The 144,179-nt window shown below is 41.3% G+C and overlaps 3 protein-coding genes across 5 annotated transcripts in view; 1 reads left to right on the top strand and 2 right to left on the bottom strand.

The window, feature by feature from the left end:
• Nucleotides 1–22,275: 22,275 nt before the first annotated feature.
• Nucleotides 22,276–87,364, bottom strand: GLB1 (galactosidase beta 1). 2 transcript variants are annotated; one of them, XM_043967819.1, is made up of 16 exons: nucleotides 87,146–87,364; nucleotides 69,321–69,484; nucleotides 67,337–67,487; nucleotides 65,981–66,041; nucleotides 63,598–63,692; nucleotides 59,306–59,486; nucleotides 56,357–56,415; nucleotides 54,463–54,584; nucleotides 53,881–53,921; nucleotides 51,718–51,830; nucleotides 44,064–44,138; nucleotides 41,876–41,965; nucleotides 37,780–37,893; nucleotides 36,468–36,599; nucleotides 32,435–32,656; nucleotides 22,276–23,362 (listed from the first exon to the last, which is right to left on the bottom strand). In XM_043967819.1, exons 1-16 carry the CDS (start codon nucleotides 87,212–87,214, stop codon nucleotides 23,129–23,131), a joined length of 1,923 nt encoding a protein of 640 aa, XP_043823754.1. In that variant the 5' UTR covers nucleotides 87,215–87,364; the 3' UTR covers nucleotides 22,276–23,128. The 2 variants fall into 2 exon arrangements, with proteins under 2 accessions (XP_043823754.1, XP_043823755.1); XM_043967820.1 differs by lacking the exon at nucleotides 87,146–87,364 and adding an exon at nucleotides 86,861–87,000 and having other exon boundaries at nucleotides 22,277–23,362.
• TMPPE (transmembrane protein with metallophosphoesterase domain) lies at nucleotides 80,345–86,990 on the bottom strand. 2 transcript variants are annotated; one of them, XM_043967823.1, is made up of 2 exons: nucleotides 84,330–84,411; nucleotides 80,345–82,889 (listed from the first exon to the last, which is right to left on the bottom strand). In XM_043967823.1, the coding sequence occupies exon 2, from the start codon at nucleotides 82,808–82,810 to the stop codon at nucleotides 81,470–81,472; it is 1,341 nt and encodes a 446-aa protein (XP_043823758.1). In that variant the 5' UTR covers nucleotides 82,811–82,889; nucleotides 84,330–84,411; the 3' UTR covers nucleotides 80,345–81,469. The 2 variants fall into 2 exon arrangements, with proteins under 2 accessions (XP_043823758.1, XP_043823757.1); XM_043967822.1 differs by lacking the exon at nucleotides 84,330–84,411 and adding an exon at nucleotides 86,861–86,990 and having other exon boundaries at nucleotides 80,350–82,889.
• Nucleotides 87,365–114,912: 27,548 nt separating the features above from the next.
• Nucleotides 114,913–144,179, top strand: part of LOC122728531 (cartilage associated protein) — a 56,362-nt gene continuing 27,095 nt past the window's right edge. The window contains exons 1-5 of the mRNA XM_043967209.1: nucleotides 114,913–115,848; nucleotides 131,500–131,649; nucleotides 134,161–134,332; nucleotides 138,781–138,909; nucleotides 142,802–142,947. Coding sequence (XP_043823144.1) covers nucleotides 115,303–115,848; nucleotides 131,500–131,649; nucleotides 134,161–134,332; nucleotides 138,781–138,909; nucleotides 142,802–142,947 — 1,143 coding nt within the window. The 5' untranslated portion in view covers nucleotides 114,913–115,302. The remainder of the gene's footprint in view (nucleotides 115,849–131,499; nucleotides 131,650–134,160; nucleotides 134,333–138,780; nucleotides 138,910–142,801; nucleotides 142,948–144,179) is intronic.

The raw sequence follows: 144,179 nt of genomic DNA on the forward strand, positions 1-144,179 counted from the left end.
GGAATGCTTCAACTCTGTTTGCCTCAGTTTCTCCAACTGTCAGACTCAGGTGAAGTGTAGGGTTAGTTATTGCTGAACTACTTTTTTTTCTTTATGGGAAGTCAAGGAAGAGAGATAAGTTTGAAAATGAAATTGTATAAAAACAAAAGAGACTGGGCAGCTAGGTGGTGCAATGGATAGAACACCAGCCCTGGATTCAGGAGGACCTGAGTTCAAATCCAACCTCAGACACTTGACACTTACTAGCTGTGTGACCCTGGGCAAGTCACTTAACCCTCATTGCCCTGCAAAAATAAGAGAGACCAATAAAATACACTTTTAAGTCTTGAATTGAATAGGCTTCTAGTCCTGTTAAGTCCAAAAGCAGCATCACACAAGACACTATGGAGAATTCCAAGAGAGGGAAGGATGTAGTCCCTTTTGTTAAGGAGCTCACAGTCTAATTAAGAAAGAAAAACAGAGACATTCAAAATAGTTAGGGGGTAATGATCATATAGTAAAATATAGCATATAGTATAATTTTGGGTAGTCTAATGAGGCAGCTAGGTGGCACAATGGATAGACCACCATACCTAAAGTCAGGTAGACCAAGTTCAACTGTGGCCTCACATTTACTAGCTATGTGACCCTCAGTAATTCAATTCACCTCTGTTTGCCTCAGTTTTTATGACTGTAAAATGAGGGATAATAACAAAACTACCTCTCAGAGTTGTTGTGAGAATCAAATCAGACAATAATTGGGGAAAAAACTTAGCACAGTACTGGCCATATAGTAAGTGTTAGATAAATGTTTATCACCTTCCCCTAATATAGTGTGTACAGATTAATGCTTACCAAAAAACCATTTGCCATCAGCCACAATCCCATCAGCTGCCAATTATTGACAGGTGCCAATTATCTACTCCAGAAACTCCTTTAAAACCCTTCTGGGGGCAGCTAGATGGCGCAGTGGATAGAGCACCGGCCCTGGAGTCAGGAGGACCTGAGTTCAAATCCGGCCTCACACACTTAACACTTACTAGCTGTGTGACCCTGGGCAAGTCACTTAACCCCTATTGCCTCACTAAAAAAAAAACAAAAACAAAAACAAACAAACAAACGAAAAAACCTTCTGTACACATACACAAACCTATGCCTAATTCTAAAAGGGCCTTCAGAAACTCAAGCCTTTAGGGTGACCTCCCATGACCTTCCTCACTAGTAATGGTACTTGTAAATGTTGAATAGGAAGGACAATCTTAGTTATTTAGGAAGAATCCTATAGGGCCACTGTATTTCAATGGGGATTCCCAATCCCAATAGACACTAGAGTGGTTAACTTAATGGAAATTCTTGGGAAATACCAGAGAAGATGACCCCATGAACCTTGAACTAGTTGTCCCATGTGGCTGTGAGGTAGGATAGGCAAAGTTAGATGTTTTCCCTATGTGATGTATCCTATGACATGTTAGCGTCCTAGCTAGAGGCAAATAGTGAAGCTAAGTCACAAAAATCTGAATCAGTTCAATGGCCAAGAAGGATGTTGAGCTTTGCTGTGCCAACATTATGGTGGTACAGGGGCAGCGTGGGGTGGAGATGGGGGAGTGGATTTAAGGAGGAGGAAGAGTAGATGTTATCGATCATAGTAATAACCTTGCTACTACTATAAAGCCTGAGAGCAGTGTTAACACTTATTTCTGGATGGTGACTCAGACCGAAGTGAATTGATGCTCCCCAAATAAGGAGATAGTGAGTAGTTTCTTCTTGCTAAGTTAGAGACCATAGGCTCAGATGAACAAAATCCCCCAAGAACTTTCAGAATACTAAAAGAACCGGCAGAGAGAACATGAGGAAACTACCAGTGATCTTAGAAAGATCATGTTTATGGGGGCAGCTAGGTGTCACAGTGGATAAAGTACCAGCCCTGGATTCAGGAGGACCTGAGTTCAAATCTGGCATCAAACACTTGACACTTACTAGTTATATGACCCTGGGCAAGTCACAACCCTCATTGCCCACCCCCTCAAAAAAAGATCATGTTTAACAGGAGAGGTGCCACAGAATCAGAAAAAGATAAAGGTTCCAATGTTCAAAAGAGGGAAGAGAATTGAGTCTTAAACCTATAATCCAGTTAGCTTAACTTGCCTACTGGAAAAATCCTAAAATATATTAATAGAAACATAGATATTGAACATCTAGGAAAGGAAAAGGTTATCACAAAGAGCCAACATGGGTTTTTCAAAGAACAAAACATACCAGACTAACCTTATTTCCTTTTTGTGGCATGGTAAACTGGTAACTGGGAAAGTTGAAGATATAATTTGCTTCAATTTTAGTAAAGTATATGACAAAGCTTTTCATATTCCTTGTGGAGAAGAAAGATAAAGGTGTCCAAATAGAATAATGAAGAAACTCAAGATCACATTTGATTAGGATAGTTGAAGGAACTGGGATTATCTAGCCTGGCTAAATCTCTTATTTAGGAGAACATATTAACTGCTTTCAAGAATTTGAAGAACTACCAATAGAAAAGGAATTAGACTCATTCTACTGAGCTCCAGAGAAGACAAAACTAAGCCCAAGTGATAAAAGTTGCAAAGCATCAAATAATGTCTTGACATAAGGAAAAACTTCCTGGTAATTAGAACTATACAAAAGCGTAATGGCCTGTCTCAAGAGGTAATGAATTTGTCCTCACTGGAGATTTTTAAGAATGGATCACCACTTACTTTTCGGGTATGTCATAGAGGGGATTCTTGTTCAGATGCTCATTGGGTTGGACGGCCTGTGAGGTGTTTCAACTCTGAGATTTTATGATTCTGTGATCCTGCTGATCCTTGGGAAAGTGGTGAGGAAAGCTCTGTGTGTGCATGTGTGTGTGTGTGTGTGTGTGTGTGTGTGTGTGTGTGAGAGAGAGAGAGAGAGAGAGAGAGAGAGAGAGAGAGAGAGAGAGAGAGAGAGATCTTTGCTTCAAATGTCTAGACTATAGAGACTACAGATATTGCTAGTGTAGCTTTGAGAGTTTAGGTGAGTTTTAGAAGAAAACCTTTAGCACATCTCCCTATGATCAAGTCAGGGAGAGGGTGTATTTGTGATGTATGAAGAATATGTACTGTATGTGATGTTCCCTATGTAGTCAGAAAGAAGGTATTATGTTTTTGTGTGGTTCAAGAGGATCTACAAAGAATCTATGCAACTGAGAGAAAGAAGGTGAGAATAGAATTCTTTCTTATGGAAACTATAGTTTGTAAGACTTTACGAGAAAGTATTATAAAGAGAACTTTGTTAAGATAATTTTATGAGGAGTCTGTGAGGAGCTAGCAATACAGTATATTTTGAGAGAGATTGTTACCTGTGCTTATGGAAGGGAAAACAAAGAGAGAAAAAAACTAATTCTAAAGAGAATTATGAAGATGCTTAATAGACTTAATCATTAGCTGAAGTAAATTGAATAACTTAGGACTGTGTTTCCAGACAATTGAAGAGAAATCAATTACTTGAAATTTTAAGGGTTTGATGTTATTTTGGCAGTGATGTTGGTCAATAAAATGTTGTATGGAAAATAGATATAGATAGCTATATATCTTTATAAATATGTAGATATGCACATGTATATGAGTGTTGTTTGTCATTACATTGTCGTTGTTCTTTTTTATTCATAAATTATGTACTTGTTGATTTTAATATTTATTTAAATACAGATAATAGTAATTACTAATAGGAAAGGTTTTTCTAGTTCTTTGAATAATCAATATTTAATTAATTGGATGGGCATGTTTCATTAAGGAAACACTCAGTAGCTAATTAGTTAATAAGAGATAAATTTATTCGTGATAATTTAATTATTTAATATACTCATAGATCATGATAAGGCTCACTAATAAATTGAATGAGTCCATGAATCAAGTGGCAGGCTGAGATCGGGTGTCATAAGAGTGTGGTCTGACCCAGACCTCGTGTATACCTGTTACATGTGTATTTGTGGTTTTTCTCCCCCTCCTCCCCAACTAGAGACCTTATGAATTGTGGCTAGCCAGTACCTCCTTGGCTAATAGCACGTGAACTTGTGGTGCAAAGGCTGCCCTGACATAGCTTAGGCAATTTTGCTGACATGGCACTTGTCTGAGATTACTTTCTATCAATCTCTGGGAATGATCTAAGAGCATCAAACACCACCGGAATCAGGAACAGCAATGAGATGGACCCTCTTCCTCTCACAGAAAAACAGATTGTCTCAAAACAAAATCAAGCTGGGTTAGAGGTTATCTCTTTCCTCCCCAAGTCTTCTCTTCTCCAGCTTCAATACATCTAGTACCTTATCCTCAAGTGGCCTGATCACAAAGTCCTTTATTATCTTGGGTGTCCTCTCTAACTCTTCAGTGTCCTTCTCAAAATATGAAAAGTACATAGTAGATAAAGCACCATTCCTGGATTCAGGAGGACCTGAGTTCAAATCCAGCCTCAGACACTTGACACTAGCTGTGTGACCCTGAGCAAGTCACTTAACCCTCATTGCCCTGCCCCACCCCCCCCCAAAAAAAGTATATCAGTACTATCATGACCCTAGTCAAAATCACTGCCTTAATGGCAAGATTGGGACCAAGGGGATGGCATTGAATTGCTGGGATTCTCAAGAGGTTTCCTCAACTCTGTGTATCTCTTCTGGTACAATGATGATAGGAAAAGTGTCCAGGGAAGCCATATATGTGTCTCCCCTGGCACCGAGATGAATTAGCCCATATTGATTGTTAGATTACTTTGCATCCAAATAGCAAGTGTAAACTAATTATGCTGCTAAAGAAAAGCTTCCCCTGTAGTCTTGTTTCCAGGGTAAACAGAGATGGTCACCTTTGGGCCTCACCAATTTGGGGGCAGGTGATCATCTGGGCATCTTTGACTAGGCATTTGTGAGTGATAATGTGTGAAGTTTCTTCAGGCTGTGGTTTAGCCTAGAAAGAATATTTCTCTCTAACCCACTGTTTACTTCCCAAATGGTAAAATGAAAATATTAAGCTAAGGTTTAATTTTATTAAAAAACAAGGGCAGGGCAGAGAAATGTAAATTAAAACTACTCAGGAAGCTAGGTGGCGCAGTGGATAGAGCACCAGTCCTGGAGTCAGGAGTACCTGAGTTCAAATCCGGCCTCAGACACTTAACACTTACTAGCTGTGTGACCCTGGGCAAGTCACTTAACCCCAGTTGCCTCACTAAAAACAAACAAACAAACAAAAAGCTACTCTGAGGTATCACCTCACACCTATCAGAGTGGCAAATATAAAAAAAGGAAAATATTAGATGTTGGAGGGGATGTGGGAAAACTGGGCTGCTAATCCACTGTTGGTGGAGTTGTAAATGGATCCAATCATTCTGGAGAGCAATTTGGAACTATGCCTAAAGGGCTATAAAACTGTGCATACCCTTTGATCTAGCAATACACCGTTAGGCTTATATCCCAAAGACACCCCAAAAAAGACAAAAAGACGTATCTTTAAAAATTATTTCTAGCAGCTCTTTTTGTGGTGGCTAAGAATTGGAAATCAAAGGAATGCCCACCGATTGGGGAATGGCTAAACAAGCTGTGGTATATGATTGTAATGGAATATTATTGTGCTATAAGAAAGGACAAGCAGGATGATTTCAGAAAAACCTGGAAAGACTTATATAAACTGATGTATAGTGAAGTGAGCAGAACCAGGAGAACATTGTGCACATGAAGAACTGTGAATGACTTAACTATTCTCAGCAATACAATGATCCAAGACACTCCCAAAGGACTAATAATGATGCATACTATCCACCTCCAAAGAAAGAACTGATATTGAATGAATAGAGACTGAAGCATTCTGTGTTTTAACTTTCTTTCATTTTTTCTTTTATTCAAGTTTTCTTATATAAAATGACTAATATGGTAATGTTTTCCATAATTGCACATGTATAACCTGTTGCTTACCACCTCAGGGAAGGGGGAGAGGAGGTAGGAAAGGAGGGATAGAATTTAGAACTCAAAACTTTAAATAAAACTATTTTTTTATTATTTTAAAAAGAAACAAGATAGTGACAAGAATGTGAGAAACCAAAAAGCCACAGTATTATCCCCAGGGCTTATTCACTCCTATCAGTTCCTAAGAATCAGCAAGAGTTCTATATACACTATTGATTCTGACAAAATGGCTTTTAAAATAAAGAGGTAATTCAATTATTCTGCTTTTTTAAAAGCCAAGAAAAATGCAATTTTTATTTATTAAATAACAATAATGTTTATTTAAGGCCTTCACCCATAATCCTTTCACCACTGTCATGATCTTGAATTACTGATTAAACACCTACTGTGTTCACAGAACTACTCTGTGCACTATGATAGATTGACCCAAGCCCTCAATAAGAAACAAACCCATATAACTACAATATAGAAAACAATACTTAGTGCATTTAAAGGGATAAAAAAATAAAGTGTTTTGTAGTAGCAAAGAACTAGAAACATAGTAGTCAATATCCTCTGATTAGAGAATGGCTACATTTTCTAAACATTCTGACACAGGGATATAAAGGAATATCACTACGCCATAAGGAACAATGAACAGGAACAACTCAGAGAAGTACAGGAAGACATCTATGAACTGAAGCAGAATGAAGTAAGCAGAACCAGGAATCCTGCAACTTTGCTTGCCTAACTGAATCTAGAAATTCAGTCCAATTTAATTTAACAAGCATTTGTTAAATGTGTTGAGCAATGTGTAAGGATTCACAGACACAAAAAGTACATTCCCTGTCATAAAATTTTTAAAATTATGTTCTACACGGGAAAAATAACATGTACACAGGTAAAGAAACACGAAAGGTATTTTTTAAATGGAGCGATTTCTAGGTGGGCACTAAAAAGTAAAGGAGTCAGCATGGGCTCCTTGTAGGGGTAGCACTTGAGCTAATCCTAAAGGCTTGAAATAAGGGCTACATGAGGTAAAGTAGAGAAGGGAAATATTTCCAGACATGGAGTACAACTACTGTGCAAAGGAACAAAATAGCCAATAGAATGTTAAGTATGAGGAATACATTTCACAGCGTATGTGCTCAGAATTCATGGCTTTGTGCTAGAACTCTGCAATCTAAGAAAATGGTTTTTGAAATATGTATAATTTGATAACTATATTTCAATATCATTAGGTCCCTTTATAATGCTGTTTGCTTTTATGCATTATTCTGATGGGATTCATTGGCCTCCCCAGACTGTCAAAGGGTCCATGATACCCAAAGAGTTAAAGAACTACCCCCAATCTAGAATATTTCCTCAGGACCTCTCTCCCAGCCTTTTGACTCTTCTTTCAGACACACAATCTCTATGAGTTTTCTTATCCATCTGGTTTCCTAGCCCACAACAGATGGAGAATTACAGATCAGAAGGAAAGAAAGGTGGACAAACTGATAGCATCAAGGAGTGACAAACTGCAGAAAAAAAAAAAAGAATGATAAAATAGGATATAAAAATTCAAAAAGCACAGAACTCTGAGGACATTTGGTGTTGGAACAAATGGCCTCTGAGGACAGGAGAGGACAGGACAATAAGGGATGCTCAGAATGAGACATAGTTCATGTCTTTGCTAGTGTCATGGAAGACATCCTGCCTAGATTCCTTACAAAATAGGGATAAACTGTTATGATGACTTCCCTAGATGTTTCTGTTCACTGATGGTATTGTGCTGGAATACTACACAGCTGCTTCAACGAGATCCAAGATTATTCAAAAGAAATTGGTTAAGCCATATGCATTGGAAAAATAAAGCAGGTCAAAAATCCACATTGCCCAGATTGTAATATACAGTTGGATGAGTAGCCCAGTGAGTTAACTTATTACTATTTTTTTTTCCTGGACAGGCATTACAGATGGACAATAAGATGGCCCCAGAAGTAAAAAGAAGGAAAAGAATGTGTTCATTCACTCATTAAAAATTGTGTGACTCAGTCAATAATCTCAAACTACTTGTTGCCAAAAGTCACACCTTTTTAACACCAATGTTCTCCTAATGATGTCATATATCTGTAAATTATTCAACACTGTAGCTTCAAAATAAAATAGAATTGACAAAAAGGCCATGGAAGGGGTGGCTAGGTGGCACAGTAGATAAAGCACCGGCCCTGGATTCAGGAGTACCTGAGTTCAAATCCGGCCTCAGACACTTGACAGTTACTAGCTGTGTGACCCTGGGCAAGTCACTTAACCCCCATTGCCCAACAAAAAACAAAAAACAAACAAACAAAAAAAGGCCATGGAAAATGTATGGTATTTCTATTACTACTATTACCAACGATGACTTGCAATAATAAATGACATAAAAGATATCCTTAAGGATATTGTGTGACTAGAAGAGACAGGGAGCCAATTATTTTATAAAAATAAGAATTATGGCCAAGTGGCATGGTAGAGAGGGTGATAGGCTTGAAGTCAGGAAGACTCACTTTCCTGAGGTCAAATATGGCCTCAGACACTTACTAGCTTTGTGACACTGGGCAAGTCACTCAACCCTGTTTGCCTCAGTTTCCTCATCTGGAAAATGAGTTTTAGAAGGATATGGCAAACCACTCCAGTGTCTTTACTTTGCCCAGAAAATCCCAAATTAGATCACAAAGAGACATGAGTGAAAAAATGATTGAATGTGTGAGTGCTACATGAGAACCAATAAAATATTTTTTTTAATAATCAGAGGAATGCTTCTAGAGTGTTGGCCAGATCTTCTATGGAGAATTTTTGAAAATATAATAGTAATAATAACAATAATAGCTAACATTTAGATGACATTTTAAGGTTTGCAAGGCACTTTAAAATGTTATTTCACTTTATCATTACAACAATCCTGGGAGATAAGCATTATTATTATCACCACTTTACAAATAAATAGACCGAGGCAAAAAGAGGTTAAATGACTTGCCTAGCTGGGAAGTTTCTGAGGCTGGATTTGAACTCTGGTCTTCCTAAATCCAGGTCCAACATTTTATCCACAAAGATGCACACAAGAATGACATGGATTGAGAAGACATGGATGGGCTCTGATGTGTTTGGGAGGAAGTAGCCTCATTGATAAACTTACTTATCCATAGTATTGACATTTAAAGAGGTGTGAGTCAGAAATCTGGAAATTTCACTTAGACTGCATAGTTCATTCCCTGAAATATAACTTAGTTTATATTGACCTGACCTCATAATTGAGGGTATTCTCTTCCCAACAGAGGAGGGGTAAAGATCACTTCACTTCTGCAACTTTTTGTTGTATGCACTTCCCTTCATTGTTCTAGAAATTCTCCATAGAGGATCCCTCCAAAGTACTGAAGACCTTATTTGGTGGTTTTTTCCCCCCAGGGTACCAATGTAGCACTTGGATGGTCCATTTACTATCACTCATTTAAAATTTTTAAAATATTTTTATTTAAAGTTTTGACTTATAAATTCTATACCTCCCTTCCTTCCCTCCCCTTCCCCCTCCCTGAAATGGTAAGCAATCATAGATAGGTTATAGTATGCAATTATGTAAAACATTGCCATATTAGTAATTTTGTATAAGAATCAAATAAAAGGGAAAAAGGAAAGAAAGTGAAAAATAGCATACTTCAGTTTGTATTCAATCAACATCAGTTCTTTCTCTGGGGGTGGATAGTGTGCCTCATCATTAGTCCTTTGGGATTGTCTCAGATTGTTGTATTGCTGAGAATAGCTAAGTCATTCACAATTCTTGCTGAACAATACTGCTGTTACTGTGTAAAACATTCTCCTGGTTCTGCTCATTTCACTTTGCATCAGTTCATGTAAGTCTTTCCAGATTATCCTGAAATCATCCTGCTTGTGCTATTGTGCTATTTCTTATAGCACAATAATATTCCATTACAATCATAACCACAGCTTGTTTAGCCATTCCCCAGTTGATGGGCATTCCTTTGATGTCCAATTCTTAGTCACCACAAAAAGAGCTGTTATAAATATTTCTGTACAAATACATCCTTTTCCCTTTTTTTAATGTCTTTGGGATTTATATCACTCATTTTTGATACATCAACATTCTACCTCCTTTTCTGGTCATACTTGTCTTTGACCATATATTTTAATACGCATCCAAGTACTCAGTGAGAATAAACTTGTCATCCGTCCATGCCCATCATTGCCCTTTGGCTCACCTTCAATTCTGAGAATTCACTCATACCTCCCCTCTTCCTCTTCCTTTAATACCTGGCCTCCTACATTATGCAGCTTAAATGTCACCCCACAAGGCCTTTCCTGCTTCTCCTCCTGATCTGATGGCTCCCTCTTCACCTAAAAAATCACCTTCTATATATTTGAGATATACAAGTAATTCTCTAGGATTATAAATGGCCAATCAGGTGCCAATGTGTTTTGGTAGAGCATTTTCTCACTTGGAAATCCCTATTTCAATGAAACCAAAGACCTGGTACTCCCCCAACCCCAAGTATTTACTTATATGTAAATTATATTATTTACTTATATTATTTCTCCCAAAGGAATGTAAGCCTCTTGAGGACAGGGAATGTTTCATCTTTTCTTTGTATCGACACTGCCTAGAACAGCTGGCACATGATACATATGTGGTCATTTAAAAAAAAATTATTGAACAATTATTTTGCATCTTGTGATTTGCTGCCATACATCTTCCCTAGAAGACAATTTAAAGAATCATAAAATCACAGAATTTTGAATTGAAAGGGATTTGAGCAGCTATCTAGTCCAATGGTCAACAAACTATGTCCCAGACAACCACAGCCAGCTGGTGAGTTAAGAGTGGCTTTTGGGGCAGCTAGGTGGAGCAGTGGATAGAGCACTGGCCCTGAATTCAGGAGTACCTGAGTTCAAATCCAGCCTCAGACACTTGATACTTACTTACTAGCTGTGTGACCATGGGCAAGTCACTTAACCCCAATTGCCCCACCAAAAAAAATAAAATAAAGAAATTTTTAAAAAGAATGGCTTTTGCTTTTAAAAAACAATAAATGGCTAAAATGGAAATGTGTTTTGCATGACTACACATGTATAACCTATATCAGATTGCTTGCCTTTTCAATGTGGGGAGAGGGGAGGAAGGGAGAGAATTTGGAACTCAATTTTTAAAAAATGAATATTAAAATTGTTTTTACATGTAATTGGAAGAAATTTCTGAAAACAAAATAAAAAACAATAAAATTATATTATACAATATAAAAAATATTAACTCACAGACAGCATACAAACAACTGGAGGGCCAAATTTGGCCCACAGGCCTATGTTTGCTGACCCCTGAAATTTCTAATCCAGTCTAGACACCAAAGCAATTCCCACTAAAACACAGCCAATAAACAAATTGTCATTCAGCTTCTCCTTGAAGACCCTCAAGGAAGGGTCAACTCTCATCTATTGAGACAGCCCATTTTACTGTTGGATGGCTCTGATTGATATGAAGTTCTCACTGACATCCAGCCTAAATTTGTTTCTATGACTTTTCTACCCATTGCTCCTAGTTTTTGTCCCTCGGTTCAAATGGAAAAGGGTGGATATCTCCCTACCTAAGAGTCCTTCAGACATGTCCCTCTGGATCTTCTCTATGCTAAATATTCCTGATTCTACTAGATAAATGGAGTATCACTATAGCAAAGATAATTGAATAATGGAGGATCCTGAAGTCCCTCAGAACTGCCTATTAATTCTTACTGACCCAGTGCTGCAGATTTAAAAATGTAGGAGGTTACAGTGAATTTATAATGATCGCAAATTCAGCATAAGGATATAACCTTAATATAAGTTTTTAGAAAAATCAATCAATCCTTAAGATGAACTTGTTTGGAAAAAATACAGTTATTAGAAGGTCAAGTCCATTGGGTACAAGCTTCCATACACATTATTATGAAATGAAAACAGATGTTCACGTAGATGACCCCAAAGCTCCCTTCTGAATCATCAGAGATAAAACTATGCTAGCACTGAGCATATCTTAAGGTATTTCAGTTCTCTGAAACTAGAGTATAGTTTGTATGATACAGAATAGGTGGTAGGATTTTTTTTTTATTCTAATTAACCACAGGGAAAATAATGCTGTCCTTATCAGCATCAAGGGGCATTTCCAATGCTGAAAACCATTCAAATAATGACTTCATAGGAACCTCAATGTTCTTCTTTTCTCTCATGTCCCCTGGACAGCTTGAACCTACCCTGAAGAGACCCCACCTAAGAGAGTAGTCATATCACTGCTCTAAATCTGTTTCATGTCATTTCCACCCACTGTTACTTTCAGTTATTCACCCTGAACTTTCCAAGGTAGTTCCTTAAGAATCCATTATTTGTCAAAGAGTCACATCATGCACAAGTCATGGCCAGGATCCAGGCATAAATAGGCACCTGGCGCCTGAGAAAGAAAGACTTCAGTTCAATTCCAGTGGATTATTGTTACGCATCTGGGCTAAATCACTGAGTCCCTAACTCCTTGAGGAGTGTTAAGGGTGCAGTCAAACATTTGAAGAACCATATTATTTCTCACCCAGTGAAATGTAAGCTCTTCGAGAGGCAAGGGACTTTTCCTTTTTGTCTTTTATATCTGTGGGACCTGGTACAGTGTCTGGCACGCAATAGATGCTTAACAAATGTTGGTTGACAAAAGGGCAGATAACTTCAGATATCTCTGTATCAAACCTCAGTATACAAGGCTTATACCACAACTTGAGGAAGTGTTGGTGTGCACTCAACTGGGAAGAGCATGAAGGCCAATTATGTGAATCAATGGCTTTCATGAGGAGTAGCAAAGAGCAGAAGCCAGGACTAGATTCAAGTTGAGGTATGACACTGAGCCAGTTTACATGGGAGTTCTGGGCACAAAATTCAGCCAAATAGAACTCCTTGGGTGGGTATTGAGCAGCAGGTGATTGTTTCAGTCATCACCATATAACACTCAAATGCATACGTGGTCTCAGGCACCTGTTTGTTGCCTTAGGTGATACAGATTGCAATCCATATATGCTTGCTTTTGATGTTCAACTATCATCCGAGTCTTCTCATAAATTCACCAAAGTGGGTGCACACAATGTTCTGGAGGCCTGGCTTCCTTCCTCCTGGCAATATGAGGGGACCAGTGAAGTACCCTAGATATATACCTATCATCCCTTGCCCTTCACACGTGACCAACCCATCTTCTCTTTTTGTCATGCATTTCTCTGGTGACATGTTTGACTCCTGTTATCCTTAAAATTCTCTTGTTAATTACATGTTGCAGCCCACTCATAGCATTCAGAAAGATTATACCTTGAAATATATAATGAGGGGCAGCTAGGTAGCATAGTGGATAAAGCAGCTGGCCCTGAATTCAGGAGGACCTGAGTTCAAATCCGGCCATCAGACACTTAACACTTACTAGCTGTGTGACCCCTGGCAAATCACCTTAACCCCAATTGCTTCACAAAAAAAGAAAAGAAAGAAATATACAATGAGATAAATAATCTAGCTCAATAACTCTCTTATCAGAAATATCAAACAAAGTCACCTTGATGGAGGAGATTGAGAGCAGAAAGCAAAATGAGAAGGAATTCCCTGCCAATGATGAATTCCAGATTTTCCTGTTTTCAGATGATGTTGTACTGCTTACATTAAGCCCAAGAAGATTTCAGAACCTTCCAGAAGAGATCAATAATTATTCAAAGACTTTAGTCTGACCATCCATGTAACAGAGACCAAAAGGTGAGGACTACACATTGCCCACTCTGTGACATGAATTTGGATGAATAACCTATAGAGCTGATTCCTTAAATGAAGAGTACCCATGGCTGAGTTGTGTCCACAGCCAAACAGGAGAGGAGTGAATGGCTTGACTCCAGGATGTTGTGTAGCTCTTTTAATGGCCCCAAGCTTTCTCCATAAACAAAGGGCCAACTTTTTAATACCAAAATTCTTCTGGTGCCATTGTACGTCAGGGATGCATACCATGTTCTATAACAAAGCTAGTGCCAGTGTTTAGTACTTCAGGAACCTATGGTTTCATTTGAATACTTTCTTCAAAAACTACAATAATAATAACAGATAATATATAATAACAGATAATAATAATAACAGTTTTCCATAGTGCTTTTTTTTTTTTTTGGTGAGGCAATTGGGGTTAAGTGACTTGCCCACGGTCACACAGCTAGTAAGTGTCAAGTGACTGAGGTCGGATTTGAACTCAGGTCCTCCTGAATCCAGGGCCAGTGCTTTATCCACTGGGCCACCTAGCTGCCCCTTTTCCATAGTGCTTTACTGTTTACAAAGGTCTTATCTCCTTTAGGCCTCACAACAGCTCTCTGGGGTGGGTACTATCGATCAAGACAGAAGCATTTATTAAGGGCTCGCTATATGCCAACCACTGAGCTAAGAACTGAGGATACAAAAATAAAACAAAAACATTCCTGCTCCCAGGGATTTTACATTACAAAGAGGTAGAAAATATATTGATAAATTGACATGTACAAGATAAAAGTAGAAAACATGGAAGGTGGTCTTGGAAAGCAAGGCATTAGAAAGAGCTGAGCTGGGGTGGGAGATACCAAAAAGCCTTCTTCTAGGAGGCAAGACTTGATTATTCCCATTTTACAAACAAGGAAATGAGGTTTGGAGAAGTTAGTCATGCAACTAATATCAGTAAGACCTATAGTCAAATTGCTGATATTAGTGTACGATGCCTCTCCTGATTCTGCTCACTTCACTCAGCATATCAGTTCACTTTAGTCTTTCCAGGTTTCTCTGAAATCTGCCTGCTCATCATTTCTTACAGCATGATAGGATTCCATTACATTCATATACCACAACTTATCCAGCTATTTCCCCAGTTGATGGCATTCCCTCGATTTCCAATTCTTTGCCCACCACAAAGAGAGCCACTATAAATACTTTTGTACATGTGGGTCCTTTTCCCTTTTTTATGATCTCTTTGGGATACACACTTAGTAGTGGTATTGCTGGATCAAAGGCTACAGCACCGGGATTTAAGTCCAAATCTCCTCATTCCAACCTAGTACTCTTCCCACTACCTCATGCTGCTTCTTCTCTTAAGATGGCTGCCTACCTGTTACCTTCCTATGATGGTGATGCGACTGATAAGTTGTCCACATGGAAAAGTACAAGGGGAGGAGAATTTAAGGATCTGGAGGAGTTGGCTGGTGCAATTTGGATTCTGGCACTCAAGTGATCATCTATATATCCCAGGTCATTAATGTTAAGAACAGTGCAGGTCAAATCAGGTGGTCTAGGGTCAAGTCTTAGTTCCATCATGATCATGGGCAAATCACAACCTCTTTCAAGCCTCCATTTCCCTCATCTATAAAATGGCAATAGGGGGCAGCTAGGTGGCACAGTGGATAAAGCACCATCCCTGGATTCAGGAGAACCTGAGTTCAAATCTGGCCTCACACACTTGACACTTACTAGCTGTGTGACTCTAGGCAAATCACTTAACCCTCATGGCCCTGCCCCCTCCCCCCCAAAAATGACAATAATACTACTAGCACTACCCACAATTAGGGATTATTGTATGGTTCAAAGGAAACCGTGTCTACAAAGAACTTTTTGATCATAAAAAGGTTTTGTGACTGCAAACTATAGTTATGTTATTGTTTCTGAGACAAAGGCAGGGGTACATAATCTTTTTTGTGCCTTCAAGCCCTCTCTGTCTGGTAAAGCTTATATGGCCCCTTCTCAGAATAAGGTTTTTAAATGGACCTAGGACTACTATATTGAAAGTCAACTCTCAAAATATTTTTCAAACTTAGTTCACAGACACCCATAGATTCAAGATACGGACTCGTATCTTAATTTTAAAATAATTCTTGGTTGAAAGCTGAGGCCCTGCCTTCCCATATCCATGATGCTTTCCTCCCTTTATTGGCATTTGCCATAATAATCCATGGTCTTTTAAGCCTTCATTATTATTTGGGTGGGATTATGGCAAAGGTTTCTCATAGTTATTGGGAAATAGGAAGAAGGGAAAAATCCACATTCCTAGCAACCTGTCAAACACTGCATGAAGAAGCATTTGTGAGAACCCCCATCCCTTAGTTCCTGCCCACTGCCCCACCCCACCCCACTCCACATACCATCCCGAAAAGGTTTGTCATCTGTCTTTGCCTATCCTTATGCAATTTCGACACAGTAAGTTTGGTAGCTTTGATCCCCTAGCAAAGATTATAAGATGCAGATGGGTCCTATAAAACAATATTCCTTAATTGTCAGAGAGGGGAGGTGAATGCCAGCCCACCTTTCTTAGTATAGCCAATCATAATGTGCCTATCCCAACCCTACAATCTATCACTTTTTCTCCATACCTACCAAGACCCCTTCTTTGTTGTGAGTCAATAAAGAGGGTCCCTGCCTTCTCAAAAGTAGGTATCTTTCTCATTGGGGTCATTGGCTTTACTGAGGTTGCCAGTTGACCCAATTCGTTAACAGTTAAAGAAGGCACTGTTAATAAACTGATTTTTCTCAGAGCTCTGTTTATCTCAGTTTGCCTTTATTACTTGTATTTGCCACACCTGTCTAGCACAAATGCTGGTTTGGAGAAGGCATGAATAACAACTTTAGAACCTGGGGAAGCTCAACCCTTCAGGAAGAGAACTCCCAAGAAGCAAAGCCTTAGGTACTCGACAAAATGTAGAAACTACACAGTCCCAGTTCTTCCAAGTGCTTCTTCATGCAGTGTTTGACAGATTGCTAGGAATTTCTCTTTGGACTTTTTTGGAGGTGGGGGGGCGGGACTTTTTTCTGATAATGATGAAGGCTCGAAAGACCATGGATTGTTATGGCAAAAGCCTCCAGCTCTCAACCAAGAATTGTTTTAAAATAAAAGTTTTCAATCAATTGTCTGGAAATCAACAGCTTTCCTCTCAGTTTATGAGCTACTGAATATTCATATTGGCTGTCTCTTCTACCACAAAGCTGAAGAGGCCCCCACATTGACTAAAAAGGGGGGTTTTCAGAATGACTCTTTTCAAAATGGAAAGAACTCATAAGGGAAGTGCCAAAGAATCCAACACACTAAGTGTCTCTAAGTTGATGCCCTGTGGGGTGGATATCAGCTCACCTCCTGAAGGCAAATGCCCAGACTAAGATTGCTGATGATTCTAATCATACAGGATTTCTAGTAAGAGCAAAACAAAGGGAATCATCTTTCTTTTTAGGGATGGGAAAAAGATGGCTGCATGATGGGAACAATAGAGCCTTTATTTCGGAAATCACTTCTCAAAAACAATTTCCTACAACATGACTAATATGGAAATATGCATAACATGATTGTACATATATAACCTCTATCTATGCTTGCCTTTCTTGGAGAGGGGAGAGGGAAGGAAGGGAAAGAGAAAAATTTGGAATTCAAAATCTTACAAAAATGAATGTTTAAAGCTATCTTTACATGTAATTGGAAAATAAAATAAAATACTACCAAAAAAAAGTGATTTTCCTGAAATTTAGAATATATGAATTTGATTCCCATGGGCCTGACACAGTACAGAATGCCACACCTTTCTGTGGAGAACAAAACCAACTCTTTATAACAAGTGGTATTCCTAGACATTTATCCTTCAGTCTGAGTCATATCAATGGCACCACCAGAAGGAACTGGGCTTTGCCTCAGACACTGAAACCCATAGGGCTAGTAGCACCTCTACTCTTCCAACAACATAAAAAACCATTGATTTTAGCACCTACTTAGCAAAAAATAGCGAAAGTAGAAAAGAACCAGTCAACATGGTGCCTTACTCTTGCTCTCTGGTGGGCTCCTTTCTCTACATGGTCCTGCCCTGTTTCCCCCAACATGGCAGCTTTCTGAGCAGTGGACTTGGGGATTTCAGGGTCTCTTTGCATGGAATTGTGCTCCAGGTTCTCGCTTCCAAAATGAATTTGTCTTAGAGATGACAATCAAACGAGTCATAGCAGCAATTTTCAGTAGCAAAGGATTGGAAACAAAAGTAGATGTCCATCTATTGGAGGAACTGATGAATCACCTGTGGCATGAGATGTAGTGGAATGTTATTACTTAGTAAGAATTGATGAATACAACAAATTCAAGTGGGAAAACTATAGGAAGATTTGTATGAATTGATGCTGAGAGAAATGAGTAGGACCAAAAGAACAATACACCACTATTATAACATAAATGAAAAGTTTTACACTAAATTGTCAAGAATATTACAGTTCTCCAGTTGGTTGTATAAGGAATTAATTGTAATTTGGGGTTTCTATGACCCCATTTTTGCTTCATTATGGTCAGACTGAAAAGATGTAATCTCAAAAAGCCTAAGAGAAGATGGGTGTGTACTTGAAGAGATTATAGAACAAAAAAAAGGAACTCTGATCAAATTTGTAATGTATATTAGGTGGGACTGAATAACACAAAGAACATTTATTGAGTCAAAGTATCCAGGGGCAGGTAGGTGGTGCAGTGGATAGAGCACTGGCCCTGGATTCAGGAGGACCTGAGTTCAAATCCAGCCTCAGACACTTGACACTTAACTAGCTGTGTGACCCTGGGCAAGTCACTAAACCCCAATTGCCTCACCAAAAGCAACAACAACAACAACAACAAAACAAACCAAAGTATCCAAAAAGTGCCTGGACCCCACCTAGGAGTTCCCCTACACCCACATGGGCCTGGCCAAATTATAAGGGGGACAGCTCAGGGGAGTATGTTGAACCGATTGGAGACTCAGCATGGCTAAGAACCTCCCTTCCAGTGAGAGTGGGAGGAATGGGGAAGAAAGGGAGAGAGAGAGGAGCTGGTGTGGTGGACCTTTGGACCGAACCAGGAGAGACTGCACAGCTGATTCTCCTTAGAACTACAGATTCCAGGTGGTGGTGAGTTTGTGTTGTTGAGGCAATTGGGCTAGCTGGGCTGGAGGCAAGTTTGTTCAAGGTGCCTGGGGGCCTTTTTTGCCCTAGAGATTTAGATCCTAATCATCTGGAAAGTGGGTTCCCTTCCCCTATTCCCTTTCTCATTGTCCCTGGCACTATTAACTTCACTTACGTTGTAAATTTGTTCCCATTAATAAAACCTGATTTGTTTGTGGAAAAGATGTTGTTAATCCCCTTTCTTAACTGTCTGGGAGAAATAACTAAAGAAAAGGCAGTTAACTCTGGACCTAGAGGTCTCTTCCCATATTAAATTTGGCCCAGACAGTTGAGTGGTTGGTTCTTAGGAATTCTTCTAGTTCTACGTCAATGATTTTATCTATCTAGCCCTGATCTTTCCCAGCTTACAGTCTTGTATCACCAATTGCCTTTTGGACATCTCCAAAGGAATACCCCATAGGAATCTCAAATTCAACATATCCAAAATTGACTTCATTATCTTCCTTCCCATCTCTGACCCCACCCCGACATACCTCTGCTCCAAACTTCTGTTGCCACCCTCCTTCTAGTCACCTAGATTCAAAACCTTGACATTGTCCTGGAGTCTTTCATCTCCCTAGCATATCTATTTAGTTGCCAAGTTTCATAGATTTTTACCTTCATCTCTCTCCTCCACTCAAAAGGCCAACACCCTAGTTCAGAGGTTGCTATGGAATCCCTTTTCTTAGATAATAAATGGTGTCTTCTATAATCCCTACCACCACCTTCATGAAGCTGCTTCCTCAATCCTCCCTGATATCTATTTTGGACAATTATGGACAACTAGTCAGTAAGCCTATTAGGGTTGTTAAGAGACTGATGGGTTTCTATTCCAAGCTTTAATACCTAGGTAACCTTGGGCAAGGTCTATACAAAATCAAGTCAATGTGAAACTTGGGTTTCAGACAGTATTTCTCACCCAGTCTGTCCCTTCTTAGGTCTTCAGTTTGTCTCCAATAAGTACACAAATAAGTAACACACCAACACCAGTAATGACTGGATTGCAGTGCCAAGGTAGTTTTAATTTCTCAGAGGTTTTGCTCCGCAGAAGTCACTAATACACTAAGTCTTTGAGAAAGTTTTGATTTGCATACAAAGATGATGTTTCTTTAGAGGAATTTGAAGTCTCCTAAAGGTCCTTGTTTTAATAGAACTACAAAGAGATCATTTTATAAACATACAAGTGCTTGGCAGCAAGAGACAGAAAGTGAAGACTCTATGTGATACCTTCAAAGAAAACAAGGTTTTCTTTTTGTGATTTTTTTTTTTGCCCATCATACATTATGCGTGTAACAAATGCTTGTTGACTGTTGAGTGACTATTCAAATACTGAGGTTTTGTTAGGCAATAGCTTGATATAATATGACCAAAAAATTCAGAAGACAATGTTGAAGTTGAAACCTTTAAAGATACAAGTTGCTATCAATACTTGGGTCTTTACTCCTATATTTTTCATTCTGGGAACACAGCTACCCATCACTCCGGAGAACTGGAGAAAACCTCCATTGCATAATTAACACATGAAATAAGCATCTGCTAAAAGAGGGGAAAACATGTGGTTCATTAAATCAGATGTGGCATATTGGCAGGCTTTCGAAACAGTCATCTCGGGCACTCACAAAAGAAGGTATTCCTTCTAGCCTAGCATTAAATGATCAGTCATTTTTCTGAATGACAAGCACATCGAGAAAATCTCAGGGCTGGCAGGAACCCCATAGTCCAGATAGTCCAATCTGTACCTGGGCAAGTATCTCCCTATAACATCCTTGAAAAGATTGTGATCCAGAACTCCCTCAAAAGCCTCCTAATGATGGGGAGCTCACTATCTACCAAGGCTCCCCATTCTACTTTTAGATTGTAGATATCCAGTCTAAATATCCCACCACTACCCACTGCTGATGGTTCTAACCTCTAGAGTAAAAGACAACACACTTAACCCCTTTATCCACTAGACAAACCTCTAAAATAGTTGAAGACCCCATCAGCTCTCCCTAGGCCCAACTTTTTTATGATAAATATCTCCATTTCTTACAAATGAGCCTCTTAATAGCACTTTTTCTGGTCCTCTTGCCATCCTAGGATAAATGCTGGTGTGAAAAGTTCTCCTAATGTAGTGTTTTGAGGCCCTTTATCATCAATCAACACCTTATTGTGGTATAAAAATCACCCTGAGTTCTCAAAGCCCCCACCTGCACTGTGCAAGTATACAGGATCCTACTACCAAGCAAGACATACAGGCCTGATGATAGACATGATGCTGGGATCAGAGGACCAGCCAAGGCACACACAGCTAGTGCTTAATAAATGCTTTGTCTATCCACAGGTCTATCATTATCAGGTTGGGCTCAGAGGAAAGAATTTTACTATTGTTCTGTTGTTTCAGTCTTGTCTGACTCTCCTTGACCCCTTTGGGGTTTTCATGGCAAAGATGCTGGAGTGGTTTGCCATTTCCTTTTCCAGCTCATTTTACAGATGAGTGAAACAGGATGAAGTGACTTGCCCAGGGTCACCCAACTAGTAAATATCTGGGGCTCCAGACCCAGTGCTCTGTCTATTCAGTGGCACCACCTCGCTGCCTTATCAGTTTTTCTTACAAAGATCATCTAAGTTGTATCAGAGTTCCAATCTGCAACTGGTGGATGGAGTATCCAAATTGATTAAATTACAGATGTCTGAATTAACAAAGTATTATTGATCAAATCTAGCATTTACATTTTTTTTTCAACATGGCTAATACAGAAATGCTTTGCAAGACCTACTATGTATAACTGCTATCACATTGCTTTCCTTTTCAATGGGTGGTGGAGGGGCTGGGGAGAGGGAGAAAACTGGGAACTGAAAATTTTTTAAAATGAATATAGGGGCAGCTAGATGGTGCAGTGGATAGAGCACCGGCCCTGGATTCAGGAGAACCTGAGTTCAGATCCGACCTCAGACACTTAACACTTACTAGCTGTGTGACCCTAGGCAAATCACTTAACCCCAATTGCCCTGCAAAAAAAAAAAATATATATATATATATATATATATATATATATATATATATATATAATTATTAGAAGGAAAAAAAGACCTTTTGTAGTTATATTAAAACAAAGAGGTCATTTTTTAAGCATATAAGGGCTTAATAGCAAGAGACAGAAGTGAATACTATACAAATTCATGCAATGCCTTACACTACAAAAAACAAGGTTTACATAAGTTTACATAAATGCTAGATTTTTTTCAATAATTAAGGTTATCAAGAATCTTATTATCATCAATAAATTAATGGTTTAAAGGGTTTTAAGGTTCAGTTGCTTTAAAATATCTCATTTGATCCTTAAAAAACAAACCCAGGCAGTAGGTGCTATTTTGCAGAAGAGAAAACCAAGGCAGACAGAAGGTAAGTGACATTCTTGTCCAGGGTCACCCAGGTAGTAATTGGCTGAGGCTAGATCTGAACCCAGGTCTTCCTGACTCAAGGTGTGGTGCTCTATCCACTGAGCAACTTAGCTGCCGTAATCACTTACACAGCCATTGGAAAGGGCTTAACCTAATTTCTCATTTCAGTCCCACAACAACCTTAGTATTGTCCCCATTTTACAGATGGGGAAACTGAGGCAGGGGGATAAGGGACTTGCCCAGGGTTACACGTATCTGAGGTGGATCTGAACTCTATCTTTGGGACTCCCAAGTTCAGCATGCTATCTATCCTCTGTAACACCTAGATGCCTATTCTTTATTCATTAAAATAGTCCATCAAAGATGACATTATGGGAACAAACAGTTGGTAAATCTTTAAATAGAAAACCATTCAAAACACATTCTATCAAATGGGTATAAATTTTATTCAGGGAACACAATTCTTCCCTATAAATTTTCAGTGCAAATACATCAGGCAAAATAAAATCCTCTGGGAGTGTGCTTTACCATTTTATGACCATGATCAGGGTGGTGTTCAACATTCATAGTGCGCCCACAGGGTGCAGGATCCTGTAGAGGCCAACGGTACTACAGGGTTTATATCATTGTTGGAGAGGCTCAGTTCTTTCCCTCAGGGAGCTTATTATTTTCATTCACAAGGCAACAAGTAAAACCAACCCTAACAATTAATACACACGCATGCACTAGCACACACCCCCCCACCCCACACACACACACATACACACACGCACGCACAACTTCCCAATCAGCCAAGGTAAAATTCGATTTTAGGCTAGATTCATTAGGTTCTCTAAAAGGTCAAGATTGCAAAGAGGAAGGTCCTTCTGAAGGCATTGTGGCTCGTCCAGCCTTCATACTTTATTGGCCCTCCTTCTTCTTCTTTGGAGGCACGGGTCCGTCGATCACAGGTGTGTCCACCATCTCCACGAAACATTTCTCCTGAGAATCACATGGAGATCTCTCCAGTTCCAGCACGGTGATGTTGTTCGGGGCAGATGTGACCAGGAGGTTTCTTGGAACATACAGAGTGACCTGGGGGCCCTGAGTTGGCCAGTAGCGGCCAAGGTTGAAGCCATTGATCCATACCTGTCCCTGCAAGAGAGAGAGAAGGGACACTGTCAAAATCTACCCAAGAAGGGAAACAGCTTTTTTTTTTTTTTTTTGGTGAGGCAATTGGGGTTAAGTGACTTGCTCAGGGTCACACAGCTAGTAAGTGTTGAGTGTCTGAGGCCAGATTTGAACTCAGGTCCTCCTGAATCCAGGGCTGGTGCTCTATCCACTGCGCCACCTAGCTGCCTCGGGAAACAGCTTTTGAGGAGGAGATGCCTCTGGTAATAAGGGTCCATCAGCCTGGCCATCCCTCTCTTAACACCCAAATGCATTTTTTCCCCACACAGAGACGACTTGAACTAAGGGTCTGACATGCCCACATGAAGAACTCCAGCTGCGTACCCAGGCTGGGGGCGAGGCTGTGAGCAAGGCATCCTGCTGATGGCAAAAGCACCTGAGCTATCCCACCGAAAAATGAGTGAACGCATTTGAAGTTACCTCAACTTCAGAGAAACAAAGACGATTCATAGCCAACCTCAGGAGTTACCCGGTGCAAATACAAGGCATAGAGAAGGGGACTAACGTGCTTGCTCCCCCTGGCCTTTCTGTGTCCAGAGACACAGGTTCTGGCTCCTAGGAAGTCAAACTTGCTAAATGAGAGATATTTCCTGTTCTCTCTTCCTAGAAGAGCTCATGTCACACATTTATAAGCGGGCTCCATACATTTAAGCAACAAGACAGAGCCCTGTGAGACAAGATAAGTATTATAAATACCCATTTTATAGATGAGGAAAACTGAGGCCAAGCATGGTTAAGTGGCTTGCCCACAGACCCAAACTCCTAGACACAAACACCATCTAGGCTGCTTTTTGTGCTGGCGAGGAATTGGAAAATGAGGGGCTGCCCATCAATTAGGGAATGGCTGAACAAGTTGTGGTATATGAATGTAATGGAATTCTATTGTGCTGTAAGAAATGATGAGCAGGCAGATTTCAGAGAAACCTGGAAGTGCTTGCATGAACTGATGATAAGCGAGATGAGCAGAACCAGGAGAACGTTGTACACAGTATCAACAACATTATGTGTTGATCATTGATTCTTCTCAGCAATACAATGGTCCAAGATAGTTCCAAAGACTCATGATGGAAAAGGCTCTCCAAATCCCGAAAAAAAAGAACTGTGGAATATGGATGCTGACTGAACCATACTATTTCTTTTGTTTTTAGTGGTGTTTTTCTTTTTTGAGGTTTTTCCTTTTTGCTCTGATTCTTCTTTCACAGCAAGACTAATGCAGAAATATGTTTAATGTGATTGTACAAATATAACCTATATCAGATTGCTTGCTGTCTTGGGCAAGGGGGAGGGAGAAAAATTTGAAACTCGAAATCTTATAAAAACAAATGTTGAAAACTATCTCTACATGTAACTGGAAAACAATAAAATACATCATCTAATAAATATCTAATAAAAAACATCATCTAATAAATAAATCTAATAAAAAACATCATCTACTATCCACTTCCTCTCCTTCCACTCATTCACAATCCTTTACATCTGACTTCACTTAACTGAAGCTTCCCTCTCCACAATGGATAGACCTCTGGGCCTAGTCAGAAAGACACTTACTAGTTGTATGACCCTGGGCAAGTCAGTTTCCTCATCTGCCAAATGGGGAAGATAACAGCTCCTGCCTCCCATGTGCACATAGCACAGTATCTAGCACATAGTAGGCACTAAATAAATATCAACTATTATTGTATTGTTATCTCCAAGTCTTTCTCATCCCTCACTGGAAGAATTGAACACTGTTTATTCCTTCCCACTGGTTAATCGATTCTCCCCAAGTTGGCCTCTCAATCCTATGTGACTGGTCTCTTTATTTAGATGAAGATAGTATTTATATAGCATCTAGAGATTCGCAAAGGCAATTTTCACTTCTTAACACATTAGATTTTCAGTTTCCTTTGCTGTGCTTTCTTCTAACCATAGGGTTCCCCTATACTTTCTCTTCTCTATATATACCCTTTTTGTATGACAGGTATTCTTATCCTGGGAGCCATGAACTTTAATATTTGAATATTAAGATATTTTAAAAAATAATTTATTTCCTTTGTAATTCCATGGTACTTCATTTTATGCATTTAAAAACCTAACTCAGGGGAAGGGATCTCTCCAAATTGCCACAGGAGCTGATGACTCAATAGAAGGGTTGTTACTTCCATTCATCCATCAGCTGCCCTGGGTTCAACGATCATCTCTATGATGATAGCTCCCACATCAGTACATGCACCCTAGCTTCTTTCCTGAATCTTGAGTCATCAGCTATTCAATATTTCCAAATAGAAGTCCTACTGGCATCTCAAACTCAAAATGTCCAAAAGAATTCATTCTATTTCCCCATACATACCTCTCCATTACCACAAGTTACCAACTTTGCACGCTCGGGCATCCTCGAACTCCACTTTCCTTCCCTGGCACATTCAACCAACTGCTAAAAAACCCTATTGATTCCACTGCCTACAAACAGAACACCCCCATCTTCCTTCTCTAGGAGCCAAACAGCTGAGCTCAGAATCTCATCACTTCTCACAAAGAACAATCCCCTAATTTCCAGTCTCTCCCTTTCCAAACTTTCCAAAATGATCTTTCAGGTATCAACTTGACAAGCCCCAGAACAAAACCTCCAGTGATTTTGTAACACCACCAGCATACATCAATCAGGCCCCAACCTCCCCTCAAAGGTCCATTTCGTTTTACTCCCCTTGCAGCAGCCATTCCATTGACCTCCCTGCTATTCCCCCAACCTTGGTTCTTCCAATTCCCATCTCTGTCCCCCAGGTGTGGGAAGTTCTCCTTCCTTTCCGCGTTGCATCCTTCACCACTCAGCACAGGTGACACCCCCTACAGTGAGCAAGCCCTTCCTGATGTCCCTGGTTACCAGTTCTCTCATTCCTCAGATTATCATGTCCATAACTATTCACATGTTCCATTCTGCGGTGGAATGGAAGATTCTTGAGTCAGTCTTCATTCCCTCTATATCACCAGAGTTCAAAGAATCAGTGCCTTGTACAAAGTAATCTCTTAATAAGTGCTTGTTGGGTAGCTAGTGTGAGAGGCGGGCAGCGAACCCAGTCCAGATCTTGACTTCTTTTCTCCCAGGAGCAGAAGGGATGGAAAGGCTGCCATTTGCATCCTGGGTAGGGAGCCGGGGGTGGGGGGCAGCAGTGTGCATCTCTCAAAATATCAAATATCACCATGGTTACCTGTCCTATGAAAGTCAATGATGACATCATTTATGTGGCAATGGGGACTAAGAAACTGGTGATTAGAAACTAGCTGTTGGGGCTCAGTCATTTAGAAAAAAAAAAAGGGGGGGGGTTAGTTTCACAGTTTGAGGATTCTGAGAAGTATTTGTCTTGCTTTCTGCAGGAGTACGTGCTATCTTGATCCATGCTGAAAAGGTGTACATAAAGACAGCTTTTATCACTTTAAAAATCTGCCTGTGGCTTGTTTTTGCAGTAGTATGGGGTGGAGGTGCAAGGGAGAAATAGCAGTCACCCCACCTGTTTGGTCAAGAGGAAAAGACCTCTGCTGAAAGGAGACTCAAACTGGAGACTAGAATGAGGGGCGACAGAGACTGAAGACTTTGCTTCTCAGACTCTGTTCTCCCAGCATTCCGATGACCAGGCTGGCAGAAGGCAGAATCCGTCTAACATCTTGCCTCTTTCCCTTTTCAGCATCCCTCACTTTTGTGATCAGAGCTGGAAGGTTCCTTAGAAAACATGCCTCATGATGAGAGCTGAGGGTCAGGGGGTGAAAGGATGTGTCCTTTCATACACATAGCAAGCAGCCTTTCTATGCGTATCCTGTGTACATATACACATCCCTTCGTAGTATGGTGGACCCTTCTCAGAAAAATGTTTTTAAAGCATCGGCCTTGGATTCAGGAGGACCTGAGTTCAAATCCAGCCTCAGATACTTGACACTTACTAGCTATGTGACCCTGGGCAAGTCACTTAATCCCCATCGCCCTACAAAAACAAACAAAACAAAAACAACAACAACAACAACAACAACAACAAAAAAGTTCACTGGGATTCCACACCCCTGGTTTATAAGTAAGATCCCCAGGGATCTAATCCACCTCGGTGACCTTGGGGTGGTCACTTCCCCTCTGGAGCCTGTAAAATGTAAAAAGCACTTACTATGTGCCAGGCACTGTGTCTGTAGTCAGTAGCTGAGGCTAAACTGTGCCTCAGTTCCTTCAGTGGTAAAATGCATCAGATGAGATGCTCTCAAGTCCCTTCTAACTCCAGCAGCCTGTGATATATCATGGGGTACTGCGAGTCAGTTTTTTCTGAATGCTTCTTGCTTCAAAAGAGGCATTCACAGTGATGTCCCCAAAAAGTTTAGGCCTGTACATCTTGGATTCGTTGACTAATTTTTTGTTCAATGGGTGTGATAAACTTCAGCCACCATTCAGATATTCAAATGAAAGTGAAGTCCAGGAAATATCTGACCTACTTCTTGACTGATATGTTTGATTTTAAAATATGCTAGCTCACAGAATCTCAGATTTGGAAGGGACCTCAGGTCAGCCCATCCCATGGTCACACCTGACATCTACGTCTGGATCTGAAGACCTCCCGTGAGGAAGAAGCACCCCAAACCTAAAGCAGCCTCTTCCACTCTAAATGTGAAATGCTCCCAACATTGAGCTTGAATGTGCCCCTGAAATCCTCCAACTCAACCTGAAAGAAATCCCTCTTCCCAACCATAGCCCTTTAAGTACCGGAAGCCTAGCTGTCCCTCTGGCACCACTTACAAGTCATCACTTCCAAAACTGAGCCAATTATCTCTTCCCCCAAATCTGATTCCCCTGTAGCATGTCATCCAATGACTACTGGGGATCCCTTGTTCGGGGCCTTGGCATCTTCTCAGGCACGAAGTTTCCCTTGATTCCTACATCCAGTTAAGTCACCAAGTCTTGTTTGCTTCTACTCCTGGAATATTGCTCCCATCTGTCCTTTCCACTCTATCCCCATTGTCACCTTCCTATTGTAGTCCTCATCACCACCTAACAGGGTCAAAGGAATTAGGGAGCAGTCCTGCCCATGAAATCAGGTGTCTGCATTACCTAAATCTACATGGCTAATTAATTAGTCCTCCATAGCTCCCTGTCTCCCAATTCATTTAGTATCCAGGCCTCGTCACAATCTGCCTCCACTCCCACACTTGTGACTTAGCCAAACTCGCTTTGCCACCGTCCCTCTGCTCTTGGGGCTTCACAGTTGGAATAGTCCTCCCCCCCACACCCAATGGGCTGTAATTCCTGAAACCCCAGCTAAATGTCAGCTGTGCCCTCTTCTCTGATCCTCTGAAACAGGGAAGCTCTTACCCCTAAGCCTATTGTGGGTCCACCTTTGACACTCACTTATTATTTTGTATTAGAGTACTCATACACGCACAAACCTAGAGTCATACATATCCAAAAGGCATTCACATGTATGCACTCTTACAATGTGTGCATTGATACATACAGACTGCATGCTTTTACATGTGTCTATAAACATAATGGCACAACACACATATAGAACCAAAACACGTTTATATCTGTGTGTATATATATGTATACATATGCATATGTATATTGTAGATGTGTATGTGTGTGTGCGTGGGTGTACAAATATATGTATTTAATATATTGCACATAATATTCCTGCATATTTATACATGTGAATTCATATGCACACAAATTCTTATATATTTATACACACACACACATATCTCCTCTCCTAGAATGCAAATTCCATGATGGCCTATGTTATCTCAAAAATTTACCCAAAGGGCTCTGCCCAAAGCTGAACTGAACTTAATCTAGCCTAAGCAAAGAGAAAAAATGACTGCAGTAGTTCTCCTCCAGGCATGAAAACCCACAGAGGGCTCCCATACCTCCACCTGCTAACCCAAGCCTTATCGAGCCCATCTGAAATGCTGATTACAAAGATAAGCTGGAAAAGCATCAATTGTGTGAGCAGAAGCTGGTAACATTTTTTTATCTCCTTTGGGGCCAAACTTCCTTTCAGAGAGCATCATCTGCCTCACCAAAAAATGAGTCTGAATAGAAATTCTGGATAAAAGGGAAAAATAAATCTGAGACTACAGGAAAATGAGCGCTAGTCCCAGAGTCAAAGACCCTGGGTTCAAGGCTGTGTTCTGCCATTAACTAGCTACCTGTGGGGCCTTTCTGAAGAGATGATGTAAGATGAAACCTCATCTCTACACAAAAACACAAGTGCCAAGTGCCACAGCATGGCTAATGGAGATGCTAACAGTGCCTTTTAGGCATCTTCATCACCCCTAATTCAGATTAAATACAAAAGGACTAGCAACTTAAAATTGAATGGAAAAACCTTAAGTAGCAAGAACAATTGATTTTTCTTTCTGATTTAATCACACTGCTCATCCTTATCAGTTATTTCATTCATTAAATTAAAGTTTTTATAGAACCACAGAGGCTGTAGAAGGTGATAGGGCAGGGCAAGACAGGGATGGACAGAATACAGGAACTGGCTGCCACAGGACTGGGACTGTCTGACCAGACTCTGGAGGGTAAATGAATAAGAAACAAGGTGACACATCTCAAAATTATAGAATTTTATAATTACAAATTTTAGAGGCCACTTGGTCTAACTGCTTTCTTCTACCTCTTAAGTTTCCCAAATTCAAAAACGCTCAACTATTAATCTTAAATCCAGTCATGGGATGGAGGCAAAGTCAACATCAGTATCATTTTTATCTCACCGAATATTTCAATCAAGTAACTTTTCATTCTTTAAATCAGAGATTCTTCAACCTTTTTTGTATCCTGGTGGTCAAAGGGCAAATCAACGAGCAATTTATTAATGATGAGACCTGTGTTAAATGCTGGGAGTTACTTAGTATTAGCAGTCTGGTAAAACCCATGGATTTCCCCTCAGAATGTGTTTGTTGTTGTTTAAAGAAATTAATATTTGAAGGAAATGTAAATTTTGCATTGAGTTTAGTAAAAATTAAGATGTAAAAAAAATGTAATTTTTTTCCTAATTTAAGTTCAAGGATCCCCTCAGAATCTATCTGTGGACACCAGGTTAAGAATCCCAGATTTATAATAGTCAATAGAACAATTTGGTACTAGTTACAATCAGAAGGGCAGATTAGGCACAAAATATTATATAGAAGCAAGCCTAGAAGTCAAATGTTTTGCAAACCCAAAGATCTCAGCTACTAGGAGAAGAACTCACTCTTTAACAACAGCTTGAGAAAACTAGAAAGCAGTCTGACAAAAACAAGACATGGATGGATGGAGAGATGGATAGATAAGATATAGACTATTGTCTCTCAGAAAAACTCCAAATGACTTAGATATGAAGAGTAAGAGTGATGTGATAAACAAAGTAGAGTATCATAGAAGAAAATAACTGTCAAATCCATGGATAGGGGAAGAGATCATGACCAAACAAGAAATGGAAAGAATCAAAAGAGGTAAAACAGATATTGATTACATAAAATTCAAATTGCACAAATAAAACCAAACATTGTTTAAATGACAAAAAAGACAGGTAAATGGGAAAATAATTATTGAAACAAGTTTCTCTGATAAAGGTCTCATTTCTAATATATCTAGGGAACTGATTTGAATTTGTATGAATGAGACATTCCTCAACTGACAGATGGTCAAAGGGTGTAAAGAAGAAGCAGTATTTGGGAGGAAAAATTCAAACAACCAATATTCATATGAAAAAATGCTGTAAACCACCAATAATTAGAGAAATGATATTTCAAACAACTCTGATATTGGGAAAGCTGACCAAAATGTAAGATAACTAGTAGAAGAACTGGGAACTGGTCTGGCCATTCCAGAAAGCAATTTGGAGCTGTGAGAAAATAATGGATTTCTAGGAGAGACCTAGAGATCAGTTTGTCCTTTCTCCCCCTCACCCTAGAAAGTTCAGTTCCTACCTGGAATGAGCCTAGGGGAACGAAGGAAATGGAGATTGATACTTTTGTTTAGAAGCACACCTAGGGGGCAGGTAGGTGGCGCAATGGATAGAGCACCAGTACTGGAGTCAGGAGTACCTGAGTTCAAATCCGGCCTCAGACGCTTAACGCTTACTAGCTGTGTGACCCTGGGCAAGTCACTTAACCCCAATTGCCTCACTAAAAAAAAAAAAAAAAAAAGAAGCGCACCTAGATGTTGGAATTTTCCCTTTTTGTGTACTCTTTAGACCACCCTCAAGTCATGTCAATCAATGGAACTGAATGATGCTATAACCAATTAGCTTAGATCAATGTATGGTGACCTGGCTCTACCCAAAGAGGATAAAAGCCTTGACCATGAGAGGTTTACTCTCTTGGCTTCCTGGACCTACTCCCTTGGCTCAGAATGCTGTCTCTTAGGGGTATGTAAGCCTGAAGGTTTGAGACTATAAGGAAGTTAGGGAGACACGTGGTCAATTCTTTACTGGTATATATGACATTAATAATAAATGCTTAATGCCAAAATGGGCACAATAGCCATTAATATATAAATATATATAATTTTAGAAAAATTTAGCATAATAATTTAAAAAACACAGAACTATGCCCAAAAGTCACTAAAATACATATATTCTTTGATGCAGCAATACCACTGATAGGTTTATACCAAAGAAAAGGATCCTTATATGCAAAAATATAGCAGCTCTGTCTGTGGTGGCAAAGAACTGGAGGTTCTGAGAAGATGACAATCAATTACTATCTATGTTGCTATGGAATTCCACTGTGCTATAAGAAATGACTTTAGAGAAACACAGGAAGACTGACATGAACAGATGCGGGGTGAAGTAATAGAACCAGAACATTTGTATACATACAAAAATTGCATACAATGTATACAAAAATTACATACAATGTATACCAACAACTCTGAAAGACTTAGAACTCAACACACCATAATCCAGAGGACGCTAAATGAAACCTGCTACTTACCGCCTGATAGAGTGATAGACTCAGAACAATACTGACAACATACAGATTCCTAAGACTACATATGGAGATTTTTGTTTCAACAGGAAAGGCCCAAGCTAATCATACCTTGGTCCAATTGGGAAACTTGATAAAGGTGTCCTGAGGCAAGTCAGGAATTCCACTAGGAATGGAAAACTGACCAACGTGAAAAGATGGGAGAGTCAAGTTGGAATGATCACTGTAATCACTGGAGTTCAGATCTTGTTGCACGGCATCCTCCATATTCAGTGGGTAAATCAACCAGCCTGTGAGTATGTCTGAGTCAAGGGTGATATTGGAAATCAGACCCTAAAAAACAAAAACAAGATGCATTAGGAAGAAGTGAAGTCAAAGTCTCAGAGTCACGTGGCTGGATCCATATGCAAAATATCCTGTGGGATATATTAGAATTTCTGCGTGGTCCAATGGACGGAGCCAACCTTGAGGCCAAGAAGAAGCCAAGTTTGGGTCTTGTTCTGATGCACACTGGTTGTTTGCCCTTTAAGTCTCTTAACCTGGGTTAAGAGACTGGGCACTTTCCTAGACCTATATGGTGTGGAAGGTGCTAAACTGCTATACCAGGCAGAGGAAATTTCTGGAAGCCCACTAACCAAGTGACATCATGGGTCCTCTCTATTTCCTAAGGAATCTAAAGCCTATTAAGTTCCTTTCTTGTAGGAGGCACTCAATAAATAGGCCAATCAATGAATGAATAAATAAGACTGCCCAACATAATGTCTGTTTGGTTTTAGAATGTGTAGTATTGGGGCAGCTAGGTGGTGCAGTGGATAAAGCACCAGCCCTGGATTCAGGAGTTCCTAAGTTCAAATCTGGCCTCAGACACTTGACACTTACTAGCTGTGTGACCCTGGGCAAGTCACTTAACCCCAATTGCCTCACCAAAAAATAAAAAAATTTTTAAAAAAAGAATGTGTGGTAGTCAACCAACAGGCATTTTGTTAAATGTGTCCTATGTGCTAGGCACTATGCTAAAGGCAAACATTCTGCACCCTCTTGTCATGATGGAGGAAAAAGTGTGTGTGTGTGTGTGTGTGTGTGTGTGTGTGTGTGTGTGTGTGAGGGAGAGAACACACAAAATACAAAATAGATAAACAAAACACAAATATATTAATAAATTATAAAGATATTAAATATATTATATACCTACAATTATAAATATATCAGTATAGCATTATGATAAATACACAATAGTAGAATTAGACTTATATTTCTAAATTTAATAGAAACAAAAATACATACAAATATGAATATATACAATATATAAATAATGAATGTTTGCAGGCAAAATATAGACCTCTTGGTCCCTTGGTCCTAGGGAACTCGCTAGGCCATGTAAAGAGCTTTTAAAATGATCCATACTGTTTCTACTTTTTTTTTTTGAGGTTTTTCCCTTTTGTTCTGATTCTTCTTTCACAACATGACTAATGAGAAAATATATTTAATGTGATTGTACATATATGACCTGTAATCAGATTGCTTGCTATCTTAGAGAGAAGAGAGGGAAGGGAGAGGGGGGAGAGAAATTTGGAACTCAAAATCTTATAAAAATCAATGTTGGAATCTATTTTTCCATGTAACTGGAAAAAAATTAAATACTACCAAGATTGGAAAAAAAAAAGTAAAGCACTTGACAATCACCCTCTCATTTGACTCTCATAACTACCGTATGAAGTAGATAGTATTATCCCCATCTTACAAGAAAAGCTCTGAGGCAGAATTTGAACCCAGGCCTTCTTGGCTACAAATTGGCATCTTAAGCATTACACAGATACCTCACAATGCAACAGAAAAGGGTGTTTTGTTAAGCAATTCAGGAAGGTGTTTTTCAGGTAGAATTTGAGCTAACCAGCGGGTACAACCACAATGGACTGGCTTCCTCCCTTTGCTTCCTTCCACCCTAATATCTAACTCAATAACAAGTTGGGCATTCTGTACTCATTGTTCAATTTTCCCATTATTAAGGGCAAAATTTAAAAAGGTGTCAAAAACAGATGTTCCCCAAGTCAACCCTGCAAAGAAGGGTGGTGCTTATCTGAATTAGAGGGTAGGTTCTTTCTTTAATACTCAGCAATCTTGGGGTGTTTACAATGTCCTGCCAACCCCCTGACCCTCAGCGCCAGTCAGAGAACCAAACAAATGTCCTGAGACTGGTGTTTCTAGAGTTACCAAGAACAGGAATGCAAATCAGTGAGGACAGGAATTTAGATCCAGAACAAAATGCAGTAAAGGTCATCAGATAAAATCTGGTAGAGCCTACTCTGGTGTAGAGTCCAAAATAAGGAGGGTCACCCCCGCTTTCTGGCCTATCTGAGTCATCTCAGGCAATGAGAGAATGGACAATGATCTTGGTTTCAGCGACCCAAGCTCAGCTCAGCTCCAGAGCTGATTCAATTCAGCTCTACAATGGAATTCTCCCACATTTAGATGATCTTATAAATCCAATCATTATCAGATGGGCAGAGGATTTGTAGACTGTGGGTTCAAATCCCACCGTTGCCATTTAGTGCCTTCAGGACCTTGGGCACCTTCTCTGGGCTTCAGGTCTCTCCTTGGGAGGTTGGCCTTGAAATACTGAATCTACTGTCCTTTGAGAACAAGAGGATTTCCATTGGTGTGGATTTCATTAAGCCTCTGTGGATTCATAGTGGTTCAAAGGTGGCCAACATGGAAAAAATCCCTGCACATGGAGCCAGAGAAAACCTGGGTAGCAATCCCACTTCTGACACTTTATATTGCTAAGTGACAATTTTTCAAGGTCCCAACTTCCTTATCATTGAAATGGGGGCTTGTACTAAAATGCATCAAGGTCTCTCTCATCCTCAAATAAATGACCAGCTTTCCACACACAAAAATAATCTCTCCACCACGTGACTATGACTCATTATGACATTCTCTTTACTGGGCTGAAATCAGAAAACAATGCCATGCTGACCTATTGGGGGTACACAGAATGAGATATATTTTTTTGATATTGGTCAATGCAGGAATTTGTTTTGTTGACTATTTTTGCAGTCTATATTTGTTACAAAGGTTGATTTTCTTTTTTTCTCTTTTAAAAAGAAGGATCAGCTAGATGGTGCAGTGGATAGAGCACCGGCCCTGGAGTCAGGAGTACCTGAGTTCAAATGCGGCCTCAGACACTTGACACTTACTAGCTGTGTGACCCTGGGCAAGTCACTTAACCCCCATTGCCCCGCTAAAATTTAAAAAATAAAATAAAGTTTTAAAAAGAAGGATCGGGGGCAGCTAGGTGTTGCAGTGGATAAAGCACCGGCCTTGGATTCAGGAGTACCTGAGTTCAATTCCAACCTCAGACACTTGACATGTACTAGCTGTGTGACCCTGGGCAAGTCACTTAAAAAAAAAAGGATCAAGGTAAGATTTTTGTTCATGGAAAGAAACGTTATGTTCAAATAAAACATTTTGCAAATATGCATCTTAGCTATTAGACCATTCTGTCACATTACTATCTCACATTTGGCTTAATGGCCCTAGGCCCAAGTCTGGATTCTGAGATATACTGGCTGTGTGATCATGAGAGCTAGGGATTTCTGCAGGAGGTGGTAACCTGCATTAGTAGAGGGTATTTCTTCACTTGCAGAGTCCCTATGCCACAGAAATCACAGATCTCCAGGGTGATCTCTTTATTCTCCTTTGCCCCCATTACTAACTGGGATGTAGAAGGCTGTCATAGCTGTGGCTGGCTCTCCCAAGAGGGAAGTCTTGAAATCAGCCTCCCTAAAGACAGGGGGCTCATTACCAGACACCTAGTTGCCAGGTATCAAATTTTTTTTACTATAGAAACACAAGGAAACTCATTGCAAGCCTTGAACCTCCCAGAATGTTAACACTGTGTGGATAGGGGCTGTGGGGCTTCCTTGTCATACACTAAAGGCAAAAGTATGGTTCTATCAGAGTTGGGTAACCAAAGATCCAGTGTAGATGCTCAGTCATTCAGTCAGTCAGTTAATAAGCACCTATGAAGCACCCAAGCCATGCCCTGTGCTAGGTGCTGGAATGTGGTCACAAACTCCTGAGAACGCCTTGATTGACCAAACAAGCTCCTCCAATGACCGCCCCACCCCAATTCTAGGATTACCTTGAAGTCATTGTTATCTTTTCCATAGTTGATTCTACCCATGTTTTCGACAAGCAAGTCCAGAGTGTCACCAGCTTCCCCAGTTATATTTATCGCAAACACCTTATTTCTCTCCAGAATTCCTTGGGGAACCTAAAAATTCAAGGCCAAATTAAGAAACAACTCCGTCACAAAGGTCCAACCAGAAAAGCAAATTCTACTGGCCCCCAATCATTCACCCATCATGTTACTTCCTTAGGAGGTGGCCCTCATCAACATCATTACCATTTTAAAGATCAATAAACGGAGACTCATAAAGACTAAGTGATTTACCCATGGTCATAGCTGAGGTTACCTTTGGTCCTCTATACCCTATGGACTAATTAGAAGATGAGCTAGAGCGAACCTCTAGGTATAAAGGACAGAAAAGGGGGCAGCTAGGTGGTGCAGTGGATAAAGCACTGGCCCTGGATTCGGGAGGACCTGAGTTCAAATCCGGTGTCAGATACTTCACACTTACTAGCTGTGTGACCCTTGGGTAAGTCACTTAACCCTCACTGCCCAGCAAAAAAAAAAAATACCCCCCAAAAAAAGAAAAGGACAGAAATGGAAGAAGGAATGTTGAGTTCAGGGAATAAATAGCTAACAGACAGAATAAATGAGAGACTAGAGAAGTTGGCTGGACCCAGATTAGGGAGAACTTTAAACACCAGGCTGAGGCAGTAACAATAATTAGACTTTAAGAAGGGAAAGAGTGAGGTTATAGACTTGAGTGGCTAGAAAAATGGTAATGACCTAGATGAAAATAAAGAAGCCTGCAGGAAGAACGATTTTAGGTGGGGATAAATCATGAGTTCTGATCCTGGAAAATGTTAAACCCAAGTGGTGATATGTGGCAAGTGAACCCATTAAAGCTAAGATTATCTATTTAAAACTCTTTATGTATTTATTTATACAAGAAGGTTTCACTCATCTACTTAGAAAGAATAAATCCAGGAGGCAGCTAGGTGGCACAGTGGATAAAGGACCAGCCCTGGATTCAGGAGGCCCTGAGTTTAAATACTGCCTCAGACACTTACTAGCTGTGTGACCCTGAGCAAGTCATTTAACCATCACTGCCCCACAAAGAAAGGAAGGAAGAAAGATAGAGAGGAGAGAGAGGAAAGAAGGAAGGAAGGAAGGAAGGAAGGAAGGAAGGAAGGAAGGAAGGAAGGAAGGAAGGAAGGAAGGAAGGAAGGAAGGAAGGAAGGAAGGAAAGAAGAAGGAAGAAAGAAAAGAAACAGAGAAACAAAGAAAGAATCCACCAAAACATGAAAATGAAGCCAATTCTTACCCCATTCACAGAAACATAGGCACGGTCACGGACTCCATTGTCAACTGAAGAAAGGCGTACAGGCTCAATGTAGTTTTTAGGAAGTGTTGTTCGGTACAGCACGAAGCCAAAATACTAGGGGGATGGAGAATAAATCCTACAGTTAATTTTAAGGCAATGTGTTGTAAAAGTAGCCAATCAATAAGCCAATCAATACTTTATTATATACCAGACAGATTTAAAAAAAAGTCATAGTTCTTGTCTTCAAGATGCTTACATTCTCCCAGGAGATATGACAAATCCATAGATGGGTATAGATGAATAAGTTAATTGTGGGATGACATTCCTATGAAACAGCATTTACACATGTTCTGCTTCAAAGGAAAAGAGCAGAACACAAACTTCCAAATCAGCTCCCCCAGCCCTCTAAGCACTCCTAAAAGGAATGAACATTTCCTTCTAGACCAGGGGTTCTTAACTGTCACTCCTTGGACAGTCTATGAACCTCTTCTCAAATAATGAATAAAATAACATACAGGATTACACTGATCAAAAAATAAACAAATAGACCCAGCTTCGCGGGCTGTGAAAAACCCCAGTTGCCCTAGAAAATTCTCTTGTCATATTCTTAAGACTCATCAAAATGTGATGTCAACACTCAGACCTCACTGAGGAAAAGGTCTAAGAGGCACTTCTGGCAAGAAAGATACCTCAGTACCTGCAAAACCATTACCAAGTCCTCAGAGGTAATAGGGGAAGTCCCTTCCTTCTGTCTGCAGCAGAGGGCACAGGAACTGACTGTGCTGAGGACTGCTTTTAATTTTTTTTACTTCTTGCTTAACTGAATCCTACAAATCCATATTTAAGTATCTACTACATTTAAGGCCTGGGGCTGAGTACCAAGGGTAGTGAAGAACTAGAAGGGAACTCAGAGGTCCTCTAGTCTAACCCACCCTCTGAGGCCTAGAGAAGTGAAAGCAACTGGCCAAATTTTACCCAAATTTACCAAATTTTACTCGCATCTAGCTCAACGTACTTCAAATCTAATGTTTCTTCTGCTACCTACTCTGTAGTTGTATGTTTATTTTTGTACCCTCTTGGAACTGGCCTTTTTTGCTATGTGGCTCCCACTGAGATCAAAGGCACTTTTCAGTCAGAAACATCTACGGTCTAAATAAGTGAGATAGAAAGTTTCCTTAAAACCATCCCATGGGAGCTTCTTTTTTTTTTTCCTACTAATTAAAAAGTATCATGGTTTTATGGGAGAAGAGCCAGGAGTGGTATCGTATCTACCTCACAACAGAAGTGTATGTGTTCAGGCATATCACCTAAGCTGATCCACAGAAGAAGGCAAGTATTTTGTTGTTGGGTTTTTTTTAGAAGGCAAGTATTTTACCAATGGGGAAACAGATGGAGAGTTTAAAGTCACAGAACCAAGAAATAGGAGAACCAGGCCTCAAATGCTACTCAGGTTGGGGGAAACAGGGAGTTTTTCTGCCTCACCCACTTCTGGGGAATAAAGTCAATGACGTGAAATGAGAAATGGTCAAGAGCATTGTACCATCACCCACTGCTGCTACCAGAGCTCATTCTCCTCCTGGGAGAACACTAACAAAGCTAGAAATCCTTCCACATCCATTTGCCTTGCCTCCTATAGGCACATCCAGGTGTATGAGAATCAACTTCTCAGTGTCCAAGTAAAGTGAAGTATATATATATATATTTTTTTTTGGTGTGGCAATTGGGGTTAAGTGACTTGTCCAGGATCACACAGCTAGTAATTGTTAAGTGTCTGAGGCTGGATTTGAATTCAGGTCCTCCTGAATCCAGGGCCAGTGCTTATCCACTGCGCCATCTAGCTGCTCCTAAAGTGAAGTATATATGGGGCAGCCAAGTGGTTCAGGAATCAGACCTGAGTTCAAATTGGGTCTGTGTGATGTGTGATGCTTAACTTCGATTTATCTCAGTTTCTTCAACTGGGGATAATAATAGCACCTACTTCACCACTATGTTTGAGAGGGTTGAATGAGATTAACACGGTGCTATTAAATCTCTGTTATTGGGGATGCTGGTAGATCACTTGGGTCTGAGCTGCAGATTGGCTAAAGTGGATCAGGCGTCCTCACTAAGTTCAGGCACCAATATGTTGAAACAGGAAGCTATCAAGCTGCCTAAGGAGGTCCCTAATGGGCCCAGATCAGATATGAAACAGATCAAAGATGTAGTGCTGATCAGTACTGGGATGGGCCTATGATGAATATAATAAGCACTTAATTATCTGACTTAAGTAGAAACAAATTTAGGAGAAAGATGATGAACTTGGTTGGAAATCAATAAACACATCCATGTGAAGATATCTGGCAGGTAGGGGATGACTGAAGCTGTGGGAATAGATGAGATTGTCATGGGAAATCGATCAGAAGATCGATGGGGATGGAGGCCAGACTCCTGGTGTTGAGAGAAGGGTAGGAAGTGAGAAAGTGGAGGAAGCAAGTCTAGACTACTCTTTATAATGAAGGGGAACAGAGATGATAGCATGAGGGCATAGGAGGGTCAAGGGAAGGATTAGGGGCTTTTTAAATTTTGTTTTGGTGTTTTGCTTTTAGGAAAAGAGAAACCTGAGAAATTTTTTTTTAATTTATTTACTTGTGTTTTGGGTTTTTTTTTTGTTTTCAGGCAGAGGGAGAAGCCATTATAGTAGTAAAGAATGAAAATGAGAGAAATAATGAGCAATGGGGCAAGTTCCTAGAGAGGCAAGATGGGATAGGATCAAGAGTACAAGTGGGAGGGATAATTTGGAAATGAAAGCCACCTCTGAGACCAGCAGGAAAGAGGAGAATATGAATGAAAAATAGAAAAAAATGTTTCAAGGTCTACAGTAAGCATAGAGAAGGGCATGATGGGGCTTGGGGGTGGGGGCTTGGGGAGAGAAGCTTGGAAGTGCCAATGTGGAAAGCAGGATGGGACTATGGGATACTGAATTCAGACCTACCTAGAAGAGAGCTGAGAGGTCAATTTTCTCATTTTACAGGTGAGAACACTGCCCAAGGTCACACAGCTAATAGCAAAGGTGGGATCCGAACCCCAATTCTTGTGGCACTGTACCCACAGGTATAACTGAAGGGCTGCCATGCCTACTTGAGCTGACTTAGCATGAATTTATAGTGGAGCTAGTGAAGGATAGTGTAAAGACCAGGGAGCAAGGGAGTAGATGCATAGTGAAAATGGCTAACTAGAGGATCAAAACGTGGAAAAGAATGGGATTGATAGACCAGGAGAACATGAAGACATCCCCAAGTACTGGAGGAAATTTTAAGGGAAAAGAATCGGTTTGGGAGGAGTGGAAATAGAAGTGGTAGGCCAGAAGCCAGTGCTAATAGAGGATAACCTCAAAGTTCAGCGTCTTGAAGATGGGGAGAGATGGGAAGGTCTGATGTATCACCTGCCCTAAAGGATGGCTGGGGGGACAAGACCAATGACCTGAAAGTGTCATTCATATGAAGATGAAGATGATGGTAAAAATAGGGGAGGAAGAGGAAGACGCTAGCTGTGGCCAAAAATCACCACATGGGAACCCTGATCTGGGAATGAGCCTCTTGGCCAGTTTGGTGCTTAGAAGACATATCCAGAGCCTGCCCCTAGGCCACTATTTAAAAGTATTTCCAATCTCATAGCATTTGAGAACCCAAGGCACTAATGCATCATGATGAGATGAGATACCAGTGAAAGAAGATGGCAGTAGAGACTGGATTGCAATAAGCAAAAGAACTGTAAGGCGGTATATGAACAAAAAATGAAATCATATAAAAAAATCCATGATTCTACTGCTACTAATTTTTTTCAATTTTCTTTCTCATTTAAAAAAATTTGTTAAAAAGGATGTCTCTGGGAAGGAAAATGGATACAGACGATTTTAGGCGATGTAAGAACAAGATAAAAATTCTAAAAATAAAATCCATGATGACTTTGCCCTAAGTTTTTTGTTTTGCTTTTTTATCCCTGCCTCCCCATTTAAGCCAAACTCAGATATGTAAAAACAAAAAAATATGGAAATACATCTCTTCCAAAAGGCAATATGCTGAAGTGTATTGTTAATTCTACATGTCAAAAAACATACCTGTTTCACCTGGACAAATGTTAAGGGGAATGTGCTGTTTATTGGTCCAGCAGGGCACAAAACATTGAGAGCCCCTTGCACTGTATTTATCTGAAAAGAAAAAGGAGACACCCCATCAATGCCCCCTGGTCTTCATAAATGGCATCAAAGACAGTTTTTAAAGACCTCAAAAATGACAAAATCTCCAAACACAGAATGAGTCACAGAATTCACTCTACTTCCCAAGTGTGCATAACTGAATCCCACCACTATTCATTAGAAAATGTACAAGACAATCTTGTGCTAAAAAGATCAAGCATTTTGCCTACTAAATTAGGAGGAAAGAAATTAACTTCCCCCTAAAGGGGGAAATCAGAAAATATTTTATTCTAATATTCTAAGTTAGATAAACTATTAGATTCTCAGACTTGTCATGGTTCCAATGGATATTTCAGGAGAATCTGATTCAATTTTGTATCTGATTATAAAAATGGGTGGTCAAATGCTCATGTCAATTGATCAATAAAGCAATAAGCATTGAAGCACCTACAATGTGTCAGACACTATGCTAAAGTACCAGATATACAAAGACAACATGGAATGAAGGGATTGGGGGGTAAGGAGTTAAGGATGACTAGACCTTTCAAAACTGGGTATCTGGAAGAAGAATGACACCCTCAATAGGAAGAGAAATGTTTAGAAGCTAACAATTACATAAAACAACTAAATGAAGAAGCCCCTGCAGAAGGCTGATTTAAGATTAATTTTTTTTAAGATTCTTATCAGTCACAGAAACCACACTCCTTGTAGTTATGTTGAGCACCTATATCTGATGCAAGTCAGGATGGAAAATGTGACAAGCACTCCCCAAGGAGCCATGAATGGAAATATAATGCAATGCTATTGGGCATGTCACTTAAGATAAAAACACGCCATAACATATATGACATAACACAATTTCAAGATGGTGAAATGCTTGTCAAATTTTGGTTGAATACATTCATGGAGTCTTAAGATTGGGCATAGATGGAAGCACCTGGGCTTCCTAGCTAACCTGGACAAGGTTAACTCCTTCCTGAGCACTGGACAAGGAGCTGAACCTCTCTATAAAGCATCATTTGTAAAATGAGGAAAATATTTCTTGCCTCACCCAGTTATCAGGAGGCTCCAATGAGATGATGCATGTACAGTGTTTTGTAAACCTAAAGTCACACTGTCATGGTCAGTTATTGTTACTATGATTCTAGTCCACCATCTTCTCTTGCTTATCAATGTTCTTTCCTAAAACATGCAACCCAGAACTGAAGACCATTATTCTGTATGTGGTCAGGGTAGAGTAGTCCTGGTTGACGGAGCATAAAGACTTAATCCAATTGTGGAAGCTCTTATCTGAAAAGCAGTCATGGTACAATGGATATAGAAAGGAGGAAGAAGTCTGGCTTGCCACCCACATACTGCTTTTTGTCCTAGATGCATTTCTCTCCTTTTCCCCGCCTTCTGTAAAATGCTCATAACTATTATTTGGGATCCATTTTAGGGATCTTTCTCCATATTCTTCATCTTAGCCCAAAGACTACAATAGGAAAGGCATGATTTTAAAGATAGAAGAATGGCACAATTTAAAGCTAAAAAGAGTTTTTCCCTAGAAAACAGAGAAAAGCAAAGTATACTGAGAAGGCTTTCATCCTACATCATACCATCTATATAACCCTAGAGACTCTAGGAGTGTCATGCTTTTTAAAAAAATCCAGACCCATATATTTCATAAATATATGGACCCCTCCCCCTTTATCTGCAACACAGTTTAGGACAGAGAGTGACTTGTTCAGGGTCACACAGATAGCAGTATCAGAGGTAAGGCCTAAACCCAGGTCTTCCCAATTCCAAGGTCAGTGGTCACTCCCATACACCAAACTGTCAGATGCATTCAGCCAATAAAATGGTCTCAGATATATTTTAAACACCCTCAATTAATTATCAACCAACCTTCAGTTTTCCCAACATTTGCCCATCCTCCTAACATCTATGTGCGCACGCCCTCACTTTCCCCCTGAAAATCCCCTACTTTACTTTCACAGAAACCAAACGTAGATACACCTATTTTCCCCTGGAAAAAATTGTTCCCATAAAGTTAAATGAGATACTCCTCCACACTCTTGCTATTATCCATCATGCCCAAATTCATTGTGTGTGTGTGTGTGTTTTTTACCTGCTTCATAGCAACTTTTCCATAGGCTATCTTGGGGGTTGATGGAGGAATAAGTCCTTCTGGTAGTTTTTCAAACTATGAACAGGAAGAGGGAAAAAAACTGGTTAAACCCCATCAGAAGCATGATAAATATAGTCACTGTGATGTTTTTTATAAGACATGCTAAAATGAAACACTCCTCTAAGAAAAGGTAGAAAACAAGATAGCTCATTTCCTCTACGATGTTCCAGATGTTATACAAACTTCTTTACAAAAAACTCTAAGCAGAACATCAGAAATGTGGTGAGAGAAATGGGTGCCCCAAAAGTCAAAGAAGGCAGGGGGGAGAGACGTTGGATCTGCAAATGTGTGGTTCCCAAATTCATGAGCACAATGAGGTGAGGGCATGGAAGGTGCAGATGGGAGAAATACAGAAGAAAAGAACACCCTGATTTGAATTCTCTTCTCAAAGCTTAACCTAATCCAAAGCTGGGGACCCAGAATGACTTTATTTCCCTGCTGACCTTCCCTGACATTCACATCACCAGAAATATAAAGTTTGGATGAAGGCTACTTAGTGATAGCAAGGATGACTTTTATTCACCAGAGCCTAGTCTGAACTAGGGATCATTATATGTGATGTGGTCAACCATCCAGAAGTCACAGGGCTGGTTCATTTCTGAGTGACTAACATTCTAGCTCTGCCACTTATGACCTAGCATATAGATCAGCCTCACTGATGCTGGGTCCCTTCTACCTCTTCTAGAATATATGATTCTATGATCACTTCTCCAAATTTACTTGCCAATGATAAAAAAAAAAAATTAGAAAGCATAGAAGGCTCAAAGTAGGCTCAAAGGTCATCTAGTCCAACCCTCTCATTTTAAGTCATGGAACACAGAAACTTTACTGAATATCAGAAAAATTCCCACCTCTCATATGATCAATACCTATGATTTCATCTTTGTCTTGTGTGGAAATTATCTGAACCAATACAGATCTGAAAGTCATGACTCTGAATCTTAGAAGAGTTACTTGGGGCACTGGGAAATTAAGTGACTTGCCCAGGGTCATATGACTAGTAACAATCCACAAGTGTTTATTAAGCATTTACTAGGTGTCAGGCCCTATGCCGGACATTGAATTTTTTTTAAAAGATCAAAATCTGTCCTTGCATTCTAGAGACCCAACATATATAGTGTCCCAAAAGCCTTAGTGCGGTTTTAAGTAATTTTAGCAAAACTGTTAACTTTAATTTTAAGCTACACTAAGATTTGAGACACCTTGTGTAAAATAATTACAAGGTCTTTTTTTGGAGGGGGGAGGCACTAGGAGCGGGAGAGATCAGGAAAGGTTTCATGGAGTACACGAATGACCTTGGAAGGAAGATGGTGGCAAGGAGGAAGTGTCTTTTGGGAGGGGGAGGGAGACAGCCAGTGCAGAAAAGGAGATAAGATGAGGAAGCTGGCATGCTTAAAGAGGTTCAACAAAGCATTTTACATTTTATCTGATCTGATCTGAAGACTGAGTAAGTAAATGTCTGAGATAGGAACTGGAATATTCCCCATTCCAAACTCAACACTGGCCATAGCAGAGACCAATCTGGCCAGATTGCAGGGTATTAAGGAGAATACGTAATTACATAATAAAGCCTGCCAGTCCTATGCCAGGCTGCCCCTCATTGGTAAAATGTTATGCTCCTTGACCGTGGGATAAGAGGAAGAAAGGATGAGAGAACAGGGCAAGTTCAATGCTAAGAGCAGTGGACCTTGTTCTGAATTCCCCTTGTTACTGTGGCCCCTGGCAAACCAATTTCTCACTGGGGGCAGATACAGGTGACCTGCAATTCAAAGTCTCTCACTCTTTTTTTTTTTTTGCGGGGCAATGGGGGTTAAGTGACTTGCCCAGGATCACACAGCTAGTAAGTATCAAGTGTCTGAGGCCGGATTTGAACTCAGGAACTCCTGAATCCAGGGCCGGTGCTTTATCCACTGCGCCACCTAGCCGCCCCCGTCTCTCACTCTTAATTCCAAAAAAACCCAAAATGCAAATCTCAAAAGAAGGTCTACAGAAACTTGGTGAACAGTAAAAGTAGACAACTGTCAAATTCCTTGTGAATGAAGATAGTTCTGCAGAACTCCCCCCCTCCCCCAAAAAAGTTACCTACAATTAAAATGAAGACAAAAAAAAAGTCTCCTCTTATAATCTTGAAGTATGCAGAGTAATTCTGAACCTCTGGCTGAAGTGTTAACCATGTCTAGTCAGATTTTTACCCACACCAAAGAGGATTCTTTAGGAAGTTCAGATGTTATTGGCTAGGCGGAACCTTGAAATTTTCAAGCAAATAAATCTACCTGGAGTCATCGCTATTCAGAACAAGTAACCTGTCGAGCCATGAGATACCAACATCTTTCTCAGACACAGGAAACCGGTAAGTGATACCTAAGTCTGAATTCTCCTAGACTCCATTCTGGGCAGCCTTCCCAATCACCCCAATTAATTGACTGTCGGGAAGGAGCTCTAGACATTTCAAGTATGACTATGAAGGTGTTATTAAATTCTTATTTGCCTGAAAAACGGACCTCAAAGTATTTCCGTTTTTACTATCATAAATGATTCTGTGGAAAATGAAAGGCCTTTAAAAAAAAAAACTCATTTTACAAACTGGGAAAGTGAAAAGGTAAAGAGGCCAAGATCTCAACAGCTAGGTTTCAGCTAAGAAGAGGATGTGGTGGAGGGGGTTAAAAGGAATCACCTGATAGGATTAAAAAAAATTATTTTTTATCTGGAGTTCTAGGTACTTCACAAATCTCTCTTTTTAAAAGCCTAAACATTTACCTCTCCTCCATTCCATCTATAGTAGAGCCAAACTGGGCTACTTGTGATTTAATCTCTTACCTCCATACCTTTACACAAAGCTAACCCCAGACCTGGTAATATGCTCCCTCCTGCTGCCCACCATTTAGATTCCTTATCCTAAGATCAAGAGCTGGAAGGTCCTCATTTTTTTTTTTTTTGCGGGGCAATGGGGGTTAAGTGACTTGCCCAGGGTCACACAGCTAGTAAGTGTCAAATATCTGAGGCCAGATTTGAACTCAGGTACTCCTGAATCCAGGGCTGGTGCTTTATCCACTGCGCCACCTAGCCGCCCCCTAAGGTCCTCATTTTATAGAAAAGGAAACCAAAACCCAGTGACTTGCCTTGTTGAACTTGGGTCTTCTTGATTGCAAATCCAGTCCTCTAACCACTAACTCCAGACTACCTCATTTTCCAGGTTCAGCTAAGATGTCACCTCTTCAAAGATTTCTAATCCCTCTTCCCCATTCCCAGTGGTTAATTCAACTTCTCTCCTAAAAGTAGCTTATACCTATATCTGTATAATCTTGTATTCTCCCAAGGAAAAGTGATAATTTATATATCACTTCAAGGTTTGCAAAGTACTTTATATCTTATAACTCATTTGATTCTCACAAGAACTCTTGCATACAGTATGTGTTTAATAAGTGCAGACTGAATCAAACTGAACTAATTCTGATCCAAAACAGAAATAAAGTTTGGGCAACATGGTGTATGGAGTGCTAAAGAGTCAGAAGACAGAATCATTTGCTGTCTTCTGGGTCATTGCCAGAATTTATTCAAATGCAAGAATAATGATTTATTGCAAATTGGGAGGACTATGGCTACTCAATTGTTCAACTGAAAAGATTTGAGTAGGGGCAGCTAGGTGGTACACTGGAGATAACACTAATCCTGGAGTCAGGAGGGCCTGAGTTCAAATCTGGCCTCAGACACTTACTAGGCATGTGACCCTGTACAAGTCACTTAACCCTGTTTGCCTCCGGAAAAAATGAAAAGGTTTTGGGGCATGGGCTTTAGTGAATGGCAAGCTCAGTCTCAGTCACCATAAGTCACCATAACTGTGATTTGGAAGCCCAAAGTGCTTACAGTATCCTCTGGGCTGAAACTGAATAAAATAGGTCTTTGTTTCAAGTTAGAATGAGGGAAAAAAGGAAGGATCAAAGAGGAGATGGAGATGAGAACAATAGCAGATGAAAGAAATGGATGACTCGATTTTAATTTTTCTAATTTTCTAATTTTCTCATCACTGAAGGAGAATGGTCTTGAAAGAACAAGAACCAATAAAAGATAAATAAACATTGTAAAAAACCACTAGATGACTCCTTGGTACTAGAAAAAAGTCAAGTCTACCCAAAGAACCCTGAATAGGCCTCAAACAACTCATCTACCAAATGAGGGCACTTAGGTGGCACAGTGGATAAAGGACCAGCCCTGGATTCAGGAGGACCCGAGTTCAAATCCAGACTCAGACACTTGACATTTACTAGCTGTGTGACCCCAGGCAAGTCACTTAACCCTCAGTGCTCCACCAAAAAAAAAAAAATTACAAGAAAAATTGAACCTATCAGTCCTTTGTATATTCTGTAGGGCAATCAAATGAGGGTTGGAAAAGAGCATCTCTATAAGATATTTCCCTCCAACTCTCAATGGGGCCTCGCTAAACCAGGTCAAACACCCTTCCAGAATACGATATTCTCTCCACAAGGATCAGAAACCCCTGAAAACAAAACAGCTCCAGAAACTCTAACCAAGATAAATTAAGAAGCATAAAGAACTATTTCATACAAATTATTTTGCCTCAGTTTGAGCTGCTTTTGCTGGAAAGTGATAGAGGGGACAACCCCCACCCCCAAAAAGAGACTCCTACAGCTCAGGGCTGGGGATGGAGACATCACAACAATGATGACTCAGTTTCTTCCTTTTTTCTCTTTTACCATTTATGGACAAAGGGGCCAGGGACAGCTAATCAGAAAGGTTAGAAAGCAGTAAGAGCAGGAGTCCCAGGAGGAATCTGATAGGCAGAGGCTGAAAACAAACTAACAAGAAAGATGGTGTCTCTGACTCCAAGGCTAACACTTTCAGAGTGAGCCTGGAAGAGAAAAGCTAATAATTGATGAGAGAGGGGTGGTCTATCAGGTATTTATCCCCTCTCTCTCCCTGTGTGTGTATATATATATATATATATATATATATATATATATATATATATATATATATATATATATATATATATATATGTATGTATGTATGTGTTTGTGTGTGTGTGAATATACACACACACACACACACACACACACACACTTCTTTGCCTGCTGACACCTTACCCATCTACCCTTCTAGGCCTGGAAACCAGCCATCTATATCAGATTTCCTTGCAAGAACTGGAGATTTTTCTTCAAATATTTAGGAGGTTGGAGGTTGGCGCCTGAAGGTGGAACTAGACAGAATCAATGGGTAGGATTCAGCTGAACCCAAACCAGGTAACACAGACAAGATTCCAATTCTGCCTCTGAGGAAAAATCGTTCTTGTCATCAAATAGCTTTCCTTCTCTTGCTGGACAAAAGGGGGATATAACATTGACTTGAACAAGTAAGTTCAAGAGACGAGACAACAGGGACCAGTGGGATGCAACAAGAGGTTTCCAGAGGTTCAGATGCAGATTTTGGCACCACCCAAGGAAACAAAGACCCTAGAAGAACTGTCCAAAGAATGAAATGAGATGCTGCCATGGGGAAGTAGTGAGCTCCCTGATCTTGGGAGAGCTTTTAGGCAGATGCTACAAGGGCAAGCCCGCTTGCTAAGAATGCTAGATGGGAGTTTATGCTTCAGGTCAGGGTTAGGTTTAGATTCGAAATTCTCCATCTGGGGTCCACAGAACTCCAAGAGGGTATCCATGGAGATTTCTGGGGGTCTGGGAACTTGGATAGATAAAATCGTACATTTTTATTTTCACTATCCTCTAAAATTTAGCATTTTCTTCTATTATAATAAAAATGCACACATTATTCTGAAAAGGGGTTGACAAAGCAGACAAAGAGTCCAGGATGCACAAAGAAGTTAAGAAGGCCTAGCTTCAGAATATCCTGGTACTGGAACAAGTAGAATGGGCGCTCATCTCATCTGCTCTTCTGTCCAGAAGGAGCTGCCCTTTTTTTTTTTTTACAGCTACAACCATCCACATCACCCCTTCCACACCATTGCACAGAGCAGAGTCCATGGAGCTCAGTAAAAACAAGTAGGAGGGGCTCCCTGCCTTATGAGATTCTAGAGGGGTATGGGCAGATCTGCACAGCAGAGACAAGTGTGCAGAAGGACTTTCCTTCATGGGATTTAGGAATTAGAACCTTTCCTGAAGAAAAAGCATCCCCACTCCTGAAATGATTTGACTATGAATTGCGGAAAGAAGTTCAGGGCGTGCCCTATGAAGCCTGGGAGGTCCCAAGTCTGAAGTGTCCCCCGTCCATAGGATGCCTGACTATAAAACCTGAATACCATTCTCTCTCTTTTTTTTTTTCTTTTTTTAGTGAGGCAATTGGGGTTAAGTGACTTGCCCAGCGTCACACAGCTAGTAAGTGTTAAGTGCTGAGGCCGGATTTGAACTCAGGTCCTCCTGACTCCAGGGCCGGTGCTCTATCCACTGCGCCACCTAGCTGCCCCAATACCATTCTCTTAACATTTCTCTATGGAAGACAGACGGATTCTTAAACTTTGCCTCCCTTGGGCAATTGGATAAAGCCTCTAGACACCTTTCCTAGAATGTTTTTAAATGTATGAAACAGGGTTACAGGGGCAGCTAGGTGGTGCAATGGATAGAGCACCAGTCCTGGATTCAGGAGGATGTGAGTTCAAATCTGGCCTCAGACACTTACTAGCTGTGTGACCCTGGGCAAGTCACTTAACCCCAATTGCCCCGCAAAAAACAAAAACAAAACAAAAACAAAAAACAATAAAAACTCTTTAAAAAAAAACCAGGGTTACAAACAAAATGAAATTCTATTGTAGTCCAGTTATTTAAATATTTTTCAAAATGAGTTTTAGAGACCCCACCCCCTGGTAATGGATCAAATATAAAAATTAAACATACACCACATATGCATTCTCCATTTACAAGCAGAAGGTTTATTTCCAAACTCAAACTTGTGAAAAATGTCATCTACGTTCAGAGAAAGAAGGTATGGAGTTTGAATGCATGGTTTTAAAAACTTTTATTATTCTTGGGCATTTTCTTTTTCAACATGGCTAATAGAGAAATGTTTTGCATGACTGCACATACATAATGCGTATCAAATTTCTTGGTTTCTCAAGAAAGAGGGAGGGAATTTAGAGCTCAAATTTTTAAAAACAAATGTTAAAAATTTGTGATTACATGTAATTGAGAAAAAATTTTTAAAAAACCCTCAAGTGACTGAGCAGAAAGACCGCGGATTTGTAAAAAGCCACAGCAGAGACAGGAAACCCCACCTGGGAGCTTCAGGTCGTGCTGGAAGAAGAGGTAGCTCTGAAATGCTAGCATCTATCAAAGGCACAGGAATGCAGAGTTAAATCTCAAGGCTTTGACCATCAATGGACAAGTACAAAACATCTTGATCTTGGAGCAGGTAGGAATGGCAAAAGTTCATCTAGTCATTTTACAGACAGTTAGGAGATGACAGAGTGGATAGAGAGCTGGACCTAAAGTCATAAAGGTCCAAATTCCAAGTCCTGTCTCAGACATTTACCAGCTGTGTAAAGCATCATCATCATTATCATGAGCACCCCTTCTGATTCTAAATCCTTTGAGCTTACCCATCATCCACCCTTGTAAAGAACACTCACCTTTCCAATAGCTTTCCTCAGAGCAAAGTACTTCTCCGTGAGGTCTCCAGCTTCACTCAGTGGGGCATCGTAGTCATAACTAGTAGGCTGTGGCGCATAAGGGGAATTGGCTCCTAAGAGGTAAAAGGGTAACAATTTTTAATAACGGAAAGGGTGAGAAGAGGTTCTGTGAAAGGCAATCATTTTGGAGCAGTTAAGTCAAGCAAGTATCCTCAAGCATCTTCTAGACACAGGGCTCTTGAAGGGCAAGGAGTACAGTCTTCAAGTATTTGAAGGATGGTTTAGCTGAAAGTGGAAGTAGGATTGATCTGCTCTGCAAAGACTGAAGCAAGGCAGAACTAAAGAAGAAGAAATCCAAAATGATGATAGCATAAATGGGAAGAATGAGAACAATAGAAAATAAAGGCTATAAAATTATAAGGACCAAACTTGACCCCAGAGAAGAAATAAAGCAACACTCGTAGCAGAACAGTTTAAGTAGTGACTACTAGAAAAGCTAACGTGGCTTATTTTCAGGTAACAAATTGGAAATCCAGTCTCATTTTACTCTATTGAGAGTTATGTTCACACCCAGGTGCCACCACAAAATTGGAAGATGACAAGGAGAAGCCATGCATGTGTGTCAAATGAGAAATGTTTATTAGCTTTTTTAAAACAGATGGGGGGCAGCTAGGTGGCGCAGTGGATAAAGCACCGGCCCTGGAGTCAGGAGTACCTGAGTTCAAATCCGGCCTCAGACACTTAACACTTACTAGCTGTGTGACCCTGAGCAAGTCACTTAACCCCAATTGCCTCACTAAAAAAATTAATTAATTAATTAAAACAGATGGGAGGGGCAGCTAGGTGGCGCAGTGGATAGAGCACCGGCCCTGGATTCAGGAAGACCTGACATCAAATCCAGCCTCAGACACTTAACACTTACTAGCTGTGTGACCCTGGACAAGTCACTTAACCCAAATTGCCTCACCAAAAAAAAAAAGTGGGTTTTTTTTTTTTTGCATTCATGCATTCATTAACATTTCTGGGCAGGAGAAATACAGGCAAAAACAAAACCTTCCTTTAAAACCATTACTTCATGATTTATTAAGTAACTGTGTTCAGCTTGGTGCTAGGAGGGGAGAGAGTCAAAGTTTTATTTAAAAAACATGAGGACATGAAACACATTGAAGACAAAAGAACTGATGACTTCAGGAGACTGATGGTTAAACAGCTATTTCAACACTCAGTAGACTGTTGGGTTACAGATGTGGAATGAGGCCTATATTATCAGAGCCCATTTGAGGTTTTCGGATACTGGAGTGGTTTGTCATTTTCTTCTCCAGCTTATTTTATGGATGAGGAAACTGAAGCAAACAGGATTAAGTGACTTGCCTGGAGTCTCACAGCAATTAAGTATCTCAACCTGGATTTGAACTCACAAAGATGAATTGTCCTGATTCTAAGCCTGACACTCTACTCACTGCACCACCTAGATGCCCAAGTGTTAATTTTTACTTGGTTGTGCATATTTGTTACAAGGAACGATTTGGGCAATTGAAAATGGTAAGAGTGGGGGTAGGAAATTAAAAATATAAACATAAAAATTTTTTAAATACTACAGGACCACTGAAATACTTGTATGCAAGTAAATCAAATTTGTAAACAATGCTAAAACCCTCATGTGATTATTTTCACCCCCTGACCCTCCTAGAGATCTATGTGCAGTATTGTTTAAGTTAACAACTTCTTTCTTTCCTTACCCAACCACTAAGTTGGTGATTCATGCATCAACTCTCATACTTAAAGAAAGGAAAACCACAGTAATTTCACCAGCCCAGGAGCCACTGGCTGGCATGAATCTGAGACCTAGGAGATTAGGCCCCATTTTATCAAGAGGAATGCTTCGCTAAATAAAGGCATACTTGAAGATGTGGAGAGTAGGAATAAAAGGGAAAGGGTGGGGCATAGAGGTGACCCCCCCCCCAAAAAAGGGAAGTATCCTTGTCTCTGGAAAAAGCAATGAAATTGGGAAACCTTCAAATACAAAGACAGTGGTAAATTATATTTATTATTACATTTTTTAAAAAAAGAAACAATTTATAGAATGTAAATATAATCTGCTTTTACCATCCAGATTTCAAAAGAAAACTAAAGATGAAAATCCAATAGATCAAATGAACTCACCATTCCAGTAGCCAAAATTGGTCCCACCTATAAACATGTACCTAAAATGAAAAAGACAATTGGTCAAGAGTTTGGCTGGAAACAAGGAAAAGACTCCTTGTTGCCTTGGATTTCAGCAAAAGATAAAGCCACAAAAAGCAACTATTCCCCCTAGATAAGGTTACCATGGCACAACCAAAAAATGCAATTAAAAAATTTCAACACAGCAACTCACAAAAGACAGTCCTAGCTTGAGAAATATTCAGTTCAACAAGTATTTAGTATATGTGCCAATCACTGCCAATACACATCACAAAAGCAGCGATCCCAGGGCCAACAGGCCATCTCTAGTCTTGTCTACTAAGGCACACTGTTACTTATCTACCTACATTTGTTGCCTTTCAAAGAGATCTCATGTTAGGAACAAGGCCTAAACTTGGGGGGGTGTCACATTCAAATCAATATAATACATTATAACAAAGAACTGGAGATAACTAGCAACCAAGAAAAATCAATTTAGTGTTCACTATACACCTCCAAAGAGTTGCTTATATTCATTGAAAAATAAGTGAGAATAAAAATTCTTTCTCCAAGTTCACTCACAAGTTAACGTTAGCACCTCGGGAAAGCATATCAGTGAGAGAGTTGACAACTCCTTCAGTGGGGACTTTCTGGTGCTTTTCACCCCAGTGGTCTAACCATCCACTGTAGAACTCTGAATTGACCTACAAGCAAAAAGGGGTTGGGAATAAACAAGGGAGAACCTCGCTTGTAACAACCACCACTACAGAATGGAAGTGTATTATACCTTTTTTTTTTTTTCTGGGCAATGGGGGTTAAGTGACTTGCCCAGGGTCACACAGTTAGTAAGTCAAGTGTCTGAGGCCGGATTTGAACTCAGGTACTCCTGAATCTAAGGCTGGTACTTTATCCACTGCGCCACCTAGCCGTCCCCTGTATTATACCTTTTAAACTATATACCTTATAAGTGGCCTGGTGCAGAATGACACTATTATGGTATTTTATCATGGTATTACAGGGAGTTAGACTTAAAACTCTCCCCTAAAAACTATCGGGGGTGAAACATTGTAAATATTGTCATATTCGAATTCTTAGTTGTATAGTTTAATTGAAATGCTTTTTCTTTATATTTTTTTCTACATGGAAGAGGGGATGGGAAATTAAAGTGCACTAAAGATATTGATTTAAAAAAAAAAACGGATATCTGGGAGGGGGAAGAATGTTAGAGCTACAAGGGATTCTTTTAGAGCTAGAGCATATAGTGCAACCTTTTATTTATTTATTTATTTATTTAATTTGTTGTAATAGCAAGCCCTTGCATGCAAATTAAGGTGTTGCAAAGCACTTTTGTAGTTGTTTTTCTACTCCTCATAACCCCATTTGGGATTTTCTTGACAAAGATTATAGGATGGTTTACTATTTCCTTCTCCAGCTCATTTTACAGATGAGAAAACTGAGGCAAACAGGGTTAAGCCCAGGGTCACACAGCAAGGAAGTATCTGATGCCAGATTTGAACTCAGGAAGAGGAGTCTTCCTGACTCCAGGCCTGGCACCCTATCGACTGCACCACCTAGCTGCAAATAACAAGCATGAGGGAATTCTATTATTATTATTATTTTTTTTTTGCAGGGCAATGAGGGGTAAGTGACTTGCCCAGGGTCACACAAAGTTTTATATATTAAATAATTTAAAATCTACTAGGATAGGAGAGCAAAATTACCCATTTTAAAAAAAATTGTTCCTATAATTACCAAATTATTTATGATCAGTTTATATCTTATAATTCTGACTTACTTAAAATAAGAAAAATGGGGGGGGGGGCAGCTAGCTGGCGCAGTGGATAGAGCACTGGCCCTGGAGTCAGGAGTACCTGAGTTCAAATCCGGCCTCAGACACTTAACACTTACTAGCTGTGTGACCCTGGGCAAGTCACTTAACCCCAACTGCCTCACTAAAAAAAAAAAAAGAAAAATGTATGCCCTAACAATCAAACCCCTAGGATTCTGAGAACAGTCTCTGCCTTTAAGAGTTTATATTCTACTGGAGGGGGGGGACATTTAAAAATTTAAACAGTTAAATAAATCCAATAGAATGAGGATGGAGCAGACACGTGGCCATAAGAATGAGGTGAAAAAAGAGCTATTTATCCCAGAGAAGAGAAAACTTCAAGTATGTGAAGAGATATTAGATTTGTCCAGCTTTGCCCCAGAAATCCGAACTTGGACAATGGCTAGAACTAGCAGGGAGGTAGATTGGGGCTCAATGTGAAGAAAAGCTCGTCCGTTACTTCCTCCCCATCACTGTCTTCATGGCCACGAGTCAGGAAAGTAAATTTGAGTAGGTATGTATGGGTTGGAATATACAAGCTAAGGCTGAAATTCTGGGACTCTTTGTCCTTCATGTTTCATGACCCCTATAACAGTCATTTATATTTGGGGTCCATCCTTCCCTAATTTGAAACAAAAAAAACCTTACCAAGGGTCCTTTGGGCTCAAACTTCCTCTGGTATCCGAAAAATTCCGTAATGTTGCCACCTGCAAGGTATAGGAGATTAAGCAGATTTTTTTTTATTTGGGGGGTGGGGGCAGGGGAAAATCATGGGAATTCTCATGGAATTAGAAAATCAAAAGAATTTAGGACATCAAGGATCTCCCCAGTCCCACCCCAGAATCCCCCCGTCTACATCAATCCACACAGTCTGTCCTTCAAGGTAGGTACAGTGCTTGGCACAGTCAGTGCTTAATCAATGTTTAAAAGAATTGCACTGAATATTGATATTAATATTTTGATCTAGTATGTTATAGAATAAATATGCTATACCACATATGATCATAGATAATTAGGCCTGCTTTTGACCCATACTAACTGTAACCCTATGAAAAAGGTACCCGCCTGCACTGGTAGAGAGGGGGTTATTTCTTCACTGGGGACCTCTTAGTGTCTATGACATCAATGGTCCAGTCCCTACTCTACTAGGGATTCTTCATGCTCACCTGTCTTGCCCACCCATCCAGACTATGGGCCTATTAAAAGCAGGGGTTTTGTTCTAAACCTAGAGTCCCTTCATTTTACTGAGATTAAGCAACTTGGGGCAAGGGTAAAAGAAGGGGAAGAGGGTCCCTTCCAGCTGGAGGTCAATGACCCTACAATCTTCCAACTTCTGTTTCTGGCCCACTTTGTAACCGACCACTCTAGACCCTTGACTCCATTGCTTCTTCCCCTGAGAAGGCTTTTGACTGCAGAGAAAAGGATGCTACACAAAAAGGCAGAGCTGTGCACTTTTGTTTTGTTTTGTTTTTTGCAGGGCAATCGGGGTTAAGTGACTTGCCCAGGGTCACACAGCCAGTAAGTGTCAAGTGTCTGAGGCTGGATTTGAACTCAGGTCCTCCTGAATCCAAGGCCAGTGCCTTATCCACTGCTCCACCTAACTGCCCCCGCTGTGCAAATTTTTTTTGGGGGGGGGGCAGGGCAATGGGGGTTAAGTGACTTGCCCAGGGTCACACAGCTAGTAAGTGTCTGAGGCTGGGTTTGAACTCAGGTCCTCCTGCAAGGCTAGTGCCTTATCCACTTCGCCACCTAGCTGCCCCATCGCTGTGCACTTTTAAGAGACGCCAATCATCTTTCCCAGCAGAGAGAACTTGTCCAGGGGGAGGAAATCATCACCACTTCCTATGCAACCAACTAGCTGTGGGCACTCATGATCTAAACAAATTGTCTTCCTAAGTATTTTTTATAATAAAATAACACTTAAAAATTAATATAAAAGCTCAAGAACCCAAATGTATTAAAGAATGGCTTTCAATGTGAAATATCAGGATACTCTGGCACATCTTTAGAGAAAGAAAAATGCATTTGTGTATCTATAATATGTATACATATATATACATGTGTATGTACGCACATACACACTATATTATATATGTATAATTTTTTTTTTTTTTTTGCAAAATGAACAAAGACTTTGAAATGAAGACCATGTCATACAGAAAGTCAATTACTCTGGCTTTGCTTTCAGGAGCATCCAAGGCTGACAGAGCATTCATGTCACTCAACAGACTGTTTTTCAAAGCAAAAACCAGGTGTTGTGACAGATGGCAGAGGAAGAGCCTGAAGAGCTGATAAGCTGATGACTAAGGTCAAACCAGGAGTCTGGTAACTTCCGGCTTTTGTCTGCCTCAGCACCCCTGGCTTCCTTCAAAGGTTGCCTAATTAAGCTCCTCTTTCTAGATGAGGCTGAGCTTGATGCTTGCCACAGTCCCTCTACCTGCTGTTCCTGTGCCCTGAAACTGCCTTATTTTTGCCCAAGATATATTTCACATACATGCATTTTGTTTCCCTCATAGAAAATAAATTCCTTGAGGACAGGGCTGCTTTTATTTGTCATGTACAAATTTTTATTGTACTATGTTATGGACATGTTTGTTTCATTCCATAAATTTAAAAAATAAAATTAAAATTAATTTTTAATTAAAATTTAAAATTTGTCACCAGGCGGCAGCTAGGTGGCGCAGTGGATAAAGTACCTGAGTTCAAATCCGACCTCAGACACTTGATACTTACTAGCTGTGTGACCCTGGGCAAGTCACTTAACTCTCACTGCCCTGCCAAAAAAAAATTTGTCCCCAGCACACTTAGCATAAAGAAATCCAAAGCATATGCCCAGCATTGCTGGGGGAAAAGGTGAGGGATATCCCATGGGGCCTGCTAGTCCTATTTTGGGAGGAGAGGAGCCATGATGATAATAGGTAGCATTTTTATAGCTTTTAAGGTTTGCAAAGCCCTTTACATACATGATCTCATTTAATCTACACATATGTACCTGAGGGGCAGCTAGGTGGTACAGTGAATAGAGCACTGGGCATGGGGTAAGAAATGAGGTTAAGTGATTTGCCCAAAGTTTCCTCAATTGTAAAATGGGTGTAATATATACCTCCAAGGTTTGTTGAACAGCGCTTAATACATTGATTTGTTGTATAGTCGTTTTTCAATCATGACCCCATTTTGAGTTTTCTTGGCAGAGATAGGAGGATGGTTTGCCACTTCTTCCAGATGAAGAAACTGAGGCAAGCAGAGCTAAGCTATTTGCCCAGAGTCTCACAGCTAGGAAGTGTCCAAGCCAGATTTGAACTCACAAAGATAAGTCTTTCTAAATAATTCCAGGCCTAGCACTTTAGATATTCTAAATTTTTAACTGAAGTAACTTATACAAAAGCATTTTGTAACTTTTTGTAAATCCTAAAACACTATAGGAAGATAAATGCACTGCTTATTAACTTATTAGCTCTTTCATGAAAAGATGAATTATCATTCATTTAGTTATATTCTTATTGTACATCTAAAAACATGGTGGTTAAGATGGGGAAAAGCCAAAACACCCTAACACTGCTAGCTCAGACCATCCTGTTTCTTAATTTGGCTACTCACCTGCTCCAAAGTCTACTGTCGCATAAAGACCCTGCAGAGCCCCACACGTTAATAAATCGTCATCAGCACCATCGGTGGTGAAGAGAACCACATTTTTCCCAAGGTGCTGGCGGAAGACTTTTTCGAGATGACGAAGGTAGATGAAGTCACAATTAAAGTAGCTACCGTATTCATTTTCAACCTGTGAATTACATGAAAAGAGAAAATCCATCATGATCTGGAAATTCAACATCTTGCCCTAGGCATTCCAAGCCACACTGCTTTGTGAGAGATAAGCAATATATCACAAACTCCACCCCAAGATTATGGGGAATTACTATTATTATTATCATTATTTAAAAAGTAGTATACTTATCTAAACAAAGCTACTTTATGAAAAATGTACACATGCAGGGTAACCTTTAGAATTTATTTCCTTTCATATCAAAGGACATAGAGAAGTTTTCCTGAGCCTTTGGGAAAATACTTTCATATTTTGTTATTTCAAAGCTTCTAAGAATACAAAAGCTGCCATGGGAAATACAACTTTTCAAGAAGTTAGGAGACCTGATCTGAGAAATAAAGGTATCTGTGGCCCACAAAGACAGGATGGCATTAGCATTGTGCTCTTTCTTACACTCCATTAGCACTTTGACTATCTCTGTTCCTAATCTATGAACTCACTTATCATTGGTGTCTCTAAAGAGGGGGTTGTTTGGAGGCCCATGAATTTTAAAAAATATCTTCAAAGCTATTTCAAAATAATTGGCTTCCTTTGCAATTTTATATATATATTTCTTCTGGAAAAGGATCCATAAGCTTCACCAGACTCCCCAAGAGAGTATCCATTGACTCGCACAAATTCAGTTAAGAACCCTTGAGAGGCATCTTATCTCTGGAAGAATACTAAACCACCACAAAAAAAAAAGGGAGGTTTCCTAGGTGAATAAGTCTTTTTCAAGTGAAAACATAATATTATTCCACTTTTGCCTGCTCTTGAGATTAGAAAGACATAGAATTCTTTCTTTCTTTTTTTTTTAGTGAGGCAATTGGGGTTAAGTGACTTGCCCAGGGTCACACAGCTAGTAAGTGTTAAGTGTCTGAGGCCGGATTTGAACTCAGGTACTCCTGACTCCAGGGCCGGTGCTCTATCCACTGCGCCATCTAGCTGCCCCAAGACATAGAATTCTACTTTTGAAAAAGATGCTTTGGATCTCTCCTATAGCTAAAGGAGAGAGGTGACCATGAGATGGGGAAGGCTAGAAAAAAAAGTGGGAGAAAGAAGCAATAAATGACATCAAAAGAGGCAGGAAGACAGAGGAAAGGGATATGGAGTAACACACACACACACACACACACACACACACACACACACTCTCTCTCTCTCTCTCTCTCTCTCTCTCTCTCTCTCTCTCTCTCTCTCTCTCTCTCTCTCTCTCTCTCTGAGGCCATTGGTCATGAACTCCCTCTTCTCCCCTCTTCCTCATCTCCTATCACCCAGGTACCTTCTGCTACTCTCTCCTCCTTCACATGAGGTGGTCCTACTCCTTACCAAGGCTAACTTTTTCACCTCAATCCCATTCCATCCCATCTCGAACAATGCACCCCCTGTCATTCCTAGTCTTTCACTTATTTGCAATCTCTCCCTGTCTACTGACTCATTTCCTCCTGCTTAAAAGCATGCCCACATCTCCTTCTTCCTGAAAAATCCCCACCACTCTAGTGCAGGATCTCATAAATTCAAGCTTAGACTACTGAAATCTTTTTTTTTTGGGGGGGGGGGAGGCAATTGGGGTTAAGTGACTTGCCCAGGGTCACACAGCTAGTAAGTGTTAAGTGTCTGAGGCCAGATTTGAACTCCTGACTCCAGGGCCAGTGCTCTATCCACTGCGCCACCTAACTGCCCCAATCTGCCTAAGTCTTGATGCACTCCAATCCATCCTTCATTGAGCTGCCAAAGTATAAATCAAGTCACACACCATCCCCAGTTCAATAAATTCCAGTGGTTCCCTATCATCTCCAGGATCAAATACAAAATTCTTTGATGTTCAAAGCCCTTCATAATCTCCCACCCCTCCCTGCCTTTAGCCTTCTTATACCCTCTGGTCTGGTGATACTGCCTATTCCATGAATGAGACACTTCTCAGTTCTGGGCATTTGACTGTCCCCTTAGGCCTGGAATCTCTCCCTCTACATCTTCAGCTACTGGCAAGCCTTTCTCAACCTCTTAATTCTAATTTTGTTTTTTTGTTTGTTTGTTTGTTTGTTTGTTTTGCGAGGCAGTGAGGGTTAAGTGACTTGCCCAAGGTCACACAGCTAGTAAGTGTCAAGCGTCTGAGGCCAAATTTGAACTCAGGAACTCCTGAATCCAGGGCCAGTGCTCTATCCACTGCCCCACCTAGCTGCCCCCTAACCTCTTAATTCTAATGCCTTCTTTTTTAATAATATTTTACCTTGTAGATAACTTGCTTGTACATGTTAAGACTGCAAGCTTCCTGAGGATGAGGGCTGTCTTTTGCCCTTTTTTTTGTATCCCCACAATTGAGCACAGTGCCTGGTACAAAGAAGGCACTTAAACGTTTACTGACCGACGGACAGTGAGTGGACTGTCCAAAATAATGAGGAGGAGCATGTTGACAACTCCAAACAGAAACAGATTCTGTTGTAGTTGTAGGTGAAATTTCAGTAAATTTAGCTTAATCATAATTGTTTCCGGTATAGTTGACAAGACAACCACAGAGTCAGTGGGCTAAATGTTTACCTTACCCCCACTGGTCTGATTCTTCTGATCTGACTCAATTCTGGCCAGGCTCTGACATGAAAGACGAGCCAAAATCACCAGGCTAATCACAAGGACCCTGTAGTGCCAGTCCTGAATGCTCAGGGTAAAGACAGTGTGGTCCTTCTTGGCCTCCTGATATGAATAGGTTATCATACTTGTGAAAGTCTTAAGATAGGAATCAGCCACCTGCTATCATCTTGTACACCAGGAACATTCCCTTAATCTTCCCCCCAAATCTCCCTCATCAAATCTGATAGCCCCGGCCTCCTCTGATGAGGGGGGCTACTTATCACTCTAAATTGACTAGGGCCGAATATCGGAGGAAATTTCAAGGAGAGGCTGCAAACCTCTACCAGATTCTAGAGAGCTCAAGATGACTTAGGGTTTCAATAACAATGTGGTGGGGAAGCTGTGGGGAGAAATGAAAGTGATTTAGGGAGAAGCAGGGGCTGAAGAAAAAGGACAGATAAAGAAAGCCAGACTATGTGAGAAAGTAAGAGGGGATAAGAGACACTGAGGAAAGACTAGGGAGAAGGTTCTAAGGAAAAGCACCACAAAAGTCCCCAAACCTTAGTCACATAAATGAGGGCCTACAGACAACAATGTTCAAAGCATGGCCTTGACCAGAGATATTAATGGGTTTTCATTTTGAAATTCAGACTTGGTTTGTTTGTTTTTTAATGTATATAGTATCTGATCCATCCTGACCAACAATCCAATTTATCAGATACCCTCTTACATGAAGGATTTTACAAAAAATGGAAGGAAACCAAGAAATAGAAAAGAGGACTGGGGCAGAGTATAATAAAGTAAAAGAACAACTGTCTCTGCAATCGAACCATCTTGGTTCAAATTCTGCTTCTAATGCTCACTGTGTACCTTTGAATAAGTCATTTAACTTTTCGGGACTCAGTTTCCTCATCTGTAAAATGAAGGGGGGCAGCTAGGTGGCACAGTAGATAAAGCACCAGCCCTGGATTCAGGAGGACCTGAGTTCAAATCCTACCTCAAACACTAGATACTTACTAGCTCTGTGACCCTGGGCAAGTCACTTAACCCTCACTGCCCCCCCCCCAAAATAAAGTAAAAGCCCATGGGGGAAAAACTTTTTACTTTCTTCCCAGGTTACAGAATTAACTCAAGAGATGATTTAGTCCAACCCCTTTATTTTAAGGACGAAGAAACTGAAAATGATGCTAAATGATTTGCAAAGCAGGAGCAGTGTGGTAGAGTGGATAGAGTGTTGTACTTAAGAATGAGGATGGCCCGGATCCAAATCCCACCCTCAAATATTATGCGACCTTGGCCAAGTCACCTTTTTCTGAATTTCCATTGCCTCATCTATAAAATGGAGATAATACTTTAACTATAGCACTTCCCTCACAAGATTGCTGTGAGGATCATAAAGTAATACATATGCAAAGCACTAATGATTATTAATATCATTTCAGCATGCAATAATATAGTGCTTTACATACACTGTCCCATTTGAGCTTCACAACAACTCCATGAGAACCCTCCTGACTCTTACCTGGACTGATATAATCGGCCCTCCATTCTCATAGAGGTGAGGTTTTATCATGGGCAGAAGGACTCCCAACCACTTATCCACCGCTTCAAGGTAATCTGAGAAACAAAAGGAACAAGGAACATAAAGCTCACTACTTATGTTTCCAAAATCTTAATCACAATCAGTTGATCAGTCACGTCCAACTCTTCATGACCCCATTTGGGGTTTTCTTGGTAAAGATCCTGGAGAAAATGGAGGCAAGCAGGGTAAAATGACTTACCCAGGGTCATACAGTTAGTGTCTGAGGTTGGATTTGAATTCAAGAAGATAGAGAGGAAATAGAAGGAAGAGAGGAGAGGAGAGGAGAGGATCATTGATGAGACAGTAACAGACACAGCAGTTGTTACTGCCATTTCTTTTTTTTTTTTTTACAAAAACCATACAAAATGTGTGAAATAGAATTCCATCATTTCATATATTATCTTTCCTATTCTCAGTATCCTGAAATAACTGCTCATATTTGTTAAATTTATAAAACAAGATCTTTTACATGAAATTGATCACCTTGCGGCCAAACTCTTCATGAATGAAACATAGGACCCGTACTCCCAAAGCTCTCTACATCTGGGTAACATCTACCAGAGGTTGTATCCTCTCTGCACAGGCTTGGAGAGCTGAGTTGCATTGGGTTGTTTTGTTTAATGCTCCTTCTTTGTTACAGGGGTAAAGGAGAAGGTTCTATCAGGGGTGGGACTGGGTTGGAGAGTGAGAATAAGAAAAAAAAAGTCAAGAAAACATAAAAAAGGAACTCAGGGGCAGCTAGGTGGTGCAGTGGATAAAGCACTGGCCCTGGATTCAAGAGGACCTGAGTTCAAATCCGGTCTCAGCACTTGACACTTATTAGCTGTGAGACCCTGGGCAAATCACTTAACCCTCAGTCACTGCAATGAGGAACTGAAGGAGGACCAGAAATGTTAGAATAAGGCTTGGTTATTCATTTATAAAATGGGGATAAGAATAGCACCTGTGTCCCAAGGTAAACTGACATAAATGTTAGCTCTCACCATTAAGAATAACAAAGTAGGGGCAGCTAGGTGGTGCAGTGGATAAAGCATCGGCCTTGGATTCAGGAGTACCTGAGTTCAAATCCAGCCTCAGACACTTACTAGCTGTGTGACCCTGGGCAAGTCACTTAACCCCCATTGCCCCGCAAAAAATAAAAAAGAAAAAAGAATAACAAAGTAAGGGGCAGCTAGGTGGTACAGTGGATAGAGCACCGGCCCTGGAGTCAGGAGTACCTGAGTTCAAATCCGGCCACTTAACACACACTTACTAGCTGTGTGACCCTGGGAAAGTCACTTAACCCCAATTGCCTCACAAAAAAAAAAAAAAAGAATAACAAAGTAATTAGCAATCAGGAATTTGAGCCTTTGAGAAAGTAGCTCAATGGCTCCTGAGAATTGATCACTGGTTACATTGCATCACCAGTTGAATGGAAGACATGGGCTCAGGTAGTCAACAGGAGGTACTGTTATGACCACAGAAAACACTAAAGTTTCCACTATTGACTTCAATCTTGCCAATGCCTAAGGAAGCTACTTCCTCTTAATGAAGTAGGCTTTTAGGAAGGGAAGAGAGTCAAAGAGACACAGAGATAGAGAGAAAAAGAGACAGAGACAAGACAGAAAGGACAGAAGAAGGGAGAAGAAGAAACAGAAAGAACAGAGAAAGAAACAGAGGCCTGAGGGAGAAAGAAAGGGCACACAGAGGAGGGAGAAGAAGAAACAAAGAGAAAGGGCAAAGGAAGGGGGGGGAAGAGAGAGAGAGAGAGAGAGAGAGAGAGAGAGAGAGAGAGAGAGAGAGAGAGAGAATGGATTCTATTACCTCTATGATAAATAGGCAAATGCTACATAGGCAAGGTGGCATAGTCTTAAGTAATTAGAGAAACCCAGCCCAGCCTTGAGGTCAGGAAGCCAGAGGTTCACATCTCACCACTAACAGTGACAGTGTGGTCCTGGGTAAATCAGCAAGAGCCCCTTCCCAATGCAGATGGAGCTTCCTCATTCCTGGCCAAGCACTTCAGATATTATCTTTAGTGAAACTGACTCTACACTTTACCTTAAACTGGAGTCTGTGAGTTTTATTTATTACTTGTATTTCAATAGAATTGGTTTCCTTGTAATCTCATGGTTATTTTATGCATTTAAATACATTATTCTGAGGAGTCTAGGCTTCACCAAACTACCTATGACTTTCACGAAACACAGAGAAACACGTGAAGAGGCTCATAGAGCCTGGTGATGATTAAATTTACTAAACTTTGTACTACCTTTCTGACAAAACAATCGAAATTGCTTTTTTTTTTTTTTTTTTGGCTATCAAGCCTGTGCTGGTAGCAACTCACCATCATCAGAAGAACGGAGCACAATTGATTGTTTCTCTAACAGCCAAGCAGGTAAGCCACCCTAGGGTTGGAGGGGGGAAAAAATTATCTTTTTAGAAAAGATGTATTGATAGTTGTTGTTTTTAAAATCAGTCATTTGTGTCTATTACCCCTCCTCTCCTACCCCTGCAACCCCAAGTACTGATGTTCCCCTAGAAACAAAGATAAATAATAGATAAGTCAAAACAACCAAGAGCATTGAGTCCACTACCCCTCTGCCAAGGAGAGAGGAGAAAGTTAGGTTTCATTAGCTGTTTTCCAGGCACAAGATAAGACAGGGTTCCGCTTCCTTTCATGAAGTTTAATACCCATTTTGTAAAATTTAAATAGAATGACTTTCTATGAGTAAACTGTTTAATAAGAAGCAGCAGGGGAGGGAGCAGCTAGGTGGCACAGTGGATAAAGTGCCAGCCCTGGATTCAGGAAGACCTGAGTTCAAATCTGACCTTAGACACTTGACACTTACTAGCTGTGTGACCCTGGGCAAGTCACTTGACCCCAATTGCCTCACCAAAAAAAAAAAAAAGCAGCAGGGGAAGTGGATATTGTCCTAAGCTTAAAATGGAAAAGGCTTGGGTTTCAAATGCCTATTCTGATACATATGAGTTGTGTGACCCTGGATAAGTCATTTAACATTGTCTAGGCTTCACTTTCCTCATTCCTCATGCGTAAAAATGAGGATAATCATACCTGTAATACCTAGATTTGCTAGGAGGCTTAAATGGTTAAACTCTGTTAGAAGAAGCCATTTCTTATTATGCTTGTTAACAATTTAAATGAAGTATAATAATATTAATTCATATTTCCCAATTTTCATCCTCATTCTATCCTCAACACAGGCATCCATCCATTTGCTGACAGGAAGCTTAACTTCTGCCAGGAAGGACTAAACATGTCATCTATTTGATATATTTTTTATTCATTAATTATTTCCCAATTACATGTAAAAAATTTTAACATTCATTGGGGGGGGCGGGGCAATGAGGGTTAAATGACTTGCCCAGGGCCACACAGCTAGTAAAGTGTCAAGTGTCTGAGGCCGGATTTGAACTCAGGTCCTCCTGAATCCAGGGCCAGTGCTTTATCCACTGTGCTACCTAGCTGCCCCCTACATTCATTTTTTTAAATGATTCTAAATCTCTTCCTCCAGTTTTTCCCTCACCCATTGGGAAGGCAAGCAATTTGATGTAGATTATATATGTTCAGTCATACAAAAGATATTTCCATATTAGCCATGTTTTAAAAGAAAACTTACAACTAACTAAATCCATGGAATTCAGCACCAAAGGACAGAAACTACTTGCAGGAATCACTCACCATGTCCCATTCTGCACAGATGTAAGGTCCTGGCCTCAGTATAACTAATAGTCCAACCTCTTGAGCAACCTGTAGGAAATATTCCAAATCGTAATCACCAGAGAACCGATACATTCCAGGAACAGGTTCATGGAAGTTCCAGGGCACATATCTGGCAAGAAAAGAACATTTTCTTCTTAAGTATTTGACAAAGTCAACAGGGAGTATGGAATGACCACCTTTTCACATCTACTTTTGCTTATGTATTTAAAAAAAAAATGGAGAAGGGAATGGTTAATTAGAAAGGTATCTTATATTGAACACAAGCCTAAAACTTCCTGAAGGTGCTATGTAGATATCTGCATTTCTTTTAATCTTGCTCCATCTTGTAGTCCTTCAGTTTTCATAGCTTACTACTATTTGATGTTGCTATTTTAATATTAAAAACCTTTATTTTAGAGACAAGAAACTAAATTAGCTCTAGAGGTGGAAACCCTGCTGGAAATGTATTGGTTGTTCCATTATGTTCATCCAGAATTGGAAGGCACCTAGGTGGTACTACATCTTATTATTTGCTCAATTATTTTCACAGCATCCATTGCACTGAAAAGCAGCTATTAACCAAACACACAAAAATGCTGCCATCTAGTGACAATCCTTTAAAATCACAAGTTCCTGTGATATTTGCCAACGGTAAGTGAAATACTCCAATTTAAGCTTCATTCCACTAGATTACAGGATTTAGAACTCGATGTGCCTTTAGACAATATCTAGTATAATTAGATAAATGCAGAAACTAAGGACCCCACTCATCATCCATCATCATCATTACTTCAAATACTCATTAGTTCCAATCTGGCTTCAGACACTAGCTGTGAGATCCTAGGCAAGTGAAGCCTGTTTGCCTCAGTTTCCTCATCTGGAAAATGAGCTGGAGAAGGAAATGGCAAAACACTCCAGTATCTTTGCCAAGAGTCCATCAGTTCTCTCTCTGGAGGTGGAGAGCATTTTTCATGGTGGGTTCTTTGGAATTGTCTTGGATTGGGGCAGCTAGGTGGCACAGTGGATTCAGAAGGACCCGAGTTCAAATACAGCCTCAGACCCTTGACACTTACTAGCTGTGTGACCCTGGGCAAGTCACTTAACCCCAACTGCCTCACCAAAAAAAAAAAAAAAAAGGAATTGTCTTAGATCATTCCGGTTCCAACTCTCATCAAGCCCCAATGCTGAGTACCTTTATCTCTCTTCTCCCACCTGTTCACCTTCCTTCTTTAGAAGGTTAAGTTACTTGAGGGCATGGAATAACTTTCTTTCTGCTAGTATCTATATTCTCCGAGCTTAGCATGGGGACTACTACAGTAGGTGCCAAATAAGTTGAAATCGCATCTCTGAAGAGCTTTGTGCCACAGACTAGGTGACATCTATTTTTTCTATAGCTTCCCCATCTATTCATAGGGGGATAAGAACACTAAGGTTTCTGTGCACATTATGGGAGTGTTTTTGTTGAGTTGCTGCCCACCAAGCACATGTATTTAAGGGATGCCGAGATTGGCCACGAAATGCCTAAACCACATAGCATTCGATGGCTGTGGATGGTGAGGTCATTCAGCCACTTTCCTCTGTACAAGAGTCACAGAGATGGGTGGGTGAGTGATTCATCAGATGTATGGCTTTCCCCAATGAATTAACTCACAGCTACCACCAACCTCTGGGCTTTTTTAAAAAAAAAAAAACCCTATCTTTAAAAATCATGCTGATAAGCAGCACTGAAAAAGTCAGGGCAAGGGGGCAGCTAGGTGGTACAGTGGATAGAGCACTCAGGAGTACCTGAGTTCAAATCTGGCCTCAGACACTTAATACTTACTAGCTGTGTGACCCTGGGCAAGTTACTTAACCCCAAATGCCTCACTAAAAAAAAAAAAAAGTCAGGGCAGGTACTTCATTCAGCTGAGCTTCCTGCCCAATTAAGCACTATACTAAGCCTCAGGAGTGCTTGGGGACTCACGTTTGGATGGCGTTGAGCCCTGCCATCCTCATCTTGAGAAGACGATCTTTCCAGTAGAACCGAGGTATGCGGGAGTAATGGATGCTCCCAGAGATGTAGCGAAATGGCTTGCCATCCTTGAGAAACTGGTCTCCCTCATAGTCTATCACAAATGTTCTGTTGGTCTGTATTAAAACAAAACAGATTGTGAATTTGTACCATATTTTAAGACAAAATTCTATTAGAATTTTAGATCGCAGCTGAAGCCAAAGCTGTTAGGAGCTAGGAATAAAATCACACGGGGGGGGGGGGGGGAACAGCTAGGTGGTACAGTGTGTTAAGGCTAAAATTCTAGCTAAACTGTCTAAAATATCTAATGAGTGGTCGCCAATAAATTATAAACTTTAGCAAAAGTTAGACTTTTAAGCGTTTATTAAGGAGAATAAGAATTTGGTAAAGAGAGAGAGAAAGGCCTAGATTCCTATCTATTAAAGGGAGAGCACATTTCTAGCTCCGCTCTCCAGAGTCCAAAGGAAAGACCGCGAGACTGAGCGCCAGTCTCTTCCTTCCTCCTCCCACTAGCCCGCGTCACTTCCTGATACCAAAGAAAAGACTCCTGGTCTTGCCCTCAAAGACCTTCGCTTCATGGGCAGAACTCTTCTACAGTAAGTATCCAGTAGGTGGCGTTATTCCAATCGTTACAAGTGGATAAAGCAGTGGCCCTGGATTCGGGAAGACCTGAGTTCAAATTCAGCCTCAGACACTTGACACTTACTAGCTGTGTAACCCTGGGCAAGTCACTTAACCCCAATTGCCTCACCAAAAAAAAAAACCCAACCACACAGAGACCTTTATCTAAAAAATGCCAAATTTATCTGTGATCAGGAACAAGCTTAAATAGCTAAATAAATGATAAGACTTTCTTTCCTATAGCTTCTTCCCAAACACAAAACTGGAATGACAAGACAGCCCAATGTGACAAAAAGACAAAAGGTTCTCATCCTTTGTGGTATAGGGTAAAGGTGCCCATGCTATTCAAATCATATCTGCAAGTAGAACAGCACAGAGCACCCTGTGACCAAGTGCCAGACCTGGAGTCAGGGTGATATAAGTTCAAATCCCATCTCTGGCACATAACTAGCAGTATAAGGGACAGCAGGACATAGGATCAGATTTATTGTTGGAAGGGATCGGATGTAACTGGGCAATGTTTAACAAAATAAAATACATAAATTATAAATCTTATTGTATAAGATATATTTAAATTTATACCATTTAGGGACTCATGAAAAAAAAAAAAAGAACTATGGAATATGGATGCTGATTGAACCATACTATTTCTTTTGGTTTTGGTGCTGTTGTTTTTCTATTTTGAAGTTTTTCCTTATTGCTCTGATTCTTCTCTTATAGCATAATTGATGCAGAAATGTTTAATGTTATGTATATATATGTGGATAGATAGATAGATAGATAGATAGATAGATAGATAGATAGATAGATAGATAGATAGATAGATAGATAGAACCTATGCCTGATGTCTGGGGGAGGGGGGAGGGAGAAAAATTTGAGATCTGAAATCTTATGTAAACAAATGCTGAAAGCTGTCTCTACATGTAACTGGAAAATAATAAAATACTTTTATTTTAAAATAAATAAATTTATATGAGCAGGAGTTCAGAGAAACCTGGAAGGACTTGCATGAACTGATAAGTGAGATGAACAGAACCAGAAGAACACTACACACAGTATTACCAACATTATGTGTTGATCAACTGTGATAGACTAGATTCTTCTCACCAATACAACAGTACAAGAAAGTTCCAAAGGACACATGATGGAAAAGGCTCTCCAAATCCAGGGGGGGAAAAGGGAACTATCAAATATGGATGCTGATTGGATCATAACTATTTCTTTTGTTTTTGGTGCTGTTGTTTTTCTTTGAGGTTTTTCCTTTTTACTCTGATTCTTCTCGTATAACATGACTAATGGAGAAATGTTTGATGTTATTGTGTGTGTGTGTGTGTGTGTGTGTGTGTGTGTGTGTGTGTGTGTGTATATATATATATAACCTATATTAGATTACCTGCTGTATGGGGAGGGGGGAGGGAGGGGAGGGGAGAAAAATTGGAAATTGGAAATCTTAAACAAATGTTTTAAACTATCTCTACATGTAACTGGAAAATAATAAAATATTTTTATTTAAATTTATACTATTTAAAATATATAATTTGTGGGGCAGCTAGGTGGCGCAGTGGATAAAGCACCGGCCCTGGAGTCAGGAGTACCTGAGTTCAAATTCAGCCTCAGACACTTAACACTTACTAGCTGTTTGACCCTGGGCAAGTCACTTAACCCCAAATGCCTCACTTAAAAAAAAAAAGCAAATAAAATATATAATTTGTAAAATTATATTTGTTTGTAAAATGAAGAAAATGGACTGGGAGGCCTCTTAAAGTCTTCTCCAGTTCCAATCCTACAACCTATGAGAAGAGACACCATAGGCAATTACACCTGTCGCTGTGAAACCTTTGCTCAGCAGCTGGCCAGGTCATCCTCATGGCCCAAGATGAAAATCATGGAAGTGAGATGTATCCTGTTACCCTCTCAAAGACCTAGGGAACACAGCCAAGGCACCACGACCTCTAGTGGAGAAAAGCATAATCGCGGAATCCCAGAAACTAAGAGTCCCCAAAGGTTCTAAATTTTGAGTCCTAGACTCCATCAGTCAGTCAGCCTTATGCACAACATAAAACACATACCGAGGAAACCCATTTATTGAAATACTCAAAGTACTTTTTCTTTTTCAAGTTCACGGAACAAAGGTTAGGAATCTAATTTTCTTTCATAGGGCATTAAACTGAGACCCTCTACAATGCTGGTAACCCTATTCTAGAAACCTGGAAACTACATTTCTTCCCTTCTTAAAATTAATGAACTTCAACATCAAAAGACCAACATTTCTACATACAACAAAAAGAAAGAGGTCCATATTTAAACTGACCTATTGAATATATTCAATTTAATGTTAATTATTGACAATATATTAAATTTAACAGGATAAAATACACCTCTTATCTGCAGCCCAGGATGATTTGTTGGCTGCCATATACCACAGAGAACGAACTAGATGACATCTCAGCATCTATGTGCCAAGAATAACCAATTAGCCCAAGGAGTTGGAAACCAGTCTCTTTGACAAAGTAGGGTTCTACCATTTGGGAATATCCCTGGGCTGCTTTTAGGTTAAAAAAAAATACAAAGCAGAGGCAGCTAGGTGGTGACTGGCCCTAAACTTGACACTTAATGGTTGTGTGACCCTAGGCCAGTCACTTAAGCCTCATTGCCCCACCAAAAAAAAAAAAATGCAAAGCAATAAGCTTATTTCTTTACAATCAGAGCTTGATAGACTGGGTTATCAGTTAAATCACTTCCAAATTATACTCAAAGAACATCTTCTGTATCAAATAAAGTTTGAGTGACTTGCCCAAGGTCACAAGTAGAAAGCGACTTTCACTAAGCAGAATTCAGACCCATATGCCCTGGCTTCAAAGTCACAGATGTTTTACTATAACTGGCATTTTTCCCTTTAGCCTTTAATGCAGGCTGGTTAGACCAGGCATCTGCCCTCAAAAGGTCAAAGATTGAAACACCAGAAGGACCAATGAATGCACCTGAGTGTCGCCCCTAACCCACCCATCCTTTATTTGACCTACTTAGGATTTGAATCAAAGACAACTACTGGGGCTTGCTTAACTTCAGATTGGTGCATTCAGAAGAGGTGCTACCTCCTTATAAAGCCACTATATTGTCTCTAATAGCCACCGTTTACTTTTAGACAAAACCATGGGGACACAATGCAGATCTTCTTGGGTCCTTCCTGAATGACTGCTCAATCATTTGCTTCTGACAGCAAATGATTCCCTCAAATGAACTTGAGGGGGACAACTGAGAGCTCCGCTCAAAGAAACTCCTAAAGCTTCCCTGAAGCATTATTTGGAGAAACTTCTAGATGTCTAAAATTTCTAGGACACACCACAGGGGCATAGTTTGGTTGGCAAGGAAGGAGGCCAAAGAAAGCTAAAAAAAGGGGGGGGGGGATTGGGACAAATGGTAGAACAGGAGCACTAAGGGCCACTAACTAATCTACTGATATCTAGAAAAGGAGGAAGAGAGGAAAGAGGCAAAAGATGGAGGAGAGGGAAAGGAGAGGAGAGGGGGAAGAGAGAGGAAGGAGGGGAAAAAGGGGGACAGAGAAGGGGAAAGATGGAGAGAAGAGGGAGAGAGAAAAGGGAGGGAGGGAGAGAGACAGACAGACAGAGAAAAAAAGAGGGAGGAGAAAGATGGGAGAGGTGAGAGGGAAGGGAGAGACAGGCAGACACCATTGAGGGAAATACAAGAAATATAAGATGCTGCCTCTGGTCTCAGGATGTTTACAGTTTCAATGGGAAGACAGAACTGAAGACAATATATTGTCCATTATCGGACTGGCAGCATCAGGAAGACAGTTCACAAAATCCTTTACAACAATCCTGTAAAATAGGAGCTGACACACCCATTTCACAGATTTAAGAAACTGAGGTTTACACAGGTTAAATGACTGGCCAGTCATATAGTCTGAGACAGGGTTTAAAGCTAGATCTTCTAGCTCTAAATGACTCATGCCTCAATTCAGGTTTACTGGTAAAAAAAAAAATGGTGTGAAGGCCAGAAATAAGTCATGGACAGGTAGCAAGGATTCAGTCCAAGAGATGATGAGTTTGGTTTGGCACAACAGATTGTTCCTGCCCTAGGCCCAAATATTTACCTGATAAATTAATTGGCACAGGCACAGAGATGATATCCAAGTGTGACATTTTTATTTCATCATCAGAATGCAGTGGATGGGTGTAGTTGAGATACTAATGTTTACAGTTTGTGATCTTAGAAAAACTTATTAGCAACCCAAAAAATTCAGTGCAAAGCAAAACATACCACCTCCCCCATCACCATCCCTCAAATGTTTATAATATAATACAAATATTGCTTATGGGAACAGAGATGGGAAACAGTAAACAGACATAAAATAAGTGCTTAGTAATTGTCTTTTTCAAAGTCATCTCTCCTACTGAAGCATTCCAATGGTCCTTGAAAACATTCATCCCTCTAACGTTGCATATAATGTTCAATTCACATAAAGGGTGGGAGTGTCTGTGAAGATTCCCTGTTTTCCTACCCTCAGTACCAAGAAGTACCCTACTTGTTACATTATCTGTGCACATTTCAGGATAGGAAGGAACAGCGACTGGACAGTTTACAGTGCAATACAACCACAACGGATATTTTCTATAGTATAGCAGCGACTTTGGCTTTGTGTCATTAGATCTATGGGTTAGGAATCTGTACAGTGCAATTCTCAAATCAATTCCACAATTTCATATACAGCATTTGTGTGTTCCATACATCATCTCACTGAACAACTCCGGGAGATAACCTATTATCTCCTGTTATTCCTGTTATCCCCATTTCACAGATGAGGAAACCACAGAGCAGCCTGTAACAGAGGTGGGTCCTCAGACCAGACCTCCACTTACTATAAAACACTGCCACCTACTGGCCAACATGCTGGTTGTGAACATTTCTCATATCTGGCTTCCCTAGTCTCTCCAACAGCTGTTAGCTACCATGCTAATAATACACCGTAGAAAAGATTGAGATGAGTCAGGGTATCTGTCAAGTGATCCCAAAGACCCCTTCAAAGGGGAAACAAGGGGTACTCTAGTATAGGAGAAAGAGCATTGGCTCTAGAGGTAGTCCAAAAAACAAAAACCTCAGTGCCTGCCCTTAGCCTAATGGGGGAGACAGCATGCATAAAACTGATTTTTCAGTGATTTCATGAGGTTACAAACAAGATATGGACAGAAGCCAGCAGTAGTCTCAGAGGGAAAGCACTAAGAGTAAGGAGGACTGGGAAGAAGTCAGAGGATAGATGTGGGTTCAAATCTCACATCAGGTCCCTATATCCATCCCTTTCCCCCCTCAATGAGCCCTCTTCTGGTATGAAGTTCTCATAGGAAGGGCCACACCCTCTTCTCTTTGTTCATTTGTGAAATAAGGATGTTGGACTAGGTGGCCCCAGGGGTAATTTTGGCTCTAAATCTAGTAAGATCCCATAATTCTCATTTATGACACCTAATATATGGGAAAACATCCAAGTACTGAAGGGGATGCAAAGAGGATTAAAACATGGCCCTTGCACCTTCTATATGCAAGGCACTGTGCTAAGTACTTACTAAATGCAAAAAAAGGGGGGAGTTAGGAGAACAGGAGGAAGAAGTAGAATTGACTATTGAGGGGAGAGGCTTGTTAGAAGGAGTAGGATGAGCTGGTCATGCATAGATGGATAGAATTTCAGTGAGCAGAGGTGGAGAGAGTGTAGCAGTATTAAACTTGAGACATTTCACAAAGACCCAGAAGGAAATGAAAACATGCTAGGATTACCTGGCTCACAGATCAAGGATAATGACACGAGGCATTTCTGCATGACTACTAAAGCAAGTTCTTATGAGCTTTAAAAAAAAAAGTCAGGTTGGGGCAGCTAGATGGCACAGTGGATAGAGCACCGGCCCTGGAGCCAGGAGTACCTGAGTTCAAATCCGACCTCAGACACTTACTAGCTCTGTGACCCTGGGCAAGTCACTTAACCCCAATTGCCTGGAGAGACTAGGGAAGCCAGATATGAGAAAAAAAAAAGTCAGGTTGAAGCACCATCAGACCGTATCCACTAGGTACAAGGCCAATGGGACTAACAAAATGGCTTAAGGAACTTCTGAATCACCTGCACTCTCTGAAACTATGAAGCATCCTGGTTCCCACAACCAAGGAGAAAGGAAGAGGGGAAAATTAGAGGAAGAAAGATGGCTCCCTGATCCCAAATGGTACTCGATGTTCATAAAACCACAGCAACCTAGATCTGAAAGGAACCAACTCCAGTACTTCCCAGAGGAAAAAATGAAGGTCCAGATCTATGATGTATAGAAAATTTACAAGAAGTCATCAGGCCTAATAACTCCCTTCCCCCAACTCCCATTATGACTTTGTTCCACAAGGGCACAAACCTGAGAATGAACATTTCTTAGAGGAATTGCAGGATGCTGTAAAGAACAAATATATTCAACTGAGACTCCCTGCCAGTTGAAGGGAGTTTCCTGAGGACCCCCTGAGATGAGCATCTAAAACCCATTAGGGAAATGATACAGATTAAATCAAGAACCATAGAGGAATCTGAGAGTCAAATGCTACAAAGAAACATGCGGAACAAGCAGCAGCAGAATCACAGGGCAGCAAGATCAAAGAAAATGGAAAAATGTTACTCCTCAGGAGACAGGGGACAAAAAGCTAGTGATAAACAAGACAAGGCTAGAAAGCCCCAACAAAGGCCGGATGCATTCAAATGGAGAGTTTGGGTAGAGGGAATGAGAGCCATCTTCAACAGGTTCCTGGTCTCCTTCCACTAGGTCCTAGAAAGCAGAGGTAACCAGGGACGGAAATGGTTTTTAAAAATCTATTTAGTTTGGATGGGAGAAACAGCGTCCTAACTATGAGAGCTGTCCAGCACTGAACAAGGCTGCCTAGGGAGAAAATGCGTTCCTCCTCACTGGAGAGCTAAGGGAACGCACCACTGGTCAGGTAAGATTCCTTGGGTTATTGGTATGACAGAATGAATTCTCATTCAAGTATGGGAAGGACTACATGTTCCTCTTGTAAAGGTCAAATGGCAAGAGTGGAATGACTGGATCTTGGAAGTGGTGAGCAATATTGAACTATAACTTGCATGACTTCACTTGTATCATGGGTCTCATATTGCCTGCCTTGTCAATAGGTGGAGGAGGAGCTACATAAATTTTTTTTAAAGTAGTTGGGGGGCAGCTAGATGGCGCAGTGGTTAAAGCACCGGCCCTGGATTCAGGAGTACCTGAGTTCAAATCCAGCCTCAGACACTTGACACTTACTAGCTGTGTGACCCTGGGCAAGTCACTTAACCCCCATTGCCTGCAGGAAAAAAAAACTAAAAAAAAAAAAAGTTGTTGGGCTGGCAGCTGGGTAGCACAGTGGGAAAAGCACTGGCCCTGGATTCAGGAGTACCTGAGTTCAAATCCGGCCTCAGACACTTGACACTTACTAGCTGTGTGACCCTGGGCAAATCACTTAACCTTCATTGCCCCACAAAAAAGAAAGAAAGAAAAAGGTAAAAGTAGTTGGGCTGAACACTGGAATGGGGATGACCTCTTGTTCTAAATGTAAAGAATTCTAATCAACTAAGGACTGGACAAAAAGACCCCTGTGGTTCCTCCCATGTAAAATTCTATGATTCAGGGAAACAGCAGCAGCTGTTTAATGAACTGAGTGAGACCCTCTAGGAGACTAAGCACAGATGCTTGGAGGCACAGATGCTTGAAAAGGAATAACGAGGGGTAATAAATGAAAAGGAGCACTGGATGGTGCCAACACAGATCGCCATTAATTCTCTTTAGCTTTTGTTTCCTCATTTGTAGGAGGAAGATGCTGGACAAGATCATCCCAAAAGGCCCCCTTGAGGTCTAGAATTCCTTTGGATAAATTTATTTATAGCTAAAAATCACTTATGTTTATTATGTGTCCTTATGGAGATCCAATCTCCCTTTGAAACAGTAAGGGCTGCAAGGACATGGATGGTGTCAATCCAAGTGATAATTCTATCACTCTAGACATTTTGGAAGGAAGACAGCTTATGTGGATCAATTAATTTGTTGTTCTTCAGTCATTTCAATCATACCTGACTCTTCATGATCCCATTTGGGGTTTTCTTGGCAAAGACATTGGACTGGTTTGCCAGTTTCCTTCTCTAGATCATTTTACAGATGAGAAAATGGAGGTAAGTGATTTGCCCAAGGGTCGCACAGTAGGAAGTGTCTGAGGCCAGACTTGAACTTAGAGTTCTATTAATTGTTGTTTGCTGTTGTTCAGTCATTTCAATCATCACCCCATTAATTAACCAACATTTATTAAGTGCCTAGTATGCCAGGAACATCATGATAACAGAAAAGCATCTGATCATAGTATTTTAGAACTGCAAGGACCCTTCAAGGAGCAGACTACCATTTAAGGAGGAAGCTCAGGCACAGGGTTGTCTAGGTTCCCCATCTGCTGCTCTATTACCAGGGAATATAGGTGGTTATCTACCCAGAGTCTCTTTTCCACAGGAATCAATGACTCTCTGATCCAACTCTTCCTTACCAATATTCCTCACTTCTTGAAGCCTCTGCTAGCATGCAGCTCTATCCCCCTCTAGGTTAAGGCTTCCTTCCAGCTGTTTCCCTCCTCTCCCTCCTCCCCCTCTACCTTGACCATCTGCTGAGAAACTGAACACTAAGACCATGGGAGGGCCAAGTGGTCCAGGAGAAAATTCAGGTATTTCCCTAGTCCCCAGGACATTTAAAGCTGGGAACATTATTGTAGACCATACCACTTTCCAATTGTGATACCAGAACAAGAGGAAGATGAAAGAAAAGGAAAGGAGCACTAGAAGCTAGAAGGTCCGAGTTCAAATCTAAGACTTTCTCCCTTAACTACTTTTTTTTTTGGTGAGGCAATGGGGGTTGAGTGACTTGCCCAGGGGCACACAGCTAGTAAGTGTCAAGGGTCTGAGGCCAGATTAGAACTCAGGTCCTCCTGAATCCAGGGCCAGTGCTCTATCCACTGTGCCACCTAGCTGCCCCTCCCTTAAGTATTTAGATGACTCTGGGTAAGTCATTTCATCTCTAGAAGATTAAGATTCAAGATAGCTTCCAAGTTCCCTTCCATTTCAAAATCTGACTAGATTTAGGTGAATGGACATCAAAAGCCAATAAATACATATTTTAAATAAAACCACATACAATAAAATGAACTAAAAAGTAGTTTACACCTTCAAGTAACTGTTCAGCACATGGAGAGGCCTTCATAAGAACTATTAGCTGCCCAATATCCTTTCATGTGCCTGAGGTCTAATATCTTAGACATTCAGAGAATGGTCACAGGGTTTTGTTTTGTTTTTTTCCCTTGGGTGAGGCAATTGGGGTTAAGTCACTTCCCCAGGGTCACACAGCTAGTAAGTGTCAAGTGTCTGAGGCTGGATTTGAACTCAGGTCCTCCTGAATCCAAGGCCAGCTGTGCCACCTAGCTGCCCCAGTGACAGGGTTTTAAAAAGCATCTGTGTTTCTGTTCAGAAGTACATTCATAATTGCTATGGTCTGACCAAAGTTCAGTCTTCCATTGCTAATAAGATACCCAGGGTCAACTGGGCCTGGGCCTCCAGCTGTTGTTCCCACTATTCATTAGCTAGCTGCGTACAGGGCCAGAGTGCACCAAGTGCTGTTGATCCTGATGTTCCCTAAATGGGTAGCCACTGGCAAAGACTCCCTCACTGGAAGATGCTTCTTCCAAGCTCACAGCCACACCCTTTCGGGTGCTTTTGAAGGGGAAGGCTCCAAAGGAGAAGACACAGAGTTGCTACCATTTTAGAAAACACTGGGTAATTTGGAGATCAAATGGCTATGACAGGCTAACATGAGTAGGCAAGAGAATCTTCGGGAGGAATTGAAAGAATTCTTCATACCCACAGAAGTGTTACACTGGAGTCCAAGGTCCTCATCTGTAAAATGAAATAACTGGACTGGACTGGGTCCCTGGATAGGGATCTATCTAAGGTCCCCTCTAGCTGATCTAGGATTCTACGCATAGGCTTAGTGGCTATATTCAAGCCTTGACTTAATAATCATTGGGAGGGAAGGCAAAATCTGTCACCTTCCTCAGCTTGCCATGCCCCTGAGAAACTAGATGTCCCCCTAACCCCCAATTCCTGGGCCAGGGAGCCAATGAATATTTAACCTGTGGCAAGATAATTTTTTTTTTTTTTTTAGTGAGGCATTTGGGCTTAAGTGACTTGCCCAGGGTCACACAGCTAGTAAGTGTTAAGTGTCTGAGGCCGGATTTGAACTCAGGTACTCCTGACTCCAGGGCCAGTGCTCTATCCACTGCGCCACCTAGCTGCCAAGATAAATCTTTACTAGCAATTTTAAAAGGTGCCCCAGGGAAGGAATTCCTACTCTGGCAAATTCAAAAATCAAATACTACATAGGAATCAGTCAGCTGTACCAAAGCAGCTTGGGATCATGGAGTGCACCCAGCATTATCAGTCAATATACCTGAATTCTGTTTCTTATTTTCTAGCTATGCCACCCTGAGTAGGCTATCTGAACCTCTGAGCTTGTCTCCTCTTCTGCAAAAATAATTAGGGTCTATATAGTTTGCAAGGAACTTTACAAATATTTCATTTTATCCACATAATAACCAATCCTGGATGATAGGTGCCATTTTTAAATAGGGAGAGTGCCAATCACCCAACCCACCATGAAGGGTATGCCAAACCACTCTATTAATTGTAAGTGCTATACAAATATATTAATGTTATTAACTGCAACACTCAAGGTTATATGTATTTCCTCTTCAAAAGATCAAAGGATAAGGGTCAGTTAGTTAGGTAACATCTCTACAGGACAGGTGGCTGATGGTTAATGACTTCAGTCAAGTACTTTGGGAGGTTTAGGAGATCTACATCCATATGGCAGGATTCAATACTGTCAGGATTTTAATATAAAATAAGGAAGCCAAGATTTTTTTCCATCTTTGTATTATTAGTTGAAGGTAGATTTCCAGAGTGACTGATAGAAAAGATGGAAGAATCTAGAGAGACCATTTATTTCCTTTGACCTTCCCACAAACTCTTTCTAAAAAAGGTTCTAAAGAAGAGCCCTTGGAAATCTGCTTAAACTAAACCCATTCCCCTATCACCCACAGATCTTTGAATGCCTTTTTCAAACAGTTCCCTACCCCTAATAAATAGCATCTACAAATTTAACAAATCCCAATATAGACTGCCAGTCTTGCAAATAGGAAAAGATGACTTTCCCCCATAGTTAACTGACCTGCCCCTCCCCACTTATATAGAAAAATAAATCTGATTTCTTATCCTACTCATGATAAATTCCAACTCAACCTGGGCTGGGCTAGTAGCCCAGCCTATTTGCAAGGCTAGAGTTCAGTACAGATTAAGGCAGACTAAATTTTTGGAAGGGGGAGTGGGGGCGGGGCAAAGAAGTTGAGGAAAAGGCTGTTCAGGGAGAGCGAAGGATGATTTCTGTAATTTCTGCCCGGCTTCCCAGTCTCATTGGTATCCCATAATAGGCTGTCCCTGGACTGACATACACAAAGGTACTCTGCCCCACTTTGTACAGGCCAACAAAGAAGGGGTTCAGCAAGTAAGCTCCTACATTCAGGGGGAAGATCTGCCCACCGTGGGTATGGCCAGAAAGGATCAAGTTGATGTCTGGGCGGTCCTGAAGGGCCCACTTGGCCGCTAGGGGCTGGTGAGCCAACAAGATGGTGGCATGGTCAGGGCTACAGCCCTCCAAAGCCTTGGTCAGGTCCATGCCATGCCCAGAGTAATGCAGGACATCCGCCTCAATGTCATCTACCCCAGCCAAGCAGATCCAGTCATCTCCAGTCTTTGCCGACTCCGGAGTCCCAGAGGTGGTGATCTTCACGTTCTCATTGTGGAGGGGCTGCACTTTCAGAGACTTGAGGAGCTCAAACCAGTTGTTGACATCAGAGGTGTAATACTCATGGTTTCCCGTGACAAAGTAGGTGCCCAGGCGGGAATACAGCCGGCCCAGGGGCTCAACAGCCGTCCTGAGGACGGAGGCCTCCGAGTCAGAGAGGTCCCCCACGATCACAGTGATGTCCGGCTTGAGTGCCTCCACCATCCGCACGAACGTCTCCATCTTGGTCCTACCAACCGTCGGGCCTAGGTGGATGTCCGAGAGGAGCACAATCTTCAGGCCGTCCATCGTCGGGGGCAGCTGGTGAATGGGCACCTCAACAGTCTTCACCGCCGGAGGCTGGGCAGCATTGAGGAGCCCAACCACACTGAGCACGGCAGTCACAGCCACAGCCAGAACCGGCTTCAGGACCGTCTTCCTTGTCTTGTCAAGGCTTCCACTGACCCTCCCCCCCCTCCAGGCCAAGAGCTGATAACCCTGCTCCATACAGCCCAGGATAAAGAGGAAGAAAATCATGATGATGTAGGCACCAAGGCTAGAGTAGGCAGCCATGGAGAACAGGTAGGGCTCTTCCGCCACAAGAAAGAGCATGGTGAAGAAACTGGAGTGGGCCAAGCCCAGGAAGGCCAAGACGGCCGCCTTCCAGGGCCAAAAGCAGCCCCAGTCAGCGGCAGGGGAGCGGTGGAGGGCGGCGACGGTGCTCCTCCAAATGTACAAGGAGCCAATCAGCATGAGCGCGTTGGCAAACAGCGCCAGCTGCAGCCTGAACAGCCAGCGCCGCGCCCCGACCTCCAGGCTCCCCGACAGGTATGTCCGGGAGACCATCATGGAGAAGAAGACTCCGGCCGCAGCCAAGGCGGCCTTGGCTTCCAGGGACAGCTGTCTGAGGACAATCATTGTCTCCGTTCCCCAGGGAGAGATGTCCAAGGCTTTAGGCGGGAGTCCAGCTCAGGAGATGTTTCCAGCTCGGGTTTGCCTGTAACCAGGAACCTGCGTCAGCTCTTTTTCAATGATCAAGTATCCCTTTCCCCTACTCCATCGAAATTCTGCCCAAATTCTACCCTCCCCTAGCCTGAACTCCACAAAGAAAGGCAGCAGGCAGTTGTTAGGACCTCATGATTGAAAAATGCACACACACACACACACACACAAAATGCTAAAGGCTAGTTCAAGTAAGTAACTGTGTGAATGTAAGGGGCACTCTGATGCCTGCCAGAAAGAATGAAATGTTCAGCATAAGACTATTTCCATGGATTGCCGTACTTTCCACTGAGGTAGGCTCAAAGACCCTTTTGGAAGATGAGAGGTAGAGAGAATACCAAACTTAAAAATCAGGAAGACCTAGGTTCAAATCTTACCTCAGGTATTTGACCTTGAACAAATCCCTTACAATTCTCTCAGCCTCAGTCTCCTCAAAATAGGGGAGACAGATAGCAGACCCTTCCTCGCAAGTTTGTTGAAATGAAAAAGGGTGACAGGAAAAGTTACAAATGAAACAGGGCTCTAAACTTGCCTTTCTATGGTACTAAGTGTGGCCTAAGAAGAGTTCTAAATGGTTTGAACCCATGTTGTCACCTTAATTATAACCTTTTCCCTTATGTGCAGGCCTAAAAGCCTTGGACTGGGTGAGAGCACCCAAGTCCAAAGCTAGACTACTGTCACCAGTTACTTTGTAGTGAAGAGAATGCTGGGCTTGGAAAACAGGAAGACGTGGGTTCAAATCCTACCTCAGACACTGGTTGTAAGACTTTCCCTCAAGTCCTCTGGGCCTTGGGGAGGGGGCAGGGGGTAGGGGTAGACTAGATGGCCTCAAAGGTGGTGCCCAGCTCTAAATCCATTATGATCTTATAACCAGTCTGACCTTGGGCAATTCATATATTCTCTTGCCTAGTACAGTCCTGGCACAGGCTTCATAAATGCTTACTGACCATGTCTGGTCTGTAAAATACTTTGGATCAGTTCTAAGGTCCCCTCCAACTCTCAATCTCTGCTCTTATGATCTCCCTAAAATAAGCTAGAGTGTTCCCAAGGACAAAATTAGACCACTGGTTCTCAGATTTTCTGATGCCAAAATCATAAGAATTTTTTTTTTAAGTGAGGCAATTGGGGTTAAGTGACTTGCCCAGGGTCACACAGCTAGCAAGTATTAAGTGTCTGAGGCCGGATTTGAACTCAGGTACTCCTGACTCCAGGGCAGGTGCTCTATCCACTGAGCCACCTAGCTGCCCCCAATAAGAAATTTTTATACATAAAGGTGGGGGTGTCATTTAGTAACAGAATATTTTAGTATTTTAAAGTCTAGAAAGAAGGGATTAAAAGGGGAACATTCATGAATTGGAAGAAGCCAGCACACAACATTCACATGATCTGCACTCACATGGCCTGTGGTTTGCTGATAAGCAAACTCATCTCATACCTTGGAACTCCTCACTGGTTTTATACCTACTCCCTGGGAGGAGGATCCTGACCTGGCTGATGGGGATTTCTCAAGGAGCTAGAGGCTACATGGGAGCAAGGGAAATAAGCATTGTTACATATAGAGATATGTATGTATACATGTATATTCACAGTGCCAAGGCCATGCATTTACAAATAACTATACATATGTGTATATAAATTTTAAATGCTGGGCACATGCTTTTGTAAATAAATACATTTGCAAGTTTATATCTGCAAGTGCAGGCAGGTGCTTTTACTAATAAATGTACATGTATATATGGACATTTAATGTCAGGCACATGCTTTTATAAATATATAAATATCTATAAATGTATAGATTATATAGATATATAAATATTTAAAAATAAACATTAATTATATATAAATCTATAAATCTAGGGGTAGCTAGGTGGTGCAGCGGATAGAGCACTGGCCCTGGAGTCAGGAGGACCTGAGTTCAAATGCAGCCTTAGACACTTAACACTTACTAGCTGTGTGACCTTAGGCAAGTCACAACCCCAATTGCCTCACACACAAAAATTATATATATACATATATATACATATATATATATATATATATATATATCTGCAGTGTCTGGTTTACAGTGCCAGGCACATCCTTTTATAAAATAAATATTTATAAATGTATAAATTTGTATAAATCTGTAACTACTTCTAAATAAACATAAATATATAAATATGTGAATCTGCAGTGTCTAAATTTACAGTGCTAGGCACATGCCTTTATGAATATATAAATATTTATAAATTCACGATATAATAATTCATAATTTAATTTTATGAATTTTGTTTAAAATAAATTTACATATTATAATACTATATTGTATTATTATAGCATATTGTGTTGTATCATAATATAATATTATATTATTGTAATATATAAACTTATAATTACATATGAACATATAAATAACATATAGATATATAAATCTTTGATGCCTAATTTATACTGCCAGGCACATGCTTTTATAAATATACATATGTAAATTTCATTTCCCTTAATCCAGAGACCTTTTTGGCATTCTGGTGAAGCCTATGAATCCCTTCTCACAATGAAAAAATGTTAAATTTCTGTTGGAGGCTAGTGAAAATAAAGTTGTAATTTTTTCTTATGCAAGTACACTGATGCCCTGTCTAAACCTCCTCCTCAGAAAATAATGCTGATGTCTGTATAATCAATATTATATTGATTGCCTTCTCACTGGGGTAGGGAACCAGAGGGAGAATTTGGAATTCAATATTCTTTTAAAAAGTGAATGTTTAAAAAAAATTACATTTAATTGGCAAAGTTAACAAAATAAAAACATTTTTAAAAACACAACTGTACTACTGCTGATTCTGCTTTGAGTGCTGCCTTTTACCAACATTTTAAACTGGGCATTCTAGGTGTCCCGAGTAATTATCAAAAGGTAAAAATTCAGCTCAATTCCACTTCATAAAGAAAAGGATTTTTTTCCTCCCATTTCTTGCAAGCTAAGGAGTTATATACAGTAAGCAAGTTCTATGGGAGTTTCACCCACTCATTCCTGGACCAAGAGGTGGGTGGGTGACGCCTCCTCCCTCCAGGAGGCCCAGGCCAGTCATCCACAAGGCTCCCCCGGGCACTGTGGCTGCCGCCTGTGCTTTCAAGGTGATTTTTTATCCCACGCCCACCCCTCATGCCTGACTCACTTCTTTTACAGCAGAAATGGATCTCACACCCTCTCCTAACACCCTCCTCTGACCGTGTACGATGGCCCGCATCTGCCCCCCCAACTAAAAACTCCTGCTCCAACCCGGAGAACCTGCTCCTAAGTTGGAAGCGCTGCGCTGGCCAATTGGAGGTGGGTATCAAGTACTTTAAAGCACTTATCTGAGAAGTTCTGGGAAAAAGATGGGAAATGCCCAGAGAATTCGAGCAAACCAAAACGGGCCCCGGCTGGGAGAACCACAGCAGGGGCAAGTGGCTGAGCTTCTGGCCTCAGTTTCTTCATCTGTAACGGGAGGGGTTGGCCCCGATGGCCCCTAAGGTGGTGGGCAGCACCGCCTCGGTGAGCCTGGGAGAAGGGGATTTCCTGCCACCCAGTGCCGCAGAGGCTCCGCAATGCTAAGATGCTAGAAGGACCCCCACTTCCTTTTTTCAGCCCAGCCTCCCCCGGGGCCAACCAGGAAACAGACTCGCCAGCCCCGAGCTCCGCAAATATGCACATGAGAAGGACCATCCCCAGGCTGGAGAGCCCACCCAGAGAAAGGGGGGGGGGGGGAAGCAGCGGTGCCCAGGCAAAGCACCCCAACCCCATCGGGGCCCTGGGCAGGAGTCCTCCACCTCCCCACCCCCACCCCCACCGTTGCCCATTGCGCAGGAGGGTGCGGAGAGCAAACAAAAGCCTCCCGGGCGGGGGGCAGACAGGCAAAGAGGAGGGAGAAAGGGCGGGGGCGCCAGCGGTCCGGGTGGGAAGCGGGGGGAGAGGAGCGGGGAGAAGCCGGGCCCCGGCTCGCAGCTCACCTGGGAGCCCCAGCACCCCGTCTCCAGAAGCGGCCGGGAGGTGCGAGCAGCGAGCCAGCCCTCTGCACCCGGCTACAGCATCTGCTTGCAGCACGCAAGCACCAACACAACACGTACCACACACACACACACACACACACCCGTAGGGGAACACTGCGTCCTGCCCAACCACGCACAAACGGCGCGACAGACCCTTCGCGTGGGGTCCCGGAAGAAAACCCGGGAGAGGAGGGGTTGGGAGGGGGCTGGGCCCCAGGCCGGCCCCCTCCCCGCCGAGCACTCTACCTTCAGACCGAGCTCCGCCGCCAACAGCGGCTGCAGGAGCAGGAAGCACAGGAGCGCCCGAGCAGGCATGTCCGACGCCGGGGCCACGGGAGCCCAGCCGTGCGAGCAACCGAGAATGTCGGCGGGGCCGCCCAGTGGCACTGGATTGCACGCGGGCTGGAGCCGGGCCGCCTCTCCCGAAGAGTCTCCTCCTCCGCCGGTCACCGCCGCGCCTCCTTCTAGCCCCGTGGCCGCTGCACCGCTGCTTACATATACCCCCGGCCCTTATCAGCTGACCTTGCATCTTCGCGGCCCGGCCCGGCCTGGGGCTGATTGCCTAAGGGGGCCTGGGTGGGGATTGGTCGTGGTGGTGGTGGTGGTGGGTGGTTGTCAAGCTCCTAAGCTTCACACGTGGGACGTGAGACGTGGGACAGCATCCCCTGAAAGGGGCTTCAAGTGCGGGAGTAGAAAGGTCCACGCTGCTGGGGGCTTTCCGATTCTGCTTAGCAAGCAAGCTCCCACCTTCCAATTAAATCAAGGGACTCGGGGACCACCCTTTGACCCTAACTGTTAAAACCTAGAGTTGACAGAGTGGCGAGGACTGGGGGGTCCAGACACCACCATTCACTTGGCAAAAGAAAAGGGCAGGGCTTTTCTTCTTGTCCAGTGGTCCTGCCTGGATCTTAGTAGACAATAAATGCTTGTAGCCTGACTGAAAGGTCCCTGGGCCTCTCTTCCTCTAATTAAACTAGTCTCTTTTCCTTAGTACATTCCCTGGTACGATGGTTACAGTATTTGAAATGTCTGATCTACCCTTTCTTAAACATATGCCTTAGCAACGATTATCTGTCCAGACCTTTTCAGCCAATCTTTTCAGACTGGATTTTGCAGTGTGGGCTTTACTCGGGCTTTAGTTTCATCGTGTGTAAAATGGAGGAGGGGAGGGAGAAATTGAGCTAGAGTGTTGTATCATGGACCCCTTGGTCAGTGTCTGATGAAACCTCTGGATCGCTTCTCAAAATAATGTTTTTAAATGCATTAAATACATAGGGTTGCAAAGGAAACTATGTTCAGGTCATCAAAATATGGCATCTAGGTAGCACAGTGGATAGAGAGCAGGGCCTGCAGTCAGAAAGACCAGTTCAGATGGGGCCTCAGACACTTACTAGCTGTGTGACCCTGGGTAAGTCACTTAACCCTGTTTGCCCCAGTTTCCTCATCTGGAAAACAAGCTGGAGAAGGAAATGGCCAACCATCCAGTATGTTTGCCAGGAAAACCCCAGGTGGGGTCATGAAGAGTCAGATACAGCTGAACAACAAGCCATCAAAACGTTTTTCTTTTAAGTTCAGACTCCAGGTTAAGAATCTCAGAACTAGGGTACAGCTAGGTGGCACAGTGGATAAAGCATCGGCCCTGGATTCAGGAGGACCTGAGTTCAAATTCAGTCTCAGATACTTACTAGCTGTGTGACCCTGAGCAAATAACTTAATCCACATTACCCCATCAAAAAAAAAAAAAAAAGGATCCCAGAACTAGATCATTTCAAAAGTGGCTTGATTTAACTTGACTTAGCAGCTGGGAGAGTCAGTAATTCCAATATTGTTAAAGAAGAAGCTGGTATTAGAGTTGGCCAAGTAAATACTTTATCTGGTAGGTATCTGCTTTTACTAAAAGACACCTGGGTGAAGCCTCTTTTTTTTTCCCCTGAAATTTCAACAGCCTTTTATCTCTTTAATAGAATCGTAGATTTTGAGCAGAAAGAGATTCAAGAGGCCATTAAGTCCAACTTCCTTATTTTAAAGATGAGGAAGCAAACATGTGATTTGAACTGAGTTAAACAGCCCTGACATGTCTGCGTCTGGATTTGAACCCAGGTATTCTGTACTTCAAATCCATGACCATATCCACTAAGATAAACCTAACTTACCAGCTCCAATTACTAAATCATTCTATACTTCCTACATAGGACATTTCTTTTCTTTTCTTTTCTTTTCTTTTTTTTGGTGGGGCAATGAGGATTAAGTGACTTGCCCAGGGGCACACAACTAGTAAGTGTCAGGTGTCTGAGGTCAGATCCTCCTGAATCCATGGCTGGTGCTTTTTCCACTGTGCCACCTAGCTGCCCCATACATAGGACATTTCTTGAACTACCACCCCCTCATTCCCCAAGGGTAAGTGACCCCACCCTGAAAATATCTCAGATTTTCTAAATATTTTGTATGTATTGCTATTGTGTACCTGTTATTTACCTCATTTAAACGGACTTTTAGTTTTGTCTGTCTCTTTCCTAAGCTTCAGTCTACATCGCATAATGTCTCTTGGACATTTCAAACTGAATACTCCATAGACATCTCACACTCAACATATCTAAAACCAAAGTCATTTATGTACCCCCTTTTCTCTCTTCTCAAACTTAGGCATCCTTTAAATCTCCCTAGGTGGCACAGTGAATAGAGTGCCAGGCACATCTCCCTGAGTTCAAATCTGGCCTCAGATACTTACTAGCTATGTGGCCCTGAGCAAGTCACTTAACCCTCTTTACTCTAGTTTCCTCACCTGTAAAATGAGCTGGAGAAGAAAATGGCAAACTACTCCAGTACCTTTTCCAAGAAAACTCCACATGGGGTCAAGGAGAGTCAGACACGACTGAAACAACTGAAATTTCTATTGAGAGTACCATTATCCTGCTACATGGCTTGGCATTACCCTCAACTCTTTATATTCCCTCACCCCACATAGCCAATCAGTTGCAATTAGGCAGCTAAAAGGTACAGTAGATAGAATATTAAGCCTCAAATAGCTTGTACCATATTCATTTTTCATTGAGGAAGCTAAGTAACAAAGTGGATAAAGGGCTACACTTGAAGTCAGGAAGACCTGAGTTCAAATCCAGCCTCAGACACTTATTAGCTGTGTGACCCTTCACTTAACCCCTGTTTGCCTCAGTTTCCTCTTCTGTAAAATGAGGATAATAATAATACCTACCTCCCAAGGTCATTGCAATGACAATGTAAGATATTTGTAAAGCTCCTTGTAGACCTTCCCCTCCCCCCTCCCCCTGCCACAGGCAATGAGGGTTAAGTGACTTGCCCAAGGTCATACAGCTAGTAAGTGTCAAGTATCTGAGGCTGGATTTCAACTCAGGTCCTCCTGAATCCAGGGCTGATACTCTATCCACTATACCCAATGCTAGCTATAATCATTGCTAATAATTGTTTATTTCTCCATTTGCCTTTTTTCATTTACATCTCTATGAGAATGTGGTCATGTGGTTGCTAGGCCAAAGATCATAAACTTCCCCTCCTTTGTATTGAAAAAATCAAATTGATTCTGATAATATCTTGCAATGCATTCTATTCTGTATCACTCCCAACTGTTATAAAATTGCTTAAGTTGCTTTATCTTTGAGTTAAGTGCTGAAGTTCAGCTTTCCTCTCTGAAAGAAGTTATCCCATAAATCCCCTTAATTCCAAGAAATATATTGTCTCTACACATCTTCCTGCCCAAGTACAACCCAGGGCATCTGTTATCTTGCTAATAAGCCTTACTTCTTTGAAGTTGGCTATCTCTCAAGAATGTCTGGACTGTGAGCCATGCAGGTAGACACCACCAATGAGCTCTGCATAGCTACAAGATGGAAAGAATGGTTGTTGCCAGTCCCACACTCCTGATTTCCATCCAGTCATATGGTTTTCCATCATCTATGAAACTTCAGACTTTGTAACTAATCATATCATTTTATGCTTCCTGTTCTTTATTCTCTTGTACTTCCCAAAACTATATGAAGGCTAATAAGCCCTACCTCAGGGACTTTGGTCATTGAGAAAAGTTATTGATGTAATTTATTGGTTACTGCCACCCTAACGTAAATTGATCATGCTGACAGGCACAGCTGGATGGGTTGTGGAGACAGCTGTTGGATAGAAGAATACTGAAGTCCACTCCAAGTGTGGCAGGAGTTCGACTATGAAGGGCACAGGAGATCAGCTGGTGGGCAAAGAGGAGTCCCAGTCCTAGAGGGGTATGACAGTGATTGACCCATAGGGACAGAAGCAGGGATTCCTCTTTAAAGAATTACACTCTCTTGCACACAAATCCAATTAGAATAAAAGAACATTTTATTTAGGCTCTAGGGAAAGGAAACCAAGAGAGAAGTCCTTGGACTTCTCATGGGGAGAGGCATGGCACAGAGACATGGAATTCCTAAGAACCCCTAACCCAAACCCCCACCAATTTCCCCCATAACACAATTGGCACCCAACCTTGCAGGGTACAGAAAATTCCTCTTTCCTCTTACCATACAAAACTAGGAGGTAGGAAGTGGGGGAGAGAGAAAAAGTTGGAACTCAAAATCTTACAAAAATGAAATGTTGATGACTAATGTGGAAATATGTTTAACATGAGTGTAATATATAACATATCAGATTGCTTGCTGGCCTCTGGACGGGGCAGGGAAGGTGGAAGAAAAATTTGGAACTCAAAAAAATCTGAGATACCTATCTCCTCGTGCAGGAGATGGACAAATACTTTTATGGAGGACCTATGGTGGCCAGATGGGGTGATCATCTGACTGGAAGTTTCCCTTATTGTGGGAGGATCATCCCCCACTGATGGTGGCTGGGGGAAGTTGGTGAGAGGCAGCTCTGATATCTCAAGCCATCTCTGCCCCCCCTTATGCCACAAAGGCAGCAGCCACACCTAATCTTATGTCCCCCAAGGAATGGGGGAGACTAGAATGAAGGATGGTGGTCCTGGAACTAACTCAGTCCAGATCAGGTGCCCGGCTTATCTCTTTAGGTGTGTCTGTCCTTTGGTTAAGTTTTTCAAGGAGAAGGTTCCTTGATTTCCCTCAGAAAACTTCTGAGGTACCCCAGGCCCATAACAGGTTATACATGTATAATCATGTTAAACATGTCCATATTAGTCATGTTGTGAAAGAAGAATCAGAACAAAAGGGGGAAACCATAAGAAAGAAAACAACAAATAAAATGAAAATAGTATACTTTAATCTGCATTCAGACTCTATAGTTTGGGGTTTTGGTGGTTTTTTCTTTTTCTGCATGTGGAGAGCTTTTTCCATCATGAATCTTTTGGAATTGTCTTGGATCATTGTATTACTGAGAAGAACTAAATTTATCACAGTTGATCATTATACAATGTTGCTATTACTGTGTACAATGTTCTCCTGGTTCTGCCCACTTCACTCAGCATCAGTTCCTGTAAGTCTTTCCAGGCTTTTCTGAACTCCTCCTGCTCATCGTTTCTTACAGCACAATAGTATTCCATTACATTCATATACCACAACTTGTTCAGTCATTTCCCAATTGATGGGCATCCCCTCAATTTCCAATTCTTTGCCACCACAAAAAGAGCAGCTATAAATATTTTTGTACATGTGGGTCCTTTTCCCTTTTTTATGATTTCTTTGGGATACAGACTTATAGTAGTATTACTGGGTCAAAGGGTATGCACAATAGTTTACCTTAATTTTCAAACATAACAGTATCCTCTATGCTCCAAAACACACAACAAAATAAGGTATACCTTGGTATCTAAGCAAATGCAAAACGAGAAAATCAAGTTTTACACAAAAGAGGAAATGAAGTCTCATTTGCTTTACAGAAGAACTATTATCTTTCTAAATTGATTTAGGACAGGATTCATTCATTTTGTTAGTTACTTACTTTTGCAGGGCAATGTGGTAACTTGACCAGGGTTACACAACTAGTAAGTGTCAAGTTCTGAGGCTGGATTTGAACTCAGGTATTCCTGAATCCAGGGCCGATGCTTTATCCACTGCACCACCTAGCTGCCCACTAGGACAGGATTTATTAACTAGCAACATCCTCCCTACCCAGTGCATTTAAAACCGATTTCTGAGTTAAATGATTGCAGGAATTAACAATAACAGTAGCTAAAATATATGTAATGTTTTAAAGAGGGGTGTGTGTGTGTGTGTGTGTGTGTGTGTGTGTGTGTGTGTGTAAAATCTTATTTGATACTCCCAGTGACCCAGTAAGGTACAAACTGTTATTATCTCCATTTTACAACAAAGGAAATTGAGGTTGAAAGAAGTCAGTCAGTGAGTGTTTAAGGCAAGATTTGAAGTCAGATTTTCCTGCCTCTAAGTACAGCTTTCTTCTATCCACTGTGCCTCCAGAGACCTAGCTGAATCTCCTTATTCTAGAGACCAAGCCAAGAGAACCTAAGTGAATTACCCAAAGTGACCCTGCCAGTCAGCAGTAGAGCCCTTTCCAACAAACCTCACTGTCTCTTGAATGCAGTTTTCAAGGAGCACAGCTATTATACAAAGCCAATGTACAGTCAAATGAGGCACAGGTGGTGGTCAGTTAATATTACCCATTAGCTACTCCAATCCATTCAATGTACTTTGAATATTTGTCAGTTAATTATTTAATTCGTTTTTTAGTTTTTGTTGTTGTTTTTTTTAATTTGAAATAGGGTAGGGAACTACCAGGAGATAAATGGACTACTTTTTAATTGTAGAATAAGGAAGTTGCCTAGGGCACTGGGAAATTAAGGAGCTTGCTCAGAATCCCATAGCCAATGTATGTCAGAGGCAGGATTTAAAACTAGATATTCCTGGCTTTGAGGTTGGCTTGATGTAGGAGGCAAAAAGGGGTTAATAGAATCCAAGCTCTAATTCAGATATTAGCTCTAAAAGGGAGTCAGACCCCAGTTAATGGATAACTTACAAGTAGGACGCTGGGTTTTCGTATCCACAGAAATCAGTACCCATAACAGGACCATTAAAGGTCAGGTCAAATAACAACAAAGGAAATGACAAGGGTATAGAAATTCTAATGAAAAATGGAGATATTTTGGAACTAGTCATGGGAATCAGAAAGACACATGTGCAGAAAAGGCCAAATTTTTCCCCAGATTCACCTTATGACATGTGAACCCCCAAAACACACCTCCACTGAAAAAGGTACCCACCTCAGGGGTTGGCTTAGGACCCCAGGAACTCCAAATTAGGATGGGCCCTCCCCTGTACCTCCCCGAAGTGGAGATTATTATAATGAGACTGATAATCAATTTATCCGTACTATAAATATGACTGTTTTTCCTTTCCTTATTTGAGAGATACCTTTCCACTATTCTGGTTCTCTCCCTGTGGTCATCTACAGCATTGCAATAAAACTTGGTAAACTGAGTCACTGAGTCTTGTAATTCTTTTGGGACGACTCATGATCAATTTGACCCCAAATTCCAGCCCACATCAGGCTCACTAACTACCCATCACACCACACGTCCTCTGCCAGTGTACAATACCTGGGCTAAGTGCCCATTTCCCAGGTGTGAAAACTAAAGGCCACACAAGCATGGCATCTCAAAGTAACAGCAAGCCAGTAGTTAAAAAATAAAATTAATCATAAAAATGATAGTAAAATCAAGACACAAGTAGAATCTCGAGACCCCAATTAAAAAGAAGCCAAATCTGGCAAAAGTATGAGATTTTTAAAAAGTGACCAGGGGCAGCTAGGTGGCATAGTGGATAAAGCATTGGCCCTGGATTCAAGAGGACCTGAGTTCAAATTTGGCCTCAGACAATTGACATTTACTAGCTGTGTGACCCTGGGCAAGTCACTTAACCCCATTGCCCCACCAAAATAAATAAATAAATAAATAAAGTGACCAGACCCCCTCCCCCCAAATGATGTCAGAGTAATAGGGGTCTCAAGGCAGGTCACTGTCTACACTTGCAAGTCTCCCTACTACAAAGGAAACTGCTCTTCTCTACAAGGTTCATAGCATTCAGTAAGCAGCCAGAGGACCAGTACAGTAACTGAAAGAGTTTTGTCATTGGATTCAGAAGGCCAAGGTTCGAATCCTGACTGCCTTTGACTACCAATGTGACTTTAAACAAGCCATTTAAGCACTCTGGCCATCTGTAAAACGAAGGAGTTGGATGGTGATCCCTAAGATTCCTTCCCCCTGTAAACCAAGGTCTTCTACTTTTTCCTTGTTTTTAAACTGACAATCTCATCCTAGTAATATAAACCCTACAGGACAAAGGGTAGTCTTGGAATCACTGGCTAAGCTTAAGAAATTTGAGTAGCAACACAATGCCTTCAGGACAAAATGACATCTTCTCAGGTATTTAATGCTCTTAATCTCTTCCAGGATGATCACACATTATTCCCTCTGAAGCATTCTTCTCACTAGATAAAATGGCCTACTTGGTGTTCCCCATAGCCAAGATGCCATCTCCTGCTTCTGTGATTGGCACAGACTGTTCCCCCATACCTGGAAGGTCTTATCTCCTCACCTGTGCCTCTTGAAACCCCCAGTTTCCATTGGGGTTTAACTCTAGGACCTATGATTCTAGGTCCTATTTCATTAACAGGCCCTTTGGCAGTATAAGTTCATGCAGGTTAGGTAATTAGTTTCTTTCCTAAATTCATGATAAAAGACCATTGGATTATTTTTTTAAAAGGCATTCATATAATATGAGCAAATAGCTTTTTAAGACCAAAAGTGGGGGCAGCTAGGTGGTGCAGTGGATAAGGCACTGGCCCTGAATTCAGGAGGATCTGAGTTCAAATCCATCCTCAGACACTTGACACTTACTAGCTGTGTGACCCTGGGCAAGTCACCTAACCCTCATTGCCCCTCAAAAGAAAAGAAAAAAAAAGACTAAAAGTCATTTTGCATGTGTGCAAACACACTTGAACATGACTTGGGTCAGTACTTACATAGGACCCAATGGAACTAACCACCAGGATCAGATTCTCAAATAGCATAAAACATATCCTTTAAGCTACAAAAAGAAGAGGAACATTAACCCAATTTCAGAATGTCACGCTCTAACCCAACCATTCCTCTTCATGGTCCTGTTTCCTTGGTTTTTGTTTTGTTTTTTGCAGGGTAGTGAGGGTTAAGTGACTTGCCCAGGGTCACACAGCTAATAAGTGTCAAGTGTCTGAGGTCACATTTGAACTCAGGTACTCCTGAATCCAAGGCCGGTGCTTTATCCACTGTGCCACCTAACTGCCCCGTTTCCTTGTTTTTAAATGGAGATTCTCACTGTTGTGGTATAAAGCTTGACAGAATAAAGGGTAGTCTTGGAATCACTCCTGAGATTGTCCTATAGGACAAGATAACATTTTCTCAGATATTTAATGCTCTTTGTAATCTATTCCAGGATGATCACATATTATTCCCTCTGATGCATTCTTCTGTCTAGATAAAATGGCCCATTTGGTATTCCCCATAGTCAAGATTCCATCTCTTGCCTCTGAGATTGGCACAGAGTGTTCCCCCACATCTGGAAGGCCTTACCTCCTCATCTCCGCCTCTTGGAACCCCTAGTTCCCATTAAAGTTTGACTCTAAGGCCCCTTCTTTCAGGAAGGTCTCCCCTATTCCCTTAGTGGTGATTACATCCACCAAATCAATGTATATTTAAGAACTTTCTTTCTTAGATCTATCTGCAAACATTTGTATTCCCTTAGCAGGTCTGTGAGCAAAAGTCCTGTCATATTTTTTGTCTTGGTAGGGAACTACTCCCAAATCAATGAGCTCAAAAATCCATTTGAGGGGGCAGCTAGGTGGCGCAGTGGATAGAGCACCGGCCCTGGATTCAAAAGGACCTGAGTTCAAATCCAGCCTCAGACACTTAACACTTACCAGCTGTGTGACCCTGGGCAAGTCACTTAACCCCAATTGTCTCACACACACAAAAAAAGTCCATTTGAGGATGTATTGGAGCCCCCTGGAATAAAGCAAGTGCTTCAGAAATACTTGTTAGTTGTTTGACTAGAGTTAGAAGACCTCTACCTTATCCTGTCTGTGTAACCTTAAGCATTACATTGACCTCTCTGGGCCGGAGGGAAACTCTAAAACACTGAGCTAGGGAATGGTAGTAAAGGGATTTAGTGATATTAGGAAAGGCCACAAATTTTTATCCAGTAACAAACTCACCCCCAAGACTTGAGCGATCCTCTCTATAGAGACAAAAGTTCAGCCAAGATAACCTCCAGTAAGGCTTTCCATCAGTCTTGTGATTGATTCCATGATAGCACTATCTTGATTTTATGAGAGTCAGCAGGCCAATAGCTAGCTGGCATGCTGGAATGAGAGTCAGGAGACCAGGGAGTCAGTAACTCTATATCTCTTTAATAGCCAGGTAAATATTCCCTAATGGACTGAGGGAAGAAACTGCAAAGTTTAAATGGCATTAGGACCCCAGGGTATGAATTCTTTCTTCTTTTCCTAGGGAGCTCAGAGGTTGATACCAATTGCCTCCTGGTGATGTCCAGCTTGGATTGTTGCAGGCACTCTGTGTGGACCTAACTGGGCAATGGATGCCTTATGGAGAGCTTAGTCTTAGCTCCTGGTGGTGCAAGCTAAGGGGAGGACAGGATCCCAGAGCCCCGAAGCCTGCCCTGGCTTGCCCTGCAGGTTTTTCTTCATGCTCACTTTAATATAACATTTTATAGATTAGGAAATGCTTTTATATCCCTTGCTTCTTTTGCTCTTTAAAACCCCCTATGAAGTTGACAAAGTTTTATTATACCCGTTTGATAGATGAGACAATGGATACTCACAGAGCTTGAATGAGTAATCTGCCAATTGTGGACCCCCAAAATCATACTGCTAACAATTGGCAGAACCATGAGCAAGATTCCTATTTCACAAACCTGCTCTCTCTCCAGCACACCATGTTTCACCGTCAGTCAATTTACTGCTTTAATTGTTGTATAATTAGCCTTAAATCAGATCAGAGATTTATAGCCAGAAGGGGCCCTAGAAGTCATGCAATTCTATCATCTTCTAAGTGAGAAACCTGAGGCATATAAAGATCAAGAGACTTGCATGAAGACTGGAGTCCGCAACTATGAACCACTCTTTATTAGTTTGTTTTTTCTTTCTCTCTTTTTTTTTGAGGGGGGGGGGCAATGAGGGTTAAGTGACTTGCTCGGGGTCACACAGCTAGTCAGTGTCAAGTGTCTGAGGCCGGATTTGAACTCAGTTGCTCCTGAATCCAAGGCTGGTGCTTTATTCACTGTACACCTAGCTGCCTCCTCTTTATTGATTTTTAACCTCAGGTTGATGAGCTTGTGTTTTTACTATATTGATGGGTCAGCCACAGGCCCTGAAGTTGAGAGGACCTGAATTCATATCTCACCTCAGACACTTACTAGCTGTGTGACCCTGGGCAAGTCAATCATCCTGATATCTATATCCTGATATATAATGAAGGACAAACAAGAACAAGAACAATATATTAATGAATGAATTAAGCACTTATTAAGTGCTTACTGTGTGTAAAAGTGCTGTGCTTTTGACAACTTTTTTCAATATATTGGTTCCCTTTGTAATCCTATATGTTTTCCTTGATACATTTAAAAGCATTTTTCTGAAAGGGGGTTCATACACTCCACCAGATTGCCAAGGGTGGGGTCCATGACATAAAAAACTAAATTAAAGTCTTAATTTATAGCTTGCTTCTGTTTACCTTTGAATATGAATAGTACCTGTCAAAATATACCGTTAAAACTGCCTTTGTATGGAATATCACTTGGGTACTATAGGAAATGATCAGCAGCTAGATGGCACAGTGGATAAGGTACTGGGCCCAGAGTCAAGAAGATCATTGTCATGAGTTCAAATTCAGCCTCAGACCCTTACTAGCTGTGTGATCCTGAGCAAGTTACTTCATCCTGTCTGCCTCAGTTTCCTCACCTGAGAGAAGGAAATGGTAAACCAAGAAAACCCCAAATGGGGTCATGAAGGATTGAACATGCCTGAAAACAACTGAACAACACCATAGGAATGAGAAGCAGGGCCATGTAGGCCATGAGGCACTAGAAATAGTATCTGCTAGACCTCAGTTCAAATACTTCCTTTAGCAGGGCAGCTAGGCAGTGCAGTGGATAAAGCACCAGGCCTGGATTCAGGAGGACCTGAGTTCAAATCTGACCTCAGACACTTGACACTTACTAGCTGTGTGACCCTGGGCAAGTCACTTAACCCCTATTGCCCTAAAAAATAAATAAATAAATAAAAAATAATTCCTTTAGGCACTTCCTAGAGTAAGCAAGGGCACATTGTTTAGCCTTGCCTCAGTTTCCTCACCTGTAAAATGAATAGATTGGACCCAATGGCCTCTATATTTCCTTCTAATTCTAAATCTATGATTGTATGCATATTTTAATTTCAAAGCCACCCACTAGTTCAGGCCCTCATCACCTCTTGCCTGGACAATTGGCTCTCATAGAAGGAATATCTACCAAAGTCCTGGGCTTTGTGGGCTGTGTTAGTTCTTTTCCTTAAAAGGTATTGAAATCATCCTCCAGACCTAATTGGCACTGTCTGTTGACAGAGCTTCTAGGTCCCCTGAGTCCAAAAAGCTAGGAAGCTCTTCAAGAAGACCACCGTGGGAAAACTCAGAGGCAAAAGAGCGACCCTCTCCCACATCAAAGCTCTCCTCATGCAATGCTCCTCCCTTTCTTTCTATGGCCACATAAGCCCCTTTGTCAATGGCACCATGTTCCGGGAATGTCATTTCATTCCCATTGTTTTAGGCCTGGGGCACCTCAGAAGTTTTCTGGGGGAAATCAAGGAACCTTCTCCTTGAGAAACTTAACCAAAGGACAGACACACCTAAAGAGATAAGCAGGGCACCTGATCTGGACTGAGTTAGTTCCAGGACCACCACCCTTCATTCCAGTCTCCCCATGGGGGAGGGGAGGGGAAGATAAGATTAGGTGTGGCTGTTGCTTTTGTGGCATGAGGGGGACAGAGATGGCTTGAGAGATCACAGCCTCTTCTCACCCACCACCACCAGTGGGGGATGGCCCTTCTCCAATAAGGGAACTTTCCATAGTCAGATGATCACCCCATTGGACCACCATTGATCCTCTATAAAGTTATTAACCTGTCTCCAGCTTGAAGAAATAGGAGATAGGTATCTCAGAGAACCATGCCGCTGTTCCATGCCTTCTCCCCATGAGAATAAGTCCAAGGACAGAAGAATTCTTGGTTTCCTTTCCCTAGTGCCTAAATAAACTATTATTTTACTTTAATTGGATCTGTGTGCAAGAGGGTATAATTCTTTTTTTTTTTTCAGGGCAATGAGGGTTAAATGACTTGCCCAGGGTCACACAGCTAATAAGTGTCAAGTGTGAGGCCAGATTTGAATTCAGGTCCTCCTGAATCCAGGGCAGGTGCTTTATCCACTGCACCACCTAGCTGCCCCGGGGGTGTAATTCTTTAAAGAGGAATTCCTAAGAACCCCTACCCCAAACCCCCACTTATTTCTACCATAACACCATCTCAAACTAAATTTGAGAGGACCTGCCCAAGTCTGACATTTCCTAACACCACCTTTGATACCAACTAGGTATCAAGGCCTCAAGTCTCTCCCTGATCCAATCTCTCCTCCCCATAGCTGCTAAAGTGATTTAGCCCAAGGTCAAGGCTGGCCTATCATCTCCCTATTTAGTAAACCACAGTAGGTCCCAATGACCTCTAAGATGAAATAAGAATTCTTTGGTTTGGCATTTAAAAGTTCACAAGCTGGTCCCTTCTTGTATTTTTATATATCACTCTCCCCCCCCCCCAACCTACAGCATGATCACACTAATCTATATTCTTCACTATATCCCTCTATCTCTCTTCTCTGTGGCCTTGTAGTGTTCCTCCCCCAGCCCCCAAACCTAGAACATTCTTCTCACATCACCCTCACTTCTTAGAATCTGCAGCTTCCTTCATTAGTCAGCTCAAATGTCTCTTTGTGCAGTGTTTCCTGGTTCCTTCCCTCCTAATGCCTGCCCCCACCCCCACCCCAGTTCCTTATCCTTTAAGGTCACCTAGTATTGACATTTAATTCTGTACCAGTTGTCTCCGACCTCATTAGAAAGTAAGATTATTTGAGGGTGTTTTCTCTTTTTGCCTTTCTTGTTATCCCCAGCACTTGACATAGAGCCTAGCAAGGAGTAGGTGCTCAATAAATGCTTGTTGATTGAATAATTGGAATCAGGAGGACCTAGGTTCAAATCCTGTCTTTGACACATAATAACTATAGGTCTCTGGATAAGGAATGGAAATTCTTTCTACTTGCCTTTTCTGACCCTCACAACTTTCTGTTGGCTTGGCCAGGTCCCCATCCCCAGAATCCTGTCCCATTTACTCCCCTCTCTCAGGGTCCACCTCCCCTGACTGCCTAGTCAATGCCTGCTACTCCCACACCTTCTACTTCCTCTGAGGTATAGAGTGAGGATAATTAGAGGCCAGCAGCTGAATTTGCCCCAGCTCTCTCTTCATGTCTTGGACAGCAATTTTTTTTTTTTTGGCAGGGCAATGAGGGTAAAGTGACTTGCCCAGGGTCACACAGCTAGTAAGTGTCAAGAGTCTGAGGCTGGATTTGAACTCAGGTCCTCCTGAATCCAAGGTCAGTGCTTTACCCACTGTGCCACCTAGCTGCCCTCCTTGGACAGCTCTTTAAAAGACATCTGGGTGGCCTTGGGTATAGAGCACTGGACTTGGAATAAAGAAGAACAAGTCCTGTCTCAGACACTTACTAGTTGGATGACTCCAGGAATGTCACAACCTGTCTCAGCCTTAATTTCTTCTTTTGTAAAAAGGTGGTGATTATAGTATTTTACAGGATTTCTGCAAGAATCAGCAGAGATAACATATATAAAGTGCTTTACAAATCTTAAAGCACTACTGGAGTGCTATCAATTATTATTATTAATAATATTGTTACAGACACATTTCCATATGAATTGGTGAAGGGAGCTTCCACTCTGAGAGTTCCTTAAATTGATGACCATGGTTCTAGGTCACAACAAAAACAAAAGAAGTCAATATCATATTAACTTATTTCTTGGTACCTCAGAATATACTACAGAAAGCACAATGCTAAGGGCAAAGAACATTCCAAGGTGTCCATACTATTAATGGGTAAAACAGTATTGGGCATCTATTACATATCCATCTACTTCAATAACTGTGTACTTCCTGATTCAATAGTTGGGTTATCAGAAAACTATTATGAAGTTGTCCAACTAGCTGATGAACATGGTCTCTCAAATTACCCACAAGATAAGTTGATGTAACAATGCACCAACTATTTTGCCACAGTTTCCCAACAGGATTAAGTTTTATTCCTACAGGTCATTTTAGGAGCAGGTTTATGGGGTCACACAGTCATTGGCCTTCAACTACTTCCCAGTGTCTTTTCTATTTCTGGAGTTGGGGATCTCTGAAAAAATGTGATATAACCCCCTACCCTCACCCTCCCCTGCAGCAAGGGAAACCCGAAGAGAAAAGGTTTGTGATTGTCTCTGTTGTGCAAAATTTAATAATCTAGATAGAAATGAGATGGTTGATGAATATATAAACCATCTGGATTTGATGGTACTGCATTATTATCCAAAGGAATTTTATGAAACTGTCATGGGGAAAATTGGGTAGGGGGTTTGGAATAGGGGTAGGGGTTTGGGGTTTGGGGTCCTTAGGAATTACTCTTTAAAGAATTACACCCTCTTGCACACAAATCCAATAGAATAAAATAATAGTTTATTTAGGGACTGGGGAAGGGAAACCAAGAGAGAAATCCTTGGACTTCTCATGGAGAGAAGGCGTGGCACAGAGTGTGGCTCTGAGATACCAATCTCCTTGAGTAGAAGACAGGCAGATATTATTATAGAGGACTGATGGGGGTGATCATCTGACTGTGGAAAGTTCCCTTAGTGAGGGAGGACCATCCCAAACCGGTGGTGGCTGGAGGAGTTGGGTAAGGGGTGGCTGCGGATCTCTCAAGCCATCTCTCTCCTCCTCCTGCCACAAAGGCAGCTGCCACACCTAATCTTATCTCCCCAGGGGTGAGGGAGACTGGAATGAAGGGTGTTGATCCCTGAGCTAGCTCCACTATCTCTAGCTCCAGTTCCACTTATCTCTTTAGGTGGGTCTGTCCTTTGGATTAGTTTCTCAAGGAGAAGATTCTTTGATGTACCCCAGAGAACTTCTGGGGTGCTCTGGGCCCATAACAAAACCTTGGTTAATAAGATCAAAATGCCTTCCAACTGAACTCCAACCCAACCCAGACAATATACAAGTGAGTGTGAAGCATACCCTAGAGTTCTTTGGGGTGTTACCTATCATTTGTCTCTCCAAATGTCTGGGAATTTATAGCTAACAGATACACCCCTATCTACTGACTTCTTCCAGCATAATTGGCAGATTTTATGGTTCTCCAATGAACACCTTTGTCTGCTGGGTAGCCTTACCCTTGACAGCCCCTTTTGAATCATCTACTCTTGTTGTATTGTTCATTCTCAAGTCTGAACTATCACACTGATTTGTATTTCATATACTCTTATTCTATTGTTTTCTTTTCATTGAACTATCACACTGATTTGTATCATGCTAAAGAAACTGATCAGGGCAGCTAGGTGGCACAGTGGATAAAGCACTGGCCTTGGATTCAGGAGGACCTGAGTTCAAATCCAGCCTCAGAGACTTGACACTTAACTAGCTGTGTGACCCTGGGCAAGTCACTTGACCCTCATCGCCCTGCAAAAACCAAAAAAATGAAAACAAACAAACAAAAAAAGAAACTGATCACATCCTGTACAAAAATGAGCAGAGAAAATGTATGTCCCTTCACCAAAAAAAAAAAAAAAAAGAGTCTTTGAACTCTTTATTTGGAAGGAATCCCCATGAGAACTTGCCTACTTGCTCTTGGGACAAATAAACTGGTGGTGTGTTTTCTTTGGTTTTGGGGGGGGGGGGGGTTTGTTGTTTTGGTGAAGCAATTGGGGTTAAGTAACTTGCCCAGGGTCACACAGCTAGTAAGTGTTAAGTGTCTGAGGCCGGATTTGAACTCAGGTCCTTCTGAATCCAGGGCCGGTGCTCTATCCACTGTGCCACCTAGCTGCCCCTGGTGTGTTTCCTTAACTGCTCTCTGATCTGTTCCTGAGTTTCTGTTTTCCATAGGAGACAGGTATGAAAATAATTTTTTTTCCCACATCTTTCCATCTCAAATGTGCCTCCATCACTTTAGCTGTCTGTCAGTAGCATCAGCTTTCTTCTGACCCTCCCCAACTTACAATGCTGAAAAACTTTCTTCAGCATTCCCCCCACCCTTCCTACCCTAGCCTGCCTTCCTCCATATCTAGCGCCTAGCCATGCCTTACTAAATCCTTCCTGCAAAATTCATCTTCTCCTTTCCATCTTCCCTAGGACCACCTCCTAATCTTAGCTGGCTTCTTACCCAGATTATTGCAATAACCTTCTATACATTAGGTGTTCTCCCAGTCACGACAGTCCTGCTCAATTTGGTGAAGTGTGAGAGTCAGGAGAGACACCATTCTACATCTTCCTATTCCCTACATTTGTGTCTTGGTAATTTTCAAGTAACCTGATCAGCATCGATGCATTCTGGACTAGGGATTTTTTAAATTAAATTTTATGTTTTTCAATTAAGCAAAATCTATCCTTCCCACCCATGATGAAAAAGAAAGAAAAACAAAGCCCTTCTAACAAATACATATAGGCAAGCAAAACAAATTCCTGCAGTGACCATATCCAAATATTTATGTGTGTGTAGGCATATTTGTATGTTGTTCATTCTTTTAAGTCATGTCTGACTTTTCCTGACTCCATTTGGGCTTTTCTTGGCAACGAGACTGGAGGCATTTGCCATTTCCTTCTCTAGCTCATTTTACAGATGAGGAAACTGAGGCAGAGTTAAGGGACTTGCTCAGGGTCACACAGCTAATAAGTGTCTAAAGCCAGATTTGAACTAAGGAAGAGGTCTTCCTGACTCCAGGTATGACGCTCTATTCACTGTTCCACCGACTTGTCCCTGCATGTGTGTATGTGTGTTTGTTTATACATACACACATAGACATACATATACATGTCTCAATATGTGCTCTGAGTATGCATAACCTCTCTGTCAGAAGATAGGTAGGGTAGTCGGAGTCCTCTAGAATAATGGTTTGTTGTTGCTGTGAATCAAAATTCTTAAATCTTTCACAGGTTTTTGTTTTGTTTTGTTTTTTTTAACCATATTGTTGCTTTATGCGTTGTTCTCCTGTTCTGTTCACTTCACTCTGCATTATTAGTTCATATGTCTTCCCAGGTCTCTCTTAAATTGTCCTTTTCATCATTTCTTACAACACAATAGTTTTCTATTGCATTCCTAGGCCTAATTTTTCCCCAATTGATGGGCAATTTCTCAGAACCTCCAGTTCTTTGTTACCACAAATGGAGTTGCTATCAATATTTTTGTACAAATGAGTCCTTTTCTTCTTTCTTTGAAGAGAGAGAAGTTCTTGACCCCTTTTTATATGTCATGAACCCTTTAGGTAGTATGGTGAACAATGTTCTCAGAATAAAGTACTTAAATGCATAAAAGAATATATAAAGAATTCCAAAAGCAAGCAATTCTACTGAAATGGTTATATGTTTATTTTTAGACCAAGTTAATAGACTTCAGTTTAGAGTAAATCTGATCTAAGACAAAAAGTCTCAGAAATGCACTGTATGCACCAAGGCTGCAGAAATGATTACAAGATTCATTACAAGTAATGAGAACAGAAATAAATTCAGGGTGAGGAAACCTGGGTTTGAGTCTTAGCTTCCATATTTACCTGCTCTGAGACAACAGACAAATCGATTAGCCTCTCTGAACCTCAGTTTCTCCAAATATAAATTGGAAATTCTACCCATTTATACTACCTGCCTCACAGAGTTCTTCAAAGGAAAGTACTTCATAAACCTCAAAGTGTAGAGATGGTGCACCGTTCTATGGCTCACCTGGGAATTCTCCATAGCAGTGGTTCCCAAAAGGCAGTCAAGGGACACTTGGAGGTCCCTGAAACCCTTGCAGAGGGTCTGAAAGGTCAAAGCTAATTTTATCATAATACTAAGGCATTTTAATTTTTAAAACTATAAGTATTGATAGATATAACACACATAAACCAAAGTTCTTCAGAGGGTCCTCAGTAAGAATTATGTATAAAGGGATCTTAAGACAAAAAATTCTGAAAACGGCTGTGTTACCAGAGGTGTGCTGGAGCTAGGGTACCATCTCTGAGAAAGCCAGGTGTTAAATTTTCACTTAACCCTCATTGCCCCACCAAAAAAAGAAAGAAAGAAAGAAAGAAAGAGAAAAGGAAAAAAAGAAATTAAACTTTTTTTTTTTTGGCATGGCAATGAGGGTTAAGTGACTTGCCCAGGGTCACACAGCTAGTAAGTGTCAAGTGTCTGAGGTCAAATTTGAACTCAGGTCCTCCTGAATCCAAAGCCAGTGCTCTATCCACTGTGCCACCTAGCTGCCCCCAGAAATTAAACTTAAAAAGGTATCTTGTATACATCCCCACTTCCCCCCAGAGAGCAAAACATTCATTAACACACCCCTGGATGCCAAAGAAATCACAAATCCAATCCTAATTCTAAATACCCAGAATAAGGTGATTTCAGGTCAGGGCACTAGCATATGGGGAAATCAGGAAAGGCCTCTTGTACCATTTGAGCTCAGTTAGGAAGGCAGCTAGGGATTCTAAGAGCCACTGCCCTAGAAAGGCCAAAGCAACAAAGGTCATCATTGAGGGTCTACCCACTCCTGCATGCCCTAGAACTTTCAAAGTCAAGAAACATTTCCTAAGTGCCTATCATGTGCCAGGCCGTATATGATTATCTGAGGATTATAGTGTAATAAGCAATAAATAGATTTGAAGTTAGGAAATCTGGGGTTTAAGTTTCGTCACTGACACATATTAGCTATGTGACCAGGGACAAGTCATTTAGACTTTTGAACCTCAGTTTATTCTGCTATAAAATGGGGGTGATAATATTTGTGTTTCCTACCTCTATTCTTAGCAAAGTACTTTGGAAGCCTTAAATTTATAGACAGACTAAGATTTGAACACCCTGTAAACATGTAAGTATCATCTTTAACTAGGAGTGAGAACTGCAATGAGGAAGAGACTTCTAGCCAGGGTCTGGATTGATGCCTTCAAATGCCCAAATGTGAATGTTGCTCCAAGAACATGACCTATATACCTTTAAGCTTTCCATCCTGGTTCTCTTCACAGGCCATATACAACAATACACAATACACAGTACAGAGGGTGGGTTCCTAAAAATAACCTTATTTATTGAAGACCAAGGCAAGAGAAAGGATCTAAGATATAGAGATTTTTACAAGTAAACCACTTTTGGCAAACAGGCTCTTTGAGTGGTTTCAACTTAGAGTTAGAAGGCACCACTCACAGATCTGTTGAGTCCTCTACTATCAGGTTTTCAAAGGACATCAGGCTATCTTATAAAAGCATGAATTAGCTTGATCCCACCCTGCCTGATTTTCTCTTCTTTTAAGCCTCTCAGCCTTCAGCACCTGCTGCTCCTATCCTAAATCTTAACTAAATTCCATCTTTGTCCCCAGATTTATTTCTGAAGCATAAAAATTCTCTCCTATCTGGGCCCCAGTTCAATTGGCTGAAATTTATAGGCACCTGGATCACTCTTGGGATTACTTCTAATTCCTAGCTTCTTGGGCTAGGTGTCAAAGAGCATGGGACCTAAAATCAGGAAAACATGAGTTTATAATCCTGCCTTGGGCATTTACTAGCTGTATGATTTTAAAAGTCACAATGTCTTTATCTTTTTTTTATTTTTAAAAAGAGGGGGTACAATTCTTGTGAGGATAAAATGGGATATTTGTAAAATACTTTACAAATCATAAAGTGGGGGCAGCTAGGTGGCGCAGTGGATAGAGCACTGGCCCTGGAATCAGGACCTGAGTTCAAATTCAGTCTCAGACACTTGATACTTACTAGCTGTGTGACCCTGGGCAAGTCACTTAACCCCAATTGCCTCACCAAAAAAAAACAAAACAAAAAAAAACCCAAATCATAAAGTGGTAAATTGGAATTATTCCTTGCCCATTATTTCCATTTTCTCTCCATTTCCTCTTCTTCTTCAGCCATTAGCATTGGCTTTACATCTTAATTATGATTCCACACACACACACACACACACTATGGTCCTACTTCATACATACGTACATCCAAAGGCCACCCTACATGTGAGAAACATTGTGGTTGTGGGTGGGCAACCTCTCAAACTGTAAGTAGCTCATGAGCCCCCAATTGATTTGTTTCTTTTTTGTTTGGTTGGTTTTTTGATGAGGCAATTGGGGGTTAACTGTGATTTGTTTCTTTTTAACCAGACCAGGTAAAAGGAGCTGCTTGGGACAGTGGAAAGGCTATACACTCAAAGGACCTGGATTCAAATCCTACTTTTGCCACTTAACACCTGGGTAAATTTGGACAAATTACTAAGCTTAGAAGATTTGGTCCTTAATTTGTAAAGTTAGGGAGTGAGGCTGCACTATAGATCCTCTGGGGTCCCCTTCCATCTTTGAATCTGAATCCAGCTCATACCATAAGACTAATGGGGGAGGGTTCATAAAGAGGAACATACAGTGGGACACAGGTTTGGGGACCACGCATGGCCAGAAGACATGGAAAGTCCTTCCAATGATCCTTGAGAACCACAAGTGGCTTCTGGTGCTGTCATCAGGTAAGGGGCTGTCCCCTCAGGGGAGGGACTTCATGCAGCCATGGTCTCTCTGTTAGAAGTTTTAGCTACAACTTTGGGCTCAGTCTCTGGTCTTTGATTGCCCCTGGGGGGGAGGTGGGGAAAGAGTTATCTTTAGCTCTTTCCAAATGAAAACACCCCAGCCAGCAACTATTTAGAGATGTCCTCTGGTAGGTTAAATCAGGTACGTTGATCTCCTTTTCTCCAGTTGTGGCTCAAGGTACTCATTTTTTTAAAAAATAAAAGTATTTCGGGGCACCTAGATGGCACAGTGGATAGAGCACCGGCCCTGGATTCAGGAGTACCTAAGTTCAAATCCGGCCTCAGACATTTAACACTTACTAGCTGTGTGACCCTGGGCAAGTCGCTTAACCCCAATTGCCTCACTAAAAAAAATAAAAATAAAAATAAAAGTATTTTATTATTTTTCAGTTACACATAAAGCTAGTTTTCAACATTTGTTTTCATAGGATTTTTAGTTCCAAATTTTTTCTCCCACCTTCCCACCTCCCCAAGGCAGAAAGCAATCTGATATATTTTATATATGTACAATCACATTAAACATATTTCCCCATTAGTCATATTGTGAAAGAAGAATCAGAGCAAAAGGGAAAAATCTCAAAGAGGGAGAAAAAAAACAATGGCCCCAAAGTAGAAGCAGTATGGTTCAATCTGCATTCATAGTCCATAGTTCTTTTTTTCTGGATGTTGAGAACATTTTCTATCATTAGTTCATCGAAGTTGTTTTGGATCATTGCACTGCTGAGAAGAGCCAAGTCTATCCCCATTGTTCATCACACAATGTTGCTGTTACTGTGTACAATGTTCTCCTGGTTCTGCTCCTCTCAGTCAGCATCAGTTCATGTAAGTCCTTCCAGGTTTCTCTGAACTCCTCCTGCTCATCATTTCTTTTAGCTAGTATTTTTTTTTTTTGGTGAGCAATGAGGGTTAAGTGAGTTGCCCAGGGTCACACAGCTAGCAAGTGTCAAGTGTCTGAGGTTGGATTTGAACTCAGGTCCTCCGGACTCCAGGGCCGGTGCTCTATCCAGTGCATCACCTAGCTGCCCCCCCCCCCCGCTCATTATTTCTTATAGCACAATAGTATTCCATTACATTCATATACCACAATTTGTTCACATTCCCCAAGTGATGGGCATTCCCTTGATTTCCAATTCTTTGCCATCACAAAGTGAGCTGCTATAAATATTTTTGTACATGTGGGTCCTTTTCCCTCTTCTATGATCTCTTTGGGATACAGACCTAGCAGTGGTACCCTAGGTCAAAGGGTATGAACAGTCCCATAGCTCTTTGGACATAGTTCCAAATTGCTCTCCAGAATGGTTGGATTAGTTCACAGCTCCACCAACAATGTATTAATGTTCCAATTTTTCCACAGTTTCTCTAATATTTATTATTTTCCTTTTTTGTCACATTAGCCAATCTGATAGGTGTCAGGTGAAGGTACTAATTTTTAATGTTCATTATCCCTGGGTCTCTAGCCTAGTTCTCTAAATCCTTCCAGGGTTTCCAAAATAAATCCTTCCTGTTTACAAAATAATTTAACTAGGGAACAACACTGTTAAGCATGGTGGGGCTGGTAACTTTTGGTCTAAGTATCTGCCATTATTATACTATTTTTATTATATTATGCTATATTATACATATTATATTATACTATACTATACTATACTATTAGCCAGGAATTCCTTGCCTCCCTACATAATACTTTGTTTCAAAGACACTTTCCTCCTAACAAGTTTGGGAGGTAGCTTATAGTGCCACTGGATTATCATAGATTTAGACCTTAAAAAAACCCTTAGAGATTAATGTTATTATGTGTATATATATATATATATATGTATATATAACCTATATCAGATTACCTGCTGTCTAGGGGAGGGGGGAGGGAGGGGAGGGAGGGAGAAAAATCTCAAATTGTAAAGCTTGTATAAACAAAGGTTGAGAACTATCTTTACATGTAACAGAAAAAAGTAAAATACTTTATTAATTTAAAAAACAAAACAAAACAAAATAAAAACCCCTTAGAGGTCATCTGGTTGAGCCTTCTGGTTTTAGACCAGGCCTCCATCAGGCCAACATTCAGATTTGAGACTAGAATTCAATGAAATCTTCCTAGGCTATAAAATTCAATAAAAATGCATCTATAAGGATATCATTGCCAACTCAAATAGACGCCCTTCCCCTTGGTTTTCATATTCGCCAAGACATCAAGATTGAGAAAGAAAGATATACAGTGCCTGGCAGGCTGTAAAGCTTGATAAATGTCAGATAACATTGACATTCCACAGTGGTGGGTGGGTGGGGTAGCAATTCTGCCAAACACCAAATCAGCACCAATCAACACATTTTTGGCTCTGGTTAAAAGGAAGTAAAGGTAAATCCCTGGATTAACACAATTCCCAGAATGGCCTCTATTTATCCTTAGAGGGAAAATAGTCCAGCCTACAAAAACAGATGTGACTCCCAATATATTCTTCATTTTATGGATGAGGAAACTGAGGCTCAAGAAATTAGTGACCTGCCCTTGGTCATGCAGCTAGTAAAGGCAGATCTTCCTGACTCCAAGGTCAGCACTCGATTTGTAACCGCTTTTTATACATGTGTAGACTGGGATAGATTAAGTGACTTGTCCGGATTATATGAGTCCCTTTGTTTCTTTGTTTCTTTTTATTTTTGGTGGGCAATGGGGGTTAAGTGACTTGCCCAGGGTCACACAGCTAGTAAGTGTCAAGTGTCAGAGGCTAAATTTGAACTCAGGTATTCCTGAATCCAGGGCTGGTGCTTTTTCCACTGTACCACCTAGCTGCTCCTAAGGAATGTTTTTTTGTTTTGTTTTGTTTTGTTTTGGTGAGGCAAGTGGGGTCAAGTGACTTGCCCAGGGTCACACAGCTAGTAAGTGTTAAGTATCTGAGACCAGATTTGAACTCAGGTCCTCTTGAATCCAGGGCCAGTGCTTTATCCACTGTGCCACCTAGCTGCCCTGATATGAGTCCCTTTGAAGGGCTCCGTAGAGAAGCAAAGTCTATGGAGTTAGATTTAAGTAGTATGTATTTCTGTTTCCTAAATATTAAATAACGTTTCAATTTCTTAAGATCTAGAATTGGACTAATTTAATTCTGAATTTTCAGGCAACTGTTTGCAGGGCAGTCAGGTAGCACAAGTAGATAGAATGTCAGGCCTGAAGTCAGGAAAACTTGTCTGCGTGAGTTCACATCCACTTACTGGGCAAGTCACTTCACCCTGGTTGTTTCAATTTCCTCAAGCATAAAACTGGAGAAGGAAATGGCAAATCCCTCCATTATCTTTGCCAAGAAAACTGTAAATGAGGTCAGGCAGAGTAGGGCACAATTGAATAACAGCAAGAAACATTCAGGAAGACCTAATTTCAAGTCCTACACAGGACATATACTGGATGTATGACCCTGAGCAATTCAGGTAACTTTCTTCTTTTTTTTTTTTTTTTTTTGGTGAGACAATTGGGATTAAGTGACTTGCCCAGGGTCACACAGCTAGTATCAAGTATCAAGTGTCTGAGTCTGGATTTGAACTCAGGCCCTCCTGAATTCAGGGCTGGTGCTTTATTCACTGCCCCACCTAGTTGCCCCCTAGAATAGTAACTTTTGAGAAAAGCAACAGAATTAGACTGTTTTTCTCTAAAAACTATATATAGATGAATGTGATTGGCTTTCAAATTTAACTATCATGGAAATTCAGGCTTTGAATATTTTGGTAATAGGTTCTCAAAATTGGATTAAGAATTTATTAAGAATGAATAGGATTGGGGGGCAGCTAGGTGGCGCAGTGGATAAAACACTGGCCTTGGATTCAGGAGGACCTGAGTTCAAATCCAGCCTCAGACACTTGACACTTAACTAGCTATGTGACCCTGGGCAAGTCACTTAACCCTCATTGCCCTGAAAAAACAAAACAAAACAAGAATTAATAGGATTGGGGGTGGCTAGGTGGCACAGTGGATAAAGCACCGGCCCTGGATTCAGGAGTACCTGAGTTCAAATCCGGCCTCAGATACTTGACACTTACTGTGTGACTTACTGTGTGACCCTGGGCAAGTCACTTAACCCCCATTGCCCTGCAAAAAAAAAAAAATAAGAAGAATTAATAGGATTTTATACATAAATTATATTGATAATGGTAAAGAAAGAAAAATTATTTTCCCGTTTTTAAAGTATCTGTCTGATAATATTAAAAGGCAAGAGCATTCATTTCACAGTTGGACCCTCATATTTTGTGTGTGTGTGTGTGTGTGTGTGTGTGTGTGTGTGTGTGTGTGTGTGTGTGTGTGTGTGTGTATGAGGCAATTGGGGTTAAATGACTTGCCCAGGGTCACACAGCTAGTGTCAAATGTCTGAGGCTGGATCTGAACTCAGATCCTCCTGACTCCAGGGCCAGTGCTCTATCCACTGTGCCACGTAGCTGCCCCCCCCCATAAATTTTTGTTTTGTTTTGTTTTTTTGATGAGGCAATTGGGGTTAAGTGACTTGCCCAGGGTCACACAGCTAGTAAGTGTCAGCTGTCTGAGGTCAAATTTGAACTCAGTTCCTTCTGACTCCAGGGCTGGTGCTCTATCCACTGCACCATCTAGCTGTCAAGCCCCCCATATATTTTTAAAAGATTTTATATCAGGTACAGGATTTAGGTAAGGTTAGAAACAGGACATGGAATATATAAACTGAAATTCTCTGAAGTTTCCAGACTGGAGAACCAAATTTAATTGATTGTACTAAATTATATTAAGTCTTGTTACTAGGAGAATTATCTAGGAACATCTAGGTTTAGAACCAGAGATGGAGAACCCCTGTCAGAGCCATCCTCAGAATAAGGCCTATTGCCCCAGAAAAGATATTTGAAGATCAGATAACTACATGAGACATCTGGGACTCAAAATGAGTTTATTAAATAGACATTGAAAATGAGTCACTAGGATACAAGGAGACTTGATGTTAGTTAATATTGGTGATAATTATTGCATTCCTTTGGTCTTTTGTTTCAAGATGTTTTATGTTTGTTTCTTGGTTACCTTGGTGACATGTGAATCTCCCCTCTCAAAACTAGCCCTCTAAGTAGTTTGATTGCATTGGCATCTGCATGGCTAGGAAACTGGACCATCTCTATGTGCAATCTCCATTGTTTCTAAGGGCTCCCTCCTGCCAGGTCCTTCTGACTTTTCCCACAGCTGCCACCTTGTAGGTATGTACTCTTGGATCATCTGAAGAAAGCCCCTGTTCCTGAGTGAATGGCAGAACCCTCCAGGGACCTTAAGATCATACTGACTCAGAAGCAGCGGACACCCAGATGAGGCAGCTGTCCCAAGATTGCAGACAAAGGCTGAATATGCCATCCTAGTTTTTTCGTCTTCCCTTTTGTTATGTGCCCAGTCATCAAGGCCCTGTTGGCATTTTCTCCCTCTACATTCTTGCTCCACCCCTCCCCCTTTTCTTCTTGCAAGCAAATAAATGATACCTGGGACACACTTTCCTAACAGGTCCCCTCAAGGAACTGACCCCCTGGGCAGCATTTCATCCTGACCCAACTGGCCTTTTGTGGTTATTGGCCAGAAGGATAAGGGCTCTTTCAGACCCTCTCTCCCTTAGGCCAAAAGGGGGGAAATGGCAAATTAAAACTTAGACCCCCTGTTTTCCAGAGCTAAGGCCCAGCAAGCAAGCTGTGCCCCAGCTTGGCAGGACCACAATCCTTTGTGATCATCCTTTAGATGATCTCACCCTCTGTCCTAATCACATAGATGAAATGGAGATATTTTATGCTTGCTAACTGCCATGCTGAAGCGCTCTCTCTGCTTTCTCTACCACGTGGCCTAAGACCACGAGAAGTTGGGGAGATTCGTGGTCAATCCTTTACTACCATAACATTAATAAAATAATATGCCTACCCAAAATTGAAATAGTAATAGTAATTAATTTTAGAAAACACAGTATTGAAACTGGGAATCTAATGGGTTGGAGACGGGAGGGGAAGGCGTTGCCGGTGCCGATTATAGAAAGGGAGGCCCTGCCAGACCCAACACCCCTCTCTGTGTGGCCAGAGTGGCAGAGGCAGCAGCCTGGCCCGGCCTGGGCGCCACCCCCTTTAGCTAGCCCCAAGTTGTCAATCTTTTCCTAAATCCCCGCCCGAGCGAGGCAAGTCCTGCCAAGAGAGGCCCGGGAGTGGGAGGGCGAAAAGAGAACTCTCCTCCCGCATTCCTGATCCCTCTTCCTGCTCCTTCCCCCCCTTCTCTTCCTCTTTGGCTACGTGGTGGTCGCCCGGGCCGACACCCCGACAGTCAGGCGGGGACCCTCCGTGGGGTGGGGAGAGGGGGCAAGCCTGGGCTCCACGGTGGGAGGACAAAAACTCTTCCTGCCCCTTTGTCCCACCCCTCCCCTTCCCCTTTCCTCTTTGGCTACGTGGTGGTCGCCCAGACTGACACCCCGACAGTCGGGAAGGCAGGCCCCGTGGGGGCGGGGAGAGGGGTGAGCCCTCGGGGTCCGGAGTGGGAGGCAAGTTCGGTGGGGTCGGAGAAGGCTGCTGCTGAACAGGGCAGCCGCGGCGGCGGGATGGGGCGGGGCGCCAGCGGCCGGACCCCCGGACTCGGGGCGGCGGTGGGCGCGGGGCGAGCCCTGCTCTGCGCCCTGTGCTTCTGCTGCTCCCTGAGCCCGGGACGGGCGCAGTACGAGCGCTACAGCTTCCGCAGCTTCCCCCGGGACGAGCTGATGCCCCTGGAGTCCGCCTACAAGTACGGCCTGGACCAGTACGGCCACGAGAACTGGGCCGAGAGCGTGGGCTACCTGGAGATCAGCATGCGCCTGCACCGCCTGCTGCGGGACAGCGAGGCTTTCTGCCACCTCAACTGCAGCACCGTGCGCATGGACAGGGCCCGGGCCGCGCCCGCGCCGGGGCCGAGCCCCGACCCTCAGCCCCAGGACAGGTTCGCCGGCTTCCCCGAGCTGCGCCTCTTTGGGGACCTGCTGCACCGTGCGAGGTGCCTTAAGCGCTGCAAGCAGGGGCTCCCCGCCTTCCGCCAGTCGCAGCCCAGTCGCGAGGTGCTGGACGAGTTCCAGAGGCGGGAGCCCTACAAGTTCCTCCAGTACGCCTACTTCAAGGTAAGCCCGCCCCCGGGCCCGCCCCGCCCTCCTTTCCTGCGAACGCCCCGCCCACCCTCCTCATCCCCCCCAGACCCACTCCCTGGGTTTTAACTATAGAGCTGGAAGGGTCTTTGAGTCTAAACTCGTTTTACAGGTGAGGAAACTGAGGCTCACCCAGATAATGTCCAGAAAACCTTCAACTGTCTATTTTCTAAAAATTCTCTTTTAAAATTTCGAATGTGGCAATCATTTAACAAACGCAAACGTTTCAACATACTTTCGTTCCTACCCCCCTCCTCCATCCCCAGTACTGTAACCATAATCAAATCATCTTAATAACTCACATAATGACTGCCTTTGCTTGGAAGGGTGTGCCGATTTGTTCCCCTCAGGCTACACCAAAAATTGCCTTCTTGGGGTTGGGCTTGTCTAGTCTTGTCTCTATTTTTAATTTGTTACCTCAGAGGGTAACCCTGTGTTTTTTATTTTGTAAAAGCTTCATTCATTCATTCATTCATTCACTCACTCATTCATTCAATAGCAGTCTTCCTACATTACTTATCCTAAAATCATAGCTCCAAAAATGAAGGGAATGCATAGGCCAAGAGAGTGTTAAGTGATTTACCGAAGGCCACCGGGCTAGTGCCTGATGACGGATTTTAACTCAGCTTCCTCTGACCTGTAAGCCAGTGCTCTTTCCCCTCTTTCCTCTTGTCTGAGTGATTTCTTGGTTTATTTATTTATTTGTTTGTTTTTTGCAGGGCAATGGGGGGTAAGTGACTTGCCCAGGGTCACACAGCTAGTAAGTGTCAAGTGTCTGAGGCCAAATTTGAACTCAGGTACTCCTGAATCCAGGGCTTTATCCACTATGACACCTAGCTGCCCCCAGTAATTTCTTATGAATTCAAATCAACCCCAGAAGTGCATTTGCCTTTACAGAATCTCAGAAGAGACCTCAGAAACCATCTAGTCCAAACTGCCTGAACAAAAAATCCCATCTCCATCTCTCAGGCTTTTCCTTTCTCACCAACCCCCAGGTCCATGCTCAAGTTATTGTTTCAGCTTCCAGCACTGGCACAATCCAGTTGTCCTTGTCCATTCTCTTTCAGTTTAATTCCATTCATTTCTTTCTTTTTTTTTTTTTTCAGTGAGGCAATTGGGGTTAAGTGACTTGCCCAGGGTCACACAGCTAGTAAGTGTTAAGTGTCTGAGGCCGGATTTGAACTCAGGTACTCCTGACTCCAGGGCAGGTGTTCTATCCACTGCACCATCTAGCTGCCCCAAATTCCATTCATTTCAAGATGCATTTCTTACAGACCATGTACAAGGTACTGCAAAACCCTACATTTCTCCAACACAATAGTCTCTCTGCTATTAGCCTTCCTAGTAGTCCGTTTGGCCTTCAAAACCCTTTATAACCTGTCCCCTCCCTAGTTTTCCAGCCATTTCATACCTCAGTCCTCTCCACATACTCTTGGATCCAGTGACTCTGGCCCCTTTGTTACCCCTTGCATAAGAAACTCCATCTCCCAACTCTGGGCATGGTCACTTGCTGTTTCCCATGCCTGGAATTCTCTTCATCCTCTCTGTCTTCTGAATTCCATCAAATCCCAGCTAAATTCCCATCTTCTGTCCCGATTAATGCTAGTGCCTTACATCTGTTGATTAGTTCTAGTTTGTCCTGTATATTTAGCTTGTTTGCATATACTTGTATGATGTCCCATCCATTAGATTATGAGCACTTTGAGAACTGGGACTGTCTATTGCCTTGCCCCAGTGCTAAGCACAATGCCTGGCACATAGTAGGTGCTTAATAAATGTTTATGGTTTATGGACTGAGTTCTGACTGTACAGCATTTTGTCTTGGATCTCTCCTTTGCCCCTATCAACCCCTTCCCCCCCCAATTAAAAAAAACTCCTCAAGGTCAGGAATTGTGTAATTATTTTTTTTAATCTCAAAGTGACTGGCACAGTGTTTTTCCATATTTTAGATACCTAAACAATGTTTGTTGAATTTCCTTTTTTTTTTTTTTTTTGTGAGGCAATTGGGGTTAAGTGACTTGCCCAGGGTCACACAGCTAGTAAGTGTCAAGTGTCTGAGGTCAGATTTGAACTCAAGTCCTCCTGAATCCAGGGCCGGTGCTTTATCCACTGCACCACCTAGCTGCCCGAAATGTTTGTTGAATTGACTTGAACAACCAATGGTTGTCTCACGTTTGCTCTAAGCCCTCTGGTGACAAAGAACTATGTGTAAATTATCATGTTTTCTTCTCCTTTTCTATGTTTTCTCCTGTCTTGATAAACACTGGCTAAATAATGCCTTCATTATTCTGCCTGTAACTTGAGACCTTTTGGCAGTTTTCTAGGAATTGACAAATCCCACAGGTTCAGGGTTGTACATCTACTAAAGCTCAGGGAGGCATTTACCTGGTGGGTCTTTCCAGGGGATCCCTTTCCAAGAAGTGAAACTATCTGCTATTCTTATTTGAAGCAGCAGAGGTTACTTTCTGCCATTGTCTTCTCCAGGAAATGAAAGGTGGGCAGTTTCTTAGATGAAATTATTGTCAATTACTTAACATTCAATACACCTAGTATATGAATTTTTAAAAAAAATTTTTCTTATTGAATAGAATTTTATTTTCCAAGATATATGTAAAAACAGATTTTAACATCAATTTTTTTTAAACTTTGTGTTCCAACTTCTCTTCCTCCTCCATTCCCACCCCCCACCCACTAGAATTCAAGCATTTCAAAATAAGTTATACACAAGTAGTCATGGAAAACATTCCCACATTAGCTAGGTTGTGAGAGAAAACAGTCAAAAAAACCCCCAAACTTGATTTTGAGGAATTGTCAAAGAGGAGAAAAAAAATGGAAAAAAAATGTGTTTCCATCTGTTTTCAGATACTATCAGTTCTTTCTCTGTAGATGGGTTGCCATTTTCATAAGTCTTTCAGGGTTATACTGGATCATCGCCTTGCTGAAAATAACCACATGCTTCCCAGCAGATCATCTTACACTATTGCTGTTATTTTGTATGTAGTACATTGGTGCCCCGTTTTTGAGATAGAAGAGGGAGACATCCAAGTTTCTTTAGTAGCCTGCTTCTTGTTTAGATTCATCTGAATATAGACCTCATACAATTTTGCTGATGACAAGGGTAAAGTTCAATCCAGATGCAAACATGTTTTCTTAAGGAGTCCTAAAACAGTTTAAACAAATGTGTTTATCTAGAAGTGAAGATGTAATGCTTAGTGCTAATTGTTGATCATATTTGACCCAGTTAATGCCAATAATGCCAGTGCTGGAAAATATTGGTATTTAACAAACAACTATTCTCAAAAACAATGGGTTGACATCCATGATGGGTGGTGGCTCTCAGCCTGAATTTCAGCAATGTTATCAAAAAGAATGCACACTTACAGAGTTATGCTAATTCAAATTTCAGGTGGTTAGACTCTACTAATTTATTTGTATAAATTAATATAGTAAAAATTTCCTTAATAACGATCTCACATGGGTCGGGGCATTTCATTCTATGGCTACATGTTGGATGTCCAGAATTTAGAGCATAATTTTACTATTTGTTTTTTTTTGAGGGCAATGAGGGTTAAGTGACTTGCCCAGGGTCACTCAGCTAATGAGTGTTAAGTGTCTGAGGTCGGATTTGAACTCAGGTCCTCCTGAATCCGGGGCCAGTGTTTTATCCACTGCGCCACCTAGCTGCCCCTATTTTTTAAAAAGGATTATTGAAGCTTATTTTAATATGGTCGGTTAAATAGCATTTATTTTTGTTGTTGTTCAGTCATTTCAGTTGTATCCGACTCTCTGTGACCCTATTTGGGGTTTTCTTGGTGGTTTGCTATTTCTTTCTCCAGCTCATTTTACAGATGAGGAAACTGAGGCGAATAGAGTTCAGTGACTTGTCCAGGGTCACACAGCTAGTAAGTGTCTGAGGCCAGATTTGAACTCTTCTTCCTGACTCCAGGCTCAGCATTCTATCCACTGTACCACCTAGCTGCACAGCATATATTTAGCACCAACTACATACCAGGAACTGTGCTAAGCACTAGTACAGCAGAAAAAGCACTGACACTGGAATCGGAGGACCTAAGTTTGAACTGTGTCTCTGATGTTTAGTATCTGGGTGACCTGGACCACGTCTTCTAAACTTCATGGGTCTTTGTTTACCCATCTATAAAACAAACAGGTTGGACCAGCAGTCTTCTGAGGTCCCTCTAGATTTTTGATCCCCTAATGTGGGCAATAGAGATTCTTTCATTCTGTCTTACCCATGTGCACGAACAGGCCAAACAGCTTTGAGGAATTAGAAAGCTCTTCCTGGGGGTTCTGCAGTGTCCCGGGCTTGCTGAATCATCCTCATGCCATACAGGAACAGGACCATCCCCAGGGAAGCCCTTTTCAACCTGGCCTCTGTGCTGGATGCCCTCTAATAAAATGGTGAATGCCTTTGATGAACCTCCATCTTCTCTTTTTATGCCTTGTTTGCTACTCATTACCAGAAGGTCATCGAACCAGATTATTTATGTTGTTCCGTCTAAGGAATCCCGAATGATTTGTTTGTATGGTTAGGAGACACCTTATCGTAAAAGAACATGATGTAGCAGGAATACCACCATCTCTGAAGAACTAAAGATAAGTAGCACCCAGAGGGCAGCAGGCATGGTGGTGGTATGCTGTTTCTCATAACCAACAAAGAACTCTGAAGAAGGTCACAAGTAAAAGATGTCACTTAGGCACTGTGTGACAGACAAGAAGAGAAATGGGCTGGTCATATGACAACAGTGAGGGATGACAGGTAGAGAACGGACAAGTGAGGAGGACCTCCGGAGCATTGGGGGGGGGGTGAACTTTTGGGAGGACATGGCCAAGAATCAGCTGGGATGGGCAGGCACAGATGGATGGCAATCTGCATCATTGATGAGAGTTCCTGAATGGATGAGATCACCGATCTATTTGAGTTTATGCTTCTGGAAGCTTTGCCTTCATGACATATTGTTGGCTGTATCTCTCACTTATTGGATGTCTGGCCCCTGATGAGCATTGGGGTACTTTTCATCAAAGCCTACTCTTCCTTTGGGGAAATAAACCATGTTTTGTTACAAATGGCTTTATAATGATGCACTTTTCTGGACTACCCTGGTATGCAAAGTGAGATTTGCCTTGTGTGTGTGTGTGTGTGTGTTTTTAAATAAGACTTGTTTTTTAATAGTATACATTGGTTTTATACTTTTATATCATAGTATACACAGTCATTTCTAAACACAACCAAACTCATTCTTTTTGTTTGTTTGTTTTGTGGGGCAATGAGGGTCAAGTGACTTGCCCAGGGTTACACAGCTAGTAAGTGTCAAGTGTCTGAGGCTGGATTTGAACTCAGGTCCTCCTGAATCCAGAGCCAGTGCTTTATCCACTGTGCTAACCAGCTGCCCCATACCAAATTCATTTAGAAACTAACTGTCCCTTCTGACAGAGAACAAAGTTAAGTAAAAATAAGCAGTGCACTAACCAGATATGAAAATGTATGTGATGACTAATATGGAAACGTTTTAAATGACTACATATGTATAATCTATATTGAATTGCTTACCTTCTCAAGGGCTGGGGTAGGGAGGAAGGGAGAGAATTTGAAACTCAAAGTTTTAAAAATAGATGTTAAAATTGTTTTTACATATAATTGTGGAAAAATAAAATACTTTAAAAAAAGAAAAGAAAGAAAATGTATGTGCTTTCTAACCCTACAGTTTGCTTGCTTTTTTGCCAAGAGAAATAGGCATTTTTCTTTAATATATACTGCATTGTGTCCTCCCACAGAGACTCTGTATACTATATTGTATCTTTAACAAAGAGGGAAGTGAGTATTGGAGAGGAAACAGTTAACTGGCATCTTTGAGGGAACTTGTGGGAGGCATTGAAAGGGGAATAACATAATGTTTTTCCTGAAGAGACTTGGAGAGTTCTTTGTAATGGAGAAAGAGTCTATGAGAGGGGCAGCTAGGTGGTACAGTGGATAGAGCATCCGCCCTGGAGTCAGGAGGACCTGAGTTCAAAACCGACCTTAGACACTTGACACTTACTAGCTGTTGTGAGACTTAAAATTGGATATTAGATCATAAATCTCCCCTCTTTAACCTTTCCCTTAATTTATCTCCCAGACTAGTAAATGGAAGAAACCTCTGGTCTATAGTTAGAGCTTTTATTGTGTGGTAGTTACCAGGTGATGTTGATTAGAGGGATAGGAAAGTAGAAATACAAAACAAATAGTCTTAAGTCTAAGCTTAGTCTATATTCCGTATAAAACTCACCAAAAGCCCAAGGCCACCTTTGGGGAGGAGAGAGCCGAGTCAAGTCAAGCACGTGCTGCTAACGGCGAGCCGGGCTGCATCCAACTCCAGTCTGCGTCTATCTGTGTGTCGCGCCAGTCATCGGACCAGGAAAGCAGGCAAGAGATCCCACTTCCATTCTCTCCTTGCCTTTTAAGCTCGCACCCCAGAAGTGGAGTGCTTAGTAGCTGGGCTGGCGTGTGTAGCCCATGCACGGCCGCTGTTGGTCTCCTCCCCGAAAGGGTGGTCCTTTAAAAAACTGGCGTCTTTCTGTATTCACTAACCGACTGTTAAAAAACTTTTTACCACATTGTGTGACCCTGGGCAAGTCACTTAACCCCAATTGCCTCACTAAAAAAAAAAAAAACCCAAGAAACAAAAACAACAAAAAAGAGTCTATGAGATATTACAATTAACTACCATGGATAAATGAATACATATAGGACTTAGAAGGTTAACTGTCACATCTAAGAGTCTGAAGAGTTGTTTTGAGGGAAGTGAACTGAACTGCTATTTTGGAGGGAGAGAATCAAATTGTATTTCATGCCTGATGAGAAGTGAACTGAGTTAACTTTAATTTTGTGGGAAAAAACCCTTCTGTAGAGAAAATACTTTTTTTTTCTTAACTGTATTTTATTTTATTTTTTCCAATTATGTAATTTTTTTAAATATTCCAATTATTTTCCAATTATATTCCAAGTAAATTATATCTCCAATGATACATATTTCTAATTTTTCCAATTATATACTTTTCAATTATTGTTTTTCCAATTTATTCCAATTCCCAATTATAGTTTCCGGTTATGTAAAGATAGTTTCCAACATTCATTTTTGTGAGATTTTTGAGTTCCAAGTGTTTCTCCCTCCCCCATGCTAGCAAGCAATCTGATATAGGTTATACAGTACAGTCATGTTAAACATATTTCCACATTAGTCATGTTGGGAGAAGTTCTGAGAATTCCTGAGAGACCTTAATTGGCATTCCTGGGAGGACCAAACTGCTGGCCTATTTTGGAGGGGTCCATAGTTACAGCTCTTTGTGGGAAGTCACTTCTGGTTGTGTTTTCCTCAAAGCCAATGCATTGTGTAAATGTGTGTAGCCCATTATGGATTCTGGAGAGCCTTACCTCAACTCCCACTCATAGGTAGGGTGCCCCCAGTGCAAGGATACTTCTTGCTTCTAGGGGTGCTGCTGACACTTTTTTTTTTTTTGTGAGGCTCAAATGAGTTAATAGTTGTAAAGCATTTCACACAGTGCCTGACTCAAAGTAGGCACTCAATAAATCCTTTTTCCGTTTTCCCTGGTTCTGTTGTTATCTTTTGTAAAAGATAATTGACATTAATTATGGGGTACAAATAACTGGGTCAACAAATGATATCAAGAAAGTACTAACTATAACTGTCCATTGATATTAAGGCAAACAGATTAGAAAGGGGCATTGGAAAGGTCCCCAAAACTCTGGCTCTAATAGATCTGGGCAGTTTTCATTTACGATTTCTTGAAATTTAGGCTTTTTTTAAAAAATCATGTTTTGTAGGGATTACAATGAATCCCTAATTCATCTCTCCTTGACCTGTTTTCTAGACTAGTTGTTTTTTTAATTTTAGATTTCTTCTGTTTCATTAATAGGAACAATGAGTAGATTAAAAACCTTGTTGTTGTGTTTGAGTTGATTTTTTAGGGGGAGGCAACGAGGGTTAAGTGACTTGCCCAAGGTTACACAGCTAGTAAGTGTAAAGTGTCAGAGGCCGGGACTCAGGTCCTCCTGAATCTAGGACCGGTGCTTTATCCACTGTGCCAACTAGCTGCCTAATTTTAGATTTCTTACATTTTCTTCTATTTAAATTTTTTTCTAATTTCTTAGAATCTCAAGGATTCATTGATTTCTGTTTTTTTATTCTAATTTTCAGGGAATCTGTTACTTGGGAAAGTTTTACTACTTTTTCTTCAAAGATACTTATTCTTCCTCCAACTCTTTCCTCAAGATCTTTTATTTCAGTTGTTTTTAATCTCATAGTTCATTTCTTCTATGTATTCATGTAGTCCTTGTGGAAAATCCTCCTTTTCTTTTTGAGTCTCTGCTTACAACTGTTTTGGAGTTATTCTCTCCTCTTTTGGGGGGTGATATTTATATTTGCAATAATTTTAAAAAACTTTTGGTAGGTGTCTTCTTCAGTTTACTCATCTTTCGTTCCCAGAATGGGGCTTTGTGCCAGGGCCAACCACTGCCCACTGTTGCACTTTTGGGTGGGTGATTGACCCTGTTTGGTATCGACCTGAGTCATCTGAGTTATTGTGCTAACCTTTTCCTCCTGGGGTTACCCTCCCATGGGTCTTTGAGGTTCACAGTGCTGGATGTTCAGTGTTCTTATCCCACCTCAGGACAGGGTTATGTGGACCTCAAAGCCTTGGAATGTTCTGATTCATGCTACATTTGCATTGGCTGTGGAAGCTCCCTGGCACTTCTAAGGGATCCGGTTTGATTTTATAACCAGTCTAAAGCTTTATTGGGGGAGCCTCCCCAATCATTTTGCTGCATCTTACAAAGTGCCTGCAGGTAACACATTTCTCTGACCCTTATTCTTTGACTTCTTTGTTAAAATTGGTACTGGCTTTACTAGCAGTACTCTATCCTATTGTTTGTGGGCTGCTGGTTGACTTTTTGTGTACTTCTGGATTTCAAGAAGTCACCTTAGTTTCTCTTTGGCTTTTTTGATCATTATTGAGTCTGGTATGGATTTGAGGTTCTTATTGTGGGGGAACTGGGCCACTGGCTTCTGGCCAGGCAGTCACCTTGGTCAGAAGGGGTTTTTGTAGGAGTCCTAAGCATTCCAGTCCAACCACAGAGATGGATACACTTTGTTGGAGTGATCGTAGACAGTGACGTCAGAGAGTATATATTCTTGATCCATTTATTCATTCATCAATGAATAAATATCTACTATAGGGAGAGGACTGAGCTAGGCAGTGAAAGAGATAAAAAGTTTATATAAAAAGTAATCTCTGCCCTTGTGAAATTTAATACCCCAATAAAAGAATATCCTGATGAAAACCAGATCACAAGATTGTAGGATTTAGAGGGTTGGGTGTTTTTTTATGTTTGTTTGGTGTGGGTTTTTTTTTGGGGGGGGTATAGGATTTAGAACTGGAAGGGACTTTAGTGATTATCTAGTCTTTTATTTTTAAAAATTTACTGGGGGGGGGGCAGCTAGGTGGCGCAGTGGATAGAGCACTGGCCCTGGAGTCAGGAGTACCTGAGTTCAAATCCAGCCTCAGACACTTGACACTTACTAGCTGTGTGACCTTGGGCAAATCACTTAACCCTCATTGCCCCACAAATTTTTTTTTTTTTAATTACTAAAATTTTTAGCTTTTGTTTTTAACCCTACCTTCATTTCCAACTATATCACTCACCTACTCAGGGACTCATCCTTTGGAAAAAAAGGCAAAAGGAAAGAGGGCAGAAAAACAAAACAAAAAAATTTAGCAAAACTAAGCAATTGAGCCTGAAAGTCTATTCCACATCCCTAGTCCCTCACCTCTATAAAGACCAGAGGGAGATACATTTTCTCATCTTTTTTCTAGGGCCAATGTATTTCATTTTTACTCTTCTGGAATTACTTTATGCTTTGTGGTTTGTAAAAATTCCTTTCTTGAAAACCTAAACCAAGAATATGTCTTATACTGTGGTGGACCCATAAGCAGGTCTAACCAACAGCCAGTCAACCCTTAACTCTGTTGCAATGTCTCTACCATCTGTCATCAGTTGAGTATGGATTTGTGTTTCTACTAATCAGATCACAGGATTTGTATGCCTCCATTTTCTTACTCCCCCTTCCCATAGAGAATATGCTATATCTCATTGTCACCTTTGTCAGTGTCATTAATTTATAACCCACTTACTCAAAGTTCTTTTTTTGTTTGTTTGTTTTTTGGTGGTGCAATGAGAGTTAAATGACTTGCCCAGGGTCACACAGCTAGTAAGTGTCTAGTGTCTGAAGCCGGATTTGAACTCAGGTCCTCCTGAATCCAGGGCTGGTGCTTTATCCACTGTGCCACCTAGCTGCCCCCTACTCAAAGTCTTAAAAGAAGTACTACATGAAAGTTAACATCAATGTATCCTTAGTCCATTATCCTTCCATCTGTCATTTGCAGCAAGTGGAGAAAAGTCTGAAGGTACAGTTTCCATTTTAAGCCAGGAGTTGCTAAGGGTTTTCACTCTGACCTTTTCAGTCTACCTAGGCAGATCGATTCCATGTTGATGCAACCCTGGAGCTCTAAGTGTCCTGAAAATCTCTCCCAAAGGCACTATGGAGTTGAGGAAGCAGTATTGCACCCGGTGATACATTTCTCCTTCCTCCATCTCCAGTTTTCTGTTCTATTGAGTACATGCATATAATTGTATCTTCTTTCCTTTTGAACCAAATAAGTCTGGGGAAGCCAGGAGTGGGTGGGTGGTGGAGGTAGAGTGTTCTCCATGATATGTTGACTGCTGGCATATCATAGTTCTGCCAAAAAAGAAAATAAAATGAGGGTGGGGCTGGGGAGAGGCCGTCAGGGACTCAAGCACCATTTCCCCATTTTTCCTTTCATGTTCAAACTCAGTCCCCGTGTAAGTGCCTCACCCTGGCTTTCTTTGTCATATCCCTGTGACTGTGTGGGAGGGACACTAGTGCTCCAGTTTGACTACGAGAAGGACCTTTGTATGGAGGGGCCCCAGGCAGGGCTGGAATGGGGTCCAGGGTGCTCTTTTTTCTGGACCCCAGAATTCTCCATTTCCAACGTGGGTCCTCCATTTAATTCAGCTGAGTGTGAAAATAGGTTAGGGTGATGGCTAAAGCGAAATCTTGTTATTGACTCCAAAGCCCAGAAAGGGTTTCTCTCCACAAAGCCAATGAATGGCTAGAGAAGGGGATGATTAGAGTCCCTTTTCATATTGTTATCCCAAACTTCCTCTTATTCCTGACATCACTTGAATTTGGTTGTCTTAAGGTTCTGGGAGGAACTCTGTAAACAGGTCTCATAGGGGTAGCCCAATTGCCTTTGCTCTCCCGTCTAATGAGACTTAGGAAAACTTTCATCTTTTTAGGACAGGTCTGGTTTTTACAAAGTTTGTTTCTTATAGTTAATCACATATATGCCTTGGGCTCAACTTCCTTGGTAGGAGGTGCTTTTATTTGGGCCAAAGAATGGGGACATTTCTCAGGGGATCTCCAACTTCTGTTTGAGAAGGTTTCTTTACTGTCAACCTTATCGATCAGTCACAGGACAGATACTGGGACCAGTTTAGTCCCTTACATAAGGTGAAGATAAGGTTTCTGGGTGCCATGACTTCTCACTACATTTCACCCTCTCCTACTGTCTTATGTCCTGAGGTTTTGATAGGTTACTAAGAGAGTTCTCCTCTGGTCTCATTTCTTTCTTTCTTTCTTTCTTTAATAATAAACATTTTTATTTATAGTTTTGGGTTCTAATTTTTATCCCTCGTTCCTTCTTCCCCATACCCCAGATAGCAAGCAATCAGATATGGCTTATACATATATGATTATGTAAAACATTACCATATTTGTCATTTTGTACATTGATTAAAAGAAAAAAAATGAGAGAAAGTGAAACATAGCGTGCTTCAGTCTGTTCCATCAATGTCAGTTCTTTCTTTGGAGGTGGATAGTGTGTTTCATCAATAGTCTTTTAGGATTGTCTTAGATCATTGTATTGTTGAGATCTCATTTCACTGGTGGTTCTGGAACTGTTCCTTCTTAGGAAAATCCATTAAGAGGCTATTTGGTTCCAATATTCTAGATATCCCCTCAAAAATAAAGGAGTTTCTCCTTAAGTTAAGGGGGAATTCTGGTATGCTGACTTTTGTGTAATGGGTCAGGCTCACATGATGAGGCTGGCTCAATTCCACACAAGGTAATAGGACTTAAAGTTATATAGAATGGTAAAGAATTGAAAATTGAGGGGATGCCCATTAATTGGGGAATAACTAAACAAGTTGTGGTATATGAATGTAACGGAAGACTATTGTGCTGTAAGAATTGATGAGCAGGGGGCGGCTAGGTGGCACAGTGGATAAAGCACTGGCCCTGGATTCAGGAGGACCCGAGTTCAAATTCAGCTTCAGACACTTGACACTTACTAGCTGTGTGACCCTGGGCAAGTCACTTAACCCCCATTGCCCCGCAAAAAAAAAAAAAAAAATTGACAAGTAGACAGATTTCAGAAAAACTTGGAAAGACTTACATGAACTGATGCTGAGTGAAGTAAGAACAACCAAGAGAACACTGTACACAGTAACAACATTGTGTGCTGATCAACTGTGATAGACTTAGCTCTTCTCAGCAATACAACAATCCAAGACAATTCCAAAAGACTCATGATGGAAAATGGCCCCCCACATCCAGAGAAAGAACAATGGAGTCTGACTGCAGATTGAAGCATACTACTTTCACATTTTTTGTTTTTTTCTTTTTCTTTTGATTCTTTTCACACAACATGACTAATGTGGAAATATGTTTAACATAATTGTAATGTATAACCTATATCAGATTGCTTGCTGTCTTAGAAAGAGGTGAGGGGAGGGAGTGAGAGAGAAAAATTGTTAACTCAAAATCTTACAAAGATGAGTGTTGAGAACTATCTTTACATGTAATTGGGGAAAATAAAATACTATTTTTTAAAAAGTTATATAGGAACTAAGATACCATAGGTCAGAGTTCTTAACCTTTTTTATGTAATGGATGTCTTTGTCATTCTGGTGAAGGCTTATGGAACATATCTCAGATTATTTATTTTAAATACATAATATAAAATGCATAGAACTACAAAGGAAACCAGTTATATTAAAAGACAATTATTAAAGTTTAAAAAAAGTTCAAGAACCCAGGAAATGTGTTTGGCCTGATTTCACACATATAATTGATATCATACTGTTTGCCTTCTCACTGTGTGAGGGAGAGGGGAAGGGAGGGAGAAAAATTGGAAATCAACATTTAAAAAGAAAAGAATGCCAAAATAAATAAATAATAAATTGTGGGGGTGTCAAACATGAAAGGGAGGAAGAGAAATATGGGGATAGGCATTGAAGGCTGGCATATGTGAGCATGTTTGTACATAATATGAAAGAAGCTAGTATATAGGGGGAGATTGATGGGGGCAGGGATAATGATTGGGGTTACATGTAGGAATCAAGTAGAGAGGTTAGCCTTGGCAGGGGAGGAGGTCAGCTTATGCTTTGAAACTTGAGAAAGAAGAGGAAGACTGATAATTATATGTTTTATTGTGTGCAGTGGAGGAGGAGATGAGGTAGTGAGGTATAGTGGATAGTGATGTGGCCTAAAAAACGGACCTGGATTCAAGTCCCATCTCTGAGCCACACGGGCAGTGTGACCCTGGGCAAGTCACTTCTCCCCTCTAAGACCATAAGTCGTAAAGAAAATGCTGACCTGCTTTGATCAATGGAGTCTCCTCATTTGGAGATTTGCATAAAGTGAAAAAGAGTTGGAAGAGCTTTTGATGGGTGTCAAGTGTCTGAGGCTGGATTTGAACTCAGGCCCTCCTGCATCCAGGGCCAGTGTTTTATGAACTGCCAACCTAGCTGACCCTGGGAAGGTGTTTTATATATATATATGTGTGTGTGTGTGTGTGTGTATGTATATATGCATACATGTATATGTGTGTATGTATGTGTATGTATATTATATATATATATATATATATATATATATATATATATATATATATATATATATATATATATATATATATATATATATATATATATATATATATATATTTTGTGTGTGTGTGTGAGGCAATTGGGGTTAAGTGACTTGCCCAGGGTCACACAGCTAGTAAGTGTTAAGTGTCTGAGGTCGGATTTGAACTCAGGTCCTCCTGACTCCAGGGCCGGTGCTCTATCCACTGCGCCACCTAGCTGCCCCCAGAAGGTTATATTTTTAACAGGATAACTTTCCTACCAGAGCCATTTTGCCTCTGTGTAGGATCAGGGACGAGTCTTAGTGACTTAAGCTCAGAGCTTCAGTTCAGCTGCAGAAGAGGTGAATTGTGGCTGTGTGAACAGAGGCATTGTAGCATGCAGGAATATTTACTTTGGAGTCCTAAGGGGTCGGACTCAATGACTTCTCAGGTCCCTTCATAGCCTTGTTTTGTGTCATGCTGTCTGGTGAGGGTCTCTTTCAGTACTAAAGCTCTGACCTATGAGTTTGAAGTCTCTCCCAGCTCCTCCTTGGACCCTTCTACTTTCCAGACGTTTTAGCTATGCCATTGTCCGTTGCCCTAGAGCTCTTGGAAAATAAAGGGAGGGGCAGCTAGGTGGTACAGTGGATAGAACACCAGCCCTGGTGGTGCTGAGGACCTGAGGACCTGAGTTCAAATCTGCCCTTTAGACACTTAGTAGCCATGTGACTCTGGGTAAATCACTTAATCCCAATTGCCTAAAAAAAAGAGAAAGAGAGAAAGGGCAAACTTGCTGATGTGTATATGTGTATGCATGTGATTTTGTATATATGGGAAAGGGTGTGTACTCACTTCCTCTTTCTATGACTATATTTAGGGCTTGAGATAGAGGAAAGAAAAATCAGATTTGTTCCTTTCTCTTCTAGTTGTTTTTTTGTTGTTGTTGTTTGTTTTTGTTTTTGTTTTTGAGGAAAGAGGAAGGAAGAAAAGAAGATGGGACTCAAAAACAATTTCTGCCTCTAATTTTTTTTCCCCCAGTAGGTTCATAGATCTAGAACCCCAAAGGACCTTAGAAGTCATTCAGTCCAGCCCCTTATATTCTTCAGATAAGAAAACAGGTCTGGAATGTTAGAGTGACCTTCCCCAGGTCACAAAGGTAGTAAGCAGCAAAGCCAGGATTCAGGTTCAGGTCTGGTGACACCAAGTTCAACAATGCTTTCCGGGCAGCTAGGTGGCGCAGTGGATAGAGCACTGGCCCTGGATTCAGGAGTACCTGAGTTTGAATCCAGCCTCAGACACTTAACACTTACTAGCTATGTGACCCTGGGCAAGTCACTTAACCCCAATTGCCTCACACCAAAAAAAAAAGAAGAGAAAAACCAAGCTTCTACTAGTTAATCTCAGCAGTAAAAAAATTCTGATTCTTGGATATTGTATTTGTGCATCTTTATGAAATGGATGCCCTTGGAACATGCCAGATCTATTGCAGGTCCCTAGAAGTTACCATCATAACAAGGGTGTGTTGATGTTTCCTAGAAGCACTGATCCAGTATTGTTGTTTTGCAATATTCAGGGCCAGAGTCAATAAAGAGGACTTTCCCCCCCTTCTTTCTATTCCCTTAGGCAAACAATCTTCCAAAAGCCATTGCAGCAGCACACACCTTCCTTCTGAAGCACCCCAATGATGAAATGATGCTAAGAAATATGGCCTATTACAAGAGCATGCCCGGGGCTGAGGACTACATTAAAGACTTGGAAACCAAATCCTATGAGGTAGGTTCAGCTTCCTTTTTTCCTCCCTCTCTTTCTCTCTTTATTTCTCTTTCTTTCTCCCTTCCTCCTCCTCCTCCTCCTCCTTCTTCTTCGCTTTGTCTCCCCAATACCTCGCACAGAATCAGCCTCATGGCAGGAATTTAATAAATTTTGCCGATTGATTTGATTGATTGATGGGAAAACAGCTTGGGAAAGTAGAAAGAGCATCCTCTCTGTAGTAAGGGGACCCAGATTCCAACCCCACCTCTGACCCTTGTTACCACATTGTGACCTTGGGCAATTTACTTAAACTCCCTGAGCCTCAGTTTTCTTACTGCAAGAGAGAGTTGGATGAGATGGGTTCTGAGATCTCTTCTGGCTCTAGACCCAAGGTTCTATAATTTTGGTATAACAAATGACACTTATGGTGATGAAATAGCTTCTCACATTACAGGGGCAAAGAATGGTATTTTCAAAGATTTTAAAAATACAGGAATTATCTGTGATTTTGCCTATTGTAATGATCAATCAATCAATTAATTAATAAATATTTATTAAGCACCTGCTATGTGCCAGGCACTGTGCTGAGCTCTGGGGATATAAGACAAGACAAAAAGACAGTTCTTGCCCTCAGAGAGCTTATAATCTAATGGGGGAGACAGAAAGCAAATAAAGATTTACAAATGCATATGTATGTGTATATATATATATACTCATATATATATATACACACCTATATATGTGTATATGGGTTTTCAAACTCATCTTAAGGAGAAGTTTATTATTTAAATATATATATATGCACACACATAGTCATATGTGTGTATTTATGTATAAGTAGATAAGTTCTACAGAAATATCTGAGGCATACATAGAGGTTAAGTGACTCACCCAAGGTCACATAGCTAATAAAGGTCAAAGGTGAGAATTGAACTAAGTCTTCCTCATTTTAAGCCCAGCACTCTACTTATGCTATCCTGGCTCTATTTCAAAGATAATATTTTGTGAATATAAACAAATAAGTGCATAGCATTGCAGATAAACACAAGGATGGTGCTTTTTATTTATTCATTCATTCATTCATTCATTTATTTATTTATTTGTTTGTTTGTTTATTTGTTTATTTATTTATTTATTTATAGTGAGGCAATTGGGGTTAAGTGACCTGCCCAGGGTCACACAGCTAGTAAGTGTTAAGTGTCTGAGGCCGGATTTGAACTCAGGTCCTCCTGACTCCAGGGCCTGTGCTCTATCCACTGTGCCACCTAGCTGCCCCATGGATGGTGCTTTTTAAAATCACTTTTTGTGGGAATATTTTTACTTTAATCTCTCTTCCTAGGTTTATAATGAAAGGGCATACAATGGATTAATATTTGGTTATTTTAAATGGAAATTTTAAAAATGAATGTGATAATGTTTCTGTATAGTTCTATGGTTTTTATTTTATATTAAAATCTTTGTATTTCTGGCATTTTAATCTACCAGAAAGCTCTAGAAATGAGTATTTCTGATATCCTTGAGTAATAACAGCTACCATTGCTGTATTGCTTTAAGATTTGCCAAGTGCCTTGCACATGTTCTCTTTTGATCTTAGCTCAACCCAGCGAAGTAGGTACTGATATTATCCAAATTTTTTGGATGGGGAAGCTGAGGCTGAGAGAGACTAAGTGACTTGGTCTGATTTGAATTCAGGTCTTCCTGACTCCAGGCTCAGTACTCTTATCCACCATTGTTGGTGGTGTCTGGATATAGGGGAAGACTGGGAAGGGGAAGACAGATATCTGTCTCACAAGGCTTTGTTGAGTACCCCAACTCTCACCCAACTACCCCAACTCAGCCTTGGAGTCAGGAAGACCTTGTTCAAATCCCACTTCTTGTTATTAGCAGTGTGACCCTGAGAAAATCATTTAATTTCCTCCTTACCTGTTCAAAGGTACAGTATCTACCTCACAAAGCTGTTATGAATATCAAATCACTTGGCATGTATAAAGTGCTCTACAAACTCTGAAGTGCTATATAGATGTAAGTTATTGTTATTGTTATTATTATTATTGCCATTTCATCCAGGCATCTTTGTTCCCTCCCCAGCTACAGTCACAGCTGGAGATGTTAAATAGCTGTATGGAGCTGCCATGAAAGGGATTTCTTCAACTCTTCAACTTAATCTTAAATAACAAACATCTCCATCTTAAAATGAGCTTGAAAGAGACCCACTTTTGGTTAGTGGGTCTGGGTTCAAGTCCTGCCTTTGACACATATGCTAGCTGCGTGGCCTTATGAGTAAAGCTACATGGGCCCTCTCAGGGCCATGGGCTTCTCTCTAAGATGAGAAAGTGGCCATCTGCCTTGGTAGGAGGTATTTTCTACTCCCATGAAACCACAGGTCCAACCTCTATCCCTTATCCATAATATTTGATTAACTAAAGGAGAGCTAAGAGAGTGAGCCTGAATATTTACAGTTGTTCATGAGAGATCTCAGGGAGGCCCCTGCCCAGCCCTGCAAGATGGTAGCCGGCTCACATTCTCTTCCAGAACCTCTTCATCAGAGCCGTGCGGGCATACAATGGAGAGAACTGGAGGACATCCATCACTGACATGGAACTGGCTCTTCCAGACTTCTTCAAAGCCTTCTATGAATGTCTTGCTGCCTGTGAGGTCTCTCGGGAGATCAAGGATTTCAAAGACTTTTATCTCTCCATAGCAGGTTGGTGCTGGGCTGTCTCTCTCTTTTTTTTTTTCGGTGAGGCAATTGGGGTTAAGTGACTTGCCTAGGGTCACACAGTTAGTGAGTGTTAAGTGTCTGAGGCCGGATTTGAACTCAGGTCCTCCTGATTCCAGGGCCAGTACTCTATCCTGGGCTGTCTCTTAAAGTAAACAGGGGCACTTTCTTGGTGGGGTGGGGTGGGACAATAGGTATCAGGGGCCAGCGGATGAACTGCTGAAACAAGGTAGATAGCACAACAGGGCTGCTAAAGTGAGTGCTGAGAGGTAAGTGCGATAGGCAGCTAAGACATCAGGGGCATCTGGAAACACAGTAGGCAGAGAGACATGCAAGCAGGTGGTCAGCATCAGGGAGGCCTGGGGCTGGGTAGTAGGTAAAGCAGGCCATCAGGATGGTAGTTGGCAGGTAGGGCTTGAGACCTTTGGCAGGGAGAAATGAGAACAAAGAATAAAGAATTCTTGTAGAAGTAAGGGCCCCAAGAAAGGAACTTGGACCTTGGGAAACAAGTCAGTCACCCAGTTACTAGTGTTGAGGTACAAGGTGAGTCCATCAACAAGCATTTTTGAAGTGCCTACTATGTGCCATGAACTCTACTGAACTTTGGGGGAAAAAACAGTCCCTGCTCTCAAGGAAATCCCAATCTAATAGGGGAACAAGTATATACAGGCGAGCTATATATAAATTGGAGATGATCCACAGAGGAAAGACACTGGCATTCTTGCAGATGGTAGGATTTTAACAGGCACTTGAAGAAAACCAAAGAGACCAGAAGGGAGAGAAAAGGAGGAGGGAGAGACTTGCAGGCATGAGGGATGGCCAGCAATGATGCCCAGGGTCCGGAGATGGAGTTTCTCATTCAGGGAACATTGAGGAGGCCAGTGTTGCCGGATCCCAGAGACGAGGTATAAAGTGACTAGAAAGGTAGGGACAGTCCAGGTTATGGAGGGCTTTGAAGGCCAGACAGAATCTTATATCTGATCCCAGAGGTGAGAGGGAAGCTGCTGGAATTGATTGACCAGGGGGTGCTGCCCACTAAAGCATTCCCTCCGATTTGATATCAGTAAATTAATTACCACTCTCTATGTTTGATTGCTCAACAACACCAGGTAACTTGTCCCAGCCTTCTGCCTCTATCTTGTTCATGAGATGTTTTGTCCTAGACCTTGCTGGAATCCAGGTGTAACTGATCTTCTGTGCCATAATTCCCTCCAAAAAGGGAAATGAAATTAGGCTACCATGACTGCTTGTTATCCTGATTCTGGTTTCTAGTGACCATTTCCTCTTTTTAAAAAATGTGTGAAATTTATTTACAGAGTGAAAAGCAAGATGCCCACATAGCAGATAGCTTAGGGGAAAAAAAAAACCTTTTGGGGGGATCTTCCTCAATTTTTCTAGTCTATAAAATGTTTACTAACCCTTCCCATACTTCCTAGTTTGAAGATGCCTTTTACCTCACCTTCTCCCATCTCCTGGTCTTTTTTCGCACCATCCCATATGCACTGAATGAACTCTCTTCTCCCCTTCCATTACCACTTTTAAAAATTCTTCCTAGACTTATGTATAACAGTGATTCTCTGGGCCATAAACTCTTTCCCCACCCCATAAACTCTTTAAATGAATTTCTTTTTCAGACCTGTGTTTTCTTTTAGTATTTTGAGGAGGGGGGCAGGGCAATGAAGGTTAAATGACTTTCCCAGGGTCACACAGCTAGTAAGTGTCAAGTGTCTGAGGTGGGATCTGAACTCAGGTCCTCCTGAACCCAGGGCCAGTGCTTTATCCACTGCAGCACCACCTAGCTGCCCCTTTTAGTATTAACCCAATTTCATTTGCACCTGTAATGATTGTTATCAATATGGTTCCTTGACTTTATAATAGGAACTTACATATGATAATAATAATAATAATGACAACAACAACAATAACATTTATTTAGGGCTTCACAATTTACAAAGCTCTTTGCATGTTATCTCATTTGATCTTCACAATAATCCTGGGAGACTGATGACATTATTATCCCCATTTTACAGATAAAGAAACTGATACTGAGTGAGGTTAAGTGATTTCCCCATTACAACTAGTGACTAAGTTAGGATTCAAACCCAGCTTGTCCTGATTCTGAATCCAACACCCTGTCAATCCCCTGTGGCTTCATGTAAGGGATGGTCCATGAACAGAGCTTTAAAAAATCATATCCTTTGGGGAAGCTAGGTGGTGCAGTGGATAGAGCACCAGCCATGGATTCAGGAGGACCTGAGTTCAAATCTGGCCTCAGAAACTTAACACTTACTAGCTGTGTGACCCTAGGCAAGTCACTTAACCCCAAATGCCTCACCAAAAACAAAAAAATCATATCCTTTGAGCCAATAATCCTGGTTTTGTAAATATTCAAAAAGAAATATTGTGGATGACACTAAAAGTTCTATTAAGAAAAGGAGAGGGGGGCAGCTAGGTGGCGCAGTGGATAGAGCACCGGCCCTGGAGTCAGGAGTACCTGAGTTCAAATCCGGCCCCAGACACTTAACACTTACTAGCTGTGTGACCCTGGGCAAGTCACTTAACCCCAATTGCCTCACTAAAAAAAAAAAAAAAAAAAAAAGAAAAGGAGAGGCTGGGGTAGGGGTAGAGGTATAGAGAGCTGGCCTAGAATGAGGTCCATGTAATCTTGGGTAAGTCCTTTAACCTCTAAGACAACTCCAGACTCTAGATTGTAGAACATGTTCTGACCCACATTGGTAGAAGGAATTTCCTCACTGAAAGCTCCTATATCGATGAAAGGTCAGGTTGGGTCTGAAACAAACACAAAAAGATCTACTTGAAAATATTGATAGCAACACTGTTTGTAATAACAGAAACTCAGAATGAGTTTGGCTGGACAGAGTGGAATGTAAATATGGTGGAATCTGAGTAGAGAGGCAGGATGGAGGTGCGGAATGAGCGCTGGTCTCAGAATCAGTCAAAGGATCCGAATACGAATGTTAGCTCTGATACCTAGTCTCTGCGTGACCCAGCATAAATCTTCTTGACCTCTCCGTGCCTCAATTTCCTCATCTGTAAAATTATACTTCCATTCCCTACTTGGAAAGGATCTCAAAATTCATCTAATTCAACCTCTTTCATTTTACAAATGAAGAAACTGAGGCTCAGAAACTGAGTGTCTTACCCAAGGCCACACTGGGCAGACAAGTGTCAGAATTGTTGTGAGAAAAGTGCTTTGTAAACCTTAAAGTTGTATGTAAATGCAAGCTATCATAAATAAACTTTAATCAGAAGGAGGCAGCATGATGCTTGGGGGTGGGAGCTGGGAGAGCTTACTAATAATGTTAGCAAGAACTGAGTCCAGGTTTTTCCTCTCCTATGTACTTGTGTGGTTCTAGGTAAGTCACTTTTTACTTGTAGAACTTAGAACCATGGCTGGTATGTATTGAGAGAAGGAATTTTCACACCAAGAGTTGTCTAGAATGGCAGCTAGTGGATAGAGCACTGGGCTTGGAAACAGGACGACCATATTCAAAACCCACCTCAATCACTTTCTAGCTGTGTGTCCCAGGGCCAGTCACTTAACCTCTGTCTGCCTTAGTTTCAACTCTAAAATGGAGGTATTAGCACCTCCCTCCCAAGGTTGTTGTGAGGATCAAATGAGATAGTAACTATAAAGTTCTTCACATGGTGCCTGGTATATAGTAGGCACTTAATAAATGCTTGTTCCCTTTCCCTCCCTCTCAATTGATAAAATAACAAGTCTAGATGAAAACAGCAATAACAACAACACCCAGGAGCATCCTGAATCTCTCATAGCCATGACCTTTTTTTCCATTAGTTAGTTAACTCCACTTACTAGCATTGGGTTCCAGTGAGTAGCATTATGGGGCAGATTGAGGATAGCCAAAGCCTAGAGGCAAGACATACCTGTTGGTATTGTGTGGGGACTGGTATTAGATAACAGGAGAGATTCAGGATTGGTGGGTCGGGTGTCACTGGAGCATTTCTTTCTATAGGCATTAATTAGCTAATGAGGAATTCAGTTTGCCACATGGTTGGCATCACTAAGGCCCAGCAGTAAACAGCAGTCGATGTATTGGCAGGCAGACTACATTATCAAGGTAGTTTGTCAGTGAGTGGAGGCCAGGCCCAAGCAGCCAACTGACCAGCATCAGGGGTCAGCAGCAGCATCCAGCATATGTGGGTAACCTGGCAGAGGATATGAGGCATAGCCCTGGCCTTCAGGAAGGAAGTCTTAGCTGTAAATGGCCAGGACTTCAGTCTAGGGGCTAGAATTTGTGGAGAAGGCTGTAGGCCTTGGAAGACACGTGAAATCAAGGCAGCAAAGTATAATGGAAAGAGCAATGAATCCTGGAATAAGAAAACCTTCAGAGCGGTGTCATGTTGAGAAATGGTTGACTGTCTGATATTGAGTGTTTGTGTTTTTCTAGACCATTATGTTGAAGTTCTGGAGTGCAAACTGAAATGTGAAGAGAACCTCACCCCCGTCATAGGGGGCTACCCCGTGGAGAAGTTTGTGGCCACCATGTATCACTATCTACAGTTTGCATATTATAAGTGTAAGTGATTGACTTCTCTCTAGGGATGGGACTTATGCTGAAGTACATCTTTCCCACAATTCTTTGGGCACCGTTGTGACATAGCATTTTTTATAGACCTTGCATGATGTCTTTTCTTATAATGACTGAGGCATCTGTCCCATTGGAAGGGCTTCATCCCTTGGGTTGAAATGAAAACTTCATAAATTTGACAAGAATTCAATCCCACAAATGGAAAGGTGGTGTGGCGTAGGGGGAAGAGGGCTGGATTTGTAATCTGACTTCCAATCCCACCTCAGATGCTTATTAGCTGTGTGAGCCTTCATAAATCATTCATCTCTCAATCTCAGCTTCCTCACCTAAAAATGGGAATAATAATAACAACCCTTTACAGAATTATTATAAGGATAAAATGAGGTTATATGTACATATGTGTGCATAAATACAAATATATAGAAATATCCACAGGTTTGCTGCAAGGATAAGATAAGATTATACACACATATGTGTGTATAATATAAATACATATAAATATCCACAGGTCAATGTGTGTATGTGTGACACACACATATAAATATCTACAGAGTTCCTGTCACAAGGGGGTGGCTAGGTGGCGCAGTGGATAAAGCACCGGCCCTGGATTCAGGAGTACCTGAGTTCAAATCCAGCCTCAGACAATTGACACTGACTAGCTGTGTGACCCTGGGCAAGTCACTTAACCCCCATTGCCCTGCAAAAAAACCCAAAAAACAACAACAACAACAAAAACCCAGAGTTCCTGTCAGGATAAAATGAAATTATTTTAGATTAGACCTCAAAGACAGAAAGTCCTTCCTCTGACTGACTGTGTGGCCCCTGGACAAATTGCTTCACTTCTCTCCAGTTCAGATAGTTCTATACAGTTACAAATTGCAGAGAAGGCGCCAGCCAGACTTGGCAGAGAATTTCCTCACCATGGAGTTCTGTTTCCCAATGCAGTCTAGCCCCCATCTCATTGCTGGACTGTACGACATCTTAGTCTCCTTCCAGCCCAATTCTTGTCCAGCAAATCTGGCCCCAGGCAGAATCAGAGTTGAAGATTATCTTGCTGATCATATTGACACAGATGATAAGATGTGGGGGGAAGACATCTTGGAAGCCATGTAATCTAACCCCTACATTTTCAACCTGAGGAAGATGAGGCCCAGTGATGGGAATCAAATTATCCAAAGTCACAGTGCAAAAAGAGGTATGATAGCTTCTTAATCTAACTCCAGAGCCAGGCCCGTTTCCCTTACTTACGCCATATGCCCTCATTTGTGGTAGGTGGCTTACATGGGAATTTGGATTGGTTCTTGTGCACTAAATTCTTTGGAGTGGGGAGTTGTCTGTATAGTACTCACATTCTGAACATTCCAAACCTCTATCCATAGACCCTCTGACTAGGTCACAGAAGCCCTGGGGGGATCATATAACCACTAAGTGGCATCTAAATGATTCTGACAATGAGATGGTATCCTGGTACATCTTGTCCTCTCTCATATGTCCTGATAGCATACGTGTACTCTCATGCTCTAACCAAATTCCAAGAGCAGGAGATAAAGCTTGGAGCAGGGGAAGGAATGCTATCTAAGAAGCCTAGAGAGCTATACCCTAATGATGGGTCCGCCATTTTGGAGCCAGCTGTATGAAATTGGGCTAGTCACTTCTCTCATGATCTCAGTTTCTTTATCTGTAAAATAAGGGTGTTGGACTAGGTGGCTTGTGTCAATAAAATGGTCTATCTCCAAATTCCTACTAGAGTGGAAGGAACTTCCTAATGATGTTGGCCTAATTCTTTTAGCTTTGTTTGTGTTTTTGAGAAAGTCTTTCTTTTAATGTATTTAAGGTACCACAGTGCCTGGAATATAGTAAGCACTTAATAAATGCTTATTGACTTTTTGACCACCAGCTATGGAGTTAGGAATCCTATGCTCTTAATTCTATAAAAATATAGAATCATTTCATTAAATCACCACTGGGTGGCACAAGTCACACATCCAAAGGGATATTTTATAGGTAGCCTAGTTTTTATAACTTGTAGGACAGAAAGCTGAATAGGCCCCATCCAGAGCTGGTGACCCCTTTACCCTTCTTCTCACCCCTGATCTTCTTTCAATGTTGGCCCCAAGGGTGTTGGTCAGATTTCTTGTGTTTTGCAGCCTATTGGTCAGGTTGACTCACCAGAGTTAAGGTCCCTGGAGGCTAGGAACGGGTTTAATTCTGTCCAGATGACCCAGCCACACCCTGCAGTAGTGCTGAGTACCTGAGTCACCCCAGCCCTCTAGAGCCTTTGGGAACTAAGGATAGATAAGTCAAGGCCTAAAAGAACATTTTCAGGCACAGTCTGGGTCAGGCCTACATGGCTGGCACAATCTGGTTTCAGAGAACAGCTGGAGTAATGGTGAAGGGAAGGGAACAAGCAGTTAAGCAACTACTATGTGCCAAGCACTGTGTACTTTACAAATATCAGCTCATTCAATCATCACAACAACCCTGGGAGATATCCCTATTTTACAGTTGAGAAAATGGAAACAGGCAGCAGTTGAGTGACTTTCTTAGAGTCACAAGGTAAGGGACCATTTACCCAGTGGCATTTTCCTTTACAAGAAAACCCCAAAATGGTATTTCTGTTTCCTTTTTACATGTTTTTTAGCCTTCTAAATTATCCTAAAAAAGTTTTTATGGATGCCTTTTGTTTTTGTAACATTCGTTTCTAAATCTCCACACCCCTCCTCTCTACTACCCAGTAAGCCTTCCTTTTGTTTTTGTTTTTGTTTTTTTTGAGGGGCAATTGGGGTTAAGTGACTTGCCCAGGGTCACACAGCTAGTACGTGTTAAGTGTCTGAGGTCGGATTTGAACTCAGGTACTCCTGAATCCAGGGCCAGTGCTCTATCCACTGCACCATCTAGCTGCCCCAAGCCTTCCTTTTGTAATGAAGATTAAAAAAAAAACCCTCAACCCTCAACAGCTCAGCAAAACTACCACATTTGACATTATATGCAACATTCCATATCATAATCTCACCCCTCTCAGAGGAAAGGAAGGAAGCCCATTCTTTCATATCTTTGAGGCCAAGATTGGTTATTATATTACATTTTATATTATATTATATTATAATTTAGTTTTGAGAGTTTTTTATTCCTTCCTTTTACATTTGTTGTAGTCATTTTGTATATTGTTTTCTTATGTGATTCTGCTTACTTCTGTTCATCTTGTATCTCTTCATATGTCTTCTCATGTTTCTCAGAATTCCTTATATTGTTTTTTATGGCATATTTATATTCATGCACCATAGTTATCCACTGTCATTATTTCCTCTTTGTTGGCTGTAATGTGAAACATCAAAGCTGTTTTGATTTGCATTTCTCTTATTACTCATGATTTGGAACCAGCTTTCCAAGGGTTGTGAATACTCTTCAAATCTTATTTTGAAAAAGCATTAGCTCATAGCTTTTGGCCACTAATTTATTGGAAAATGAATGACTGTTGATCTTATATATTCTATTAATTCTGTATATGTCTTAGGTAACAATCTTTATCAGAGATATTTGATACAAAGATTTTTCCCAGTCTATAGCTTCTTTTTTTTTATCTTAGCAAAATTGATTTTGTTTACACAAAAAGTACTTCCTTTTCCCAACACTGATGCCAGATCCTACATCAGGTATTCACTTTTTATGGAACCTACTTAGCCTAATACTCTTTCTAGTTCTAATTACCCAATTATCGGTTTTTCAAATCAAAGATCACCTAATAAGACATGTCAGATTTTCCATAGATTCATCCTATTTTTTGTAGACCTTTAGGAAACTGTGCCCCATTTCTAGTGAAATGTGACCCTTTGGATTACTTCCCTTCCGATTTTTCTCCTCCCCTCCCCATCCAATCCAGTGAATGACATGAAGAATGCTGCTCCATGTGTTGCCAGCTACATGCTCTTTGATCAGAAAGATGAAGTCATGAAACAGAATCTGGTTTACTATGAGTACCACAGAGACAAGTGGGGCCTCACAGATGAGCATTTCCAGCCCAGACCAGTAAGTTGGTGTTTTTTTTTCTTTGAGTAAATTTCCATTTTTAGTACAGTTTTGTCTTTTGTTTTTGCAACATCTACATTTCCCCTCCTCTTCCCAGAGAGCCATGCCTTGTATAATGAGAGAGACAGAGACAGAGACAGAGACAAAGAGTGAGTGGGAGAGGAGGTCTGGGAGAGGGTTCACTAAGTTATATACTGAAAAACACGTTGTATGTCATATACCTATAGTCCCTCATTTCTGCAAAGAAGCCAAGTTAGTGCCTTCTCATCTCTTGCCTTTTGGGACTGTGTTTGATGAGACAACTAAATGTAATGAGCATATTACTTACATATCATCCCTCCCCCCTCCTATTTAGCACCTACTATGTGCCAAAGCACTTTACACATGCTAGCTCATTTGATCCTTACAACAACCCTGGGAGGTAGGCGGTATTATAATCTTCATTTTACATTTGATGAAATTGAGGCAAGCAGAGGTTAAATGATTTGTCCAAGGTCACACAGCTGGTAAGAATTCAGGTCTTAGTGACTGTAGGCCCAGCACTCTGTCCATTGTGCTACTTATCTGCCTCTGCAGTTTCCTATCCATTAAAAAAAAATAAAAGATAGGAATGAGATAGGGAGGATAAGGAAGATAGCAATCTAACTCAGGGTTCAAAATCTTCCATTGACTGCATATCCTTCTCTACCCTAACTCCTGCCTCTATAAACTCATCTCTTTAATATAGCTTTTGTGTTCCAGATAGATTAATCTATTTGTGATACTTTTAAAAAATATGTAGCTTTAGGGGGCAGTTAGGTAGTGCAGTGGATAAAGCACTGGCCCTGGATTCAGGAGTACCTGAGTTCAAATCCGGCCTCGGACACTTGACACTTACTAGCTGTGTGACGCTGGGCAAGTCACTTAATCCTCATTGCCCTGCCAGAAACAAAACCAAAAGAAAAAAATATGTAACTTTTATTTTATTTTATTTTATTTTTCAATGAAAAAAGTACTACTTTTCCTGCCTCTCACCCTCCTTTCATTTGGAAAAACAAAACTCTTGTCAAGAACAAGCAGTCAGATTATATCCATTTTAAATTTTATTTTTTTTAATTAAATTTTATTTTATTTTTAGGGGCAATGGGGTTAAGTTCCATTTTAAATTTTATTTTCTTTTTCAATTAACAAGCATTTATTTTCTCTTTCTTCCATCCCTCCGAATTAAAAGGAAAAAAAAAAAGATAAACAAA

This window comes from Dromiciops gliroides, chromosome 5 (genome assembly GCF_019393635.1).
Source record: "Dromiciops gliroides isolate mDroGli1 chromosome 5, mDroGli1.pri, whole genome shotgun sequence".
In the NCBI taxonomy this organism is placed as follows: Eukaryota; Metazoa; Chordata; class Mammalia; order Microbiotheria; family Microbiotheriidae; genus Dromiciops; species Dromiciops gliroides.

Coding starts and splice junctions, on each gene's coding strand:
- TMPPE (XM_043967823.1), bottom strand. CDS start 82,810: ATGATTGTCCTCAGACAGCTGTCCCTGGAAGCCAAGGCCGCCTTGGCT.
- GLB1 (XM_043967819.1), bottom strand. CDS start 87,214: ATGCCTGCTCGGGCGCTCCTGTGCTTCCTGCTCCTGCAGCCGCTGTTG. Junction 56,416..59,305: donor GACAGTAGACTTTGGAGCAG/GTGAGTAGCCAA, acceptor TATACCTTGCAG/GTGGCAACATTACGGAATTT. Junction 36,600..37,779: donor CCTATGTTTCTGTGAATGGG/GTAAGAATTGGC, acceptor TTGAATTTTTAG/GTTCCCCAAGGAATTCTGGA.